The 143,028-nt window shown below is 42.4% G+C and overlaps 2 protein-coding genes across 6 annotated transcripts; one reads left to right on the top strand and one right to left on the bottom strand.

Moving 5' to 3' along the window:
* Positions 1-22,880: 22,880 nt before the first annotated feature.
* wtap (WT1 associated protein) lies at positions 22,881-77,111 on the bottom strand. 2 transcript variants are annotated; one of them, XM_052011392.1, is made up of 8 exons: positions 77,001-77,111; positions 72,540-72,577; positions 72,016-72,071; positions 60,626-60,684; positions 44,205-44,332; positions 36,398-36,576; positions 32,384-32,538; positions 22,881-24,189 (listed from the first exon to the last, which is right to left on the bottom strand). In XM_052011392.1, the coding sequence occupies exons 2-8, from the start codon at positions 72,567-72,569 to the stop codon at positions 23,585-23,587; spliced, it is 1,212 nt and encodes a 403-aa protein (XP_051867352.1). In that variant the 5' UTR covers positions 72,570-72,577; positions 77,001-77,111; the 3' UTR covers positions 22,881-23,584. The 2 variants fall into 2 exon arrangements, with proteins under 2 accessions (XP_051867352.1, XP_051867353.1); XM_052011393.1 differs by lacking the exon at positions 77,001-77,111 and adding an exon at positions 76,630-76,746.
* A 28-nt stretch (positions 77,112-77,139) lies between these two features.
* sod2 (superoxide dismutase 2, mitochondrial) lies at positions 77,140-132,987 on the top strand. Of its 4 annotated transcripts, none has more exons than XM_052011400.1 (5): positions 77,140-77,267; positions 123,192-123,394; positions 126,049-126,165; positions 128,485-128,664; positions 132,721-132,987. In XM_052011400.1, exons 2-5 carry the CDS (start codon positions 123,307-123,309, stop codon positions 132,864-132,866), a joined length of 531 nt encoding a protein of 176 aa, XP_051867360.1. In that variant the 5' UTR covers positions 77,140-77,267; positions 123,192-123,306; the 3' UTR covers positions 132,867-132,987. The 4 variants fall into 4 exon arrangements, with proteins under 4 accessions (XP_051867360.1, XP_051867357.1, XP_051867358.1 ...); XM_052011397.1 differs by lacking the exon at positions 77,140-77,267 and adding an exon at positions 77,296-77,466; XM_052011398.1 differs by lacking the exon at positions 77,140-77,267 and adding an exon at positions 108,765-108,835.
* The last annotated feature ends 10,041 nt before the right edge of the window (positions 132,988-143,028 follow it).

Raw genomic sequence — 143,028 nt, 5'->3', positions numbered from 1 at the left:
CTGTAGTGGGCTGTATCTCAAATAATGATGAGTTGGGGTACAGGAAGGAGAGCGCTTAGTTGCATGGTGTCATAACAACCTTTCCCTCAATGTCAACAAAACAAAAGAACTGGTCATTGACTTCAGGAAAGGGGGCAGTGTACATGCATCTGTCTACATCAACAGTGCTGAGGTTGAGAGGGTTGAGAGCTTCAAGTTCATAGAACACTACAGCATAGAAAACAGGTCATTTGGCCCTTTTAGTCTGTGCTGAAATGTTATTCCACTAGTCCCATTTACCTGCACCCAGTCCATAACCCTCCAGACCTCTCCTGTCCATGTATCTATCCAATTTATTCTTAAAACTCACGAGTCAGCCTACATTTACTGCATCAGATGGCAGCCCGTTCTATACTCCCACTACTGAGTGAAGAAGTTCCCCCTAAACTTTTCCCCTTTCACCCTAAAACCATGTCCTCTTGTGCTTATCTCTCCTAATCTAGGTGGAAGGAGCCTACTCACATTAACTCTGTCTATACCCCTTAATATACCCAGCAACATTCTAGTAAATCTCCTCTGCACTCTTCCAATCTTACAAATATCCTTCCTATAGTTAGGTGACCAGAATTGCACATAATACTCCAAATTTGGCCTCACCAATGTCTTATACAACCTCACCATAACATCCCAACTCCTATACACAATACCTTGATTTATTGCCTTCTTTACAACCCTGTCTACCTGCGACACCACTTTCAGGGAACTATGTATCTGAACCCCCAGATCCCTTTGTTCCTCTGCACTCCTCAGTGCCCTACCATTTACTGTGTATGTCCTACCTTGATTTGTCCTTCCAAAATGCAACACCTCACACTTGTCTGCATTAAATTCCATCTGCCATTTTCTGGCCCATTCTTCCAGTTGGGTCAGATCCCTCTACAAGCTTTGAAAGCCTTCCTCGCTGTCCACTACACCTCCAATCTTAGTATCATCACCAAACTTGCTGATCCAATTTACCACATCTAGATCATTGATATAGACAACACACAACAATGGTCCCAGCACAGATCCCGGAGGCACACCACCAGTCTGAGAAACAATCAATCATCCACTACCACTGTCTTCTCCCACACAGCCAATTTCAAATCCAGTTTACAACCTTTCCATGGATACCTGGTGTCTGAACCTTCTGAACTAACCTCCCAGGTGGGACCTTGTCAAAGGCCTTACTAAAGTCCATGTAGGCAACATCCACAGCCTTTCCTTCATCTACTTTCTCAGTAACCTCCTCAAAAAACTCTGCAAGGTTCATTAAACATGATCTACCACACACAAAGCTATGCTGACTATTCTTAATCAGCCCTTGGTTGCCCAAATACTTGTATATCCAATCTCTCAGAACACCTTCCAATAATTTGCCCACTACTGATGTCAGGCTCACTGGCCTGTAATTACCTGGTTTACTTTTAATCTTTTTTTTTAAAGCAACAGAAAAGCATGAGCTACCCTCCAGTCCTCTGGCACCGCACCCTTGGCTAAGGACATTTTAAATACATCTGCCAGGGGCCCTGCAATTTTCTACACTAGTCTCTCTTAATGTCCAAGGAAATATATCAGGCCCAGGAATTTATCTACCTTTATTCACTGTAAGGCAGCAAGCACCTCCTCTAATCTCTATATGTTCCATGACACTATTGCCTGTTTCCCTTCCTTCCATATCCACTATGCCAGTTTCCTGAGTAAATACTGATGCAAAAACTGTTTAAAACCTCCCCTATCTCCTAAGGCTCCACACAGACTACCACTTTGATCTTCTAGGGGACTAATTGTGTCCCTGACTATCCTTTTACTCTTCATATACTTCTAGAAACCCTTTGGGTTTACCTTCACGTTATCTGCCAAAGCAACCTCATGTCTTCTTTTTGCCTTCCTGATTTCCTTTAGTATTTTCTTACTTTTTCTATACTCTTCAAGTACCTCATTTGTTCCTAGTTGCCTATACCTGCTATACCCCTCTTTTTCTTAACCAGATCACCAATATCCCTTGAAAAACAAGGTTCCCTATGCTTGTTAACTTTGTCTTTAATCCTGGCAGGAGCATGCAAACTCTGCACTCTCAAAATTTCACCTTTGAAGGCCTTCCACTTACTAAACACATCCTTGCCAGAAAACAACTTATCCCAATCCACTCTTCCTAGATCCTCCCTCATTTCCACAAAATTGGCCTTTCTCCAATTTAGAACCTCAACTCGAGGACCAGTCCTGTCCTTATCCATAAGGAACTTGAAACTAATGACATTATGGTCACTGGACCCAAAATGCTCACCTACACATACTTCTGTCACCTGACCCACCTGGTTCCCTAATAGGAGATCAAGTATTGCATTCTCTCATTGGTACCTCAATATATTGATTTAGAAAAAACTTTCCTGAACACATTTGACAAATTCCAAGCCATCCAGCCCTTTCACAGTGTGGGAGTCCCAGTCAATGTGGAAAGTTAAAATCCCCTACTATTACAACTTTGTTTCTTACATCTGTCTGCTATTTCACTACAGATTTGTTCCTCCAATTCTGACTATTGGGTGGTCCATAATACAACCCTATTAGTGTGGCCACACCTTTCCTATTTCTCAGCACCACCCATATGGCCTCAGTAGACGAGCCCACCAGGCTGACCTGACTATGCACAGCTGTGATATTTTCCCTGACTAGTAATGCCACTCCTCCCCCTTTCATCCCTACCCCCTTATCACATCTGAAACAGAACCCCCAAAACATTAAGCTGCCAATCCTGCATCCAAGTCTCACTAATAGCAATAATGTCATAATACCACATGCCAATCCACACCCCAAGCTCATCTGCCTTACCTACAATACTCCTTGCATTGAAATAGATGCACCCGAGAACATTTCTATCATATACAAACCTTTGATTTCTGTCAATACCTGCAGTCCTCACATGACCTTTTTCCTCCTCCACCTCACTATCTGCTCTAACACTCTGGTTCCCCTCCCCCTGAAAATCTAGTTTAACCCCCCAAGAGCAGCACTAACAAACCTACCCACAAGAATGTTAGTCTCCCTCCAGTTCAGTTGCAAATCATCCTGTTGGAATAGGTCCCACCTTCCCTGGAAGGAAGTCCAATTGTCTAGAAAGCCCTCCCTCCTGCACTAATTCCTTAGCCACATATTTAGGTGCATGATCCTCCTATTTCTAGCCTCACAGCACAGGTAGCAATCCTGAGATTGCAACCTTGGAGGTCCTGTCCTTCAACTTTGCACTTAATTCTCTAAACTCTTTGCAGGACCTCCTCCTCCTCTTTCCTATCCACATCATTGGTCCCCACATGGACCACGACATCTGGCTGCTCATCCTCCCTTGTGAGAATATCAAGAATTCAATACAAGATATCACAGACCCTAGCACCAGGGAGGCAACAGACCATCCAGGATTCTCAATCTCTCCCACAGAACCTCCTATCTGTCCCCCTAACTATTGAATCCCCTATCACTACTGCTCTCTTTTCCCACCTTCCTTTCTGAGCCAAGCGTCCCATCTCAGTGCCAGAGACACGACCACTGCAACTTGTCCCTGGTAGGGCATCCCCACCAGCAGTATCCAAAACACTGTACTTGATGGGAACAGCCACAGGGGTGCTCTGCTCTTTCAGTCTATACCCCTTCCCTTTCCTGACAGTCACCCAGCTACCTACCTCCTGACTTTTAGGGGTGACTATCTCCCTGAAACTCCTCTGTATTTCTGCCTCTCAGATGATCCAGAGTTCATCCAGCTCCAGTTCCCTGACTCAGTTTGTCAGGAGCTGCAACTGGATGCACCTTTTGCAGGTGTAGTCATCAGGGACAAGTGTGCTGTCCCTGACTTCCCACATACTACATGCAGAGCACTCAACTGCCCTAGCTGCTGCTATCACTAAGTTAATTAAATTATTGGAACCTGCCTCCGCCTCCGCCTCCACCACCAAAGCTCCACTCTTACCTGAGCCACTAGCCACTCCTCTTCAGTTACTCCTCCTTATATTTGTCACTGCCAATTACCTCAAGTACACACTCCCTCTGATCAAGCACTCAACACTCTGTTTAACCCTTCAGTTGCCCTCCACTTGTTAAGCTTTTTAAATACACTCACCGTACCTGAAAGGGAACTGCTGCTCCAACAACTGCCGGGCTCCTTCTGTAAAGGAAAAGCCCACGAAACACACAAGTTTTTTAAATACACTCACCATACCTGAAAGGGACTTTCTGCTCCAACGGCTCCCAGGCTCCTTCTGTAAAAGAAAAGCCCACGAAACACAGAAGCTTGTTAAGTACACTCACCGTACCTGAAAGGGAGTGAACATCACCAGTAGCCTGTCCTGGTCAAATCACGTAGATGCCACAGCCAGGAAAGCTTACCAGCGCCTCTACTTCCTCAGGAGGCTAAAGAAATTCATTATGTCCCTTTTGACACTCAGCAACTTTTATCGATGCACCATAGAAAGTATCCTATCTGGATGCATCACGGCTTGGTATGGCAACTGCTCTGCCCAGGACCACAAGAAACTGCAGAGAGTTGTGGATGCAGCCCAGCGCAACACAGAAACCAGCCTCCTGTCCTTGGACACTGTCTTTACTTCTCGCTGCCTTGCTGAAGCAGCCAGCATAATCAAAGACCCCACCCAACTGGGTCAATCTCTCTTCTCTCCTCTTCCATCAGGTAGAAGATACAGGAGCCTGAGGGCTAAGGACAGCTTCTATCCCACTGTGAAAAGACTATTGAACGGTTCCCTTATACGATGAGATGGACTCTGACCTCACGATATACCTTGTTGTGACCTTGCACCTTATTGTCCACCTGCACTGCACTTTCTCTGTAGCTGTGACACTTTACTCTGTATTGTTATTGCTTTTACCTGTACTACCTCAATGCACTCTGTACTAACTCAATGTAACTGCGCTGTGTAATGAATTGACCTGTACGATCGGTATGCAAGACAAGTTTTTCACTGTACTTCGGTAAAAGTGACAATAGTAAACCAATACCAATACCAACTTGCTTTCAGCAGCATGGCAGGCACGTTGGTTCAGGTAGCAGGCAAAGATTTTAGTAAGGCATTTGACAAGGTCCCTCATGGTAGACTCATCCAGAAGATTAAGATGCATGGGATTCACTGCGACTTGGCCATCGGATTCGGAATTGGTTTGCCCATAGAAGACAGAGGGTAGTGTTTGACGGGACTTATACTGGCTGGAGGTCTGTGACTTGTGGTGTTCCATGGAGGTCCATGCTGGGACTCTCTGCTGTTGTGGACAATGACAATAGATGAAAATGTGGATGGGTGGGTTAGTAAGTTTGTAGATGATGCAAAGATTGGTGGTGGTGTGGATAATGTAGAAGATTGCCTAAGGATACAACAGTTGCAGATATGGGCGAAGAAATAGCAGACGGAGTTTAATCTGGCCATATGAAGTGTTGCACTTTGTGAGATTAAATGTAAAGGTACGATTAGTCCAGTCTACATGAAGTTTATCACCTCCCATGTTTACTCAAACTTCTAAATCCTGTTTATGACACACCCGATATCACAACTAGTATTTGGTGATCTTTAAATAACTCTCCCATGTTTTCTGCTCTTAGTTTGACAAATTGATCCAAACTCTACCTCACGATCTGTAAATCCAAGATTACGTCTTTCCTGTTTCTTTTCCTTCAGTTTTATGCGCTTTCACTTCAAATAAAACACATTACTGATACACATATTAGTAATATTAGTTCATTGCTATATACACCAGGGTGCAGTGAAAATCCTTGCTCATGTGAAGCTCACAGAGTAGATAGTATGCATGGCAATAATAAATGCAATGGCGTGTGCAAAACAGTGGAATGGTGTAGAACTGTAATGCAATCTGAAGTAATGCAAAAAGAAATGTGACAATAATGGAAGAGGTAAAGTTAAGAGCCTGAGAACATGGCAGCACCACTGGGAAGGGGATGTGAAAGAGGTGATTGGCCATTTTGGAGTGGCCATAGTGAGAGTAGCCAGTGTTTGAGTGGAAGTGCTGAGGCTTTGGCTTGTGAGGCTTCGGCAAGGGGGTACAGGTGAGGCCAGAAAAGTCTCTCTAACTTTATTTTTTACGCTTAGTGCAGTTGAGATGGCAGTCAAGGCATTGGTGTGCTCCTCCTGCATGGTTTGGGAGATCAGAGAGACTTCCAGAGTCCCTGGTGACTACACCTGTGGGAATTGCACCCAATGCAGCTCCTGGCTGACCATGTTAAGGAGCTGGAGCTGGAATGCTGATTACGGGAACTACAGAAGCTCGCCCTGCTCTCTGCCGTAGGCAAAGGCTATGCTCCCTCTTTCATATGAGACAATGCTCAGCTCTAAGCAAGTTACCAGTGTACATCACAGTAACGGCAGTGGTCCTGGTGCTGAACTCTGTGTGAATGCACTTTTATCTCCCTTCAGTCTAACATCAGCTGCTCCACATAATTTTGTGGTTGCGTCCAGCCTAAGGCTGCTGATAAGATTATTTGTTAATGGAGAGACACACGCTGTATTCTGCTCCCATTATTACTAAATGTACATTCCTTATCTTTGGATTGGGTAGGAATCCTGGCTGATTTCCTTTTCCTGGGTGCCAGTGCTGCAGAGAGCATAAATGGTATTTACCTGCATATATTTCAGCCTTTATTATTTTGGCAAACACTCATAATGTGCATGCACTCCCTGTCCAACTCAAGAAGCCTTTTAGCAGCTGAATCTCTTGGCCTATTTGTTCTCTGAAAAATTATTTTTTTAATAAATCAATAACAGAGTGAAGTCCAAAAAGACTTGGGGAAGTAACAGTGATTTTTAGAGCACAGACAATAATTAGCGTTTGATCATGAGGTGAAACTCTTCATCATTCCCTGGGGATGACCCCAGGAAAATGATGTTGCAGCACTTTCAGTCTCTTTACAATTCAATTCTAAACTTTCCAAAGGAGAAGATTCTAAAGCTGATGTTGGCAGTTTCTTAATGATTTTTTTTAAAGTATGTGTTTTGTAACCATGGTCAACTCATTATTTTCAGTCCTGTAACCCAACAAGGTTTCTAGTGAGGGCAAAGGCCCAATCGCCATCAAGAGCTCCCCCTGCTGTTCCAATTCAAAAAGGGCAAACACCCATCTATCATTCCAAAGAACAGCCTGAAAATGCTTTAAAACATTTGCACCAACCAGTTTAACTGGAAATTCCATCTATGCTTGTTTCATCTATCCAATATACGGGTGCCAGAAATAAGACCACAAAATGCTAGAATCACTGAGCATGTCAGGCAGCATTTGTAGAAAGTGAAACAAAGTTTTGAGTCAATTCTGATAAAAGGTCTGCCTGACCTAAGTGTTTTGTGGAAGTCAGAGGGTTACCAACCATCATAAAATAGAAGATGGCAAATATTTTCAGCTTTAATAGACTTCTGGAGATGGCCATATTCAGGGGTTGATAATGGTCTGTGAAGCCCTCTGGGAATGGAAGAGGAGTGGATGGTGCATAGAATGCGCTGCCTGGGGTGGTGGTGGAGGCTGATACATTGGACAAGTTCAAGAGATTGTTAGATTAGCATATGGAGGAATTCAAGATAGAGGGATATGTGGGAGGAAGGGGTTAGATAGTCTTAGGTGTGGTTTGAAGGGCAGCACAACATGGTGGGCCAAAGGGCCTTTATTGAGCTGTATTGTTCTATGGCACTTAGGATCATCCGGGATGCTGAGAGTATCATAGATGGAAGTTTTAGTGAGGTGGTCACACCTAAGGTACAGGCAGCAGGTGGTTGGGTGACCACCAGGAAAGGTAAGGGGAGTAGGCAGACAGTGCAGGGTTCCCCTCTGACCATTCCCCTCACTAACAGTTACTGTATATCTCTTTGGTTATTGTTGGGAGGGATGACCTTTCAGCAGCTAGCAGCAGCAGCCAGGTCTGTGGCACTGCAACTGGCTCTGAGGTTCAGCAGGAAAGGATGCAGTCAGACAGGACGATAGTGATAGGAGGCTCGATAGTCAGAGGGACAGAGTAGAGATTCTGTGGCCGCAAGAAGGACCCCAGGATGGTGTGTTGCCTCCCTGGTACCAGGGTCGAGGATGTCTCTGAGCGGTTGCAGAACATACTCCAGGGGGAGGGTGAGCAGCCAGGGGTCACTATACACATTGCTACAAATGACACAGGTAGAAAAACAGATGAGGTCCTGTGAAGTGAGTACAGGGAGTTAGGAAAGAGGTTAAAAAGTAGGTCCTCAAGGGTAGTGATCTCTGGACTACTCCCAGTGCCACATGCCAATCAGGGCAGGAATAGAAAGATAGAACAGATGAATGTTGTCTAAGGAGCTGGTGCAGAGGACAAGGATTCAGGTCCTTGGATCACCGGGATCTCTTCTGGGGTAGAGGTAACCTGAACAGGAGAGACAAGTTGTACCTGAACTGGAGGGGGACCAATATCCTGGCTGGGAGATTTGCTAGTGCTACTCAGGAGGGTTTAAACCAGAGTGGCAGGGGGTGGGGCCTGAGTGGTAGAGTGACTGATGAGAAATCAAGGGATAATACTGTAGCCAATGAGAGCAAATTTAGTCAACAGGAAAGACAGGAGCACAGTAAAGGGAGAGGGAAGACCATTGGAATAAATTGCATTGATTTCAATGCAAGAGGCTTGACAGGTAAGTTGGATGAACTCAGGGCGTGGATTGGCTCTGGAGACTGGGATATCATAGCCATAACAGAAACATGGTTGAGGGAAGGGCAGGAATATTGATACACCTGATATCAGCTTCTCCTTTTCAAATTTCAGGTGTATCAATATTTCAGTGGAACAAAGGAAATTACAGTGGCATGAGAGAGGAACTGGCCCAAATTGATTGGAAATGTAAGCTAGTTGGAGGGACGGCAGAGCAGAAATGGATGAAATTTCTACAAGAAATAAGGAAAGAGCAGGACAGATATATTCCAAGAAAAAATAAGGTTATGAATGGAAAAATGGCACAAATGTGGATAATGAGAGAGGTTAAGGCTAAAATAAAAGCAAAAGGGAGGGCATACAAGGAAGCAAAAATTAGTGGGAAAACAGAAGACTGGGAAACTTTTAAAAACTTACAGAAAGAAACTAAGAAGGTCATTAGGAAAGAAAAGATGAATTATGAAAGGAAGTTCGAAGATAATATACAAACGGATACGAAGGTTTTTTTTTAAATATATGAAGAGTAAAAGACACGGGTAGATATAGGACCAATTGAAAACGGTGTGGGAAGGGATTATAATGGATAACAAAGAGATGGCAGAGGAACTAAATGAGTATTTTGCATCAGTCTTCACTGTGGAGGACATCAGCAATATACCTAATAGTCAGGGGTCTCAGGGGATAGAACTGAGTTCAGTCAAGATTAGTAGAGAGAAGGTGCTTGGGAAGCTAAATGGACTAAGGACAGATAAGTCTCCCGGACCGGATGAAGTGCACCCTCGGGTTCTGAAGGAGGTGGCTTTAGAGATTGTGGAGGCGTTGGTGATAGTTTTCTAGGCATCAATAGACTCTGGCATGGTTCCGGAGGACTGGAGGGTCGCAAATGTAGTACCGCTGTATAAGAAAGGTGGGAGGCAGCATAAAGGAAATTACAGACCTATTAATCTGACATTGGTGGTTGGAAAGTTATTGGAGTCAATCCTCAAGGATGAGGTTATGAAATACCTAGAGGTGCATGACAAGATAGGTCCAAGCCAGCATGGTTTCATGAAGGGAAGATCCTGCCTGACCAACCTATTGGAGTTTTTTGAGGAAATCTCAAGTAGGGTGGATAAGGGAGAGGCTGTGGACGCTGTGTATTTGGATTTTCAAAGGGCCTTCGACAAGGTGTCGCACAAGAGGCTGCTTAATAAGATGAGAGCTCATGGAATTACAGGAAGGATATTAGAATGGGTGGAGCATTGGCTGGTAGGCAGAAAGCAAAGGGTGGGAATAAAGGGATCCTGTTCTGGTTGGCTGCCGGTTACCAGTGGTGATCCACAGGGGTCGGTGTTGGGACCGCTTCTTTTTACACCGTATATCGATGATTTAGATTATGGAGTAAATGGTTTTGTGGCTAAGTTTGCAGACGACACCAAGATAGGTGGGGGAGTAGGGAGTATTGAAGGAACAGAAAGATTGCAGAGAGACATAGATAGTTTAGGAGTATGGGCAAAGAAATGGCAGATGAGATTCAATGTTGAGAAATGTGAGTTTGTACACTTTGGAAGAAGAAATAAGCAGGCAGATTATTATTTCGATGGGGAGAAAATTCAAAGTACAGAAGTGCAAAGGGACTTGGGGGTCCTTATGCAGGATACCCTAAAGGTTAACCACCAGGTTGGATCGGCGGTAAGCAAAGCGAATGCTATGTTGGAATTCATTTCGAGACGTATAATGTGACGTAAGACGAGACGTAAGTGTTGATGAGGCTCTATGGGGCACTGGTGAGACCTCATTTGGAATACTGTGTGCAGTTTTCGGCCCCTTATCTTAGGAAGAATGTACTGATGTTGGAGAGGGTTCAGAGAAGATTTACGAGGATGATTCCCAGAATGAAAGGGCTTACATACGATGAGCGTTTGTTGGCTCTTGGACTGTACTCACTGGAGTACAGAAGAATGGGAGGGGACCTCATAGAAACATTTAGAATGTTGAAAGGACTGGACAGAGTAGATGTGGCTAAGCTGTTTCCCTTGGTGGGTTAGTCCAGGACTAGAGGGCACAGTCTTAGAATTAGAGGGAACCCATTTAAAACAGAAATGAGAAAAAACTTCTTTAGCCAGGGGGTCGTGGTTTTGTGGAGGCCCGATCATTGGGGGTGTTTAAGGAGGAAATTGATAGGTATCTAATTAGTCAAGGTATCAAGGGATATGGGGAAAAGGCCAGAAATTGGGGCTAGATGGGAATAGTTTAGCTCATGGTGAGGTAGCGGAGCAGACTCAATGGGCCAAATGGCCTACTTCTGCTCCCTTGTCATGTGATCTTGTGATGTGACCTTGTGACTGGCAGCTCAATGTTCCAGGAGACAGATACAGGATTGACAGAGGTGCAAGTAAAAGAGGAGGGGGAAGTTGCCTTTTTGATGAGGGAGGACATAATAAGGGTCCTTAGAGAGGATATTCTAGGGGGAATCATCCAGTGAGGCCACATGGGTAGAACTTAGAAACAAGAAGGGGATGGTTATAGGCTCCCCAATAGTCAGCGGGAATTGGAGGAGCAGATATATAGGGAGATTGCAGCTAGTTGTAAACATAATTGGGTAGTGTTAGTGGGAGATTTTAACTTCCCTAATATTGACTGGGCCAACCATAGTGTAAAAGACTTAGATGGTGTGGAGTTTGTGGAATTTGTGAAATGTGACCAAGAAAGTTTTCTTCAATATATAGAATGCCCTACCAGAGGAGGTGCAACACTGGGCCTCCTCTTAGGGATCAAGGTAGGGCAAATGACTAGTGTCAGTCAGGAAGCACTTTGGGTCCAGTGACCATAATTCTATTAGTTTGAAAATAGTTATGGAGAAAGATAGGACAGATCCACAGGTTAAAGTCTTAAATTGGAGCAGGGTCAAATTTGGAGGCATTAGCCGGAATCTTGCAGAGGTTGATTAGGTGAGACTGTTTGCTGGTAAAGGGACGACTGGCAAGTGGGAACCTTTTAGAAGAGTCCAGGGGCGGCATGTTCCAGTTAGGGTCAAGGGCAAGCTGGCAGGTTTCAGAAACCCTGGCTGATGAGAGATATTGAGGCTCAGATCAGGAAAAAAGAGGAATACATTGGGTTTGGGCAAACAGGAACAAGTGAATCCCTCGATGACTATAAGAAGTGTAGGAGTACACTTAAGAGAGAAACCAGGAGGGCAAAAAGTGGATATGAGAAGGATCTGGCAAGCAGGGTTAAGGAAAATCTCATTCTACAAACATATTAAGAGTAAAAGGGTGGCTAGGGAGAGAATAGGTCTCCTTAAAGATCAGCATTGCCGTCTATGTGTGGAGCCACAGGAGATGGGCAAGATTTTTAATGAATATTTCTCATCAGTTTTTACTGTGGAGAAAATGATGGATGCTAAAGAAGTGAGTGATGTTGTCTTGAACCACATATGAATTATCAAGGTTTTGGCAATCTAAAAGTGCATTAAGGTGGATAAATCCCCAGGGCCTGACCAAATGCATCCTTGGACCTTGTGGAAAGCCAGGGAGGATATTGTGGTGGGGGACGTTCTTGCAGAGATGTTTACTTCATTGTTAACCACAGGTGAAGTTCCCAAAGTCTGGAGGGTGGCTAATGTTGTACTGTTATCTACGAAGGGCAGCAAAGATGAGCCATCGAACTGCAGGCTGGTGAGTCTGACATTGGTGCTGGATAAGTTACTGTAGGGGATTCTGAGGGATAGGATCTATCAGCATTTGGATAGGCAAGGTCTAATTAGGGATAGTCAGCACGGCTTTGTGCATGGGAAGTCGTGTCTAACAAATCTCTTAAAGTTTTTTGAAGAGGTAGCCAAGGGGGTAGGCCAGTGGATATTGTCTATGTGGACTTTAGCAAGGCGTTCGACAAGGTCCCGCATGGCAGGCTGGTCTGGAAGGTTAGATTGCATAGGATCCTGGAAGAGCTAGCTAATTGGATTCATAATTGGCTCAGAGGAAGGAGGCAGAGAGTGATGGTTGAAGGTTGTTTCTTGGACTGGAGGCCCATGACTAGTTGTATGCCTCAGGGGTCGGTGCTGTGACCTTTGCTGTTCGTTATTTATATAAACGATTTGGATGTACACATACAAGGCATGGTTAGTAAGTTTGCGGATGACACTAAAGTAGGTGATATTGTAGACAGTGAAGAAGGTTATCAAAGATTACAGGGGGATCTTGATCAGCTAGGTAAGTGGGCTGAGGACTGGCAAATGGCTTTCAATTTGGATAAGTATGAAGTGTTGCATTTTGCATTCAGGGTAGGACTTTCATTGTGAATGGTATTGAGGAACAGAGGGACCTAGGAGTACAAGTAGACGTTGTATGACTCCATGATTCTACATTGTTCGCTGAAAGCGGAGTCATAGAGAGACATTGAATCACAGCATGGATCCATGCTGACCAGGTGCCCATCCAGCTAGTCCCAATTTCCTGCGTTCAGCCCATATCCCTCTAAGCCCTGCCCCTCCAAGTACCTATCCAAGTGCTTCTTAAATGATACTATTGTACTTGCTTCAACCACTTCCTCTGGCAGCTCATTCCATATACTCACCACCCTCTGCATGAAAAAGTTGCCCCTCGGGTCCCTTTTAAATCTTTCCCCTCTCACCCTAAATCTATGCCCCCTGGTTTTGGACTCCCCTACCCTGGGGAAAAAGACTGTTACCATCCACCTTTATCTGTGCCTCTCAAAATTTTAAACATTTGTATAAGGTTGCCCCTCACTCTCCTATGTTCCAAGGAATAAAGCCCTAGCCTGGCCAATCTCTCCTTATAACTTAGGCCAATCTCTAGGCCTGGCAACATCCTCGTAAATCTTTTCTACACTCTTTCCAGTTTAAACACATCTTTCCTAAAACATGGTGACCAAAACTGTACAGACAGCCTCACCAACAACTTATACAACTGTAACATAATGTTCCAACTCCTACACCCTGCTTTCAATGAGCTATGCAGTAGTCACTGGTAGACATGGTGTTGAAGAAGGCATTTGGCATGCTGGCCTTCATCAGTCAGGACATTGAATATAGGAACTGGGACATTATGTTGCAGTTGTAGATGATGTTGGTGAGACTGCCCTTGGAGTATTATGTACAGTTTAGATTGCCCTGTTATAGGAAATTCATACGATAAGATTATTAGTTACATGTACATCAAAACACATTGAGATGCATCTTTTGCATAGAGTGTTCTGGGGGCAGCCCACAAATGTTGCTACACTTCCAGCACCAACATAGCATGCCACAACTTCCTAACCCGTCCGTCTTTGGAATGTGGGAGGAAACCAGAGCACCCAGAGGAAACCCACGCAGACACTGGGAGAATGTACAAACTCCTTACAGACAGTGGCTGGAATTGATCCCGGGTCGCTGGCGCTGTAATAGCGTTATGCTAACCACTACACTATCATGCCTGCCTGTGCCTGCCCTTTGCCATATGCCTACCGTGCCTGCCATCATTAAATGGGAAAGAGTACAAAGTACAAGGATGCTGTCAGGACTTGAGGGCCTGAGTTATAGGGAGAGGTTGGGCAGGCTAGGACTTTATTCCTTGGAACGTAGCAGATAGAGGTGTGATCTTATAGAGGCATATAAAATCATGAGGAGTATAGATAGGGTGAATGCACGTAGTCCACTTCCCAAGCAAAGGGAACTAAGAACTAGAGGACATAGGTTTAAGGTGAAAGGGACCTGAGGTGCCAGAGGAGGTGGTTGAGGCAGGTACAATAACAACATGCAAAAGGATACGAACATGGATTGGAAGGGGTTACAGGGATATGGGCCAAATGCGAGCAAATGGGACTAGCACCACTATTGGCATGGACGAGTTGGGCCAAAGGGCTTGCTTCCATGCTGTATGACTCCAAGTCTGATAGCAGTGGGGAAGAAGCTGTCCTTGAATCTGGATGCCCAGGTTTCCAAGGTCTTGTATCTTCTCCCAGAAGGTAGGCGATAGAAAAAGGAATGGCCAGGGTGGCAGACAGAACCAGTGGGAGATGGGGGGGGGGCAGTCGCGGGAGGATGTGCTACTTTGTTTGCTTGCTCAAAATGGGTGTAGAAGCTATTGAACTCATCCGGTAGAGGTGTGCCACTGCCAGAGATTGTCACCGATTTCAACTTGTAGCCTGTGATGGTATTCAGGCCCTGCCACAGTCATTTGTTTGAACTGAGCCTCCAGCTTGCTCTGGTAATCTCTCTTGGCATCCCTGATAGCTTTGCAGAGATCATACTTAGCTTTCCTGTACAAAAGAGGGGTCCATCCCTCCTGAAAGCCTCAGATCAGGACTTTAGCAGAGGGTGGATCTCCCTGTTCTTCCAAGGTTTCTGGTTAGGATCGACCCTAAATGTCTTCATCAGAACACAGTCATCAACATATTTCTTGATGAAACTAGTGACAACCGAGGTATAGTCATTTAGGCTGGCTGAAATGGTCTTGAACTTGTTCCAGTCCACCAACTCAAGGCAATCCTGAAGTAGACCCTCAGCATCCTCAGACCACTGCTGTAATACTCTCTTTGTTGGTGCCTTGTGCTTCAGTCTCTCTCTAAGCCGGCAGGAGCAGCACCAACAGATGATCGGACTGGCCAAAATGAGGATGAGGTAGGGAGCGATAGGCATGTTTGATGGTCACGTTGCAGTGGTCTAGAACGTCAACCCCCAGCATAGGGCTGGAGACCTGCTGGTGGTATTTGGGGAGTATATTCCTGAAGTTTGCTTGATTGAGGTTCTCGGCGATGATGAATAGGGCATTAGGGTTTGCTGTCTCAGGAGAGATGTCAGCCAAGTACAGTTTGTCCAGTGCCACCTTGACGTTGGTTAGAGGTGGTATGTAGACTGCCATCAGAGTGGTAGAGGTGAATTCCCTTGGTAGGTAAAGGGGAAGGCATTTTATGAATAGATATTGCAGGTCGGGGGAGGAGAATTGAGCTAAGACCAACACATCAACGCACCACAAAGTGTTGGTCATAAAGCAGACGCTGCTGCCTCTCACCTTGCCAGGGGGTACATATGGCCCTTGCAGTAGATGGAGAAACCTTTGGGTTGTATAGGGGAAAAGTTAATTACAACAGTATGAGGCAGGAGCTGGGGAGAGTAGATTGGGAGTGACTGTTATTGGGCAAGTCCACATCTGACATGGGTAGGAAGTTGTTTAAAGACTAACTGGTCAGAATTCAGGACCAACATGTTCCTATGAGGAAGAAAGACAAGGATGGCAAGGTTCGGGAACCTTGGATGAAGAGAGATGTTGCATATCTAATAGGAAGATGCTAGGAAGCAAGCTAGGAAGCCATAATCAGACTGCCCTTGTGGAATATAAAGAAAGCTGGAAAGTGCCCAAGCAGGCAATTAGGGGTCATGAAATGTCCTTAGTGAGCAGGGAGAAGGATAATCCCAAAGCATTTTATATTTACTTTAAGAAAAAGAGGATAACCAAGGTTAGGTCCACTCAAAGATAAAGGAGGGAATTTGTGCTTGGAATCAGAGCAAGTTGCTGAGGTAAAAAATGAGTACTTTGTGTCGTTATATACAGAGGAGAAGGAATTGGAGGATAGTGAAAATAGAGTGGGGCACACTAATGTGCTGGGATAGTTTGAGATTAAGGAGGAGGTAGTGCTGGGTCTTCTGAAAAGCATTAAGGTGGATAAATCCCCAGGGCCACCACTTTTTCATGCAGAGCGTAGTGAGTATATGGAACAAGCTGCCAGAGGAGGTGGTTGAGTCAGATGTAATAGTATCATTTAAGAAGCACTTGGATATGCACATGGAGGGGTGGGGCTTAGTGGGATATGGGCTGAATGCAAGAAATTGGGACTAGCTGGGTGGGCACCTGGTTTGCATGGACTTGATGGGCTGAAGGGCCTGCATCTGTGGTGTAATGCTCTATGATTCTTTGGCCTGATGATGTATATCCCAGAATATTGAAAGAATCAAGTGAGGAGATTGCTGGGGCTTTGACAAGGATATTTGCGTTCTCACTAGCAACAGGTGAAGTCCCAGAGGACTGGAGAGCAGCAAATGTTGTTCCTTTGTTAAAGAAGGGAAATAGGGATCCAGGTAATCATAGGCTAGATAGCCTCATGTCAGTGATAGGGAAGCTTTTGGAGAGGATACTGAGGGAGAGGACTTATGCACATTTGCAAAGGCATGGCCTGCTTAGGGACAATCATTGTGGCTTTGTGCACATGTAAGTCACGCCTTACATACTTGATTTGAGCTTTTTGAGCAGGTGACAAAGGAGCTTGATGAGGGTAAGGCAGTAGACATTATCTGCATGGACTTTAGGAAGGCATTTGTTAAGGTCCCTCATGGTAGGTTGATTTAGAAGATAAAGATGCATGGGGTCCATGGTGAATTGCAATTTGGATTCGGAACTGGCTTGCACATAGAAGACAGAGTAGGGGTTATTCTGGCTGAGGGTCCATGACTAGTGGTGTTCTGCAAGGATCGGTGCTGGGACCTCTATTGTTTGTGATGTATATCAATGATTTAGATGAAAATGTAGATGGGTGGATTAGCAAGTTTGTTGATGACACCAACATTGGTGGAGTCGTGGACAGTGTAAAGGACTATCAAAGAATACAGTGGGATATACAGTAGATCAGTTACAGATATGGGCAGAGAAGTGGCAGATGGAGTTTAATCTGGGCAAGTGTGAGGTATTGCACTTTGGCAAGTCAAATGAAAGGAGAAAGTACACAGTTTAATGCTAGGCCCTCACTAGCATTGAGATACAGAGGGATGTTGGGGTCTAGGTCCATAGTTCATTGAAAGTGGCTACGCAAGTGGATAAGGTGGTATGCCTATGGCATACTTGCCTTCATTGGTAGGGGTGTTGAGTATGAGATTAAGGAAGTCATGCTGCAGCAATATAAAACTTACATCAGACCACGCTTGGAAGTATTGTTTGCAGTTCTGGTTGCCCCATTATAGGAAGGATGTGGAGACAGTGGAGAGGGTGCAGAAGAGGTTTACCAGGTGTATTGTGGAGGGTTGTAGCTGTCACGTGACAGCACTGCCCCTACCTGGTTGGAAGACACACCACTGCCAATCAAGGTTTGGCCCCGCCCCACCCATCAGTGCACACCTGGCCGTTGGCCTTCTTAAATTACCTGGGCTGGACCCCCAGCCCTCTAGCACTATAAAGAGTGCCACATGTGCTCAGCTCTCTTTTCTTCATCTCTGAGGGATGACCCTGCTTCGCTCCAGGCCGAGCACTGTGAAACAGCGCTGGAGAAATTGTTGGTGAGGTGTGCACTGTTAAAAGGGGTGGGAGCATTTTAGTTAGTATCTCTGGTAGCACAGAGCCGTGCCTGCACTGAGTCAAGGGGTGGTGGGTATCGTATTGTTTTCCCTTGTATGTACCTAGTTTGTTGTGATTTTCCCATGCTCTATAAACTGTGTGCACATGTGTGTTATTCCTGTTACCCTTTCCCTGTGTTTGTCTTTTGTAAATAAATCATTTATCTCTAAGACTGTGTTCAGAGTCCTTGTCCTCTGAGATCTCGAACCTGTTTCACAACACCAGGATCCTGCCCGGATTAGAGGGTATGAGCTATAAGGGAAGGTTGAACATATTTGGGTTGTTCTCCCTGGAGTGTCGGAGGCTGAGCGGAGACCTGATAGAGGTTTTTAAACTATAGTCTTTAAATTATAGGGTAGACAGAATCCATTCCCCAGGGTAGAAATGGCAAATACCAGAGGACATGCTTGTAATGTTGGGGTGGGGGGAGCTTAAAGGCAATGTGAAGGGCAAGTTTTTTCTTTACCCAGAGAGTAGTAGGTACCTTGAATAAGTTCCCAGGGGTAGTAGTGGAAGCAGGCAGTTTGGAGTTTGAGGCTTTTAGGAAGTGAAGGGAATGGAGGGATATGAGTGATACACAGGAAGAGGACATTTTCTATAAATTGGCATCAAGATCAGCACAGCATTGTGGGTTGAGTGGCTTGTCCAGTGCTTTGTTTTATGTTCTAAATGGCAGATGGGGTTTAATCTGGGCAAGTGTGAGGTGTTGCACTTTGGAAGGTCAAATGTAAGAGGAAAGTAAACAGTTAATGACAGGACCCTTTATGTACAGAGGGATCTTGGAGTCCAAGTCCAAAGCTCATTGAACATGGCAACACAAGTAGATAGGGTGGTAAAGAAGACCACCTTTCCTTCATCGGTCAGGGTATTGAGTATTACAGTATGAAAGTCCTGCTGCAGCTGTATAAAATTTTTGTTAGGCCACACTTGGAGTATTGTGTGTAGTTTTGATCACCACGACAGGAAGGATTGGAGGCTTTAGAAAAGGTCCAGAGATTCACAGTATTTTGCCTGGATTTGAGGGTATTAAATATAAGAAGGTTGGACAAACTTATTTTCTCTGGAGCATTGGAGGCTGAGGGGCCATCTGATAGGAGTTTATAAAATTTGAGAGGTATAGAAAGGGTAAATAGCCTTTTTCCAGGGTGGAAGTGTCAAATAAGGAAATGAGGGACAGCTTTAAGGTGGGAGGGGCAAGTTTAAAGGAGATTTGAGTCAAGTGTTTTTTTTACATGGAGTGGTTGGTACCTAGAACAAAGCAGCCTGGGCAAGTGGTGGAAACTGGTATAATAGCAATGTTTAAGAGGCATTTAGACAGACATGAACAGGCAGGGAATGCAGGGACACAGACCACATGCAGGCAGATGGGATTAGTTTGGATTGTATTATGGTTGGCAGATATCATGGGCCGAAGGGTCTGTTCCCGTGGTGTACTTTACTGTGTTCTTTGTAATAGTGTAGCTGCAATTAGTGACTACATGCAATCACACATCTGTCAGAGGAAATAATCTGCTCACTGATGCCAAATTTGGGTGTTGCCAGGAACAATTGGCTCATCAAACCCTTGGTCAATGCAGAAAACAGTGCTGGATTCCAGAGGCAATTGACCTTGACATTAAGGCAGAACCTGACAGAGCCCTGGTGAAACTGAATCAATGGGTGTCAAAGGAAAACACTCCAATGGTTGGAGTCAAACATTGCACAAAATGGTTGTAGTTGTTGGAGGTTAATCATTCCAGTCCCAGGATATCACTGCAAGAGTTCCTCATGGCAGTGTACTGGACCCAGTCACCTTCATCTTCAATGATCCTCTTTCCATCATGAGGGGTTTGTCCACTTATCATGGCACAATGGTAACCTCATTTACAATACCTCAGGAGATGAAGTACCTGTGCCTGCATGCAGCAAGACTTGGGTAACTTTAAGGTATGGATTGATAAGTGGCAAGTAACATTCATACAACAAAAGGTACCAGACAATGTCCAGCTCCAACAAGAGGCTCTAGTCATCTGTCCTAACAAGTGCTATTGCTGAGTTCCCCATCGTTGACTAGCAACTCAAACAAGCTACACAAACATTGTGGCTATGTGATCATTTCTCAACTCTCCAATGCCTTTCCACCAACTGTGAAACATATTGGGTGTATGGAGGAATACTCTTCATTTGCCTGGATGAAGGCAGCTTCTACAATATTCATCAGTCAGGTGAAAGCAGCCTATTTGATTGGCATTCCATTCACATTAAACAGTGCAATGTGTACTACCCACCTTACAGCACCTGCCAAACCAGCCACTTCTTTCATCTCCTGCATTGCTTACCTCCAGCTACACACCATTGTGACTTGGAAATAAATCACCTTTCCTTCATCTTCACTGGGTCTTCATTTTGGAACCCTCAACAGATGGAATGCTGCAGTTCAAGTACTCTCACCACCACCACCACCACCTCCTCAAAGGTGGGAACATATGCTGCCCTGCTAGCAAAACCCAAGTCCCAAAGTAAAAGAATAAATAACATTAGTCAATCTAGTTTTGATTTTGGAGAAGTCAGAATCATGCAGCACAGAAACAGGCCCTTTGTCCCCACCATTTAGCACCCTGTTGGTTGCTTGTTTGGCAGGTGCTGTAAGTGTAGCACCATTAATAATACTAATCCTGTTGTTCTCCCAACATCCATAATACATTCTACCCCTCACCTACACAGCAGAGAATTTAGTGGTCAACCCACACATCTACCAATCTACACAACCCAGACATCTTTGGAATGTGGGAGGGAACCCATACAGTCACAGGGAGAATGTGCAAATTCCACACAGAAAATTCCAGAGGTCAGGGTTGAACTGGGTCACTGAAGCTGTATGGCTGCAACTCTACCTGCTACACCACTGTGCCACCCTAAAAGTGCAGTGAAAGGCACATTAAGAGAACAAATTCTTAAGATTTTATCAGGGATATGTGGAATTTGACCATCTCCTAAATTTAAAAGGACAACCAGATATATCTCAACCACTTACATCAGATGATTATCGTCCAATGGTGTCATAATCCTTTCCTTAAAATTAGCAAACACACTGAATGTGCCTTTAAGATTTCTGTGGATACTCCCATCCATTTCTGCTTTCCTGTTAACCACAAGAATGGAATGGATATGCTGCCTGGTTCCATTTCATTCTCATGTATTCACTCAAAATGTTGCTAAGTTTTTTTTAAAGTGGCTGAAAAATCACATTAAAGCAGTTGGATCATTTCAAAGTGATTCAATCAAAGTGTAAATTACCCTGAAAACAAAACCTAGAAAGAGATTGCAAGGTTCCCTTTGTTGGAATGTCAAGGTCAAAAATATGGTCCTTAAATTGAAGAAAACTGGCTGCTTGGAAATTGGGACAAATCAAGTTTTGACTGCCATAGAGGAAATTAATGCATTGATAACAGAAACCTGACTACATGCTCAAGAGGTACATTGTGCACCTTTCAATGAAAGGAGGGAACAAACCATCCGTGGTCCACTAATTCAGAGATGGAATGATGGGTATGTTTTTGATTTGATGTTAAGAACAGGGACCATGTACAGGTAGCTCAAGTTGTTTGAATAGGAACAATATGCAGACACTTTAGCCTCGAGTGTGCCTGACTCATTTCCATATATCCAGCTTGCTCCCTTATCTCTGACAGATTTTTTGTCCTAGTATTGACCTAGTATCTGATGTTTGCAGAAGTGTCCACACCTCTTCCACCTCCTGTGGTTATATGGAAGTGTATATTGATTTAGGCCTGGCTCAGATTAACAGTTTCAGACTCCTAAACCAGTGGAAATAACCTCTGAAACAGTTCCTCTTTTTTATCTACAGATATTTGACTATCATCTGAATCTCCTATTGGCTGGTTTCAGTGATACAAGGTCATAGAATGACAGATTTATAAGGGGGCAGGAAGGTAGACCATAATTATTAATAGATTAAATTGGTGACTGAAAAGGGAGTTAAAAGGATTTGGAAACAAGGCCATTACACAGGATTAGGATCACTGCTCACAAGGAAGATAAGTTTGGGGTTTATTGCCTAGTTTTAATTTCTGGATGTAGTTAGGAGACGTGTTAAACAGCAACACAACATCAGCAGAGGTGGCATGGTAGCATAGCGGTTAGTGCGACGCTATTACAGCGTCAGCGATTGGGGTTCGATTCTCGTTGCTGTCTGTAAGGAGTTTGTACGTTCTCTCGTGTCTGCATGGGTTTCCGCCGGGTGCTCTGGTTTCCTCCCACATTCTAAAGACGTACAGGTAGGTTAATTTGGGGTTTAAAATGGGCAGCGCGAACTCGTTGGGCCGGAAGGGCCTGTTACCACGCTGTAAATAAAATTTTAAAAAGAACTACAGTGAGGCCAATGCTGCCTAAAAAATGCAATTTTTCTCAAACCCCTGCAATCAAACCTTGAGCAGTTGTATTTGGCAATAGCAGAACATGAAAAGTACTCTTCAAAGAACTCTATGAAGAGCCCTGTAATAGTGCAGAATAATGGGATTAAATTGGCAGCTCCAAAAAGCAACCACTGGGATACTGAACTTAAAAATAAACTTCCTGTGCTGTTCAATCGAAATTCCAGATATCATGCGGCAATTTCCAATGCGCCAATACACATGGTATCCAGGTTTGTATCTGGAGCAGTCCACAGGCTTCTCATATTAGCCTTGCTGTTAGAGGTTCAAAACAACAGAAAATATGTATTCCAGTCTCCACACATGCAGCTAGCAGCTAATATGGTAGAGGGCATTTTGGGTTACCCCATGCATGGCTAATCTAGAGAGAAGGGAAAGATATTTTACTGGAAATTACGCATCCGTCTGAACCAGCAAGACGTTGTTCTGTATATTACAGCCAGCACAAATAACTCAATAGAGTAAAGTTCAAGATATCGGCTATTAAAAGACTTTATTAAGTTTGGTCAGTACAGGTGAGGGATTTCTGGGGATTTCACAGAATATGCATTACACAGGAAACAACTCTTGCCTAGAAACTGGGTAACAATATACACTTTTTTTTAAGCACAGCCATGTCACTGGGGAAAATGCACGCACATGGATGATGTAAAATGTCACTGTAGTTAGTACAAACTACACAAGACTTCCCAAACCTGAATATGCCAAGTACAACATCCAAACTTCCTTTGGAAAAGTATCTACTGCATTTGGCAAGCTAACATAATCATCACACACATTCGTGGTGCAACCTTTTCTTGTTGCAGGACTGTATAATGGGTTGGGGTAAAATGCCGATAACATTCCACTGGACTTCTAGATGTACCAGGCCCAGTTTTACACAATTTCTCCCCATGTTAAAGTTGTTATAATACATTTTATTCAGATTAACTCATATAAAAAATAACTCAGGTCTACATGTATCAACATCGTTTCAGCAACAGCCAACGCAATTATGATGCTTTTAAAAAAATTAAACAGTAGCAACAGTTTTACAAGAAAGCAAAACACAAAAAGGCTGAATTTTTAATAGAAGTTACACACTACCTTTATCAGTCACCGGACAACTGTCAGCCAAATGAAATGACACTATATAAAAAAAGACTGCAGACAAAGCCCGTTAAATGTTACAAAACTGACCCCTGTGTGCTGACTGAGTCCAACCCATTCTGAACATGGCGGGAACCCATAGTTCTAGTACCTTTCACAAGAAGTGGTTTATCTTCCTGAGGGTCATTGATGGAGTCTGTGTCATTTGAATGCTGAGTAAGAGAGTTCTCACTACCAGTAGGGGAGTCTACACTCTCATATCCAGGACCTAGCTGATACATGCTACTGCTGCCTGCTCGGTCCAGCCTTTCTTCACTGTGGTTTGAAAGTTTATTCCCACTCCCAGGAGATGATGGGAAATCGTCCTCTGTGCTGCTTCCTTCCCTGTAGAGATTAGTCTTGTCTTGATAAGCAGCTGCTGCTCTCCCTTGCGGGGAAGAATCACCATTGGTTGGTCCGTTGACTATTCGGCTGCAGTCTTTACTAATTGTCTCCACTTGGGCAGAAGGCTCAAGGACTGGAGTCCTACAGGTGCCAGAAGGTAGCACCTGGTGATGCTGCTGTTGTCCTTGAAGCTGAGCCAACTGCTGGCGTGCCTCCTTCAGCTGCTGCTGCAGAACCATGATCGTGCTTTGCATCCCTTCCACCTCCTCATCCAACTGGATAATGAAATCATTCAGCTCTACACAGAAGGAGAAGCCAATTCAGTAGGGCAAATTCAAGAATCATTTTCAAAATATAAAACATTTGTATCAGACCACCTTTATAGAGGTATAGAATGCTTCTCTTTATAGAAACATTCTACACCTCAACACCATCATATCAGATAATCTCAAATTTCACATCGAATCTGAATTTCAAATTAATATCCAGATATTTTACACAAGTAGGGGCACATACACAGGTCTTCTAATTCTAAGATATCTAAGTTGACCTTATAAAACCAGCTTTAGCTCTTCTATTAATATTTTTCTTCAAAAGAATTGCATTTGCCAGGGTTAGTGGAAGCAGTAACATTTCTACATGTTCAGGCTTTGTGGCTCAACTGGTCATCTTACAATTGGTCATTAACAGAGTATGCATCATCACACGAGTCTGTCCTCAGCCTTTTAACAAATGTTCATTAAAGCATAAAAAGGAAATGTTTAGATCTCACTGTAAATGCTCTGGTTGTACTAATGAACAAAGGGTGCCATACTAAGTCAAGGCTTCCAGTACTTTATGAAGATGTTAGAAATAGGACTGATCTAACAATTGAAGCAAAAGCCCCTCCTAAAACTAAGATCAATAAGGAAAACTATTTGTTAAAAAACTGAAATAGACCCAAATTATCTGATCTGGATTCTTGGTCCTCTGGACCACACATTTCCCATTGGCGATATTTGGACTGTGTGTCAACTGTCCTTGCCAAGATTTCAAACTGCGATTTTTGATGTTGCGTGGAAGTGATGTCATACTGTATGTAGTGATGTGAGGTCCAACCTAACCAAGTGACATTAGCCTAATAACTGAGTTTACAGCAACATCATCAACTGCATTTAACACCAGAAACAGGCATTTCCCCCCACCCCCCAAATTGCTTAATTAAGGATCAAATGGTTTTTATCTTGAGTTTTTCTTGAATGTTCTTTGTTCAGGGCTCGGTAATAATATTTTTCTTGGATATTTTATTTGTCCCTATTTCCTTCCAACACAGAAATTTGAATAAAATTTAAATAAAAGAAATAAAAATAAAATTTGGCAATACAGATCATTTGTGCAGAATCATCTCCTGATGCCTTACTGGATTAACTCAGACAAGAGATTCAAATGGTGCCCTAAATTCTGGAGTCAAGCTCCAATAGTCAGGAAAAGCTGTGACCAGCAGTGGTTCATTGCATCAGTGCAACCAAGTAATGGAGGAGGTAGCAGAATATTGATCTGAAATCAAAGTAGAAGGTGGCGCTGAAAAGATTGGTAGTATTTAGAGTAGAAAAGTCACTTGATCCAAGGTGCTGAGGGAAACAAGGGTCAAAGTAGTCTAAACTTTGGCAAAAGACATCCATCTGCAGCTCAGCAAATTTATCAATTATCTTTGCATAAATGTGTCCTGAACCCATCTTAGTCTCCCATGTTAGCTCCCTTTTGATCACAGGAACAGGCCCTTCTGACTGTCATAATTTTATAAATTTCTATCAGGTCTCCTCTCAGCCTCCAATGCTCCAGACAAAACAACCCAAGATCAACTTGCGTGGTTACTTTCAGTGAGCTACGGACTTGGACCCCAAGATTCCTCTGTACAACAATGCTGTTAATGATCCTGTTAATAATGCTGTATACTTTCCCTTACATTAGACCTCCCAAAATGCAACACTATTACTCTAAGATTTGTCCTTCCCTGATCAGTGAGGAAAGTTGTCAAAGGATTTGGCAGGATATTGACCAGTTTCAGATATGGGCAGAAAATTGGAATTTACTCCAGACAAGTATGGGGTGTTGCACTTTGGAAGGTCAAATGCAAGAAGAAAGTATACAGTTAATGGCAGGACCCTTAGGAGCATACAGAGGGATGATGTGCCAAGGGATCTTGGGGGGTGAGTCCATAGCTCCCCTAAAGTGACAACACAAGTAGATAGGGTAGTAAAATAGACGTACAGCATACTTGCCTTCATCAATCGAGGCACTGACTATGAAACTCAGGAAGACATGTTGCAGCTATATAGAATTTTGGTTAGGCCACATTTTGAGTATTGCATGCAATTCTGGTCGTTGCATTACAGGAGGGATACGGAGGCTTTGGAGAGGGTGCAGTAAAGGTTCATTAGCATGTTGCCTGGATTAGAGGGTATGAGTTATAAAGGAGAGGTTGGACAAACTAGGATTGTTTTCTCTGGAGCATTGGAGGTTGAGGGGAAACCTGATAGAAGTATATAAAATTAGAAGATGTGTAGATAGGTTAGATAGAGTCTTTTCCCCCAGGGTGGAAATGTCAAATGCTAGAACTAGATGGCATTAGTTTAAGGTGAAAGGGGGCAAAGTTTAAAGGAGATGAGGCAAGTTTCACACAGAGAATGGAATGTGTGGAAGTGGTGGAAGCAGATATGAGAGCAACATTTAACAGACACATGAAGAGGCAGGGAATGGCAGGATGTAGACCACATGCAGGCAGATGGGATTAGTTAAAATCTGCATGGTGAGCAAAGACACTGGTGGCTGAAGGGCCTGTTCTTGTGCTGTACTGTTCTATGTTTATGCACCTCTTTTCTAGGACACTTCATTCTGGTTATCCTGGTCAAATCAGTTTTAGAGTAATTTCATACTAAGTATTGAAATGTAAGACATTAACCAAGTATAATTACTGGATTGAATGATTTTAAAAATTACAGATAATCAAAGCACAGGACATTTATTTAATTCACTCTAGACTTTAAGCTCAAGTACATTGCATTGGAATACCCACATCTTTTCCTCCATCCTCTAGCTTTCTCTGCATCTCTCAAATCTGCTCTTACTTTGTCTGTAGAATGAGTGACAGCTTTATCTGAATAGCCTAACCCTGTCCCACTCAGATGCGCAAACAATTAATTTCTCAGGAGGAATCATTGGACACCAAATTAGAACAGTGGCTGTTGCATGCTTATATTGTACAAACTTCACAGACCAATGGAGTGTTGAGACCATTTGGCACCCATTACACATCAAGAATTCAGTGGTAACGGATTCCTAGGCTCACATCTTCCATTTCACCAGACACTATGTTTATGGTTGAACCATTGTTAACATCACATTTACATATAAAAAGCCACTATTTCCATTATCACAAGCTTTTTCCCCTCACAATTTCTATGAAAGAAATTAGAATTTTCTCAGAACAAACCCATCAGCATAAAGTATTAGGAAAACTTCAAGTTCTTAATGAGAGAAAAGAAATGAAAAAGCACATGAAAAATAGAAGATATATTTGAGTAAAATATGTATTGATCTGGATGACAGTCACTGACTATAAGCACAAAGCTTTAAGTTTCCACAACAAACTGGAAACAAAAAAGTCCTGTATTGTCTCGAACACCTTCACCTTCATATATTGCCAGTTCTTCACTGTCACTAGGTCTAAATCCTACAACTTCCTCCCTAATGGGACTGTGCAAACACTTCACCTGTTCACATGCAATGGCCCACCACTACTTTGGGATGGGCAATAAATCCACTTAACTTTTTAAACAGGCTTTGCCTCAACAATGTCACACATTGTTGCATAAGGTAAGAGCTCACAGTCTTCGGGGAAGTATGTTCATATGGATTGAGCCTTGTTTATCACATAGGTGACAGAGAATCGGAATAAATGGGTCTTTTTCTGGCTGGAAATAACTAGAGAAGTATCCAAGGAATCAGTTCTTGGCCATTAATTATATACTATCTATATTAATGATCTGGAAGAGGAAGGCAGCATGTAAGGTATCCAAGCTTGCCAATGACACAAAATGGGAGGGCATGTTGCAATGATATTTGACCAAGCAGCAGAATATAGATAGGCTGAGTGAATGGGTTAAATATTGGCAAATAGTTTGATGCAGTAATGTGCAAGGTCATGCACTTTGGTAAGAACAATCAAAAGGTGGACTATCATCAAAATGGAGAGAGGTACCAAAGGAGAGAAGTTCAGAGGGATCTAGGTGTACATGCATGAATCACAATAAGTTAGCAGGCAGGTGCAGCAAGTAGTGAGAATGGCACATTAACCTTTAGTGCAAGAGGCTTGGAGTTTATATGTAGGAAAGTACTGTTATAATCGTAAAGAGCACTGGCAAGTCACATCTGGAGTACAGCAAGCAATTTTGTCCCCTTATGTATGAAAGGATATACTGGCACTGGAGGCAGTCCAAAAGAGATTCACAAGGCTAATTCCAGGGTGAAATTCAGGTAAGTGTGAGGTGTTGCATTTTGGGAAGACAAATCAGGGTAGGACATTCACAGTCAATGGTAGGCCCTGGGAAGTGTTGTAGAACAGAAGACCTAGGAGTACAAGTACATGGTTCCCTGAAAGCGGCGTCACAGGTAGACAGGGTGATGAAAAAAGGCTTTTGGCATGCTGGCCTTCATCACTCAAGGCACTGAGTATAGAAGTTGGGATGCTATGTTGCAGTTATACAAGATGTTGGTGAGGCCAGATTCGGAATATTGTGTTCACTTTTGGTCACCCCGATGGAAAGATGCCATTAAGCCGGAAAGAGTACAGAAGAGATTTACAAGGATGGTGCTGGGACTTGGACTGAGTTATGGAGAAAGGTTGGGACATTTTTGATTCAAGCATAGGAGAGTGAGGGGTGATCTCATAGAGGAGTATAAAATCATGATTGGGCCAATGCTCACAGTCTTTTTCTTAGGGCTGGGGAATCAAGAACTGGAGGGCAAAGGTTTAAGGTGAGAGGGGAGAGATTTAATAGAAACCTGAGGGGTAACTTTTTCACCCATAGGGTGGTCAGTACATGGAATGAGCTGCCAAAGGAAGTGGTTGAGGCAGGTACATTAACAACATTTAAAAGATACTTGGACAAGTACATGGATAGGAAAGGTTTAGATATGGTCTAAACACAGGCAAATGGGACCAGCTCAGATAGGAACCTTGGTTGGCGTGGGCCAGTTGGGCCAAAGGAACCGTTTCCGTGCTGTATGACTATGACTCTAAAGGTTGAGGGGAAACTGGCACAAATTAGCCATGATCATATTAAGTGGTGTGGCAGATCAGAGGACCAGGCAGCTGATTCCTGCTCCTATTTTCTTGTCTTGTGTTCTTGAGAAAGAATTCCTCCTATAATGCCTACCCTTATTGGTGAAAACAATGCCCACTCTCTCAAAACACTTAATAATTTCGGAAACTATTGGATCAATCAGAAAGAATTCTATTCAATTGTCTTCATGGCCATAATCTGTCATTCCTGTTACGACTTTATCTATCTTTTCCGGAACTTTAAATTAATAACCTTTGTATAGAGGACTGTCTATAATTGACTCAACCAATGGCATTTACAATTTTATCACTATATTGCAGGACTTCACTTCAATGACATCTATAATAGTGGTGCACACTCAGGGTAGGCCAGACTGACAACCTGAATCTGAGCTCAGGGCCATTCAAGTGAATGTTTGATTGTAACACAAGTGTGAGCAACAGTGGCAATTCAGCCCTTGTCAGCTCCTGTTCAACAAGTTCATGGCTGATCTTCCATCCCTATACTACTTTCCTGCACTAACCCTGTATCCCTTAACATCCAAAAATCTATCTTAACCAGGTACGGATATTTTATGTATGTGAAGACACAAACACTAAATCAGCACAACTTAATAAGACTTAAATAATTCCATGATTCCCTAAGCTCCACAGTCTTGCCATATCCGGTTGTGAATAGCTGTGGACAATTAAACAGGAGGATACTCCAAGAACATTCCCATTCTCAGTGACGGCAGGATACAAACATTGATAAGCCACAAACACTGACTGGGTGATCTCTCAGCTTTCTCCTGAAAACCCCCACCATCAGAGGCCAGTATTCAACTAATCTGATTCACTCCATGCAAAATCATGAAAAAACTAACAGCATTAGATACAGTAAAGGCTATGGAACCAGACAACATCCCAGCTGTAGTGTTGAAGAGTTACAGTTGTGCCTCCAGCCAAACTGTTCCAGTACAACAGTAACACTGGCATCTACCCAACAATTACCCTGCACACAAAAAGCAGGACAGTGAATTACTGTCCTATCAGTTCACACTCCAAAATGACAGGTGTCAACAGCTGACCAGAAATTCAGCTGGATCAGCCTCAGAGCTATACTGCACAGAAAACAGGCCCTTCAGCCTAACTCGTCCAAGCTACTCCATTTACCTGTGTTTGACCTGTGTCACTCCAAATCTTTTAAATGTCATAGTTGTATCTGCCTCCACCACTTCCTCCAGCAACTCATCCCACATAGCCACCATTCTCTGTGTGAAAAGGTTGCCCCTCAGGTCCCTTTTAAATCTTTCCCCTCTCACTTTAAACCTATGCCCTCTAGTTTTGGACTCCCCTACCCTGGGGAAAAAACTCTGAATTAGAGGCTGGATCTTGCAGTAAGTGACTCACCTTTGAGAGGTGAGCCTTTCCATAATCTACAAAACATAAATACTGCACTAATTGCTTTGATGCAGCTCCAACAATACTCAAGTAGGACAAAGCCTCCTCCTTCTCTGGGATCCAATCCACTCCAAATAGTCACTCCCCCAATCACCAGCACACGTTGTCTGGAGCAAATGACACCCACAAAGAGCACCATAAATACTCAGCAATGCTATTTCAACAACAACTGCCAAACATGTAATCTCAACCATCAAGGACGTGAGTGGTAGGCATGCAAAGACACTACCACCTGCAGGGTTCCCTCCCATGTAATAAACATTTGGAAATGTACTGCTGTTTCTTTATTGGGTCTAAATCCTGGAACTTCACTGATTATTTGTAATTAGACCATGACATTCTGAAGTGTTGAAAATTTAATTACAATTCCGAAGTTCAGCTGAGACAGACCGTTGACCATCAAGACCACATCCAGAATGTAATAACGACGCAGTGTGAACAGGATGTTGTTGGGGAAAAGGTCAGCATGGAAGTGGTGGGCTGAAGAGCTCATTTCTGTGCTGTATAACTGACTCTTTGGCTGCCAACCAGAGAGATTTCAACCATGAGTGTGCCATTTTGGGAGAATGGCATGGCAAGAAACTTACTGGCAGTACTGGACAAAATATATCTTTTTAAAAATAACCATGACACGTCTGTTGTATGCAACATTTTCCTGCTATAGTACAATGTGGTGACCTTTCCCAGTTTTGAGAAAATGCTGTGCTCCTGTCCGACTTCAGGAACCATCAAATGAGGAACAAATGCTGCAACTTTATTTAATACAATTCAATTCAGCATCAATTGAAAAAGATTTCATTTGTATTTCTGACAGATTTGATGGCTAAATGTGTCAAGCTCTACAAATTGAATGAGGCACAGGAATTAATCCAGGGCACTCCTTTCACTTAACATGACCACAGGATCTTTCCCTGAACCACCAGAACCTTTTAAATACATAGAACATAGAAAACCTACAGCACAATTAGCCCACAAAGCTGTGCCGAACATGTCCCTACCGTAGAAATTACTAGGCTTACCCATAGCCTTCTATTTTTCTCAGCTCCATGTACCTGACCAAAAGTCTCTTAAAAGACCCTACCACATCCGCCTCCACCACCGTTGCTGGCAGCCCATTCCACGCACTCACCACTCTGAGTAAAAAACTTACCCCTGACATCTCCTCTATACCTACTCCCCAGCACCTTAAACCTATGTCCTCTTGTGGCAACCATTTCAGCCCTGGGAAAAAGCCTCTGACTATCCACACGATCAATGCCTCTCATCATCTTATACACCTCTATCAGGTCCCCCCTCATCCTCCATCTCTCTAAGGAGAAAAGACCGAGTTCCCTCAACCTGTTTTCATAAGGATAACCCAAAAGAGAACATCCTTTAATAATACAGCACACTCAAAACTACATTGGAATGTTACCCTTGAAGATGTGCTCATCCTGAAATCAGCTTGAACTCACAACCGTCTGACTCAGCGGAGAGTGCTACTGATTTAACCATATGATGTTTTAGAAATCTGAGCAAAAGTTATGATGGAAAAAACTTGGAAATAAAATATCAAATAATGCAAAAGCACATGCATATGCACACAATACCACACAAGCCCGTCCAATTCTTTAATACAGGAAAAAGACAATGAGTCATGGAGCAAAAAGAGCTATAAGAAAATATTATCCTGCAATCTTGCCACAATAAAAACAGTCAAGAACACCCAGCACTGAACTCCACTCACCATCCTGGCTGCTCTTGAGCTCCTCACTGTATTTCTTCTGAAGAGCCAATTCAGCTTCCAATTGAGCAATGCGCCCCTGGGACAGCTGTCTTCCCAGTTCCTGGTTTTCCTGAATTAACATCCGACACTTGGCCATCAGCTTTTTCCCCGTTTGGCTGTAAAGACAGACACTTACCATCACAGAGGGAAACAACAGTTCTTCATAAGCTGGAGTTCACCAAATACGATCACATACTATTAAAGACCAAACATTTCTAACCACCTTTGGTTAGGATCCCATTTTCAAATCTAGGATCAGAAACAACCATTTAAATGTTTTCCATATTTGTTTTTTTTAAATCAAGAAAGGTGGAAGTAAACATCAGCCAGTTCCTGCAGGATATTTGGTTGCAAGACCGAGGCGATATGGAATTCACATATTCAGAGAACTTACAACAACTTGAATAATGTCATGGTTAAGTAACAAAAATCACAAGTTTACTGCATTGAAGTCTAACCATGGGAGGAAAAACCCAGCAAAGCATTAATGTACATAAGCAATGAACAGTAAACTCACACCAGCTGGTATTCAAGCCAACATCTCTCAGCCTTGTCCATGGATTCTGCTGACTTTACTCAAGATAACAGAGACAATTACAGTGACCGTATTTTGGGAAGGTGGCATGGGAGAAGGTAGAAATTAGCTGGATTCACATTTCAGATTAGTAAACCTGATAAAATGTGTAGGTATACAGCAGAGGGTTTGGATTGGACTAATGAGCCTCTAGAACATGTGGATCTGCACCGTTAACAAAGTCATGCAACTAACAACTATCAGAAAATCTTTACAAGGCCTAACATACATTCAAAATGTTAAAACTAAAATGCTTCCATAGTAGATTTAACATAAAAGGAAGCATTGAATATAAATTTCACCCTCCCCAAGTTATTAAGTCTTCAAAGTTCACTGAATAACAAAGTAGGTAATCTAAACCAGAGTTCTTGTGTGTTACAAAACAGTGTGTAACAAACTCCCTGCCCTTTAGATGTTACATTTATTTTGAATTCATTCAATGTTCCTCAAAAGCACCAATTTTAAATAGGAGCCAGAAACAACAACCAGAATGACCGGTGTTGGCGTCAGTATTGCAAGTACAGGAATCAGACTGCTTTTAACCAGCAGCAGTGTCAGGCACAGGAACCTGCAGATGGAATTTAGGATCAAAACACCCTTCTGCAATTCTGTTCTCTCCTCTCCAACCCCACCACCACCTCTAAGAAAAGGCCCACCCACTAAAGATGGTGCAAATCATCACCAAAGTGTGGGTTTCAATAGTTTAAAATGTTAAACCAGCTTGACATGAAGATATACTGAGTTGCCTAGCGCTCAATTCTTACAGAACTCAAAAATAAGAATCAAACAAGACATTGCAATGGTAAACAGAACCTCTGGTAAGATGGGTTTCTAATCCTCTTAGTAGCTCATAAGTTTTTTTTAAAAAGAAAATGAATATATTGTTGAAGCATATTCACCATCACAAGCTGCCCTTTTGAAATACTTTAATACAAAAAAAAATTACGTTGTGGCCAGAACTTGATCTCAGGCCATGTATCATGTTGTCTGATGCTGTTTTTCTTCAATATTTTAAATTAACAATCAATACATATTGACAAATAGCCACACATACCTACGATTCTTATTTTACAAGACACAGCTGGATTGTGACGTAGACGCAATTAATGAAAATAAATTTTACAAATTCATACATCCCTATTTTGCTGATATACCTTTAAGGCATAGCCATCCCTGCAAGACCTGGATGAAATTTTCCACAAAATCAATTATAATAATCATTTGAGAATGGGGTCAAACATGGACAAATGTTGTGGTCTTTGGGAACATGCATATAAATAGACGTGATCATAATCTTTTTTTAGTAAGAGCATGACATGTGCTTTTAATCAAAGTAATTTGGGATGAACTTGATTAAAGAGTTCACTTCACTAATCTGAATGAATCTCCACCAGATTGATCTTCCACTTTACTGGTACAGAAGGTTAGCAGCAGCGGTTACCCTGATGCAATACAAAACATTTTATGAAACATGAAAATTAGTTTTGCAGTTTTAGAAGTACATTCTTTGTTTGAGACAGGCCATCTTGCAGTATTAAAATAAACTAAACAGAATATGGTACAATAACTGAAAAGACCCACATGGAAATGGGAAAATAGGGTTAGACTTTTATCAGCAAATTGTACTGTGACCTTTACAATGAACACTTGGAAAGACAGCAAGATAAAAACATTTTATGTATTTCGAGATATATTTTCTCCCTGCCAGTTAGGTAAATAGAATGGGTTAACTGCATAGATCAGTGGTAAAAGTCCCCCTTCAGTCATTATGATATTACATCTGCCATCCAAAATTTTGTTTCAAAAGCAAATACAGACTTAGTGCAGCTGAGGGGTTTATTTTGAATTGTGACCTCCCAATCTGATTCAGAAGAATCTGCAAGTAAGGCAAGTGATGTGGTGTACATACTCAGCAGTCCATTGCCCCAAGTAAAAGCACCACCAACTTGGCATTCTCAGCTCAGTGATGTGGAATCAGTGGAATTATGATGAGGTGTACATTTAGTGTGTCACACTGCAGTACTGGATCTGATTTTCATATGTTACCCAAATAGTTTGCTTAGATCACAGTAATCAAAGTAACCAGCACATTTGGAAATCCCAAGTTTGATAAAGCACTGTATAAAGAACTAACAAAACTTATATAACACCTAAACCAGCTGGAAACATGTAGCTACAAAGATTTTCTGACATGAATATGAATGACGTTGATTAAGTCGAGTCTCAATAAACTGTAAGGATACATGATCTATTACCTCAAACATTTAAATAGTCTCCCACCAACGACAAAGATAGTTTTCCCAGAGAGACATTAAATGTCAGTTTTATCTAATGCAAACCTTTTAAATGTACAGTAATCACTTGCAATTCCTAAAATAAAACTAAATTCATTACACTTGGGTTCTACCATAGCACAATTGTGTTTCCAGACAAGTTACCAACGGCAACGTTTCAGAAATCAGAACCCCAGTACAAAAATGGCACACGTTTTGAAAAACAACATTCCCTCTAATAGATAGCCAGTGAAAGGGGTTTAAATCTCACCACCGTGCAAACTAACCAAAGAGATAGATTTCAAGTTACGTGCTTACATTTGTAAGACTGCTCATCGATTGGCACATACGTTTGTTAGTTAATGATGTTAAAGAAACCATATTCACAATAGAGGGAAGGTTGCTGCAGAATGAATCAATACGAAAAGATGGCTTGCAAGTTCAGCTCTACAAGAGTGGTGGCCAGTTCAAAAAATTATTCAAATCTTTGACTGCGCTCTAAAGTCACTTCAATGTTTTTTCAACTCTTGACAGTTCACCGTGAACAAGCAGGAAGTCTTCAGTCTTACACCAAACTGACTTCCAGTGTCTATTGGTCACTAGCGTAACATTTGGAGTGCAGGGCATTCCACTACTTTAAACGAATTTACACGAACTCAATTCAGGCTCAGTGTCTGAGACGAGAAAAGCTATGTTCTCTCCTCCAAACTCAGTCTGCAAACAGAGCCACCAGAACAGTGTGCAACAAACAGACTTTACACTCCCCATTTTTTTTTTGCAGAAAAGTGACTTCTTTTCCTCCCTTTATTTTCTTCTATAAAAACCAAATTTCAAGTGTCTAAACTGGGCAACAATTTTTTTTAAGTTGGAGGCAGGCCACCTCTTCGGAACAGTCCGACTCCTTCAGGCCTCTGAAGTAGAAGGGGGGAAAAGCTGAAACAGAATGTTCATCTGATAATGTTTTACATTAAGCATAACAAGCTGAGCAGTAAATGAATCGGATTTTTTTTTGCTCAAAGGCTGAGGCTGTCTTGCTCTGATAAAGAGAGTACTTGGCCATCCCACCATAGCATTCTTGCAGTGGGATTGTCAGGGAAGTCTTGACTGGGGAGTATTTTGTTTGTTTACCTATCAGGTGTAAACTTCCAGGCACTCAGTTCATTTTGGGCTTGTTCCAGTTTGTCTTTAGTCTGTTCCAGTTCAGTCTTCATTTTAAGGAAAAACAAGTTAATGGAAGGATCAACCAAGGTGCTTCGGAGCTGCGCAGCACTGGGCAGTTGGACTTGCTTGAGGTACTGAATCTGGTTCTGTTGAAAGCAAAAATCACTGTCAAAGAGGTACCATTTTATTGAGTACTAGACAATACTAACATTTAAATGAATAGGATATTACGACAGCTTGTTGAAATTTCTAACACCATCTTATCCAGACTAAAGTGTGCCTGCTTAATAAAGATTTATTGCCTACAACTACATCTTTTCTTCTCTTCACAATCTATATTGCAAATAAACAAAATAAATGGTATCTTCAATTTGCTGCTGGGTCTTTGGTATTACCATGTCTCAATCTCTTAACATCCTAATCAGCAGAGATGTGGAAGCACCTTCACCAAGATTGCAGAGGTTTAAGGCAGTGGTTCATCCGGATGCACAATGAATGCTGGCTGTATCGTATTGGGCAGTGTACTTTGAATGAAAAGAGGGACGAACCTTAGCCACAGAGCTCTTGTCTTGTGTTATCTTACAAGCAAATACATGGCTTCCTCTATAAGAGGAGGTCCATAAATCCATCACATAAATCTAAGAGTGGCAAAGATTAGCACTGGCGGCATTTGACGGAACAGACAAGCACAGAATTATCCATCATGTATTTTAGCCAGAAACATCATTTATAGCTTGGAAATGAAAGAAAACCATTGAATTTTGATCTTTTGGATAGTCCTTGGCAAAGTTTCAAGTGTATTTGTTGGGTTCTGATTCGTGCAAAAATCAGTGAATACAAGACTCAAAGTTTCAGACAAACGTAATTTATTTACACATCTAAGTTTCTTAAGAGTAGCTGCTCTGAATACAAGTCACGTCACCATGCTTCGATCAAATTACAAACAGCAAGTGAAAAGAACAATTATAAGAAAACAAGTCAAGTTCAATTGGTCCATTTCACCAAGGGCATTTCAAGTCATGTGACCACTTATACTGGCCTTTAAACATTGTATAAATTTACACGTCCGTGCACAATTTCTATAATAGCTTAGCTCTACAACAGTAGATACAGAAGATATCCACGTTTACTCTTCCATCTCAATGCTCATCTTCCCAAACCATCTTCTTCCAAGAGCATTTGTGTGAACACAGATCTGCACTTGCTGCTTGACATATTGCGAGTGAAGTTTGGCAGGAACATCTAGGCACAACAGTGGTTCTAAAAATACTCACATCAGTTCAGCAATCTGATCTTGCAGTAACTCAGGTTGATCTGCAGGTACACTGATCAAAAGGGACATAGTGGCCTCTGAAATAAAAATTCCAGGTACATATTGCAAAGCAAATGCCACCGGAATCTGCTATTTTTGCTTTTAAAGAATCTTTCTCAGATTTTAAGTGATCCTGTTGGCATGCAAGCAGTTTTTTTTAAAAAAAATGATCTCTTTCAAAATAACACACATCAGCCTTTGGATTGTGGATCCCTTATAGTACTGTACCATGGATTCGCTAAACAGACTTGCCTTCAGTGATGATGGATGAAATTTTCAGCAGCAGTTCTCAGAAATTCCTGGAGACTGTCATAAATGAAGCTAGCCCAAATGTGTCGAGAGAGGTCCTATGCAACGCAGGGCATTCCAGTTGTAACTGACATCTCAGAGTGATGTCTGAATAATCCAACCCCATAGAAATACCTTGACAGCAATTAAACTCTGCAACCTTCCTTCCCCCCCTCCAGCTTAACTGGCTATCTGAACTTTCAAGCAATGGGTATGTTTATAAATCTTGCCAACCTCAATATATTCAAAAATATATATTAAAAAATTTAAAACAGAAAAACCCAAATACATTCAAATCAACTCAAATCAAAAATTGTAGATCTGTTGCAGCTATTCTCCTCCAAGGAAATGAATGGAATTGCTGAATTTGGACCAGCACTGAACTCGCCCAAACTTTACATGCCTCGGTCAGCATCAGATATCTGATCATTACTTCTCAGTTTAATTGTTTATCTAGATAAAACTGAACATGGATAAGACCAAAAGATAGTGTTGAATTTAGAATGACTATTCTTCAGTCTTAAATACAGAATGCACTGCTTATAGTGGGTGTACAGTGTTAATCCAATTTACCTTGAATAAGCATTTAACAAAGTTTGCAATATAAAAATAAAATGATAGAAATTCTTGGGTCTGTGGAGACAGAAATAGAGTTAACATATCAGGTCAAATGATCTTTAATTGGTAGTGGAAAAGATAGAAACAAAACAATAACAAGTGCTGGATACACTCAGTAGGTCAGGCAGCATCTGTGAAGGAGAAACAGTTAATATTTTTCAGAACTGGAAAGGACTTGAAAAGTTAAATCAGTTTCTTTTTCCAGAGATGCTGCCTGACCAGCTGAGTGTCATAGAGTCACTCCACCCCAAGTCAGGATTGAACTGGTGCTGTGAGGCCCTAGCTATGCCACTGTGTTAACCAGCTCTTCCAGCATTTTCTGTTTTCTTCTTCAGATTTCCAGCATCTGCAATATTTGATTTTCAGAAACAAAATAAGCTTTAAAATGTTAAAAAAAATGAAGATAGAGTGGAGTGAATAGAACCACAAGGCTGCAGCCCCAAAAACATTTTCCACATGAAATGTGCTTGTGATGCAAGCCTCTCCACACTAGATGAATATTTTTCTGAACATTCCATTGAATCCACATACTGGATTCCAAGTGCATTACTGCCCCATCATTAATTCTCTCCATCATGTCCCCTCTAACTTCTGCCCTGTGTAGCTTCAATGAAGCTCAGCAAGCAGCACTCCAGCTCCTGACCAGCGTTTCATAGCTTTCTAAGCTGAAAGTAGGTTGCAAGTTTCTTACTGCTCTCAGTAGCAATCTTATTTGTCTCAGTACCACCCCATCATCATTTACTATCAGAATCAGGTTTATTATCATTGACTTATATGTCATGAAATTTGTTGTTTTGCGGCAGCAGTACAGTGCAAAGACATAAAATTACTAAGTTACAAAATAAATAGTGCAAAAAAAAAAGGAATAATGAGGTAGTGTTCATGTTCTTTCTTATCTTCCATCCTTATTTACTGCCCCAACCTTTAATGACCTCCACGCTCTCTTCATAGCATTTTAATATTTGTTTTGGCTCTAACATTCTCCAGATGTAATAAAAAGTCATCGGGCATATTTTTCTCTCCAAAGATGCTGCCTGGCTCGAGCACTTTCAGCATTCTGTTTTTATTTTTTTTAAGCATCCATAGTATTCTGTTTTCATAATTAAGATTAGAAATGAATGAAACAATAAGGATGGTAGCGAATATTAGAAGGATGTAGTCAGACTGAAATGGGTATACACAGTAAGTGATATTAATGCAAAACTGTGAAAATATATTGGGAGGAAAAGAGATGCAAGAACAGGAAGAATTTGAGGTATATGCACACACAAATCTTTGAGATGGCAGGATATCTGTTTCATATCTGTGAGTACAAGGCATTATAATGAGAAAGCGTACAAATCGAAGAGCTCTGCTATGCTTCTATAAATCACTGCTTCACTATAACTGAAGTTTATTAAAACCTTGGAGAGGCGAAGAGGATATTTACAAGACTTCAGTTATGTGGTGAGAGTAGAAAAACTGAAATTGTTCTTCTTAAAAGAGTGGGGAAGGAGAAAGTAAGATTTAATATGTATTCAAAATTATGACATGTATTGATGACAACTTCCACTAGCAAGACAGTCAGTAACCAGAAGGGACAGAGTCACAGAGAGATATAGGCCCACCAAGTCCATGTTTTTCCAGACACTCATTTACACCAATCCTTCATCAATCCCTTTTCTTTATTATAGTCATATAGTCATTTCAGCATGGATACAGGCCCTTTGGCACAACGAGCCCATGCCAACCACATTATGCACCCAGCTAGTCCCAAATTCCTGTGTTCGGCTCATATCCCCCCCGAGTCCCCTCCCCTCCATGTACCTATCCAAGTGCTTCTTAAATGATACTATTGTACCTGCCTCAACTACTTTCTTTGGCAGCTCATTCCATATACTCACCACCCTCTGTGTGGAAAAGTAACCTCTCAAGGCCCTTTTAAATCTTTCCCCTCTCACCCGAAATCTATGCCCCCTTGTTTTGGACTCCCCTACCCTGGGGAAAAGACTATTACCGTCCACCTGATCTATGCCTCTCATAATTTTAAACACTTCTCACTCTCCTACGTTCCAAGGAATAAAGACCTAGCCTGGCCAACCTCTCCCTATAACTCAGGCCCTCTAGTCCTGGCAACATCCTCATGAATCTTTTTTGCACTCCAGTTTAGCCACATCTTTCCTATAACAGGGTGACCAAAACTGTACGCAGTACTCCCAAGTGCGGCCTTACCAACAACTCATACAACTCAACATAATGTCCCAACTCCTATACTCAATGCCCTATTCTCCCCAGATTCTCATGTGGAGAATAGGATGGGAGGAAACCAGAGCACATGGCAGAAACCTACATGATCACATGGAGAGCATGCAAACTCCACATAGACAGCTCTGGAGGTGAGTATTGTACCAGGGTCGCTGGAGTTGCAAGGCAACAGCTTTTCTAGCTGAGCTACAGTGCCACCCTAACAGACAGACTTAAGATAACAGGCAAAATAGTTAATGAGTTAAGATTCCCCCTCCCCCCCAGCAGATTATGATCCATAAAGTACTGCCTGGAAGAGCAGAATCAATTTTAACTTTAAAAAGGGAAGTGGATATATAGTTGTAAAAGAAAAGTTTGCAGGGTTATGGGGAAACATTAAGGGAATGAGATTAGTAAGTTAGATTGTTCAAAGATGAAAGTAAAAGAAGATAGTAAATAAAAGCCATCACAGCCTGTGGAAATCCTACCCTCCAAATACATTTAAAAATTAAACAGAACAGTTGATGTTATGTATTTGAAAGAGCAGAGTAGTTAGCAGGCAGCAGCCTCCATTGCCCTTCCATCTCCTCCTTTTTGCAAAATGAGGAGAATGTTGATTTATCAGTAAAAGCTGAGAAACTATTAAATTGCAAGAATGTTTTAAGCATTCATTTTCTGCAATGGAGAATGGTCGGGGTCAATTGACTGATATAAAATGGTTGCCTGAATTCATCATGAGCACAATTATACCACATGCAGCAAGATGGATGTTAATAGGTTCTAGATAATGTTTCCTGATGGTAATATACATCAAGGTAGCAGTTGAGCTTCATTACAATCTTTGTCTTCAAATTTAAGTGTACAAGTTTGCATTCTGCTTTTTCTAAGCACAAAAGTTTGTTAAAATAAAATGATCCATTAAAACATATAACAATAAACCTAAATTTTATAGAGATTAGATCAAGATCCAATTCATTTACAGAATGTGGGCATCACCAGCATTTAACACCATCCTTAACTGACTAATGCCGGACCACTGCAGTCTGTATGGTGAAGATGCTCCCAAAATGACATTAGGTCATGAGTTCCCTGATTTTAACCCACTGATGAAATAACCATGACATGTTTCTGAGCTAGTAGGTCTGAGACATGGAAGGGGATCTTTCTATGGGTTTTCTACCCTTATCCTTTTTGGAGGCACAAGCTCTGATTTTGGAAAGTATTGTAAAGAATCTTCAGGGAGTTGCTGCAGTGCATTTTGTAGATGTACGTACTGTAATGCCTGTGATGGCCCTTGGGGTGCCAACCAAGATACCACTGTGTCTTGGATGCACCAAACTTATTACCCAGATTTTACCTTGCCACACTGATTATGCTGCTGATCTAAATTATTTCTGGATATCAATGGTGGTGGTGCTAGGTATGGGGGTGAAAGAAAAAAGGATTTTGCAATGATAATGTAGCTGAACATTGGACTGCTACCTTGTGAAATTCATCACTGCAATTCCATGTAAAAGTTCAGCAAGGGAAATAAATCCTGTTACTCCTTTACTAACCTGCTTTTAGCAGTGGAAGGAATAAGTTAAAGGAATTCTGCAGGAATCAGAAAAGCGTGAATGCATCCAAGAAACTAGATATAACTTAATGCAAAACGGATCAAGCGACACGAGGAAAAGGTGGGAACAGAGGACTGAAGTGGATAATCGCCATGATTATGTTGAATGGTGCAGCAGGCCCCAAGGATCCAATGGACTCCCCTGCTCCTATTTTCCATGTTTCTCTTTCACTGGTAAGGTTCCTTACTGCCATCGGTAGATATGGAAAATACAGATTACCAATATACAGAAAGTACTCTATCAATTTCACCTCAGTTTTGGAAGAACAAATCTGTACATGCAGGCTCAACCTACCCAAGAAAAATACTCAGATCTACATCTAATTTATCCAGCCCAGAATTACAATGCAGGTGACGAACTGTCTTCAACTGCAGTGCCCCAATGGCCTTTCCTCTTCTGTGAATTTAGACAGGAAACGCTTACAGACTTTTGAATTGGCAAGTCATCACCACTGAAACAAATCTATCCTGCAAGATCTTCACGTGAACACTCCCCGTATAGGGGTGGTGGGTGGGTTACATGGATTTACAGAGCAATTATATTTCTCATGGGGTGCCAGGAACTTGCATTACCAATACTGTCATCCCAGCGAAGATGAAGTAAACTTATGGCTTTTCGATCTACATGGTTCCATTGCTCATTGGGTTTATATCTGACCCATCAGTTTCAAACACCTTTTTACTAATAAAATTTAAACAATGAATTCAAAAAGCCTTAGGTACTGTACATAGAGTTAAAATAATCACGACATATGAACTGGTGCATGGTGCACTACTTACTATGGTCTTTCAGCATGAAAGATTGTTGAACAGCTGGAGAGTTGGGGAAGGGCAAAACATTGAAGGACAGTGAGAACTTATCTACAGAAAGACCAAGAACACCTGCCCACAAACATGCCAGTATTGCAGTGTCTGGGATTAAGGAAAAATATACATCAAGCCGCATCACTTGGGTGTAAATGCTTCTTAAAGCTGAATTTGGGTCAATGTTGATAGATACAAGAACTATATGGACCATTTCTGCACAATTTTCAAAAGGAACCTTTGAAAATTATTATTTAAGTATACATTTAGTGACAGATGTATTTGGGTTCAGGTATGTTTAAAACTGACAACTTTCAAAACAGATTGAGGGATCAAAAGGAAAGATCATGTCAAGTCTGAGGGTTTAGCAACAGCTTAAATTTCTCAGGTGATACCAATTTTATTGGATCTTTTTCTGACAAGAGCAGTTGGTGTTGGATTTTAAATATTTCTTCTAAACCCCTGCCAAGTGGGCAAAAGAAATATTATGTTTTACATTCCCTAGGAGTTTACATGGTGATTTGGTTTTCCTGCAACAGTGAATACATCAGAGCTGTGCTTATTGGAATAGAGCACTTCAACATCAAAATTTTAGAGGAACATATTCTTCTGCTTGCCTCATCTTTTGATGCAAATTTTGCATTACTTCCATAATGTTGGAAAAAGGACAAGAACTACAAGAAGCTGTAAATGTAAAGACACGAAGAGCTAACAGAAATGGAGAGCTTTTCGGACTTTGTATGAAAATTTAAACTTCAGAAGGAGAGACACAAAAATGAAAAATTTATAATTCCTTGCATATTGTCAGCTCTTTCCATTCTTATTAAAGAACTGGAATCAGTACAAGAGACACTTCATTAGTACACACTAGCACCTAAGTTTAAAATGATCCACATTGCAATAGACATACTTACCGTACACTCCTGCATTTCATGCTCCTTGGTAGCTAGCCTCATAAGTAGGATGTTCTCCCTTCGGGCTGACTCATGTTGCTGCTGTTTAGGTTTTTCTTCTGACTCTCTTAATCCACTTACATCATTTGCTGTTTAATAGGGTGCAAACAGAATACACATTATCAAATCTTTGTTCAAATTATGGCTATTAATGTCAGGTCATTTTAAATGCTATGGTTTTAATCAGGCAAGATTATATTTGTTATTGTTTTTTGGTTATATAAAATGTATCACTGCAAATTCTGAAGCAATTTATGTTATAGTACCAATTTTGATATCTCTTACTCTAAAAATTACTCCACACGTCAACCTTTTATGCTGGTTTTATGCCAAATTAAATCCCAAGGACTTTAACCTTGTACAGAATTTGTTGGTTAAGCAATGTTTAATATATTTTCTTAACAAAGAAAATACATCAACTTTCCGATAGTAGGCAGCATAGCTTAAGAGGAAGGTCCAACCTCCCATCTCACTCTGACCTATTGGCCAGGTGTGTCCTGTACTGTTACAATGCTGCACAATGATAAACAACCACATTTCAACATTTCTTGCTGGTTTAGCATGACATGGATCACTGGTTTAGGGCAGCTTTACAGAGTGACAGTGATGCAAGAAGAGACAGGCACAATCTAAATTCCTTCATTCTCCATGACAACTCATTTTCACACTACTTTTGTGTTTCAACTTCTGTATATAGTTGGCTTCACATTCTAGTGACCTCATATCAAACCTTTCACTATCTCTATTCATTTTCTCTCTAGGTCTTCCTCAAGTTTTCTTTTGAAGGCTATTTACTTGAACAAATTCCTGAGGCAGCAAGTTCATATTCTAATCACTTGAGTAAAGAAAGGCATCACTAATGCCCTAATGGACGGTAACGACCACAAATATGACCCAGTTTGGATTCCCCTTCAAGCAGATACCCAATTTCATTCTTCTCCCCTTTATTCCCCCCAAATAGTTCTCAAAACCTCTTGCTGACCACATTTACGGTCATCTTCCAGTTCATCTCCAGATACAGTTCAGTTTCAACTTTGTTCGAATACACAGGTGCTTGGAACTCACTTCCGGGGAGCTGGTGAAAGCAGATACGATAGCAATGTTTAAGAGGGACATGAACAGGCAGGGAATAGAGGGATACAGACCACGTGCAGGCAGAAGGCATTTGTAAGTTTGGCATCATGGTTGGCACAGACATGGTGGGCCAAAAGGCCTGTTCCTGTGCTGCACCTATGTTCTACCCGTGAAGTGCTTTCAGATGTTTTTGCGATTTAATTAAATAACAGTTAATTAAATTGATATTTAAATATATTATAATTAATTATAAATTAGTTCTGATATCATCCCCATAAATCTATTATTGAACTTTCCTCAACACTGTGATGCCTAACTACACTAATGCTATTTACCTGGATACGGGCTTAATACATGCAAATAGGATGAGCATAGATAGGCACTACAGTCAGCATGGACGAGAGAGCCCTTCCCTGTGCTGTACAATTCTACGATTTCATAAAATGGAGACCAAAACTACAAGTGCAATTTGACCAGATAATAAAACAACTATGCCTCTAGAAAAATCACTTGACCATCATCTTTTTCAAAGAACACTCTAGCCATTTAAAAAGGGCTTTGAAAAACCCATGACTCATTAATCTCAAATTTGGTTGCCTCCAAAAAGCTGTCTTCTTTGCTCTGCTGCACTTTGGCATGATCTTAAATAGATCGACTACAGAGCCAGTCTCAGCATAGACTAGTTGAAAAGGCTGTGTTAGTACCCTCCAAGTTTTTCTTAATCTTTAATGCTGTAATGTTGCACCTCATCAACAAACATTCTCCTGAAGTGGAGCTTCAGGTCAAACAGGAAACTATTTAACCCCACGTTACCATCATCCCTGAACCAAGATCACCCCAACTTTAGCTCTCAAGCTTCAGTACGCAGATGATGTGTGCACACATGGTGGGAGGCCAAACTTCATGTAATTCTAGACTTGTTCACAAAAGCCTGCAAGAGTTTGAGCCTTACACTTAACATCTGCAAAACAAAGGTTCTCTGCTATGCAACACCACACCCTGGCAATAATGCCCACAATGAGATGCAGGAATATGTGGATAACTTCCCATTATCTTTTATCTCAGGAGCCAGCCTTCAGTTAAAAAAATGACAATGATGAAATTGCCCATCACTTTCCATCTACCAGCATGGCCATCTGTGAGAAGGCATGTTGAAGATCAAAAACCTCACACCTTGCACAAAGCTCACAGTTTATTGGACAAAAGTGGTCCCTGCCCTCCTATATGCTTCTAACATTTGGACTTTCTACAATGCCTCAAAGGAATAGACAAGTACCACCCGTGCAGTTTTTGCAAAGCCTTCTAAATCAGGATGTGAACCAATGTCTGCAGCCTCACCCACACTAACGTGCCAAAGTTTCAAGGTTCTAGTTAAACTCTGTTGGCTCAGTCAGGCAGCAGTGTTCACATGTCCGACACAGAACCCCAAAACATCTATTCCAAGTTCCATTATAGCAATAAAAAGATTCAAAGATGTCCTCAAAACATAATCTGCAACTTCATAGTTTGGAACATTCCTCATTACTACTGGGAGCAATTAACTCCAAGAATATTGGAGTATTGCTTTCAATTCTGGGTCACCCCATTATGGAAAGGATGTGGAGGCTTTGGAGAGGGTGCAGAATAGACTTAAACAGGACGCTGCCTGGATTAGTGGGCATGTGCTATAAGGAGAGGTTGGACAAACTTGGGTTCTTTTCTCCAGAGGCAAAGGGGAGACCTGATGAAGTTTTATATTATGAAAGGCATAAATAGAGTTGACAGCTGGTCTTGTTTTCCTCAGGGTTGAAATGTGTAACACTAGAGGGTGTTTAAGGTGAGAAGGGAAAGTTCAAAGGAGGTATACCGGGCAAGTTGTTTTTTTAAAAAAGCACAGAGAATGCTTGGTGTACCTGGAATGCACTGCCAGGGGGGGGGGTGGTGGTGGCGGCAATAGATAGAGGGGTTTAAGAGGCTCTTAGACAGGCAACATAATTGTGCAGAGAATGGAGGGATATGGACCACGTGCAGACAGAAGGAATTAGGAGACATTAACTTAATTAGTTTGACACAGGCATTGTGGGTTGAAGCGCCTGTTCCTGTGCTGTACTGTTCAAAAGAACACAGAACAGATACAGCAGTAGACAGGTCATTCGGCCATGATGTTGTGCCGATCTCAATGCCAATTTATACTAAATGTCCTCCTCCTGTTCATCATCCATATCCCTCCATTCTCTCATATTCATGAGTCTATTTAAAAGCCTCAAACTCTACCAAACTGCCCGATTCCAAACTACCCCGGTAACCCATACCAGGGACCTACCATGCTGTGTAAAAATCTTGCCCTCATGTCACCTTTAAACGTCCCCCCTCTAACTAAAAGCATGTCCTCTGGTGTTTGACATTTCCACCCTGGGGAACAGATACTGACTACCCTATCTATCCGGTCTCCCCTCAGCCTCTGACATTCTAAGGAGAACAACCCAAGTTTAATCCAACCTGTCCTTATAGCTCATACCCTCTAATCCAAGCAGGATCCTGGTAAACCTCTTCTGCACCTTTTCTACAATCTCCACATCCTTCCTATAATGGGGCGACCAAAACTGCACATAATGGTGGTCTGACTAAAGTTTTATATAGCTGCAGCATGACTTCCTATCTCTTAAGGCAAGCATGCCATAGGCCTTCTTTACAATCTTATCCACTTGGGATGACACTTTCAGTGAACTTTGGACCTGGACCTCAAGATCCCTCTGTACCTCAATGCTATTAAGGAGTCTACCATTAACTGTATATCTTCTCCTTTCACTTGACCTCCCAAAGTGCAACACCTCACACTTGCCGAGATCAAACTCCATCTGCCACTTCTCTGCCCATATCTGTAACCTGATCTAAATCCCACTGTATTCTTTGATAGCCCGTTACACATCCATTGCTCCATCAATCTTGGTGTCATCTGCAAACTTGCTAATCCACCCATCTGCATTTTCATCCAAATCATTAATATATATCACACAGAGGTCCCAGCACCAATCCTTGCGGAACACCACTGGTCACAGACCTCTAGCCAGAATAACAGCCTTCCACCCCTACTCTTTCTTCTATGGGCAAACCAGTTCTGAATCCAAACTTGCAATTTACCCTGGATCCCATGCATCTTTATCTTCTGAATCAATCTACCATGAAGGACCTTGTCAAATGCCTTACTAAAGTCCACGTATACAAAATCCACTGTCCTACCCTCATCAAGCACCCTTGCCACCTCCTCAAAAAATGACCTTCCCTGCACAAAGCCATGCTGACTGTCTCTAAGCAGGCCATTCCTTTCCAAATGTGCATAAATCCTATCCCCATTTCCCTTCTTGAACAAAGGCACAACATTTCCTACTCTCCAGTCCTCTGGTACCTCGCCTGTTGCTACCGAGGACACAAAGATCCTCGTCAAAGCCCCAGCTTCTTTCAATATCCTGGGATATATGCCATCAGGCCCTGAAGGCTTATCCACCTTAATGCTTTTCAGAAGACCCAGCACCAACTCCTCCTTAATCTCAATGTCCCAGCACATGAGCACGCCCTGCTGTTTTCACTAACCTCCAATTCTTTCTCCTCAGTAAATACCAACGCAAAGCACTCATTTAGTACCTCAGCCACTTGCTCTGACTCCAAACACAAATTCCTTCCTTTATCCTTGAGTGGACCTATCCTCTCCTTGGTTATCCTCTTTTTCTTAACACAATTATAAAATACTTTGGCATTATCCTTGATCCTGCTCGTCAAGGATATTTCATGACTTCTTTTGGCCTTGCTAATCGCCTGCTTGAGCACTTTCCTGCTTTCTTTATATTCCACAAGGGCCCAGTCTGATTTTAGCTTCCTAAACCTTACGTATGCTTCCTTTTCCTTCCTCACTAAGTTTAGGACCTCTTTGGTCATCCAAGGTTCCCTTACCTTACCATCTTTGTCCTTACTCCTTACTGGAATATGCCGATCCTCAACTCCAATCAGCTAGTCTTTAAACAACTCCCACATGTCAGTCAATGCCCCATAGCTCCCATTTCATCCTGTCATAACTCCCCCCACCCACCCCCAATTTAGTATCTTCCCGTAAGATCCAATTTTATCCTTACTCATAACTATCTTAAAACATAATCAGTTGTGGTCACTATTCCCAGAATGTTCACACACTATCAGGTCTGTCGCCTGGCTTGGCTCATTTCCCAAAACTAGGTCCAGTATGTTCTCTCCTCTGGTTGGAGAACCCCTCCTGGATGCACTGAATAAATCCCACCCCATCTAAGCTTCTTGTATTAAGGAAGTTCCGATCAATACTAGGAAAGTTAAAGTCCCCCACCATGACAACCTATGTTGGATGTTAACGTTTCCCTTGTCAGCCCATTGGACAAGTACAAAAATACAGGCTGCAATGGTTGCAGCCATGTTCAGCCAGTAGTTCCAATTGATGACAAACTCTATCCAAGGTCCCCACCATCAGAGCCAGTCTTCAGAAAATTCAAGACTCTCAATAAACAGCTTGGACACTTTCTGTAGCAAAAGCGAAATGACCTGACAACATCCCATTATAGCACTGAAGAACCAGCTGAATCTCTACAATTCTACATGGAATATACAAAAATAGGAGCAGGAGTAGGCCACTCTGCCTCCTCGAGCCTGCCTGCCGTTCAATATGGTCAAGGCTGATCTGACCTGGCCTCATTTCTTCTATGCCAATACCTCAGATCACAATTCCCCAATTTTTTGAAAAGTTATCCAGTCCTCTTTAAATACCCCCAATGATTTAGTCTCTACAACCCTCCAGGGTAGAGAGTTTGAGAGATTCACCACCCTCTGCAAGAAAGTCCTACGTACCTCAGTTTTCAAGCATTCCCTAATCTTGTTTGAAATTTTCCTACTAGTGCAAACATCTCAACATCGACCCTATCAGCTCCCTCAGGATCTTGCACGTATCAATCACATCATCACTTCTAAACTCCAAAAAAAACCCTCTAATTTCTTTAGCCATTTGTGACAGGACAAACATCTCATCCCAGCATAAGCATCCATTGAATAAGATGCAAAGCTGACTAGCCACATCCAAGCCACAGAAAGGACAAATTCAATCCAGAAAATTACATAGCCTACAACCCAACAGCATGAACACTGAATTATCCAATTTCAGATAACCTGCTACTCTTCTCTCTCCTGATCTATCTAGTTCCTTCTACACATATCTAACACCCCCAACCTCTGCCCTGGTCTGCTATCACCTGGTTTCATTCCCCTCCTCTATCAACTCCATCTGCCCATGACCCACATATCCCTCCCTCTGCACCCCACCCCCCCCCCCGCCTCTGCTGCCATCTCCACACTTCTCTTCCCCACCTGACTACATCTGCCAATCAATCCTCATCACCTAGATCCACCTATTGCCTGCCAACGATTGCCCTATCCTATCCCACACCTCCATATACTGGTAATTTCCCCTCTACTTTCAGTCCTGATGAACTCTACTTGAAATGCCGACTGTTCATTTCCCTCCAAAGATGCTGCCTGACCTGGAGTTTCTCCAGCAGTTTGTTTTTTGCTTCAGATTCCAGCATTTGTAGCCTCGTATGTCTCTGGAAAGTTACTGTTCCATTAATCTGGATAGTGGTATTGTGGACAGTGTTATCAAGAGGCACTTATGTGCTCACTGATGCTTAGTTTGGGTCCCCCCCACCCACCCCAAAATCACTCAGTTCCAGACATCGTTATTGCTTTTGTCCTCACAAGGTCAAAATTCCAGCAGCAAGAACAAATGTGTTCAGCCTTTGACGAGTGTGTCCTGATAAAACTACAGACAATGAGTATCATGGAAAACTACCCAGTTCACAAAAAGCAGGACAAATCAAATCTGGCTAATTAGCACCCAGTCTTCTCTCCATTTTTACCAAATTAATGGAAAGTATTGTGGTATCAAGCAACATTCACTCACCAACAATCTATTTCCAGTGGAGGTTTTGCCAGGACCACTTGGCTCCAAGCATAGTCAGCAGATAGTGCAGCTTCACACAGCTCCAGAGACCTAGCTTTGATTCTGACCTCCAGTGCTGTCTATGTGAAGTTTCCACTTTCTCACCGTGTTAAATTGCTGCCGCTGTAGGTCAATAATAGAATTGTGGGCAGGGTGTGTTAATGGATATGTGTGAGAGTAGGTTGCAGTGAAATAAATGGGGTGGGATTGATGGAATTGCTCAGAGCAACTATAGTCCTGATGGGCTTAATGGCCTTCTGGTTTATCGTATGGAAATACAAATATGAAATCAATGCATTAATATAAACAAAGAGCCAAACTCCAGTAGTGAGCCAAGAATCACTACCCTTGATATCATGGCAGCATTTGACTTGAGTGTGGCATTGGAGATGAATATTCCCAACTCCAGCACATTACTACAGAAGTTCCTCAGTGTTCTGGTCCCAAACACCTTGAGCTGCATTGTTTGGTCACTTTTCCTTTGGTTCTTTTGCGCCAATAAGAAATGTCTAACTGCTGCAGCTCCTGAATTCATTCCTTGAATGTCAGCAATTGCCTGCCATGCCTATTAGTGAAGCTTCCCATTTATCACAGCCAACTCATTTTTCATACCTTAAAACCTTGTTTAAATTTAGCAGCCTGGTTTCAAATTGAAGTACTTATTTTGGGTTTTGTTTTACCTCCCTTTTTGCATAGTATGCTAACATTAACAGGCCTCTGACACCAATCCTCACTTGGTCTGGTTTGCCAATTATTTTCTTTTTGAAGCTCATTTTCTAGTAAATGCCAATTTGAATAGTTCTTTATACAGAAGCCAAAGCCAAGTAATTATACAACACTCCTGTTACTGCTCTGTCAATACCACAGCTCAATTGCTCATTCTCTTCCATTTGTGCGTTTTCAACCATCTTTTTAATATTCCATGATAACTTGATTCAGTATATTTTTGCCCGAGGTTTTGTTTTAAAAACTTGTCTCTCAGGTTTTTCACATTGTGCACTGTCCTACTCCCCTACAGCAGTGAAGTATTTGCATCTTTCTATTTCGCTTTTTGGTTTTTAGTACTGAGATGCTCTTCTGCTCCTCCTTTCTGTTCTGGACCAAAAGATCCAGAAGTGAGTCTTTGTAGGAATTTTAGAGTACTCAGTAAAAAAAGAATTTGCATCCTTTGTGGTGATGCAATTCATAATCTGCGTTGCTGGTTTCTTGCTACAAGTAACTCCTCCACCAAAATGCTGTTGGATCAATTCAAATTTTCAATTTTGGAATGGCCAGATTTTCATTTGTACACAAAAGGTAAATGTGATTTAACTAAATGGTAAAATGGCTGAAGATCTGCTTCCCCCCTTCCTATGCAAATAACTTGCCAGCAACAAACAAAAAATAACTTTTGCACTAATAACTAATATTCTTGACGATGTGAATTTTTCACCCATCATAGTGGAAGAGAAGATGTCAGCAGCCCAAGCCAACTTCATTGCAAAATACCACAAAACAGTGGCGCCACAGCACATTCATTCACACATCATATACAGGGATACCCAATTTCTTGACTCCACATGGTTGAACTGCAGAAGTATGACTTGGAGTTCCTCTCAAAGACCTTTTGAAAATCAAGGTATATTATAGCTACTACATTACTTTTGGTAAAGAACTCAATGTCTGTCAAGTATGGTTTTCCTTTGAAATTTGTAACACAGGAGAAAACACTCAAAGAACTGGAGAAGTTAGGAACAACACTGAATTAGGTAGGGCCATTGAAAATGCAGGCAGATAATGTTGGGATTGGCATAACATGGTTAATCAGGCTAGTAAATGACTGTCACAAATAGCCACATGAAAAGATCAGGCAGAACTGGTTCTTTCATATTCCTGGCTACAAAGATTCAGGAAAGGTAAGGGGGAGTAAAAAGAGGCAGCAGTTTTTAATATTACACTAATTAAGAGGGAGAAATCCCCACAGAATCTAACAGAATTTATTTGGTTGGATCCGTGAAGAGCTACAGAGCTGCCTGGTATATTTTGTATGTTTTCAAATAGATACAAGGAGATGGAGATAGTGAAACTGAGGTGCAAGAATAGTCATAAAGGTGGTCATTGTTGAAGGGGCTATGATTATGTGAAGAGACATGGATGAATTTCTGAAGTACATTTAGAAAGAGCTTTTTCAATGAATATGATTTGTGGCCAGTGGAAAGTGAAAAGACGATGCACTCAAAACCAGAGGTCCCTAAAGGACGAAGGAATTGTGGAGTAATTTTTTTTATTCATTCATTTTTATAGGCTATGGTGTTGCTGACAAAGCCAGCAATTACTGTCCATTACTAATTGCTTGAGAAAGGTGGTGATGCATTTGAGCATATTGCTCAGCCATTTCAAAGGGCATCCAGGAGTCAATCACAGTGCTCTAAGTGGTTAGATTGGGCAAGGGTAGTCCTCTCAATGGCATAAATGAACCAGAAGGGTTTTGTGAAAATTTGAGAATTTCAAGGTAACTATTACTGAGATTATATTTTAAAATAAATTCAGATCACTTACTTAACCCAATTTAAATTTTACAACTTCAGTGGTGAGATCTGTAAACACTCCTCTGTATTGTTGGTCCAGCCCTCTGGATTAATGACCCAGTAACTTAAAGAGTGAAGCAGATGAAGCGGGTACATAACTAATGGCAGCTTGATAAAAGAACAGAGAATTATATAGAATATAAGTGCAAGAGGAGTAATAAAGGAGAAAGGAAATAATACAGAAATATACTATAAACATAAATGGGAACTTATCAAAGATCCTGTAATTATTTTAACACTAAAAGGAGCAGCACGGCTGATTAGAGAATAAAACTGAGATCTATAGGTAGAGGCTGAAAATGTAGTGATAGCAGATTACTTTGAGTCATCATTTACCAAGAGAATTTTACCAAACCTATGGTAATGGAGTCACTATGCAAGGTAAAAATGGAGAAAGCAGGGATGTAGGAAAGGCTGATAGAATTTAAAAGTGCTTAAATTACTCAAGTCAGATAGGACATACCCTAGATTACCACAAAATAAAAATGCGTGATTACAGAAATATGGGCTAGAACTTTTGAATCACACAATGACTCCAAACATTTTTTTTCCCCCAAAGGATGACAAATGCAACACCTGCATTCAAAGAATTGGATAAACCTGGTACTTATGGGAAAATTATTTAAAAATAAGAACACTGGAGAAAATGAACAGCTACTTGCATAAGTATGGAGCAATAAGGGAGAGCCAGCAATGACTGAACTTTTTAATGAGGTAATTTACAGGCAGATGAAGATGTGGTTGAAAAGAGAAGTGTAACATGGATCTATCAAATTATCTTATTTGTAAAGTATGATGTGAAACTTGGAAGAAGTGATGAACACAACATTCAAGCAAGTAGGATGGTGGAGCCACGACAGATGGAATTCAATGCAAAAAGTGAAAAATAAAATGACTATACAAAATTAAACAATTTTCAAAGCAGCTGAGGAAGTCTTTCTGCAATATTTTCCAAAATGGTACAACAGTTAAACAAACATGGGTGTTATGTAAAGGAGAATTATGTCTGATTCTGGGCATCACATTACACAGACCCATCACTGCAATTTTTGGATTATCAAGGATAGAGTCTGGCCATTTATCTGCTTCCACTAACCGTATGATTGCCTTTGTTACATTAATGGCTAAACGATCCATTTTGCTTAAATGGAAGGATCCAATACCCCCTACTACTTTTCAATGGTTCTCTCAAACTATATCACGTTTAAACTTGTAAAAAATTAGGAGTGGTACTGTTGATCCTTCGCTTAAATTTGAAGATATTTGGAGTCCACTTATTCAATATTTTCACATGATATAGATCCCCTTTCAATAACTTTCCAACTTAGAGGAATGGAATTGATGACATAATATTGCTCTGTTTCTACTGAGAAATTTTAGTCCAGTCTTTTTGTTTTGGTTTTTTTTGAAATTTTTCTGTTTAGCTTAGTTTGGTTTGATATGTTTATAATTTTTCTTATTGATTTGGGGATTTTTTGTTTTTTTTTATTTATAATAAATTTTTTATATAATTTTAATATATTTTTATATAATAAATCATTTTCTTTCCTATATAATGAATATTATATTCATTTACTAAGAGATCATTGGATCTACAGATTTTTTTTATATGTTATTGTTCTTTATGATTATCTAAGCCATGACTGTTCTCCTGATCTCTTTGTATTACATGTACAAACACTGATGTTATATATTAATCTGCATTAATTTGAAAACTAATAAAAAGATTGAAAAAGAAAAAAGAACATTACACAGCAATATGAAGGCTTTGGGGAAGGTATAAAAGAGATTTTAAAAATATATGTACATTCATTTTTCAAGATACAGGCATCACTACCCAAATAATTGCCCCCCAAACAGAGCGACTTGCCAGGCCATTTCAAAGCCAAACACAGTAAACAGAAATCGTCAATACCCAGATAGGTCTCATAATGGCAAGTAAGGCAGGCAGACTTTCTCCCCGAAGGATTTCAGTGAACCAGATGAGTTTTTCATAACATCTTATCCAGTAGTTATGTCGGAGCAGCTGTATTTTTAAACTTATATTCCATGCTATTAGATGATTTGAAATCCTGTGGTGGGATTTAAACTTGGGTGTCTGGACCTTGGGAATCCAGGCCCCTGGGTTCTGGAATACTAGTACAGCAACCTAACCACAGCACTATACCAGAATGGTTCCAGGAAAGATGTGTAGATAGACTGGAGAAGCCAAGTTTGTTCTGTTTGAACCAGAGAATACGAAGAAGGGAATCAATAAGAAGTCTTTTAAATCATGCATGGTTTAGGTAGGTTAAATAAAGAAAATCTGCTTCTACGGCTGAAGAAGGCCAGAAGAGTAACCTAGGGCGATTTGCAAAAGAACCAGAAGTGCCATATGATAAAGTTTATTTTACACAATTTTTAGGATTTGGAATACAGTTCAAAATAGGAAGATACATGAGGATTTAATAGCTAGTTGAACAACACTTGAAAGAAAAATTAAATTTTCATGACTTCATGAAAGAGCACGGAAGTGGGACAAACAGACTGGATAATTTCAATATTTTCTTCTGTATAGTATTATTCTACTTACTGGGCATGATGTAGGAGAATCAAAAAGCAGCCCTGTTTTGAGGATACTCATTCAATCCAACAATTCTTCTTGTTCATTTTTCTATGGTAAGTACCCAGGGCCCTCTGCACAATGCAGGCCATATCATGAAGAATGCCAAACCAACCTTGTGCTATTCCATTTTCTTATTAGAAAGAACATTTAGCCATTCACAAAATTTGAAGATGCATTATTTGAAATATTTAATATTTTATCCACATAAGGTTGTACTCCAGCATATCTGACTGCTTTACTAATAACAAGAGGCAGTGTAAATCAGACAGATTACACCTCAAGAGCACTGGAACCATTATACTTGCAGGGGAATCTGCTAGTGCTTTGTGGAGGCTTTAAATTAGTTTAGCAAGGGGACAGGAACCTCAGGAGACTCAAAGGGAGAGAAGTAAACATTAATAGGCAGTGGAAACAAAGGCAAAAATCAAATAGGATTAGAGTACAGCAAATTGTTAAAAGTCAAAGTTTAAAGGCATAGTATCTAAATGCACACTGCAAGATGGATGAATTAACAAACGTTGTAAATAGACAATAGACAATAGGAGCAGAAGTAGACCATTCGGCCCTTCGAGTCTGCACCGCCATTTTGAGATCATGGCTGATCCTCAACAATCAATATCCTGTTCCTGCCTTGTCCCCATATCCCTTGATTCCCCTATCTATAAGAAACCTATCTAGCTCCTTCTTGAAAGTGCCCAGAGAATTGGTCTCCACTGCCCTCTGAGGCAGTGCATTCCACAAATTCACAACCCTCTGGGAGAAGAAGTTTTTCCTCCCCTCTGTCCCAAATGGCCTAGCCCTTATTCTTAAATCATGCCTCCTGGTCCTGGACTTCCCCAACATCTGGAACATATTTCCTGTCTCTATCCTGTATGTTTCAATCAGATCCCCTCTCAATCTTCTCAATTCCAGCGTGTACAATCCCAGTCTCTCCAACCTCTCAGCATAAGACAGTCCCGACATCCCCGGAATTAACCTCGTAAACCTACGCTGCACGCCCTCTATAGCCAGGATATCCTTCCTTAACCCTGGAGACCAAAACTGTACACAATACTCCAGGAGTGGTCTCACCAGGGCCCTGTACAAATGCAAAAGAATCTCTTTGCTTTTGTACTCAATTCCCCTTGTAATACAGGCCAACATTCCATTAGCCTTCATCACTGCCTGCTGCACTTGCTCATTCACTTTCAGTGACTGATGAACAAGGACTCCTAGATCCCTCTGTATTTCCCCCTTACCTAACTCCACACCATTCAGATAATAATCCGCCTTCCTGTTCCTGCTCCCAAAGTGGATAACCTCACGCTTATCCACATTAAACTTCATCTGCCAAGTATCTGCCCACTTACCCAACCTATCCAAATCACCTTGAATTCTCCTAACTTCCTCTACACATGTCGCACTGCCACCCAACTTTGTAATGGTTATAATCTAACTGTCTTTACAGTAACATCACTGCAGACTGCTCAAAATTGAGAACTAAATATTCTGGGGTAAACGATGGGAAGGACAGGCACAGGCACAAAGGAAAATGAGGTGGGACCACTAATAAAGGGTGACATCAGTAGAGTGGCTGCTATGAATTCTGGCTCGGAAGACTGAATTAGAATTGGTTTGGCTGCAGCTAAGAAGCAGAAGCTGGCAGAAGTTTTTATAGTCCTCCACATAGTAATAGTGATGAAATTAGAGGTCTGTGTTACAAGGGTGGTACAGTAACCATGGGGGACTTCAAAGATGCAAGAGTAAATCAAATTAGTACCAACAATGGATTCCTGGAATACACTGTTGTCACGAGACAGAATTCTAGACCTGTTCATTGAGGAACAAACTGGCTATAAGGCCAGATCTAGTGGTCTCCAAAATTCTGTATATTCTGGAATGGTCCTTGTGGATTGGAGGGTAATAAATGTGACTCCACTATTTGATGAGTGAGCGAGGAGAAACAGAATTATTGCCCCGTTAGTCTGACACTGGAAAAATGCTAGAACCTAACAAGACACTTGGAAGATTATAGGACTGAGCAGAGACACCATAGATTATGAAAGAGAAATCATGCTTGATCAATCCATTGGAGTTCTTTGAGCTTGTATTTAGTAGATTTCATGTGGCAGAACCAGTGGATGTTGTAGATTTGAATTTTCATCAGGCTTTTGATAAGGTTGCTGAGCAATAGGATACTGGTCCTAAAGGTTAGGGCCCATGGAACCCAGAACAATTGTTAAATTGAATCCAAAACTGGCTTTGCAATAGGAGTCAAAGGGTGATGGTGGAAGGTCGCCTCTGTGATTGAAAGCCTGTGAGCAGTGATGTACCACAGGGATCAGTACTGAGACCTCAACTGTTTGCTTATATACAAGAATTAGATTTGAATGTAAGAAATATCATTAGTAAGTTTGCAGATGATATGATAATTGGTGGTGCTGTTGGTAGTCAGAGGCTTGAGGATGATATTAAACAGTTGGTAAGATTGGTAGAACAATGACAGATGGAATCCTAATAAAATGTGATATACTTTGAGAGGACAAATAGGTTAGGCCATACACAATATGATGGGCCCAATGGAGTACTAAGCAACAGAAGGACCTTGGTGTGCAATTCAAAAGTTTTGTACAGGTAAACAGTTTGTGAAGATAGCAAATGGGATACTTACTTTCATTAGGCATGACACAGAAGGGGTTTACGGTACAATTTAATAAAACATTGGTTGGACCACAGCTGGTGTACTGTATACAGTACTGGCTTCACACTAGAGGAAAGATGTGATTACACCAGAGAGGGTGCAGATAAGATTCACCTGGAGATGGAACATTTCAGTTACAAGGAGAGACTGGGTTTTTCTTTGGAGTGGCAGGAAGATGGGTACACAAAGTTATGAGAGGCACAGATAAAGTAAATATTGGAAAACTTTCCCTCAAAACAATAATATGTAAAACCAGAGGTCACTGTTCAGGATAGAGTATTGGGGGAATCCAAGGAACAATCTTTTCACCCAGAAGGTGGTTGTAATCTGGAACACACTGTCTGAATGGGTGGTGGAGGCAGAGATTCTCATGACATTTAAGTATCAAGTACTCAAATTGCCAAGGCAGAAAAGGCTATGGATCAAATGCTGATAAATGGGATTAGTATAGATACATACTTTATGGTTATCCATGTGGAGAGCCAAAGGGCCTGTTTTTGTGCTGTATGACACCGTGAGTGTGGATACTTAGTTACTGACTGCATTCAAAATTGAAATTGATGGATCTCTGGAAATCAAGGACCATGGGATCGGGCCAGAGAACAATTTATCAGCCATGATCTTACTAAATGACAGACCAGGTTCACAGCTTAGTCCTGCTCATACTCATGTTAGTATAAAAATGAACTGAAAATCATAAGTGATTAATAATAATTAAAAACTCAGAGAGACAAGCATTCTCCAGTCAGCAAGACCCACCACCCTCGAGTGCATTGATTCAATTTAGGTCTGTGGAAATCAAACTATTAATGCGGGTGATTGCGAAAGGCATAATTCAGACATATTTTCAAGGACCTGCCCGTAGCTTTCTCCAACTAAATACAGCTGTGTCGAAATGATGGTCAGTTAGGAAAAATTGTGTCTATTTCATGAAGGTTAAATATTTGCAAGGGGCCAACAAAACTGCTGCAATACCAATGTCAGTGCTCTTTTCTAAAATAAGCTGGCAATGGGATGCAAGGAGGATCATTTTCTTGAGTGAACTTAATTAAACAAACACTGGAAAATAACAATGGTAAAACTTATTATAGCTACTTTAAATATTCATTGAGCAACCAGCTTTTTATTTCTTCCTCAACTCTTTACCAGCATTTGGATTATTTGAAAATTCAGTTTCCTAATGTGCTGTTTTGCTGCTGTATCGCTTTCTCTGACATCAAAAACTACATTCCTCAGGAATGTAAAAGAATGTCCTGAACGTACAGGCTTACACTTAACCCAGGTGATTCATACCCAGATATTTTAACTTCATAGACATTTGCTAAATGCAGCATTAAGACAAATGTTAAGTCCATGCAACCAGGGAGCACAACCTAATTGTCAACGATTATAGGACTTTTGCTACATTTTGAAATCTTTTGCAGCTAGTCTGATTCACTATAAAAAAAACAAACTCAAGCAACTTACAGCTGAGCTCTGAGCATTTAGTCTCTAATGCATGGACATAGACTTCTTGTTGCTTCCACCTGGAGAGAAAAAGAATCAATTAGGCATTGAATTACAAATACAATTAAGTAAAAATTGTCTTGTTTCATTCTCACATATTATCCATTTAAAGAAAAAAGGAAAAGGAGTAAACCATTTGACTTTGGCTCATTTACCCTAACTGAGAGCTGAGCTCTATTTTAACTTCTTTTACCCAGTGAGAGATTTTTGGCTGACCTGAATATGCCAGATCTTCACTAACATTCTTGTAAAGAGATCACACCTCAACAGGATGGCTGTAAATTTATTATACCTGTGCTTTAGTACTCTGCCCTAAAAGAGGAAGCAGTTTCTTGCTCTCTCTCAATTATATTAATCACCTCTTAACATTTTATATTCATCACCTCTTAACATTTTATATTCAAGTCTAGTCTGTACTGTCTACAGAACTTACCCTGACACCATTCTGCTGAACATCTACTAAGTAGCCTAATACCCTTGCCAGGTATAAAATCAGGATGAGGCAAAGGTAAACCAGAGCTGTGCAGACCTGTAACTTAATGTTTGTGCTCTAGTCCCCTTGAGTTAAAGGGCAACATTCCATGAGCTTTATAATTGTTCTTATAGTTGCCTACAACCAGAAATGGGGAAAAAGGGCAAAGAGGTGCAGGTGCAACAGATAATTAGGTTGACCTTCAATGCAAGAGGATTAGAGTACAAGAATAAGGTACCTTTACAACTAAGAAGAGTTTGGGGAGTCCACACATAGAGAATTATGTACAATTTTAGTCTCCTAAGCAAATACAGTTGCTGGAAAGGGAGTGCAGTGTGAACTTGAGAAGTACTATTGCAGGAGGAAGGGGTTTAAGTACTTGGATCACTGGGGTCACTTCTGGGTCAGGTGAGACCTGTACAAGCAGCATGGGTTGCAGCTAAACCGAAAAGGGACTAATATCCTTTCAGGGAGGCTTGCTCATGCTACTTAGGTGGATTTAAACTAATTTGGAAGGGGGCTGGGAAAATTCAGTAGTAGTGTGGCAGCTGGGGAGGAGGACCTGAATGTAGAGGATAAGTCAAGCAAGTCCAGTGAGCAGAGCAGACAGAGGCAGCGTTAGGGAATATGGGAAGGCTAGTATGCTCAACTGCATTTACAAGGAGCCCCACCGGAATGTCACAGGTAGGTCAATCACAAGGACGGCACACCAGTGTCTTTACTTTCTTAGAAGATTAAGGAGATTCGGCATGTCAACGAATACTCTAACAAACTTCTAGAGGTGTACTGTCGAAAGTATCCTGACTGGTTGCATCATGGTCTGGTATGGCAATTTGAATGCACAAGAAAGCAAGAAGCTGCAGAGAGTAGTGGACTCAGCCCAATACATCACAGGCACATCCCTCCCCACTATCTGTAGTATCTACAGGAGGTGCTGCCTCAAGAAGGCAACATCTATCATAACAGATCCCCACCATCCAGGCCATGTCATCTTCTCACAGCTACCATTGGGCAGGAGGTACAGAAGCCTGAACTCCCACACCACCAAATTCAAGAACAGCCACTTCTCTTCAACCATGCGGTTCTTGAACCAACCTGCACAACCCTAATCACTACCTCAGTATAGCAACACTATGACCACATTGAACTATAATGGATTTTGTTTTTTCTGTTCTAATTGCATTCTTTCTTGTAAAAATTGTGTATAATTTATGTTTTTCTTGTGACTATTGCATACCTGATGCTGTGTGCCTGCAACGCTGTTGTAAATAAGTTTTTCATTGCACCTATGCATATATGTACTTGTGCGTATGACAATAAACTCTACTTTAACGTGAGCTTAGAGCAAGGATCAGTGCTCGGAATTACAATATTGTGATGAGTGAAGGACAAGGCTGACAGCTTAATGTTCTGGGGTGTTGAAGTTTCAGACATGATTGGGGGGGGGGGGGGGTCACTTTGCTGATTAGGGAGAGCATCACAGGAATATGTTTTGAGGATATTCTGGAGGGATCATCCAACAGGGCCATTTGGGTAGAGCTTAGGAATAAGAGAGGAAAGATCAGCTATGATCTTATTGAACGGTGGAATAAGTTCGAGGGATCGAATTGCCTACTCCTGCTCTTATTTTTGATGTTCTTATATTTTAAGGCATCCACCCATGGCGAACTAATTGAAAGAAAAGTTTATGAAGACTCAGAGAATAAAATGAGAATAAATTTGCAGGTAATATAAAACAGGTCACAAGATCTTCTACAAACATGCAACAGGAAAAGAATAGCTAAAGTAAGTGTCAGTCCCTGATAAATCAAGTTACAGGAATTAATAATGGGAATAAAGGATGGATGGAGACGAGAAGGTTTAAAATGATAATTAAATCATTAAAGAGAAACTATTAAGCAAACTAACAGGATGTGAAGCTGACCTTCCCAAAACCAATGAACTGCATCCTAAGTGACTGCAGGGATGGTGATTCTAGTTTATTATAATAGTAACAGGGCATCTAGAAAAACATAACACACCACCACCATGACATGGACAACGGAGAACCAATATTGTGAGAGAACCAAGGAGGCTGCAAAGGAGGATAGGAAGATTGTGAGTGGGCAAAGATCTGGTAAATGGGTCCAATGTGGGAAATCATGAAATCCTCTATTTTGGCAGGAAAAATAAAAAGGAAATATATTACTAAATGGTGAGCTTGCAGCGTGCTCATGCAGACAGATCTGGGTATTCTTGTACATGATTCGCAAAATGCAGATGCAGCAAGTAATTAGGAAAGCTAAGGGAACCGAACACAGAAGTAGGGAGCTGATGCCTTAGTTACAAAGGATAATGGCGAGACCACATCTGGAATACCATGTACAGTATTGATCTCCCTATTTAAAGAATGAACGATGCTACCAAGTTGGAAGCAGTACATACGTGCAACAAACAACTTGCCTTCTGAAGATTGGACAGGCTTGGTTTGTATCTGCGGAAGTTTAGAAAGGGGAGGGAAGACTTGATTGAAACATACAAGGTACTAATGGGCCTTGACCGGGTAGATGTGGAGAGGATGTTTCCTTTTTGGAAGGATTTAGAATGAGGGACAAATGTTAAAATATGGGGTCAACCATTTAAGATTGAGGTGATTTTTTTTCCCTCACAGAATGCTATGAGTCTTTGGAACTCTCGTCCTCCAAGGATAGTGAAAGCAGAGTCTTTGAATATACTTAAGGCAGAGTTAGATGGATTCTTCAGATAGGACAAAATGTAGATGGGAATGCAGAGTTGAGGTTACTAAGGCTGAGTGGCCTACTCCTGCTCCTAATTCCCATGTTTGTAATATATATAAACATAGAACAGTACAGCACAGGACAGGCCTTTTGGCCCACAACGTTGTGCCAAACTAATTAAACCAATGATCCTAATAAATCTAATCCCTCTTTCCCGCACATTGACCATATCCCTCCCTTCTCTGCATATTTATGTGCCTATCTAAGAACCTCTTAGCCACTCCTATGCTATCTGCCTCAACCACCACTGCTGGCAGCACATTCCAGTCCCCCACCAGTGTGTAAAAAAAAAACTTGCATCGCACATCTCCTTTGTACTTATCCCCCTCACCTGAAGTACATGCCCTTTAGTACCAGACATTTCAATCCTGGGAAAAAGATACTGGCTGTCTACTCTATGCCTTGCATAATTTTATAAACTTCTATCAAATTTCCCCTCAGGCTCCGCTGCTCTAGAGAAAACAGCCCCAGCTTGTCCAACCTCTCCTCATAGCATGTCCTCTAAACCAGACAGCATTGTGGTAAACGTGGATTTCTAAAAGGCATTTGAAATGGTGCCATGCAAGTTATTGTATACAATATTGTCTCATGAGGGAAGCACAGAGAGGTTGATTGATAAACAAAATAAGGATAAATGGGTCATTTTCAAGTTGTCAAACTGGAGCTTAGAGTGCCTAAGAGATCAGTGCTGGGGTGTCAGCTATGTACAATTTATATTAACATATGCCCTATGCCTACTACAACACACCACAACAAAGAAGACTTCCAATTCAATGCATTTTTACTTTTGTGAACAGCCTCCTCGTTAAGTGGCTTCTGGAAATCTGTATGTACAGAGCACGACTACCTACTTTGGTTTCCTCTTCGAACAATTCAAGCAGACTTACTAGCTTTGACTTCTTTCACAAATTCACCCTGCCAAACAGTTTCATGTTTGTCCAAATGCTCAGTCACCATCACCAATGACAAATTCCAGTAACTTCCCCATAATAGACTTTAAAATTGATGGTTCAAAAACTGTTTTTAATCATGAGCCACTAGCACCAGTACTGCACTGTTGGGGCAGTCTCTACGTGAACCTGGTGAGCTGCAGAACTGGAGAAGTTGAGTGGACTTTAAACAGTGGAGCCAAGGGATCAAAGTTGTAAAGGTGTGGTGAATCAAGGAGTTGAGCTTGAAAGAGAGGCACTAACAGGCCATCCCCGTGTCACGGATGATTTTCGTTTTTACGGACGTCCAGAATTCGATTTCTGTCTACATGTCAGAAAATACACAGGGGAAAAAAAAAAATCACTCGATATAGTAACCATACATCCACAAATAGAAGCAAGGAAGTATGAACTGATAGCTAATACAAAAACATCGGTGCAGGACAACAGACTGGGACCAGAATAGTGAAGGATACATGACACGTAGAAAAAACAGGAAGCTAGGAAAAGGTGGAGGAATGGTTCTGTTAATGAATGACAGTCAGTGCAATAGAGAGGTATGCCCAAAATTCAGAAAGACAGGAAGTAGAACTGTTTAGGGTGGAGATGAGAAATAATGAAAGCAATTGTCAGCTGTGAGACTGTCTACAAGCCATTAACCATGGGGTAGAATAGAGTATAAAATTAATGGGAAGTAAGAACAGAAAATGCTGGGAAAACTCAGCAGATCAGGCAGCATCTGTGGAAAAAGAAATGGGCAACGTTTCAGGTGTGATACGCTTCATCAGAACGCAGATTTCTGGCATCTTCTGTTTTAAGTTTTCATGTAATACTAATGGGAGCTTGTCAAAATGGAAGCTATGACATGGGAGACTTTAATCTACAGGGAGGCATGAAAAGTCAGATAGGCAAAGGTAGGCTAGATGAGGAGTGTTATTGGGATAATTTCTTAGAATTGCATGTATTGGAACCAACCAGAGTAAACCATACTAGATCTGGTATCATGCAATGAAATAAGATTAATAAATAACCTCATTGTGAAGAATCCCACAGAAATAGCAATCAAAAGCTGATTGATTTACAGTTCATGTAAGTGAGAGGAAGTCCAAAAGCAGTATTTTAAACTTAAATGAGGGCATGAAAACATAGTTACCTGACAAATTAGGTTAAGGGATTGGTGAATCAAGATGCAGTGACAGACATTTAATGAGATCTTTCAGAGTACATAGAGTTTTTTTTCTCATTGGAATTGAAATATTCTAAGAGAAGGACTCATCATCTCTGATTAACTAAAAAAAAACACGTCAAACTAAAAGAAAAATATAATGTCTAAAGATGGGTGGCAGGTCAGAGGATTGGATAAAATAGAAAACAAAAAAGAATGATTAAAAAATTAATTAGGGAAGAAAAATTAGAGTACAAGATAAATGAGAAATCAAAAGGTTAGAGATTTTACAGGTTTTTTTAAAAACAACAAAATGGACATTGGTTATATTGGGGAATTGGATGGCAGATGCATAAGGAGTATTTTACATCAGCCTTCACCATAGAGGAAACAAGTAATGTCCGAAAAATAGCTTTAAATTGGGAATTGTAGTAGTGAGGAAAACTTGGGAAAATTACAGTCACCAAGAAACAGCATTGAGGAAATTGCTGGAGCCCTGCACCGACAAATCCTGACCGACTTCATCCTGGGCTTTTGAAAGGAGTGGGTACTGCACTGTTTCAATTGTCCAAATTTCCCTTGATTCAGGTGGCTCCATTTGATTAGAAAATAGCAAGTATAACGACTTTATTCAAAGAGGGAGGGAGACAGAAAGTTGGAAACTACTGGTCAGTTAGCTTAATATTTGTTAAAAGGAAAATATTAGAACATATTATTCAAAACTAAAGCTCAGAAAAATTCAAAATCATCAGGCAAAGTCAACATGATTTTATGAAAGGGAACTGCCATCATGTAAAGTAATAAGTGCTACGGATAAAGGGAACTGGTGGTTATATTAGCCTAGATTTCCTGAAGACATCAAAGATTATTGTAGAAAAAAAGAGCTCATGATGCAGCAATTGACATATTGGCTTGGGTAGAAGACTGGCTGGATAAGAGGGTAAAAAGTAGGCATAAATAGATCTTTTTGGGTTGGCAAGATGCATAAAGAGGTGTGCCAAACAGATCAGTGCCAGCAGCTCAATGTTTTACATTTTTATAATGACTGAAGGCAGCACCGAAGCTATGGTTCCTAAATTTGCTGATGACACAAAGAAATTAAACTATGAAGAGCACTTAGGGAGGCTGCAAAGGGGAACGGAAAGATTAAGTGAGTGAGCGAGCAGAGATCGAGCAAATGAAGAAAGATGCAAAATTGTCCAATTCAGCAGAGGAAAATTAAAAGAAAGTATGTTATCTAAATGGTGAAAGATTGCAAAACTGGAATACAGGGTAATCTGGGCTTCCTGGTGCAAAAGACTGGTACGTGTTAAGGAACTGGAGCTGGAGTTAGATGTACTTAGGATCATCAGGGATGCTGAGAACATCATAGACAAGAGTTTTACTGAGGTGCTCACCCATGAGGCAGCTGGTAACTGAGTGACCACCAGTAAAAGGAATAGGCAGATAGTGCAGGGTTCCCCTGTGGCAATTCCCCTCAGCAAAGATGTAGGAAGAAAGAAGGATGAGGTCCTGCGCAGTGAGTATAGGGAGTTAGGAAAGAGGCTGAAAAGCGGGACAGAAAAGAAGTAATTTCTGGATTACTCCTGGTGCCACATGCTAGTGAGGACATGAATGTGTGGCTGATGAGCTGGGGCAGGGTTTCAGGTTCTTGGATCACTGGAACGTCTTCTGCAGCAGGGGCGACCTGTACAAGGGGGATGGGTTGCACCTTGACTGGAGGGGAACCAATATCATGGCCAGGTCTACTGGTGCTACCCAGGAGGGTTCAAATCAATTTGGCAGGGGGATGGGAACCAGAGTACTGGGTCAGAAAGTGAATGGATTGAGGGGAAGGTAGATGTCATTTCCGGTCTGTCTGTAAGGAAGGATTGGCAGGAGCAAGATAATAGACACGTTGGAATGGAAGGGTTGAAACTGTATATTTTAATGCTAGGAGTATTAAGGGCAAGGGAAATGAACTTGGATCACTACATGGAACTATGATATTGTGGCCATTACAGAGACTTGGTTGAGAGGGGGACAGGACTGGCTGCTTAATTTTCCAAGGTTTTGATGTCTTAGAAGAGATAGAAAGGGAGGTAAAAGAGGGGGAGGAGTTGCACTACTAATCAGGAACAATATCACAGCTGCACTCAGAGGAGACATAATGGAGGGCTCATCCACTGAGTCCTGATGCAGGGTTTCAACCTGAAACGTCGACAATTCATTTCCTCCCAAAGATGATGCTCGACCCTCTGTTTTCCTCTAGCAGATTGTTTGTCGCTCCACTGAGTCTATACGGGTAGAACTCAAAAATAAGATAGGGGTGAAAGGGGTTATAGTATTGACCCCCCCCCCCAGTAGTCACCAAGACGTTGAAGAACAGATATGCAGGCAAATTAGGGAAAGGTGCAAAAACAGGCTTGCTGTAATGGGTGACTTCAATTTCCCCAATGTAGACTGTGACCTCCTTAGGGCAAGAGGGTTAGACAAGGTAGAATTTGTTGGGTGCATCCAAAAGTTTCTTAAAACAATATGTGGATTGGCCAACAAGAGGAGGGGCAATACTGGATCGTGTATTGCGAAAGGAGCCTAAGTAAGGGGAACATTTAGGAGACAATGATCACAAATCAAATTTTAAGTATCTACCTTGCAGGAAAGTATTAATTTGGGCAAGGGCAAATTTCAAGAGTATTAGGCAGGAATTAGGGAGAGTTAATTGGGAACAGCTGTTTTTGGGCAAGTCCACATCTGAAAGACCAACTGCACAGAGTACAGGACAGATATATTCCAGTGAAAGGGGAGAACAAGGTAAGGGAACCTTGAATGACAAGAGGGGTTGTGAATTTAATCAAGAAGAAAAAGGGAAAAGATGTAAGGTTTAGGAAGCTAAAATCGAACAGAGCCATAAAAGAACTTGAAAGTAATTAGGGGAGCCAGCAGGGACCATGAAAAGTCCTCAGCAAGGATTAAAGAGAATCCCAAGGCATTGTATACATACATCAAGAGCAAGAGGATAACTAGGGAGAGGGTTGGACCACTCGAGCACAAAAGGAAGGATTGGAGGCGGAGGATGTGGATGAGATCCTAAATGAGTACTTCGCATCGGTACTTACTAGTCGAGGCACTGAGTTCAAGAGCCAGGAAGTAATGTTGTAGCTTTATAAAACTCAGGTTAGGCTGCATCTGGAGTATTGCGTTCAATTCTGGTCACCCCATTATTGAAAGGACACAGAGGGCTTTGGAGAGGGTGCAGAAGAGGTTTACCCGGATGCTGCCTGGATTATAGGACATGGGCTATGACGAGAGGTTGGACAAACTTGGGTTGTCTTCTCTAGAGCAGCAAAGGCTGAGGGGAGACAGATAGACAGCTGGTATCTTTCTCCCCCAAGGTCAAAATAACATACATTTAAGGTGAGAGGGGAAAAGTTAAAGGCAGATATGCACAGCAAGATTTTTTTTGTAAATACAGAGAATGGTGGGTGCCTGGAATGTACAGACAAGGATGGTAGTGGAGCTGGATATGATAGAGGTATTTAAGAGACTCTTAGGCACATGAATGTGCAAAGAATAGAGGGATATGAACCAGCTGCAGGCAGAAAAGATTAGTTTAATTAGGCATCATTAGCTTAATTAGTTTGGCACAACATTGTGAACTGAAGGGCCTGTTCCTGTGTTGTACTGTTCTATGCTGGTACAACAACAAATTTGGAAAGCTAACAGAATATTATAGCTGATATATAATTGAATACAAAAATATGGGGAATGGGCTCCAGTTATATAGGGAATCTGGAACAGCATATAGAGTATTGGTCTTGTTGTTGAAAGTATGTTAATCCATTTGAAGCAAGTTCAAATCCACTGGAGTTTGGATGATTGACTGGGGAGCTGATTTAAACGTGCAAGATTTTGAGGGGTCTTGGCAAGATGGGTGTGGAAAGGAGGAGAGAATGTAGAACTTAAAACTGTTAAAAAATCCCAGGTTACCCATTTAAAATGAATAAGGCAAAATGTTTTCTCTCAGTAGCTTTGATTTTTTTTAAGCAGAGGTTGATAAATTCTTGATCAAGGAGGTAAAAGGTTATCACAGGTAGACAAGAATGTGATGTTGAAGCGATAATCAGATCAACTAAGACTTAATGGCACAGCATCTCAAGGGACCAGGTTGCCTACTCCTGCTGAACAGGTTTGTATGTAAAATAATAAACCTATAACTTATTTTATCTGTTGTTTTTGATGTTGACACTTCTCTGATTCAAGTAAAGATGTCATAAAACTCCAGCTGAATCAGTATGTATTTCAGGAAAACGCTATGGTCTGCAAGTGACTAGAGATTCAGAATACATCTTAGATTCTTGATATTCTCCATGTAGTTATGTAGAGACATTAAAATGTAGTTTTGTTACCACTGTCGAAAAATAAGTTACCTTGAAATACAAACTGTTGAAGAAATAGAGTCCAATGATTTATTTGGAAAGACAACAAGAAGTTGGAAGAACTTAGATAACATCTCAAAACTTCCAAAGATAGGAACAGGAGCAGTAAAGAACTACCAAAGCTGGTAATTGAAACAAGAATGGAATATGCCCAAGCACTCAACAGGTCAAGTAGCTTCCATGAAACAAAACTTCCAGAACAAAAAAACAGAAAAATAGATGTGTGCTGGCAAAAAGAAAAAGTGAAATCTGGGGATTGATGTCTAAATTGTGCAAGTTAAACATCATAATTGCTCTCACACAATCACTTCTACAAACCTCCACTTTCACACTCCCTAGGTGTGTCCTCTCTCACTGGAGCAATATTTGGAAGAAGCACTGAAAACAACAAGGAAACACAATGAAATCTGAGTGGATGACTTAAGTCCATCACCAGGAGTGACTTGGGAGCACCACACAGACCAAGCTGGCCAAGTTCCAAAGAACACAGCTGACAGATTGGGTCCACGACGCATATCAGGTGAACTGACATAAGGATAAACCTACTTGACCTTATCCTCACCAGTCTACCTGTGACAGATGCATCTGTCCACAACAGCACTTGTTGGAAGACAAGGACACCGTCCCTCTTGTTAAGGCACAAGCAGTTCAAAACTGAGCATTCGTGAGAAGTTGTGGACCATCAACAGAAACGTGCACCACAATCTGTAGCCTCATATCAGGGTATCATCCTTAGTTCAATGAGTACAGAAGGGCATGCTGGGACCAGCACCAGCCACACCCAAGAGATGAGGTACCAGCGACAACATGCTTGCTAAAGAGCAAAGTCAGCATGCAAGGTATAGAGTTGAACAATTTCACCACGTGGATTAGGCTGATGCTTTGCAGTCTTATCACACTTAGTCTAGGGTGGGCAATTAAACAGATAACAAGAAGCAGCTTTATGAATATCCCATCATCAATGAAGGCAGAGCCCAACATGTGAGTGTTAAGGACAAGGGTGAAGCATTCAAAGCCACATTCAGCCAGAGGTGATGAAAGCTGAGCCATCTCAACTTCTTCACAAAGTCCCCATCACAGAAGCCAGCTGAGAGCACTGGGAAATACAAAGTGACGTTGTCTAATTGGAGGCTTGTGACCAGTGGTGTGTGCAAGGATCAGTGCTGGGTCACCTGGATAAAACACTGGGAGCAAACGATTACAGGCTGAGGAAGGTTAGACAGTTTCCTTGTCTGTAACATGGGAATTTAATATCAGTCTGAATTGAATAGAGGATACTTGCTACAGACTATCAGGAAAAAGATATCAGCAAAGAGTCATAGTGTATTTTTGATACCATTAGACATCACCTTCCTGCCTGCTCTACAACATCCTTTCAGTAAAAGACTATATAGCATATAATCGGAGGGAGAAATTCTAACAAAAATACAATTTGTCTCCCTGGATCAGACAAAGTTGGTCTGGTTATCATTATCTGATAAGAGGAGAAAATTTTGAAAGGCAATTAAAATACTCTATACTGAAAGAAAAGAAAGACATGCACATTAAACTGTTACCCTCAGTTTCAAACTTTATTCCATTAATTATTACCTGGAACATAACTCATCTCGGGACAGAGTCTTGAAGTCTGATTCACTTAAGCGAACCTATGTAAAATAAAACAAATCATTATTACTTGCTACAAGTGACCCCACCCACCCAGGTCATTCTCTCTTCTTCCATCGGGTAGAAGATACAGGAGCCTGAGGGCATGTACCACCAGACTTAAGGACAGCTTCTACCCCACTGTGATAAGACTATTGAACGGTTCCCTTATACAATGAGATGGACTATGACCTCACGATATACCTTGTTGTGGCCTTGCACCTTATTGCACTGCACTTTCTCTGTAGTCGTGACACTTTACTCTGTACTGTTGTTGTTTTTACCTGTACTACATCAATGGACTCTATACTAACTCAATGTAACTGCACTGTGTAATGAACTGACCTGTATGATCGGTATGCAAGACAAGTTTTTCACTGTACCTTGGTACAAGTGACAATAATAAACCAACACCAATACAAAAAGATTGCCTTGTAGAGGTTTATAGAAAACATTTCCTTTCAACTTACCTTCTTTGGCAGAGGTTCTTCATTAGTCATTCTGATTTCTGAAAAAAGATGTTGGTAATTTAAGATAATAATCGAAGCAGCAAAACATTATCTTCCTGCAATTAGTTAGTACTTACACTATATATGTAGAAGCCAATTCTGGAATCAGAGGCTTACAAGAACAAAAATATGCCATTTGGCCCAGCAAGTCCACACTGACCATCAAGTTCCCTTTTACACCAATCCTACATTAATCCCATTTTAGTCTCCTACATTTACGCACTTTGGGATGTAGAATGAAACGCACTTGGTCAGAGGGTAAGTGCAAAATCCATAAAGAAAGTTCAGGATTGAACTTGCATCACTGGCACCATGAGGCTTTACTAACCGTGCCACGGTGCCACCTGTAAATTCTGTCAATATGCTACTTTGAATTCCTCACAGAATAACAAATCTTACTACCAATATGGTCTCACCTCTTAAATTTCACACATCTAAAAATAACGTGGGCGAAATCTACAACTGCAGTTTGATCTTTGCAGTTTAAAAGGACTAAAAACTAAAATTCCCCCATATATTTGAAAGAAAATTTCAAAGTCACTGAATTTCCAATGGCAAAATGCATTAACTGCCTCAAAATTCACAAATACACACAAATTGCCAAATACTGAAATTTGCTGCCAGAAATTGTCCAATCTTTCTTCATCATTGATCCTAATCTGAAAAATTAGCAAGCTAAAGAAAACAAGTGCAGTATGTGCTTTATACATTCCGGTACTTCAAAGCCTCTGTTCTTTTCAATCATTGAACCCAGTTGCTTCATGATCGTTGTCACAGAAGAACTTTCTGAAATCTCTGTGGAACATAAGAGTAAACTGGCCAGGAAAGGAGAACACACAGCATGAACAAAAGCACGAGCTAAATTTACACATACAGATCAAGTCAGTGTGAAAGATGATGGCAGATGTAATATAAAGCAGGAAATTGCAGAGGTTCACTTTGACAGTAATAAGAGAAAACTCTAAGTAACAGAAAACATCTAAATGTTAGCATCTAGGAGAATCGTGGTTTGTCAATTCCTAAATGGCAAAAAGTATACATACAGGGACGGTAAACAGGTAAGAAATCAAATGGTCTCTTGCCATTTATTGCACAAGGTTTGAGATACAAAACTAATGTTATACAAAATGTATAGAGGTAGGAGGTATACAAAACTAAACAAAAACTTCTACAAAGTACACGACTTAGGCCACACCTTGCTAATGGCCAACTAATCAATAAATATATGAAAATGCCATTAATTAATCTCATGACAAATGCTTTGTCCATACAGATATATGCCATTAATTTTAACATCATAACATATGATATGGTTTAATGCCCTCATTTAATTGTTAAATTATCTGCGTCACAGAGGCACAATCTCAAATGGAGAGATTAAGGATATACGATTCCTTGCGCCTGCTCCATTATTCAATAAAATCACAGCTGATCTGATCTTGACATCAACCCCATTTTCTCGCCCTATTCCTACAACTTTCATATCCCCTGTTGTCCCAAAATTCTGATTATACTTAATGACTCCCTATAATTCTCACTGTACTTAATAACGTTGCCGGGGCTGAGGGACTGAGTTAAGGAGAGAGGTTTAGCACTTAAATTGGAGCACAGGAGAATGAGAGGTGATCTTATAGAGGTGTATAAAATCACGAGGGGCACAGGTTCAATGCGCACAGTTTTTTTTCCAGGGTTGGGGAATCAAGAACTAGAGGGCATAGGTTTAAGGTGAGAGGGGAGAAATTTAATAGGAACCTCAGGGGCGACTTTTGGAAAGAAGTAGTTGAGGTGGGTACATTAACAATGGTAGCTGGACAGGTACATAGATAGGAAACGTGGGCAAATGGGACTAGCTTAGATAGGCATCTTGGTAGGCATGGAGCAGTTGGCCTGAAGGGGCTGTTTCCATGCTGTATGACTCCATGACTAACTCAGTACCCATAGCTCTCTGGGGAAGAGAATCCCAAGGAGAAGAATTTCATGGAAACCAGAGAATGCTGGAAATACTACGCACACCAAGCAGCATCTGTGAAGAGAGAAAGAGTTAACACTTCAGATTGATGGTCATTTATCAGGACTGTATGGACTGAAACATTCATTCTAGGTTTTCTTCAGGCACAGAAATGCTAGTCAGGTGATTGAAAATTGCTGGACGCAAGAGTTGCAACGACAATTCTCAAAAGAACACTTGCGACTTGGGTGAACAGTGGAACTGCAACTATCATCATGAGCACCACTTAGAGTGCTCCACTAGCCTGTGTCTTCAGCTGCAATGGGTAAATTCTGCATTCATTCCTCTAACTTCTCAAACCCCTTTAAGATCCTGTATCAAACCTGTCATTTTCATATTATACTTCCTTAAGACATAGTAGATCATTTAGCCTAACAAGTCTTCCAAAGCAAGTCGATTAATCCCAGTTCCCCAATAATTTCCATTCTCCTGCACATGCCCACTGACCACACTTTGATTCTCCTGATGCTCAGCTACACCAATACACCAAGGGTAATTTACATTACCAATTATCCTACCAACCAGCATGTTTTCAGGAAGTGGGAGGAAACTGGAGCACCCTGGGGAACCACACGGTCACATGCAGAACATACAAATTCCACACAAACAAGAGATAGCACCAGTTGTAAGGATCAAACCCGGATCTACCTGCTGCCCGCAAACCTTTAATCAGTTTAATCTTATGCACTGATTTTTCTGGATAATACTTGCACTTCGAGATAATACTTTGAGATGTTTTGCTGCTGTAAAAGTGCTCCTGCACACATCAATTGATTTTAAGGATGGAGAAAGATACAGACCAATGGAGGTGGTTGTGCAATGACGCCTGGGAGTTGTATAACAAAGAAGAGGATATTGAGTGCTGGATAGGAGCAAGGGGACCTTGAAAAGAACTTCTATGGATCCTTAAAAGTAGAAGAATAAGTCAGTAAGGTATAAAGGTTTAGAGATTGCTTTCCTTTATTAGGTGGAGGTACAGAAGAACAGGGAGGTTATACTAAAAACCTACACACTATTTACATCACTGTTTGAGTGCTGCATATAGTTGTCACCACATTGCACAAAAGATGGAAAGTGTTTTCAGGATGTTGCCAGGATTAGAATATTGTTGCCATCAGGAAGAATTCAACTGTTTGAGATCATTTCCTTTGGTAGAGAAAAGGCTAAGGGAAGACTGAAATGAAGTATATAATTATGAAGGACCTAAACAGACTATGTAGGAAGGACAGGGGAGTTAAATTTTTTTCCACTCAGAGGGCGAGAAAGTTTATAAAGGCAAAAATTCATATTTGAAGTACAAGGCTGTGGACTTAATTACTGGAAGGTAAGATTAAGAACAGAAACAAAAGTGGAAAAGACGAAAGGTCATAAATCTGCATAACTCTCTTTCCAGAAACGTTGCCTGATCTGCTGAATATTTCTATCTTTGCTCATGTTTTTCCATTAATAGCTAGCTGACTTTGAATTTTATTTTTTCGAAGTGCATCACCTCCTATAATCCAACCATTTTAATCTACATTAATAAAGTAACCCAACACACTGAAAAACGAGTAACTGCAGATGCTGGAATGCGACTAAAAACAAAAAATGCTCAACCAGCTTTGTGAAGAGACTTCAAAACATCTAATTCAACACTACTGATCTGAAAGATTAACTCTTCCTCAACCCGCGATCTGAGTATTCACAGCATTTTGCTTTTACTCCAATACTCCAGCAGAGTAATCCGAGGATGAAAACTCAGGCTCCCGCCCAATGCTCCGATTGTCAACAAAAGAATCACTGACACTCACTCCATCCAGTGAAAAATTGCGCGTTTTAGCAAATCGCCACCATCTAATGTCAGGCCCATATAAAGCTGGCATCATGGGAACAGCTTTAATACACCCACCCACAAACAATTATGATAAATGATGTATTTTTTACTCAAAGAAAATAAATTCCACAATGGGCCATGGAGGGCCCGGCAAGCTCCCTTGGTGGTGCCACAGCAAAAAAAAACACATCTCTTCTGACAACTACAAAACCCAGACCGAGCCAGGTCACCTGGGGAAGCGGGCAGGCCAGCGGGGCTGGCTCATGGATGGCGGCTGCAGGCCGAGCAGCCGCCTGGGCCCTGAACAACTCTGGAGACACAGCAACAAGGTCGGCACAAGTTGCGCCGAGCCGCAGGTAGTCGGGCTGCCGGGGACGCGGGACTCCCAGCGCCGCTCCCCGGGTTGGCGGGGGGACTCCGGGTCCCGCTTCGCAGGCTGGCGCGGAGACTCCGGGCCCCGCTTCCCGGGCTGGGCCCGATCTACAGCAGCGACACAAAATGGCGCCGGCCGGCCAGCAGCGGCCCCGCCCGATCCCTCGCCCTCCTTCCTGCTCCCCGGACCCGAGCTTCGGTACATCGCCAGCAACCGCATTCAACACACCGCATCTAACGCCGCCCTCCGCGGTGCTCTTCAGCGAGGCGCAGGGCGGGCACCAAGCGAACGATTCAGCCGAGCGGGGCGCCAGCAGCCGTCAGCGCCCACCGTCACAGCCGCCATATGCAGGAGGGAAGAGGCGCCCGAGAGCGCGTCCCCGCCGGAAGGGGCGTAAACGCGCGCGGAGCACAGTCGGGCACTGGAGAACCGCGGAGCCGCGCAAACGGTTCTCAGGCGGGAGAGACCGAAGTACGGTGCCGACCGACAGTGAAGGTCTGTGGGAACTGCTGGCGAGAAGGTTCTAAACACCCCTCCCCCGTGGCGTCGCGGTTCATGTCCGGGTGAAGGGCGCAGGGGTGGGGCCAGTGGGAGCCGAGCGAATGGCTGCGTTTCCTTCACCGCCTCCCTCTGTGTGTCCTTGAGCGGCGCCCGGGCCCGGCAACATGTTCCGCGGAATCGGTCAGCTCCACAGGTTAGTCTTCTACCGCCTCAGGCAGCGGCGGTTGGTGCCCGACGTTCTCCCCGAGGAAGAAGCGAGGCCGCGCCATGTCCTGCTGTGCCTGTGCGCGACTCCCCTTCCCCCACCCGACCCTCTTCCACCACCCGACCCTCTTCCACCGTCCCCCCTCCACTCTCTCCTCTCCTCTCCCTCGGACCCCTAGACCCACCCCACTCCTCTTCCACCCCCCTACACCCCACCCATCTTCCACCCCCCTACACCCCACCCATCTCTTCTCCCTCGGCACCCTTCTCCCCCCCCCCCCCCCCGGATTTCCACACCACCCACCCGGCTTTCTCCTTTTCCCCAATCTCCCCTTCGGCCCGCTCCCTCATACTTTAGCCCCCCCCATCGCCACCCCTCCCCCACTCTCCTCCTCCCCCACTCCAGCTCACGACGCCCACGCTGCCCCCCCATCACCCATGCTACGATCCCCACCCCTCAGGCTACCCACCGCCCACGCTCCCTTGGCCACACTACACCCCCCACCCCATCTTCATTCCAGCCCCCACGGACCCTCCTCCCCTCCCCTCCCCCTCCTCCCCCCCTCCCCTCCCCCCTCCTCCCCCCCTCCTCCCCCCCTCCCCCCTCCCTCCCCCCTCCCTCCCCCCTCCCTCCCCCCTCCCTCCCCCCTCCCCCCCTCCCCCCCTCCCTCCCCCCTCCCCCCCTCCCCCCCCCCTCCCCCCCTCCCCCCCCCTCCCCCCTCCCCCCTCCCTCCCCCCTCCCCCCTCCCTCCCCCCTCCCCCCTCCCTCCCCCCTCCCTCCCCCCTCCCTCCCTCCTCCCTCCCCCCCTCCCCCCCCCTCCCTCCCCCCCCCTCCCTCCCCCCCCCTCTCTCCCCCCCCCCTCTCTCCCCCCTCCCAGCCCCACAAGGTCAAGGTGAGGAAGGAGTTAGGGGGCCTAGACACCCAGCACAGGACCACTCAGTTTTATTCTCTCCCTCCTTTCCCTTCCTTAGATTTCTCCCAATGGGAATAATAGGTTTTCTTGTCAATTAGCCTATACCACAACACAATGAAACAGATACCCCAGAAAGATTTAAAAGACATTTAGACAAACACATGAACGTGGAGGAATAGAAAGATATGGATTATGTGCTGGCTGATGGGGTTAGTTTAAATTGGCATTGTGGTCAGCATGGACATTGTGGGCTGAAGGGCCTGTTCCTGTGCCATACTGTTCTATATTTTATTGCTGCAAAAAAGCTTAAAGGGAACGTAGAGAAAATGAGTGAGCAATAACATGGCAGATGGAGTGCAGTGTGGAAAAATGTGAGATTATTGACTGATTGGGAAAGCAGAAATACTGTAATATTGGGAAATAACTGAGTGCCCTTGTACACCAGTCATTGAAAGATAGTTTGGAAATCAGGCAGTTTGGAAATCGAATGGTTTGTCAGCCTTAATGCAAAAAGATCTGAGTACAGATGTCTGACTACAATTATATGGTTCATTAAGTGAGACCAGCCCTGGAATATTGTATATTATTTTGCTACCCTTACCTAATACATGTATATTCTGTAGAGGGAGTGCAGCAAGGATTCGCCAAACTTGTTTGTAATATGTGGAGAGTGAGGATGCTGGGCCTCTGTTTGGAGTTTATAAGAATGAGAAGTGACATCAATGAAACATAGTAAGTTCTTGACGTTTTGACAGGGTAGAAATGCAGAGTATGTATATCCTGGCTGAGGAATCAAAATTCACTGCAGTTTCAAAATAAGGAGCTGGCCTTTGAAGATGGCAATGAGGAAAAATTTCTTCACTCAGGAGGTGATGAATTTCTGGAATTGTCTATACCAAAGGGATGTGGATAGTCACAGACTATATCCAAAACACAGATCAATAGTCTGAACTATGGCTGCCAAAATATCCTGTTTGTCTCTTGTATCCATCAAAACAGCTTTTCGTGGTTTATGTAGCTTGTCATCTAAATTCCTTTGATCATCCTCAAATTCTGGTCTTTTAACATTAAAAAATAAATCCAAGCTAGGTAATGTTACATTTTCTGACATAAACTCCTTTTTACATTATGTTGAGTTACTTCATTTATTGGTTAGAAAAGCAGAAGTATTGTAAGTTTGGGAAATGATGTTCAAAGAGATCTGGATGTCCTTGTTCATGAGTCACTGGAAGCTAATGCATAGTTGCATCAGGCAGTTATGGAGTCACACAGCAGGGAAGCAGGACCTTGGGCCCGACTAGTCCATGCACACGTCTTCCTCTGGCAGCTCATTCCTTATACTGACCACCCTGTGGGTGAAGAAGATGGCACTCGGGTTCCTGTTAAACCTCTCTGCTCTCTTAAACCTATGCCCTCTAGTTCTTGATTCCTCAATCCTGGGAAAAAGACTATGAGCATTCACCCTATCTATGCCCCTCATAATTTTGTGCACTGCTAGATCACTCCACATTCTATGATCCAATGAAAAAGTACCAACCTGCTCAACCTCCCTCCATAACTCAGTCCCTTGAGACCTGGCAACATCCTTGTAAATCTCCTCTGCACTCTTTCCAGCTTAATGGTATCTTTCCTATAGCGGGTTGACCAAAACTGAACACAGTATTCCAAATATGGCCTCACCAACATCTTGCACAACTGCAAATTAAGGTAGCAACTTGTATACTCAATGCCCTGAGGGATGGAGGCCAGCATGCCAAATGCTGCCTTAATCAACCTATCCACTTTTAAGGAACCATGTACTCCTAGGTTCCTCTGTTCTACAACATGCCCCAATGGTAATTGACTGTGAATGTCTTAACCTGATTTGTCTTCCCAAAATGCAGAACAGTACAGCACAGGTTCAGGCCTCTTCAGCCCACAATGTTGTGCCAAGATAATTAAGCTAGTAATTAAATGCCTAACTAAACTAATTCCTCTGCTTACACAATGTCCATATCCCTCCATTCTCTGCATGTGCCTATCTTAAATGCTTGTATATCTTATCCCTCAGAATCTCCTCTAGTAACTTACCTATCACAGATGTTAGGCTTACTGGTCTGTAGCTCCCAGGTTTTTCTTTGTAACCTTTCTTAAAAAATTCAGATGGTTTGTTGGCCTTTAATGCAAGAGGATGTGAGTTCAGATGTCTCACTATGTATAGGTCCTCAATATGTATATGTTTCAGATATATAGGTCCTTAGTGAGACATTCATAACTTTCTTGTATTAGATTTGCATGTATATGTTTCAGATATATAGGTCCTTAGTGAGACATTCATAACTTTCTTGTATTAGATTTGCATCTGTCATTTCCTTCTATCATCATTTATTGGGTCCTATTTCCAATATGGCTTTCTTGATATGTTTATAAATGAGTCACAGTTCGCTATCTCATCCATACATTTGTTCACGCTCCAAGTTTTGTACCTCCTTTTGTTTTATGCACCTCTCTTTTGTATTTGTACTTTTCTGGATTTCAACTTTTCCTTGCATTTGGAAGACTTTACAGCTTGATACTATCTCTTCCATCTTGCTGACTAACATTTTTTTTGTTTTGCGTCCAAAAACTTGCCAGTGTTTAACCCATGAATAGCTCAGTCCAGTTCACTGTCTTTCATCTCCTTGAAGTTTGCTTTAGTTAAGTTTAAAATTTGGGTTATGATTGATGCAGCTTCCACCTCAAGCCAAATCAGATTCAATCATCATGCTCCCCAAATATCAGATATTGTTATAGTTTTATCAAATGTGTATCCAACATGCAAAAGTAAATAATTCTACATATTAGAAATATACTTCCTTTTTGTTTGAGTCTATCCAATCTCTCCCTTTAACTAAAGTCCTCCAATCTCTGTAGCATCCTCGTGACTTTTCTCTGAATCCCCATCACAGGTAAGGAAAGGAGAATCCTACGATATTATACAAGTATATTTACAGCAAAATGATAATTAGGGAGAGAATAGGGTCCCTTAAGGATTAATATGGCCATCTGTGTATGGAGCCACAGGAGATGTGCAAGGCCTTAAATGAATAGTTCTCATCTGTATTTACCATGGAGAATGTCATGGAAGTTATAGAATTCGGGAAAGGGAACAGAGAGAGATTGAATCATATCCACATTACAAAAGAGGTGTTGACAGTCTTAAAGTGCATAGAGGTGGATAAATTCCTGATGCCTGACCAAGTGTATCCTCAGACATTGTGGAAACATAGGCAAGAAATTGCTGGGGCCCTGGCAGAGATATTTGTATCATCCTTAGCCACGGGTCAGGTACCAGAAAACTAGAGAGTGGCAAACATTGTGCTTTTATTTACAAAGAGCTGCAAGAATGAGCCAGGGAACTACAGGGTGTTGAGCCTAACATCAGTGGTGGGAAATTACTGGAGGGGATTCTGTGAGGTGGGATCTACCAGCATTTGGGAAGGCAAGGACTGATTAGGGATAGCATGGGTTTGTGCATTGGAAAATAGTGTCTCACAAATGGAATTGAGGTTTTTTTGAGGAGGTGACCGGGAGGATTGTCGAGGGCAGGACGGTAGACATTGTCAGCATGGACTTTAGCAAGGCCTTTGGCCAGGTCCTGCATGGTTGGCTGGTCTGGAAGGTTGTTTTTGTATCCAATTGTAGCCAATTGGATACAAAATTGGCTTGGTGGAAGGAGTCAGGGTTGTTTTTCAGATTGGAGGCCTGTGACTAGTGATGTGTTGCAGAATGTGTGCTGTGTCCCCTGTTGCTCATCATCTATATTAGTGATTTGGGTGAGAATGTAGTTGGCACTATCTCAGATTACAACAGGGAAAGTGGGCGAAGGAATGGTGGATGGAATTTAACTTGGACAAATGTGAAGAATTGCATTTTGGTAAGTTAAACTAGCATAGTAAATGGCAGGGCCCCAGCAGAATGTTGTAAACAGAGTGACAACAGAGTGAGGTAGAGTGCTTAAGAAGGCATTTGGCATGCTTGCCTTAATCAGTCAGGACACTGAGTACAGTAGTTGGGGCATCATATTGCAACTGTACAAGACATTGGTGGGCCCACACTTGGAATATTTTATGCAGTTCTGGTGGCCTGGCTACAAGAATGATGTATTAAGCTGGAAGAGGTGCAGAAAGATTCACAAGGATGTTAGCAGGACTAGGGGGTTTGAGTTTTAGGGAGAGATTGGACAGGCTGGGGTATTTTTCCCTGGAACATGGGAGGCTGAGGAGGTTTAGAAGGAGGTTGTGGAGGTTTAGTAAATCATGATAAGATAAGATGGATAGTCACAGTCTTTTCCCAGGGTGGGGGAGTCTAAAACTTAGAGGGTATAGATTTATGGTGAGAGGGGAAAGATTTAAAAGGGACCTGAGGGGCAATTGAGAGGGTGGTGAGCTGTCAGAGGAAGTGGTATAGGTGGGAACAATTACAATGTTGAAAACACATTTTTACAGGTACATGGATAGGAAAATTTTAGAGGGATATGGCAAATGAGACTAGCTCAGGTAGGAAGCTTGGTCAGCATAGCTTGTTATTTGTTATGACTCCAACATCTTTCCTATAGTGCAGTGACCAGAACTGCACACAGCACTGTTTTATGTGGTTGTATCATAACCTTGCTGTTTTGTGCCTCAGCCAATGAAGGTAAGTATCCCATTTATCTTCTTAACCACCTTGATGAGAGATGAGATATCTTTATTAGTCACATGTACATGGAAACACACAGTGAAATGCATCTTTGCGTAGAGTGTTCTGGGGGCAGCCTGCAAGTGTCGCCACGCTTCCGGCGCCAAGGTAGCATGTCCACAACTTCCTAACCCGTACATCTTTGGAATGTGGAAGAAACTGGAGCACCTGGAGGAAACCCATGCAGACACGGGGAGAACATACAAACTCCTTACAGACTGTGGCCAGAATTGAACCCGGGTTGCTGGCGCTCTGATAGCGTTACGCTAACCACCACACTACTGTGCCTGCCCATCCTTGGACATGAAATCCAAGGTTTCTTCTTTGGTACTTTCCAGGGTCCTATCTTACGTTTTAGCCTTATTATTCCTCCTAAATGCCTTACCTCACATTTTTCAGGATTCAATTCTGACATTTTATAGAACGTAGCACAGTACACCACAGGACCTACGATGTTGTGCTGAACTCATTAAACCAATGACTCCTAATTAGTCTAATCCCCCCTTCCCTGCACGTTGACCATATACCTCTCTGCATATTCATGCGCCTATCTAAGAGTCTTTTAAACACTCCTATGCTATCTGCTTCTACTATCTCATCTGGCAGTGCTTTCCAGATCCCCACCATTCTCTTTGTTTTAAAAAAAACTTGCCCCACAATCTCTTTATATTTTCCCCATCTCATCTGAAATACATGCCCTCTAGTATTCGACATTTCGATCCTGGGAAAGACATACTGGATGTCTATCTATGCCTCACTATCCAATCTCCCCACAGTCTCTGCCGCTCCAGAGAACATACCCCCAGCTTGTCCAACCTCTCCTCGTAGCATGTCCTCCAAACCAGGCAACATCCTGGTAAACCTCCTGTGCACCCTCTCCAAAGCCTCCAGATCCTTCCTATAATGGGGTGACCAGAATTGAATGCAATACTCTGAATGTGGTTTAACCAGAGTTTTATGAAACTGTAACATAACTTGCTGGCTGTTGAACTCAATGCCTTCTTCCCACCCTATCAACCTGTGTGGCCACTTTTAGGGAGACGTGTACCTGGACTCCAAGAAACCCTCTGTTCATCAGTGCTGTGAAGATCCTGCCATTAACTGCATACTCTCCCGCTATGTTGGATCTCCCAAAGTGCATAAACTCGCACTTGCCTGGATTAAAATCCACCTGCCACTTCTCCGCCATATCTGCAACCGATCTATATCCCACTCTATCCATAGAACAATACAGGCCCTTCAGCCCACCATGTTGTGCCAACCTTTAAACCTTTGGCAATCTTCTATGCAATCCACAACACCAATCTTTGTGTCATCTGCAAACTTACTCCACCCTACCACATTTTCATCCAAATCACTAAATATATATTGTATGTAATATGTATACATCTGACAAACAACAGAGGTCCCAGTACAGATCTGTGCAGAACACCACTAGTCACATATGTCCATCGAAAATAAGACCCATCCATCACTACCCTCTGTCTTCTACTATCAAGCCAATTTTGGAACCAATCAGCCACTGTGGATCCCATGCATCCTAATTTTCTGGATGAGCCTACCATGTGGGACCTTGTCGAATGCCTTACTAAAATCCATGCAGACAACATCCACTGCTTGACCTTCATCAATCACTTTCGCCACCTCCTCGTAAAGCTCAATCAAACTAGAACTGTTGGGGGTGGGATCCGTACTGGAGAGACTGGGGAAGAGGTGTTTGGCTCTCAAATAGAGGAAAGCTAGGAGTAAGTACCATAAGCAGGCGATAGAGAAGGGAAGTGTTCAGACGGGCTTGAGATGTCTATTTTAATGCAAGGAGTATTGTGAACAAGGCGGATGAGCTTAGAGCTTGGATCGATATTTGGAGCTATGATGTGGCCATTACGGAGACTTGGGTGGCTCCGGGGCTGGAATGGTTGATTCAAGTGCGGGGTTTTAGATGTTTCAGGAAGGACAGGGAGGGAGGTAAAAGAGGTGGGGGAGTGGCACTGTTGATCAGAGATGGTGTCACGGCTGCAGAAAAGGTGGACGTTGTGGAAGGATTGTCTACAGAGTCTCTGTGGGTGGAGGTTAGGAACAGGAAGGGATCGATAACTTTACTGGGTGTTTTTTATAGGCCACCCAATAGTGACAGGGTTATTGAGGAGCAGATAGGGAAGCAGATCCTAGAAAGGTGTGAGAATAATAGTTGTTGTGATGGGGGATTTTAATTTCCCAAACATCAACTGGCATCTCCAGACAGTGAGGGATTTAGATGGGGTGGAGTTTGTTAGGTGTGTTCAGGAAGGGTCCTTGACACAGTATGTAGATAGACCTACAAGAGGAGAGGCTTTGCTTGATTTGATATTGGGAAATGAGGTGTCAGATCTCTCAGTGGGTGAACATTTTGGTGATAGTGATCATAATTCTATCTCCTTAATGTAAGCACTGGAGAGAGAGGAACACACAGTCTAGAAGGGGCGTTTACTTGGAGTAAGGGGAATTATGAGGCTCTCAGGCAGGAAATTGGAAGATTAAATTGGGAACAGATGTTCTCTGGGAAAGTACAGAAGATATTGGCAAATACTTAGGGGGTATTTGTGTGGAGTTCTGCATAGACGTGTTCCGATGAGACGGGAGTCACTAGAGGATACAGGACTGTGGTGTACGAAGGCTGTATAAATCTAGTCAAAAGGAAAAAGAAAAGCATACAAAAGGGTACAGAGAGCTAGGTAATGTTAGAGATCTGGAAGAGTACAAGGCTAAAGGAAGGAACTTAAGAAAGAGATTAGGAGAGCCAGAAGGGGGACATGAGAAGGCATTGACGGGCAGGATTAAGGAAAACCCCAAGGCGTTCAGACAAGTATGTGAAGATAAGAGGATAAGATGTGAAAGGATAGGGCCTATCAAGTGCAGCAGTGGAGAGTGGTGTATGGATCCGGAAGAAATAGCGGAGGTACTTAGTGAATACTGACGTAAAGTATTCATTACGGAAAAGAATCTAGGGGATTGTAGTGGGGACATGCAGCGGCCTGAAAAGCTTGAGCATGTAGATATCAGAAAAGAGGTGGTGCTGAAACTTTTGGAAAGCATCAAGTTAGATAAGTCGCCGGGACCAGATGAAATGTTCCCCAGGTTGCTGTGGGAGGCGAGGGAGGAGATATGCGGAGCCTCTGACGATGATCTTTGCGTCGTCGATGGAGACGGGAGAGGTTCCAGAAGATTGGAGGGTTGCGGATGTTGTTCCCTTATTCAGGATAACCCAGGGAATTATAGACCGGTGAGTCTTACCTCAGTGGTTGGTAAGCTGATGGAGAAGATCCTGAGAGACAGGATTTATGAACATTTGGAGAGGTGTAATATGATCAGGAATAGTCAGCATGGCTTTGTCAAGGGCAGGTCCTGCCTTATGAGCCTGATTGAATTTTTTGAGGATGTGACTAAGCACATCAAGATGATGTAGTGTGTATGGATTTCAGCAAGATTTGACAAGGTACCCCATGCAAGGCTTATGGAGAAGGTGAGGAGACATGGGATCCAAGGGGACATTGCAGTGTGGATCCAGAGCTGGCTGGCCCACAGAAGGCAAAGAGTGGTTGTTGAAGGGTCATATTCTGAGTGGAGGTCGGTGACCAGTGGTGTACCTCAGGGGTCTGTACTGGGACCCTTACTCTTTGTGATTTTTATAAACAACCTAGATGAGGAAGTGGAGGGGTGGGTTAGTAAGTTTGCGGATGACATGAAGGTTGGGGGTGTTGTGGATAGTTTGGAGGGCTGTCAGAGGTTACAGAGGGACATAGATAGGATGCAAAGTTGGGCTGAGAAGTGGCAGACGCAGTTCAACCCAGATAAGTGTGAAGTGGTTCATTTTGGTAGGTCAAATATGTTGGCGGAATATAGTCTTAATGCTAGGACTCTTGGCAGTGTGGAGGATCAGAGGATCTTGGGGTCCAAGTTTATAGGACGCTCAAAGCAGCTGCACAGGTTGACTGTGGTTAAGAAGGCATATGGTGTATTGTCCTTCATCAATCGTGGAATTGAATTTAGGAGCCGAGAGGTATTGTTGTAGCTATATAGGTCCCTGGTCAGACCCCACTTGGAGTATTGTGCTCAGTTCTGGTCGCCTCACTACAGGAAAGATGTGGAAACCATAGAGAGGGTACAGAGGAGATTTACAGGGATGCTGCCTGGAATGCGGAGCATGCCTTATGAAAGCAGGCTGAGGGAACTTGGCCTTTTCTCCTTGGAGAGACGGAGGATGAGGGGGGACCTGATACAGGTGTATAAGATGATGAGAGGTATTGATTGGATAGATAGTCAGAGGCTTTTCCCCAGGGCTGAATTGGTGGCCACAAGAGGACATAGGTTTAAGGTGCTGGGGAGTAGATATAGAGGAGATGTCAGGGGTAAATTTTTTACTCAGAGTGGTGAGTGCGTGGAATGGGCTGCTGGAAATGGTGGTGGAGGTGGATATGATAGGGTCTTTCAAGACACTGTTAGATAGGTACATGGAGCTGAATAAAATAGAGTGCTATGGGTAAGCCTAGTAATTTCTAGGGTAGGGACATGTTTGGCACAGCTTTGTGGGCTGAAGGTCCTGAATTGTGCTGTAGTTTTTCAGATTAGTCAAAGATGACTTGCCCTGCACAAAGCCATTCTGACTGTCCCTAATTAGACCATCTTCTCCAAACGCTCATAAATCCTATCCCTAAGAATCCTTTCTATTAGTTTCCCTACCACTGATGTGAGAATCACCGATCTATAATTTCCAGGATTATCCCAATTTCCCTTCTTGAACAAAGGAACAACAGTAGCTACCTGCCAGACCTCCAGCACCACACCTATGGCTGGAGAAGATGCAAAGATCTTGCTCAAGGCTCCAGCAATCCCATCTCTCGCCTTTCTCAATAACCTGGGGTACATCCCATCAGGCCCTGGGGACTTATTCACCTTAATGTTTTTCAAAGGACCTAACACTATCTATTTCCTAATCTCGAAATGCCTTAGCATCTTAGCGCAAGTTCCCTCTATCCTTGAGCAGTCTTACCCTTTCCTTAGTTATCCTCCTGCTCTTGATGTATAATATAATTCTCCTCCTTGACTAAATTAACCACCTCTCTTGTCATCCAAGGTTCCTGTAGCTTGCCATCCTTGTCCTTCCCTCTTACTGGAACAAACCAGTCTTGAACTCTGTGCAGCTGGTCTTTAAACAACCTCCACATGTCAGATGTGGATATGATTGAAAACAACTCTTCCCAGCTCCTGCCTGATGCCCTCATAATTTGCCCTGCCCCCCCCCCCCCCCCCCCCCCACACACAATTTAATACTTTCTTGCAAGGTCCACTCTTACCTTTATTCGTAGCTATCTTAAACCTTTAGGAGTTGTGATCATTGTTTTCCAAGTGTTCATCCACTGAAGGGGCTGTCACCTGAACAGGCTCATTCCCCAGTACAAGATCCAGTATAGCCTCGCCTCTAGTTGGTCCATCCACACACTGCTTTAAGAAACCCTCTTGAACACACCTAACAAATTCTGCCCCATCTAAACCTTTTGCACTAAGAAGTTCCCAGTCTATGTTGGGGAAGTTAAAGTCACCCACAATTATAACCCTGTTGTTTTTGCTCTTTTCCATAATCTGCCCGCATATCTGCTCCTCAGTGTCCCTATGGCTATTTGGGGGTCTATAATATAAACCCATCAGAGTGATGGCACCTTTCTTATTTTTGAGCTCTACCCATATAGGCTGAGTCAAGGAGCCCTCCATTTCTTCCCCTCTGAGTGCAGCTGTAATATTGTCCCTGACTAGTAATGCAACCCCTCCATCTCTTTTACCTCTCTCCCTATCTCTTCTAAAACATTGAAACCCTGCAACATTATGCAGCCAGTCATGTCCCTCTTTCAATCAGGTCTCTGTAATGGCCACAACATCATAGTTCCATGTATTAATCCATGCTCCAAGTTCATCGCCCTTACTCTCTAACACTCCTTCCATTGAATAAACACATCTCTATCCACCTAGCTCCTGCCTATCCTTCCTTATAGTATTGCTGCTCACGACATCTAATTTAGCTTTATGTCTTCCATTCTGTGACCTGGTGCTCTGGTTCCCATCCCCCTCCTAATCTAAACCCTCCTGGGTAGCAGCAGCAAACCTCCCTGCCAGGATATTTGTTCCCCTCCAGTTCAGGTGTAACCTGTTCCTGTTGTACAGGTCAGGCCCTGCCCCAAAATGATCCAGAAACCTGAAACCCTGCCCCCTGCACCAGCTCCTCAGCCACACATTCATCTGCTCTAACTTTCTGTTCCTATCCTCGCTAGCACGTGGTACTGGGAATGATCCAGAGATAACGATTCTTGAGGTTCTCCTCTTTAATTTCTTTCCTAACTCCCTATATTCACTGCCCAGGACCTCATCCCTCTTTCTACCCATGTCATTGGTACCAACATGCATCACGATCTCTGGCTGCACACCCTCCCCCTTGAGAATGTCCTGTAGCTTTTCTGAGACATCCCTGACCCTGGAACCTGGAAGGCAACTCATCATCCTGATATCTCTTTTGCGGCCATGAAATCTCCTATCTGCCCCCCTAACTATCAAGTCACCTATCACTATCCCCCTGCCTGATTTCCTCCTTACCTGCTGAGCCTCAGAGCCAGTCTCAGTGCCACCGAACTGGCTGCTTCTGCTTTGCCCAGAAACATCATCCCCCCAGCAGTATCCTAAGGGTATACTTGTTGCTGAGAGGAATGACCACAGGGAAACCCTGCACTGTCTGTCTGTTCCCCCTGCCTCTCCTGGCAGTCACCCAACTATCTGCTGCCTGCACCTCACTGAAACTCTTGATCTATACTACTCTCAGCATCCTGTCTGGTCCTCAGTACGTCCAGCTACAGTTCCTTAATTGTGGTCAGTGAGGAGCTGGAGCTGGGCATACTTCCCACAGGTGTAGTCCTCGGAGACACTGGTAGTCTCCCTGACCTCCCACATCCTACAGGAGGAACACACCACTGCCCTAACTGACTTTGCCCATCTTACCAACTGATCAATGTTGTTTTGTAACCAAAGGGTACCTTCCTTACCATGAGCAACATCACCAATCTTTGTGTCATCAGTAAACTTACTAATCATTACCTCTGCTTCATATTAACAGCAAGAGTTCCAAATTTGATCTCTGTGGTACACCACTGCTCACAGACTTCCAACTGCAAAAGCAACCCTTAACCGTCACTGCCTTCTATCACCAAATCAGTTTTGGATCCAATTTATTACATTTGAATATTGGTACCACATTTACTGTCCTCTGGTCATCAGTAGGTACCTCACCTGTGAAATCATATGTCATGGCCCTTTCCTTGCTTCCCATAGCAGCCTAAAGCATTTCATTAGGCCCAGGGTATTTATCCCACTTAGCCCACTAATACGATTAATGCCTCCTCTTCCTTAATGATAACTTGTTCGAGAATTTCAGCACCCACCCTCTGAATTCTCCACTACAACTGCATCCTCCGGTTTCCACACACAGATTGCCATTTTGGCCTCTAATGGGCCCTACTCTTTCACTGGTACCCCTGTTGCCTTTAATATACATAAAACACTTTGGATTTGCCTTAATCTTTGCTGCCAGTCATATTTGGTGCATTCTCCTCATCTTTCAAGACACTGATATATTTACAACCCCCAACCCCCCATTCAAGACACTGATTTATGTACACTGCCCCCCCCCCCCCCAATACTTTTACAGTCATACAACAGAGAGCAGTACAGCACTGGACAGACCATTTGGCCCACGATGATGTGCTGATCTTGATGCCAATTTATACTAACTGTCCTCCTCCTGTGTATCATCCATTCCTTTCATATTCATGTGTCTATCTAAAGGCCTCTTAAGCTCCACCAAACTGCCTGATTCCAGTACTACCCCGGTAACCCATCCAGGCACCTACCACTCTGTGGGGGGAAAAAAAAACTTGCCCCTCACATTGCCTTTAAACTTCCCCCCTCTGACCTTAAAAGCATGTTCTCTGGTGTTTGATATTTCCACCCTAGGGAAAAGATTGTCTACTCTATTTATGCCTCTCATAACTTTAAAAACTTCCATCAGGTCTCCCCTCAGCCTCAGACAATCTGAGGAGAACAACCCAAGTTTATCCAACTTGTCCACATAGCTCTTACCATCCAATCCAGGCAGCATCCTGGTAAACCTCTTCTGTACCTTCTCCATAATCTCCACATCCTTCTAATAATGGGGTGACTAGAACTGCTCACAATACTCCAATTGTGGTCTGACTAAAGTTTTATATGACTGCAGCATGACTTCCTTACTCTTATACTCAACCCACCTACCAATGAAGGCAAATATTCCATATGCTTCTACCACCTTATCCACTTGCATTGCCACCTTCAGTGACCTATGGACCTGGACCCCAAGTTCCCTTTGTACCTCAATGCTATTAAGGGGCCTACCATTAACTGTATACTTTCTCCTTTCATTTCATCTCCCAAAGTGCAACACCTCACATTTGGCCAGATTAAACTTTATTTGCCACTTCTCTGCCCATATCTGTAACTGATCTATATCCTGCTGTATTCTTTGATTGTCCTTTACACTGTCCACAACTCCACCAATCTTGATGTCATCTGCAAACTTGCTAACCCACCCATCTACATTTTCATCCAAATCATTGATATTAATCACAAACAACAGAGGTCCTAGCACTGATCCTTGCAGAGCACCACTGGTCATGGACCTCCAGCCAGAATAACAGCCTTCCAATCCTACTCTGTCTTCTATGAGCAAGCCAGTTCTGAATCCAAACTTGCAATATACCCTGGATCCCATGCATCTTTATCTTCTGAATCAATATACCTTGAGGGAACTTGTCAAATGCCTTACTAAAATCCATGTTGAAAACATCCACTGCCTTACCCTCATCAAGCACCTTTGACACCTCCTCAAAAAGTTCAATCTTAAGTTTCTAAGATATGACCTGCCCCGCACACAGCATGCTGACTTGTCCCTAAGCAGGCCATTCCTTTCCAAATGTGCATAAATCCTATCCCTTATTATCCTCTCTGGTAGCTTCCCCATTTCCCTTCTTGAACAAAGGCACAACATTTGCTACTCTCCAGTCCTGTGGGACCTTGCCTGTTGCTAGTGAGGACATAAAAGTTCTTGTCAAAGTCCCAGCAATCTCTTCACTTTTTTTAATATTCTAGGATATATGTCATTAGGCCCTGGGGACTTATTCATCTCAGTGCTTTTCAGAAGACCCAGCACTACCTCCTCCTTAATCTCAAAATGTCCCAGCATATTAGCATGCCCCATTCTGTTTTCACTATCCTGCAATTCCATTTCCTCAGTAAATACCAATGCAAAGTGATCATTTAGTACCTCACCCACGTGCTCTGACACTAAGCACAAATTCCCTCCTTTATCCTTGAGTGGACTACCCTCTCCTTAGTTAACTGCTTTTTCTTAATGTAAGTATAAAATGCCTTGGAATTATCCTCGACCCTGCTTGCCAAGGACATTTCATCGCCTCTTTTGGCCTTCCTATTCACCTGCTTGAGCTCTTCCTTGCTATCTTTACATTCCACAAGGATTTTAGCTTCCTGGCTAAATTTAGGACCTCACGGATCATCCAAGGTTCCCTTACCTTACCATCCTTGTTTCTTACCAGAACATGCCGATCCTGAGCTCTGATCAGCTGGTCTTTAAACAACTCCCATGTGTCAGATGTGAACTTGTCTGACAGCAGCTGCTCCCTTTCAGTGCTCCTTAGCTCCTGTCTTACTCTGTCGTAATTTTCCCTCCCCCAATTTAGTACCTTCCCACAAGATCCAATGTTATCCTTACTCATAACTATCTTAAAACATAATTAGTTATGGTCACTATTCCCAAAATGTTCACCCACTGTCACGTTTGTCACCTAGCCTGACTCATTTCCCAAAACTAGGTCCAGTACGTTCTCTCCTATAGTTGGACTCTCCACATACTGTTTCAAGAACCCCTCTTGGATGAACCAAAGAAATCCTGCCCCATCTAAGCTTCTTGTATTATGGCCACCCTTATTTTTGTTCACTCCTGTAAGGCCTCCCTCATTTTCAGTTCTCTGAACCTGCCATAAGCTGCAGGTATTTTTCTTTATCCAACCTTCAATATTCCTGGACCTTTAAAGTTCCTTGGATTTGTTTATCATGTGTTCCACCATTACAGGAACACATTGCTCCTGAATTCTCAGTTTGAATGGCTGAATTGCATGTAGGTTTACCTGCAAGTAGCTGCTTTTAGTCCATTTTTGCCAGTTCCCATCTTATTGAAATCAACCTTCCCCCAACTTGTGATCTTAAATTCTGGCCAAGGAAGCTAAAATCAGACAGGGCTCTTGACGAATATAGAGATAGCCGCAAAGAGCTCAAGTGGGATTAGGAAGGCCAAATGAGGCCAAGAAAAGTCCTTGCAAGTAGGCTTAAGGTGAATCCAAATGCCTTTTATACTTACATTAAAAATAAAAGAATAATTAGGGAAAGGGTAGGACCACTCGAGAATGAAGGAGGGAATTTGTTCCAATGTGTTCCTGTAATGGTGAAACACATGATAAACAAGTCCAAGGAACCTTAAAGGTCCAGGAATATTAAAGGTTGGATAAAGAAAAATACAGGCAGATTATGGCAGACTCAGAGGATGAGGTGCTAAATGAATACTTTGCGTTGGTATTCACCAAGGCGAACAACATGGAGCTTAGTGAGAGCAGTGTGGCACGTGCAATGACATTTTAAGATCCGGAAGGAGGTGGTGCCATGTCTTTTGAAGAGCACCAAGGTGGATGTCCCAAGGGAATGATATATTATATCCCAGGTTATTGAAAGAGGCAAGAAAGGAGATTGCTGGGGCTTTGATGAAGATCTTTGTATCCTCACTAGCAACGGGCAAGGTTCTGGAGGACTGGAGAGCAGCTAGTGTTGTTCCTTTGTTCAAGAAGGGAAATGGGGATATCCATGAAATTATAGGCTGGTGAGCCTCACACTAGTGGTAGGGAAACTATTGGAGAAGAATCTTAGGGATAGGATTTATGTGCATTTGGGAAAAAAAAACATGGCCTGGTTAGGGACAGTCAGCGTGGCTTTGTGCAGTGCAATTTATGTCTTACTAACTTGATTGAGTTTTGAGAAGGCAATGATGATGAGGATACCACAGTGGATGTTGTCTACATGGATTTTCATAAGGCATTTGGCAAGGTCCCTCATGGTAGGCTGATCCAGAAAGCTAAGATGCATGGGATCCATGGTGACTTGGTAGTTTGGATTCAGAATTAGCTTGCCCATAGAAGACAGAGGGTTGTGGTGGAAGGCTGTCACTTTGGCAGGAGGTCTGTGACCAGTGGTGTTCCGTAGGAATCAGTGCTGGGGCCTCTGTTGTTTGTGATGTACATAAATGACTTGGAAGAAAATGTGGATAGGTGGGTTAGTAAGTTTGCAGATGACAAAAAGGTTGGTGGAGTTGTGGACAGTGTAGAGAGCTGTCAAAGGATATAGCAGAATTTTGATCAGTTACAGATATGGGCAGATAAATGGCAGATGGAGTTTAATCGGAGCAACTGTGAGGTGTTACACTTTGGGAGGTCTAATGCAAGTATACAGTTAATGGCAGGACCTGTAACAACATTGATGTACAGAGGGGTCTTGGGGTCCAAGTCCACAGCTCAGTGAAAGTAGCCATGCAAATAGAAAAGGTGGTAAAGAAGGCGCATAGCATGTTTGGCTTCATTGGTTGGGGCATTGTGTATAAGAGTTAGGAAGTCATTTTACAGCTATATAAAACTTTGATTAGGTTGCAATTCTGGTAGCCCCATTACAGGAAGGATGTTGATGCTTTGGAAAGGGTGCAGAAGAGGTTTACCAGGATGCTGCCTGGATTAGAGGCTATGAGCTATAAGGAAAGATCGGACAAACATGGGTTATTTTCTCTGGAGTGTAAGAAGCTGAGGGGAGACCTGATAGAAGTGTATAAGATTATGAGAAGTATGGATAGGGTAGATAGACATAATCTTTTTTGCAGGACAGAAATTTCAAGGACCAGAAGACACACATTTATGGTGAGAGGGAGTAAGTTCAAAGGAGATACATGGGACAAGTTTGTTGACATAGAGAGTGGTGGGTGCCTGGAACGGAAGCAGATAGGACAGTGGCATTTAAGAGGCTGCATGATTATTCAGGGAATGGAGGGATATAGGTCATGTGCAGACAGAAGAGAATTGGTTTAATTCAGCATTGTTTGGCGCAGACATTGTGGACCAATGGTCCTGTTCCTAATCTATAACGCTCTATGTTCTCCATAACTACATTATAATTTGGATATATGGTTACTTGTTCCAAAATACTCTCTCTCTGCCAGCCAGAGAAACACCCATTTATCCCAACTCTCTGCCTTCTGTTGGTTAACCATTTCTCTATCCATGTTAATATATTACCCCCAACTCCATGAATCCTTATCTTATGGATAAGTCTTTCATGCAGCACCTTATTGAACGTCTTCTGGAAATCCAAGGATATAACATCCACCTGTTTCCCTCTTCATTGTGCTCAAAGAACTCCAGTAAGTTTGTCAAACAGGACCTGCCCTTCCTGAATCCATGCTGTGTCTGCCTGATGTAACCACTTCTATCCAGATGTCTCTCTATTTCTTCCTCAATGATAGCTTCAAGCATTTTCCTGACTACAGACATTAAGCTAACTGGCCTATAGTTACCTGCTTTTTGCCTACATTCTTCTATAAACAGCGTGACATTCGCTGTCTTCCAATCTGTCGGGACCTGCCCAGAGTCCAGCGAATTTTGGTAAATTATCACAAACACCTCTTCTATAACTTATGCCATTTTTTTCAGTATCCTGGGGTGCATCCCATCAGGACCAGGGGACTTGTCTACCTTTAGGCCCACTAGTTTGCTCATCACTACCTCTTTAGTGACAGCAATTGTATCAAGGTCCTCGCCTTCCATTGCATCCATAACATCTCTCTTTGGCATGCTAACATCTCTATTTGGCATTCCTTCCCCTGACTGCAATGCCACCAGCTCTTTTACATTCCACCACCAACAAACCCCCCCCCAAATAGTGCCTGAAGATCCTATACCCTGGACTGTTCAGTTGCCAGTCCTGCCCTTCTTTCGATCATATTGCTGTGATAGCAACCATATCATGTTCCAATCAATACCCTTGGTTCATCTGCCCTACTTTGTCAGATTTCTTGCATTAAAATAGCAGTTTAGCTTGACATTTCTCCAATGTGCCTTTGTTTGCTCTGCTCACTCAACTTAGCTTTCCATCTGCATTTGACTCTACATAGCTATCTTCTGTGTTCTTAACCATACAAAACTACAGCACAGAAAACAGGCCATTTGGCCCTTCTAGTCTATGCCGAAACATTATTCTGCTAGTCCCATTTACCTGTCCCCAGCCCATACCCCTCCAGACCTCTCTTGTCCATGTATCTATCCAATTTACTCTTAAAAGTTAAGAGCGAGCCAGCATTTACCACATCAGATGGCAGCCTATTCCACACTCCCACCACTCTTTGAGTGAAGAAGTTCCCTCTAATGTTCCCCCTAAACCTTTCCCCTTTCACCCTAAAGCCATGTCCTCTTGTACTTATCTCCCCTAATCTAGGTGAAAAGAGCCTACTTGCATCAACTCTGTCTATGCCCCTCATCATTTTGTAAGCCTCTATCATATCTCCCCTCATTCTTCTCTGCTTCAAGGAATAAAGTCCTAACATGCTCAATCTTTCCCTGTAACTCAACTCCTGAAGACCCGGCAACATTCTAGTAACTCTCCTCTGCACTCTTTCAATCTTACTGACATCCTTACTGTAGTTCGGCGACCAGAACTGCACACACTATTCTAAATTTGGTCTCACCAATGACTTATACAACCTCACCAAAACATTCCAACTCCTATACTCAATACTTTGATTTATAAATGCCAGGATGCCAAAAGCCTTTTTTACAACCCTGTCTACCTGTGACTGTACTTTCAGGGAATTGTGTGTCTGAACTCCCAGATCCCTTTGTTCCTCCGCACTCCTCAGTGCCCTACCATTTACTGTGTATGTCCTCCCTTGATTTGTCCTTCCAAAATGCAACACCTCACACTTGTCTGCATTAAATTCCATCTGCCATTTTCTGGACCATTTTTCCATTTGGTCCAGATTGCTCCGCAAGCTTTGAAAGCCTTTCTTGTTGTCCACTACACCTCCAATCTTAGTGTCATCTGCAAATTTACTAATCCAATTTACCACATTACCTTCTAGATCATTGATATATACAACAAACAACAATGGCCCCAACACAGATCCCTGAGGCACACCACTAGTCACAGGCCTCCAGTCTGAGAAACAACCATCCACAACCACTCTCTTGTCTTCTCCCACTCAGCCAATTTTGAATCCAGTTTACAACCTTTCCATGGATACCCATTGACCGAACCTTCTGAACTAATCTCCCATGTGGGACCTTGTCAAAGGCCTTACTAAAGTCCATGGAGACAACATCCACAGCCTTGCCTTCATCTACTTTCGTAGTGACCTCCTCAAAAAACTCTACAAGATTCATTAAACACGATCTACTATGCACAAAGCTATGCTGACTATCCTCAATCAACCCTTGGCTGTCCAAATACTTTTATGTCCTATCTATCAGAACACCTTCCAATAATTTACCCACTACTGATGTCAGGCTCACTGGCCTGTAATTATTCTTCGAGCCTTTCTTAAACAATGGAACAACATGAGCTATCCTCCAGTCCTCTGGCACCGCATCCGTGGCTAAGGACATTTTAAATATATCTGCCAGGGCCCCTGCAATTTCTACACTAGTCTCTCTCAAGGTCCGAGGAAATATCTTGTCAGGCCCTGGGGATTTATCTACCTTTATTCGCTGTAAAGTATCAAGTACCTCCTCCTTTTTAATCTCTATATGTTCCATGACACTAGTGCTTGTTTCCCTTCCTTCCATATCCACGATGCCAGTTTCCTGAGTAACTACTGATGCAAAAGAACTGTTTAAGACATCCCCCATCTCCTGAGGCTCCACACATATATGACCACTCTGATCTTCTAGGGGACCAATTCTGTCTCTGTAGAAACCTGTAGAAACCCTTTGGGTTTACCTTCATATTATCTGCCAAAGCAGCCTCATGTCTTCTTTTTGCCTTCCTGATTTCATTTTTTAGTATTTTCTTACATTTCCCATACTCTTCAAGTACCTCATCTGTTCCTAGTTGCCTATACCTGCTATACACCTCTCTCTTTTTCTTAACCAGCTCACCAATATCCCTTGAAAACCAAGGTTCTCTATGCTTGTTACCTTTGCCTTTAATCCTGACAGGAACATACGAACTCTGCACTGTCAAAATTTCGGCTTTGAAGGCTTTCCATTTACTGAGCACATCCTTGCCAGAAAATAACTTATCCCAATCCACCCTACCTAGATCCTTTCTCATTTCCACAAAATTGGCCTTTCTCCAATTTAGAACCTGCACTCGAGGACTGGACCTATCCTTATCCATAATTATCTTGAAACTAATTGCATTATGGTCACTGGACCCAAAATGCTCACCTACACATATTTCTGTCACCTGACCTGCCTCGTTCCCTAGTAGGAGATCAAGTATTGCATTCTCTCTCGTTGGTACCTCAATATATTGATTTAGAAAACTTTCCTGAACACATTTGACAAATTCCAAGCCATCCAACCCTTTCTCAGTGTGGGAGTCCCAGCCAATATGTGGAAAGTTAAAATCCCCTACTATTACAACTTTGTTTCTTACATCGGTCTGCTATCTCCCTACAGATTTGTTCCTCCAATTCTCTCTGATTATTGGGCGGTCTATAATACAACCCTATTAGTGTGGCCACACCTTTCCTGTTCCTCAGCTCTACCCATATGGCCTCTGTAGACAAGCCTTCCGGGCTGTCCTGTCTACGCACAGCCATGATCTGTTCCCTGACTAGTAATGCCACTCCTCCCCCTTTCATCCCTCCCCCTCTATCACGTCTGAAGCAACGGAAGCCTGGAACATTAAGCTGCCACTCCTGCCCCTCCTTCAACCATGTCTCACTAATAGCAATAACATCATAATCCCCCGTGTCAATCCATGCCCTAAGCTCATCCACCTTACCTACAATACTCCTTGCATTGAAATAGATGCACCTGAGTACATTACTATCGTATACAAACCTTTGATTTCTGTCCATACCTGCAGACCTCGCATGATCATTTTCCTCCTCACTTTCTTCTCTAACACTCTGGTTCCCCTCCCCCTGCAAATCTAGTTTAAACCCACCGGAACAGCACTAGCAAACCTACCCGCAAGTATGTTAGTCCCCTTCCAGTTTTGGTGTAAACTGTCCCTTCGGAACAGATTTCACCTTCCCTGGAACAAAGCCCAATTATCCAGAAACCTGAAGCCCTCCCTCCTGCACCAACTCCTTAGCCACATATTTAGCTGCATGATCCTCCTACTTCTAGCCTCACTAGCACGTGGCACTGGTAGCAATCCTGAGATTGCAACCTTGGAGGTCCTGTCCTTTAACTTTGCACCTAATTCCCTAAACTCTCTTTGCAGGACCTCCTCCTCCTTCCTATCATTGATCCCAACATGGACCACGACATCTGGCTGCTCACCCTCCCTCCTGAGAATATCAAGAACTCGATCTGAGATATCATGAACCCTGGCACCAGGGAGGCAACAGACCATCCGGGATTCTCGATCTCTCCCACAGAATCTCCTATCTGTCCCCCTAACTATTGAATCCCCTATCACTACTGCTCTCCTCTTTACCCTCCCTCCTATCTGAGATGAGGGTCCCGCCTCAGTGCCAGAGACTTGACCACTACAACTTGTCCCTGGTAGGTCGTCCCCACCAGCAGTATCCAGAACGGTATACTTATTGTTGATGGGAACGGCCACAGGGGTGCACTGCTCCTTCTGTCTAATCCCCTTCCCTTTCCTAACAGTCACCCAGCTACCTGCCTCCTGACTTTTAGGTGTAACTATCTCCCCATTTCTGCCTCTACCTCCCGAATGATCCGAAGTTCATCAAGCTCCAGCTCCAGTTCCCTAACACGGTTTGCCAGGAGCTGCAGCTGGATGTACCTTTTACAGGTGTAGTCATCAGGGACAAGCATGCTGTCCCTGAATTCCCACATATGCATTTGGAGCACACAACTGCTCTAGCTGCTGCCTTCATTACCCAATCCGACTTTAATTAACTTAAAGGAACTTACCAGCCTTACCTCTCAGGGTGCTAGCTCTTCCTCAGCCTTTGCTCACCGGCTCTTGAGCCAAAGCCTCAAGGCTCCACTCCTACCCTGAGCCACTCTCACACTGGCCACTCCTCACTGGCTGCTCCTCTTAGTTACCCCTCCTGATATTTGTCCCTTTCAATTACCTCAATACTCACGCTCACTAACTAACAAATAAGCTCAACTTTTAAATACTCAGCCCCTCCCTGTTAGAGACCCACTCCTCCAACCGCTCCCGGGCTGATCCTGAAAAGCCCCCCCCTTCAACTGTATTATCTAGTCTATCCCATTCCCAAAGTAGTCTAAATTCTCCCTAATATCAACCTTCACCTCTCCCCATCCCCATTAAGCCTAAATCCATACCTTCTACACTAACTCTTGAGCCACGCCTTCTTTTGACCAACACTCACTTGCATGTGGCATTGGAAGTAATCCAGAAGATGACAACCTTAGAGGTTATAGAAACATAGAAAATAGGTGCAGAAGGAAGCCATTTAACCCTATAGGCAAGTTATGTCATTGAACATGATCATGGCTGATCATCCAAGTACGTATCTTGTTCCAGCTTTCTCCTCTTATCCCTTGATCCCTCTAGCCCAAAGTTTCTCACTCCTTCTTGAATATATGCAATGATTTGGCTTCAACTGCTTTCTGCAGTAGAAATTTCCATAAGTTCACCACTCTCCAGGCAAAGAAAGTTCTTCTCATCTCATTTTTAAATGGTTTAGCCTTTATCCTGAGACTGGAACCCCTGGTCTTGGATTTGCTGCAATTGGGAACAGCCATCCAGCTCTGTTAGAATTTTGCAGGTTTCTGTGAGATTCTCTCTTGTCTCTGTGTCTCCCTCATATAAACTCCAGTGAATATCAACCAATTGACCCAATCTCTGCCATTCCAGAATCTGTATGGTGAACCTGCACTGAACTCCTTCCAAAGCAACAGCATCCTTCCTTAGATAAGGAGACCAAACCTGCACTCAGGGTCCGGTCTCAGCAGGCCCTGCTGAATTTCAGCAAGTCATCCCCGCTCCCATTCTTGAATCCTCCCTCTATGAAAGCAAGCATACAATTTGTTTTCTTAATCGCTTGTTGTACCTACATGCTTAGCTTCACTGGTGCATTAGGACACCGGGGTCTTGCTGCACCACCCCCTTTCCTAATATAACACTATTCAGCTAATCTGCCTTCCTGTTATTGCTACAGAGTGGATAACCTCACACTTACCACATTATACTGCATCAGCCAGGTATCTGCCTGCTCCCTGAACCCATCCAAATCAACCTGCAGCATTTCTACATTCTCAAGGTTCACCGTCCTCCCTAACTTTCTGTTGTCTTGCTTTGTAATCTTTTACCTAGTTCCCTAAATTCAAGTTGTAGGACCTCATCCCTCATTTTAGTTACATTGTTTGTACTATGATGTGAACCATGACTTCTGAGTACTTGCTCTTTCCCTGACACGTGGCTATTCCCCTCACTATTGAGTCTCCTCCCATGCCCTTGGATTCTTGCTCCTTTCCTTCTGTTCAGCTGAGCCACCCATAGTGCCGTAACCTTGATTCTGACTCACTGAAAGTCAATTTCACTGTGTTGTAATGCTCGAAGTTGCTAACTCTGTACTTTTTTCCCTATGCCTGGTTGTATTCTGTAAGAAGATTCTATTTATTTGATTGGATATTAATCTCCCAACCTTTTAAAGTTTACTGTTCAGACCTTTAAATATTTATATTGTACCATTGGATTGGAAGACTGCAAAAGTGACTCCATTCTTCATGAGAGGAAGGTAAAAAAAAACAAGTAACTAAAAGTCTGTTAGCTTAACATGTTGTTGGTAAGATGCTGGAGACTATGATCAAGGAAGAAATAGTTAAACATTTAGAGAAGCTTAATGTAATCAAATCAATATGCTTTTATGAAAGGTAAATCATGTTTGACAAATTTGCTAGGGTTCTTTGAGGATGTAACAAGCAGAATTGATAGAGGGGAACCCATAGATGTAGTGTATTTGGATTTTCAGAAGGCATTTGACAAAGTGACGCATACAAGGGTGGTGCATATGATAAGAGTTCAAGGCATTGGGGAATTGTGTTAGCATGGATTGAAAATTGGTTATTGCATAGAAGAAAGTCAGAATAAACATGTCTTTTTTGGTCCAGAAGGATGTGACTAGTGGAGTACTGTAGGGATCAGTTCTTGATCCTCAACTATTTATGACTGGTTGTCTTTTTAGGAGTGGCTAAAGAAATTAGATCTAGATTGGAAAGATGTGGAGGCTCTGGAGAGGGTGCGGGAGAGGTTTACAAATGTGGTGCACATGATAAGAGTTCAAGGCATTGGGGAATTGTGTTAGCATGGATTGAAAATTGGTTATTGCATAGAAGAAAGTCAGAATAAACATGTCTTTTTTGGTCCAGAAGGATGTGACTAGTGGAGTACTGTAGGGATCAGTTCTTGATCCTCAACTATTTATGACTGGTTGTCTTTTTGGGAGTGGCTAAAGAAATTAGATCTAGATTGGAAAGATGTGGAGGCTTTGGAGAGGGTGCGGGAGAGGTTTACCAGGATGCTGCCTGGATTAAAGGGCATGTTCTATAAGGAGATGTTAGGTAAACTAGGGTTGTTTTCTCTGGAGCAGTCGAGGCTGAGAGGAGACCTGATAGGAGTTTATAAAATTATGAGAGGCATAGATAGTTGGTATCTTTTTCCCAGGGTTGAAATGTCTAATACTAGAGGGCATGCACTTAAGATGAGAGCTGAAAAGTTCAAAGGAGATTGCAGGGTAAGGTTTTTTTTTACACAGAGAGTGGTGGGTGCCTGGAATGTGCTGCCAGGGGTGGTGGTGGTGGCACATACAATAGAGGCATTTAAGAGGATCTCAGATGGGCACATGAATATGCAGAAAATGGAGAGATATGGACCATATGCAGGCAGAAGGGATTAGTTTAATTAGGTTTCATTAGCTTAATTAGTTTGGCACAACATCGTGGGCTGTAGGGTCTCTTCCTGTGTTTTATCAATCCGCAGGGGCATGACAGAGTAAATGTTGACGTATTTCCACTCATGGGAGAATCTTGAATGAGGGGACATGGTTATAAGCTTAGGATAGTCAGTGAAAACTTCATAATATAGGAACTTCTTGTGGGTGGTGGTGGGTCTCTGGAATTCTTTACTCCAGAGGGTTGCAGAGGGTCGATCTTTGGAGGTAATTAAAGAGGAGCTAGATAAATTGATGAAATTCTTGAGGGCTTTGCTAACTGGCACAATAGAATCAGAATCAGGTTTATTATCACTGACATATGTCGTGACATTTGTTGTTTTATGGCAGCAGTACAGTGCAAGACATAAAAATTACTAAGCTACCAAAAAATAAATAAAATAGTGAAAAGAGCAATAATGAGGTAGTGTTCATGGACAGTTCAGAAATCTGATGGCGGAGGGAAAAAAGCTGTTCCTAAAAACATAGAGTGTGGGAGTTGAGACCAGCATAGATCAGCCATGATCATATTGAATGGTGTGGCAGGCATAGGGGTCTGAGTGGCCTCCTCCTGCATCTTTTTTTTCGATTTCCAAATTGAAGTCCAGATTCTACTTTGCAAATTGAACTTGCAACCTTTATACTTGGATATGGTAGTGGTGAGTCTCAAAGTCCCTGTTAAAGCCCTAAACTCTGCATTCAAATTGTGGATCTTTGACTCTGTTCTGCATGGCAAATGCTTGCTTTAGTAAACTTGGTTATCTCTTGATTGTTGAGTGTCTTGAAATACTGCAGTGTGACCCAACAGCCTAATCTCTCGCTGCAGAGCAAAGTCCTGCACATTGCTACAAAATGATCTATTTATCAATTTGGATCTACTCTTTTGAGAATGTAATTCAAAGTGTACATCCAGAATATAGTGGGAAGCAGTAAGCAAATTATTAACATATAGATCGGGAAGTAAAATTAGTTTTATTTCAGAATTACAATTAGAAATCTTTCCATTTCTATGCACTGGGGATATTGGGGCATCAGCACTATTTGCATTCATGTTTCCTCCTACCTCATTGTCTCATAGCTAATAATGGAAAGGCTTACTTCTCCAACTTCTCCCGCACCTGCAAGACATTATGATTAACCATGGCCTGAGGCAGGCAATGCAGCACGTGGGGCTACAAAGATCAGAATGTATCCAGAAAACAATTCCATGCCCATACTACCTTCAGTGTTTAACTTGCTTTATTGTTTCTGGAACTCTCCTGATTATTTTCAAAATTATGTCTGAAAGAAGGAAGCTAAAAGCTCTTTTTACAGTTTGTACCCAGTATTGGCAGAATATCCAGTTTTGTGATGCTATCAAATTATTATAAATGTTTTTGTTCCTAAAGGATGTCACAGTGAGGATGTAAGTTTTCAGCTGAACCCAAAGCTTTATAAATGTGTGTAATTGTTGTAATCTTCAACTGTGAAAATGTAACATTGATGGACAAATTAAACATTCCTTCCTAATTATTCAAATATTCTTATAAATATTATAAATTTACATAAAAATTGGACTGAATGAAATCTTGGATTATATGTATTGAGATGAAAAAACGATTGTGGTAAGTGAACAGAATTGTTCCAGTCTCAACCACAGCAACAGTGAAAATAATATCCCATTTAATGTTATTAACAAATACTTTTTGTCCAATAACAAGGGCCATATAGACATCTTTGCTGTAAATTTCTGTTATTTATAGATTATAAAGCATTGCTTTCTTTGAAGCTGGTGCTAAATGTTGTGCTGCTCAGAAGGGAAGGGTGGGAAAGAGACATGCGGTAGTGATAGGGGACTCGATAGTCAGGGAAACAGATAGGAGGTTCTGTGGCAGTGAGCATGAATCCCGGATGGTATGTTGCCTCTCAGGTGCCAGGGTCCAGGATGTCACTGATCGGGTCCACAGGATTCTTCAGCGGGAGGGAGAGCAGCCAGAAGTTGTGGTCCATATTGGCACCAACGACGTAGGTAGGAAGGGGGATGAAGTCCTGAAGAGTGAGTTCAGGGAGCTAGGCAGAAAATTGAGGGACAGGACCTCAAGGGTAGCAATCTCGGGATTGCTGCCAGTGCCACGTGATAGTGAAGGCAGGAATAGGAGGAGGTGGCAGATAAATGCGTGGTTGAGAAGCTGGTGCAGGAGGGAGGGTTTTAGATTTCTGGATCGTTGGGATCTCTTCTCAGGAAGGTGGGACCTGTACAGAGAGGACGGGTTACACCCGAACCAGAAGGGGGCCAATATCCTTGCGGCGAGATTTGCTAGGGTGGTTCGGGAGGGTTTAAACTAGTTTGTGAGGGGGAAGGGAATGGAGGAGTAGGTCAGAGGAAGAAAGGAATGGGGAAAAGGTAGATCAAATGGGTAGAGAGGCTTTGGGGAAGGAGAAGCAGATTACAGGCTATAAAAGTAGTAAGGTAGATGGACTGAAGTGTGTTTACTTAAATGCAAGAAGTGTCAGGAATAAGGGGGATGAACTGAGGGCTTAGATAAGTATGGGGGACTATGATATCGTGGCTATTACTGAGACGTGGCTGACGTCAGGAGAGGAGTGGATATTGAATATTCCTGGTTTTCGGTGTTTTAAGAGGGATAGGGAAGGGGGGAGAAGAGGAGGAGGGGTGGCGATACTGGTCAGGGACACTGTTACGGCTGTGGAAAAGATGGATGTTGTAGAAGGATCATCTCTAGAGTCCGTATGGGTGGAGTTAAGGAACAAGAAAGGAGCAGTTACTCTACTAGGAGTAATTCTATAGGCCCCCCGGTAGCAGTAGAGATATAGAGGAGCAGATTGGCAGGCAGTGTTTGGAGAGAAGCAAAAATAACAGGGTTGTTATAATGGGAGACTTCAACTTCCCAAATATAGTCTGGAACCTGCTTAGTGCCAAAGGTTTAGATGGGACGGAATTTGTTAAATGTGTCCAGGAGGGATTCCTGATGCAGTATGTTGACAGGCCGACTAGAGGGAATGCCATGTTAGATCTAGTTTTAGGAAATGAACCGGGACAGGTGAAGGATCTATTGGTGGTTGAGCATTTGGGGGACAGTGACCATTGCTCCATAACCTTTAAAATTGTCATGGACAGGGACAGGTGCAGAGAGGACAAGAGGTTTTTCAATTGGGGAAGGGTGAACTATGAGGCTATAAGGAGAGAACTTGGGAGTGTAAATTGGGATGTCCTTTTTGAAGGGAAATGTACCATGGAGATGTGGTCGATGTTCAGGGATCTTATGCAGGATGTTAGGGATAAATATGTCCCAGTGAGGCAGAGAAGGAATGGCAGGGTGAAGGAACCGTGGGTGACGAGAGAGGTGGAACGACTTGTTAGGGAGAAGAAGGTAGCATACGTGAGGTATAAGCAGCAAGGTTCAGACAGGGCCCGTGAGGAAGATAGGGTAGCGAGGAAGGAACTTAAGAAAGGGCTGAGGAGGGCTAGAAGGGGACATGAAAAGGCTTTGGCTAGTAGGGTTAAGGAAAATCCCAAGGCCTTTTTCAAGTACGTGAAGGGTAGGAGGATGGCTAGGGTAAAGGTAGGTCCGATTAAAGACAAAGGTGGGAGAATTTACCTGGAGGCAGCGGAAGTGGGAGAAGTTCTCAATGAGTACTTCTCTTCGGTATTCACCAGGGAGAGGGGTCTTGTTGATGCAGAAGGGAGTGCTGGTAGGGGTAATGTTCTTGAGGTTGTAGATATCAAGAGAGAGGATGTGTTAAAGTTGTTAAATAATATTAAGACAGATAAATCTCTGGGGCCTGACGGGATTTTCCCCAGGCTGCTTCGAGAGGCTAGGGAGGAGATTGTTGAACCGCTGGTAAGGATCTTTGAGTCCTCATTGTCCACGGGAATGGTGCCAGAGGATTGGAGAGTTGCAAATGTTGTCCCCTTGTTCAAAAAAGGTAATAGGGATAGGCCAGGGAATTATAGACCGGTGAGTCTCACGTCTGTGGTGGGTAAGCTGTTAGAAAGGATTCTAAGGCATAGGATTTATGAACACCAAGAGAATCATGGACTGATTAGGGACAGCCAGCATGGCTTTGTGAAGGGAAGATCTTGCCTCACAAGCCTGATAGAGTTCTTTGAGGAGGTGACCAGGAAGATTGATGAGGGCAGTGCGGTGGACGTGGTTTACATGGATTTTAGTAAGGTGTTTGATAAGGTTCCTCATGGTTGGCTTCTTCAGAAGGTCAGAGGCCAAGGGATCCAAGGAAGCTTGGCTCTGTGGATTAGGAATTGGCTTGCCTGTAGAAAGCAGAGGGTTGTGGTGGAAGGAGTGCCCTCGGATTGGAAGGCAGTGACTAGTGGTGTCCTGCAGGGATCGGTTCTGGGACCTCTACTTTTTGTGATATTTATAGATGACTTAGATGAGGGGGTGGAGGGCTGAGTTAGTAAGTTTGCGGACGACACTAAGATAGGCGGTGTTGTGGATAGTGTGGAGGGCTGTCAGAGCTTACAGAGGGATATTGATAGGATGCAGAGCTGGGCTGACAAGTGGCAGATGGAGTTCAATCCGGAGAAGTGTGAGGTGGTACACTTTGGAAGGACAAACTCCAGGGCAGAGTACTGGGTGAATGGCAAGGTACTTGGCAGTGTGGAGGAGCAGAGGGATCTGGGGGTTCATATCCACAGTTCATTGAAAGTTGCCTCACAGGTGGAAAGAGCAGTTAAGAAGGCCAATGGGATGTTGGCTTTCATAAATCGTGGGATTGAGTTTAAGAGCCGCGAGGTGATGATGCAGCTTTACAAAACTCTAGTTAGGCCACACTTAAAGTACTGTGTTCAGTTCTGGTCGCCTCATTATAGGAAGGATGTGGAAGCGTTGGAAAGGGTGCAAAGGAGATCTACCAGGATGCTGCCTGGTTTGGAGAGTATGGATTATGAGGAGAGACTAAGGGAGCTAGGGCTTTACTCTTTGGAGAGAAGGAGGATGAGAGGAGACATGATAGAGGTATATAAAATATTGAGAGGAATAGATAGACAGTCAGCGCCTCCTTCTCAGGGCACCAATGCTCAAGACGAGAGGTCATGGCTTTAAGGTTATGGGTGGGAGGTTCAGGGGAAATGTCAGGGGGAGGTTTTTCACCCAGAGAGTGGTTGGTGCATGGAATACACTGCCTGGGGTGGTGGTGGAGGCAGATACATTGGACAGGTTCAAGAGCTTGTTGGATAGGCATGTGGAGGAGTGTGGGATGGGGGGATATGCGGGAGGAAGGGGTTAGGTAGTGTGAGGGTGGTTTGATGGACGGCACAATTTGGTGGGCCGAAGGGCCTGTTTTGTGCTGTATGGTTCTATGGTTATTTGTCTGAAATATTTGAAGTACTGCTTTAAATCTATCAGTACTCAAGTTTATATGTGAACTGTAGATTCATGGAGATATACACACAGAAGCAACCCTTTGGCTCACCACGTCCATGCTGACCTTTTTGCCCATCTATTACTGATCCCATTTGCCTGCATGAGGTCAGTATCCTTCCATGTCTTGCCTATTTAAGTACCTGTCTAAATGTCTCTTAAACATAGTGATTGTAACTGATTCCACCACCTTCCTGGCAGCAAGTTCCAGACACCGACCACACTGTGTTTAACAAAAAAATTCACCCTTCAATTCCCCTTTGAAACTCCTTCCTCTCACGTTAAACTTATGCCCTCTTGTTTTTCACACCCTACCACGGGAAAAAGATTCTGACAATCTAACCTATCTTAGCCTCCTTCACTCCAGGGAAAATAAACCCAGCCTATCAATTCTGTCCCATAACTAAAGTCCTCCTTTAAGTTTTGCAGGGTTTTGACCCATAATGTCGACAATTCCTTTCCTCCCACAGATCCTGCTAGACCCACTAAATTCCTCCAGCAGATTGTTTGTTGCTCTAAAGTAGTCCAATCCAGGCAACATCCTGGTGCATCTCCACTGCAACCACATCCTTCCTAAAGTGTAGTGACCAGAACTGCACACAATACTCTAATAATCCAATACAATAATAGTCATGGAGTCATACAGCACAGATACAGGCCCTTCAGCCCAATGAGTCCATGCTGACCATGGTGCCCACCCATCTAGTCCCAACTTCCTGCATTCGGTCCATATCCCTCTTAAGCCCCACCCCTGCATGTACCTATCCAAGTGCTTCTTAAATGGTACTATTGTACCTGTCTCAACCACTTCCTCTGGCAACTCATTCCATATACTCATCACCCTCTGCATGAAAAAGTAGTCCCTCAGGTCCCTTTTAAATCTTTCCCCTCTCACCCTAAATCTATGCCCCCTGGTTTTGGACTTCCCTACCCTGGGGAAACAACTGCTACCATCCACCTTATCTATGTCCCTCATAATTTTATAAACCTGTATAAAATCACCCCTCATTCTCCTATGTTCCAAGGAATAAAGACCTAGTCTGGCCAATCTCTCCCTATAACTCAGGCCTTCTAATCCTGGCAACATCCTCATAATTTTTTTCTACACTCTTTCCAGTTTAACCATGTCTTTCCTATAACAGGGTGACCAAAACTGTACACTGTACTTCAAGTGCAGCCTCACCAATGACTTGTACAACTGCAACATAATGTACTAACTCCTATACTTGTTGCCCTGACTGATGAAGGCCAGCATGCTAAACACCTTTTTCATCATCCTGTCTACCTGTGACACCACTTACAATGAACTATGCACTTGTACTCCTAGGCCCCTCTTGTTCCAGTACACTCCCTAGTCCCCTTACCAATTCATTGTACAAGTCCCATGCTGGTTTTGACTTTTGAAAGTGCATCACCTCATACTTATCTGTATTGAAACCCCATTTGCCACTGCTCAGCCCACTTCTCTAACTGATCAAAATCCCCCTGTAATCTACGACAACCTTCACTATCAACAACGCCTCCTAATTTCGTGTTATCTGCAAATTTACTGATCAAGGCCTTGTGCATTTGCATCCAAATCATTTACATAAATAACAAGGGTTTCCAACACAGACCCCTGCAGTACACCACAAGTCATTCTGAGAAACAATCTTCAACCACCACCCTCTGCTTCCTACCTCCGAGCCAATTTTGAATGTACCTAACGAGCTCTGCGTGGAATCCATGGGACCCTTACCTTCCAGACCAGCCTACCATGCGGGACCTTGTCGAAGGCCTTGCTAAAGTCCAAAAAGACAACATTCACTGCCCTACCCTCATCTACCTTTTTTGGTTACCTATTCAAAAAAAGGCTCTAAGAGGTTTGTCATCCATGACTTTCCACGCAAAAATCCGTCCTGACTCCTCCTAATCAGACTTTGTCTATCAAAATGCTGGTAGATCTGATATGAGGCTGACTGGCCTGTAGTTTCCTTGCTTGTCTTTGCTACCCTTCTGAAACAATGGAACAACATTAGCTACCTTTCAGTCTTCAGGAACCTTAGCAGTAGCTAATAATGAAGCAAAAAGCTTTGCAAGGCCCTCCACAATTTCTCCTCTAGCCTCCCACGAAGTCCCTGCATGCACTTGGTCAAGCCCTGGAGATTTATCCACCTTAATGCACTGGAAGTCTGCAAATACCTCCTCCCTGGTAATATAAATGTTCTCCAGAGCATCTCCACTAGTTTCCCTTATCTCTTAATCATGATTTTCTTCTCAGTAAACACCAAAGAGACATATCCGTTAAAAATCCCACCCATCTCTGGGGCTCAAGACATAGGTGGCCCTGCTGATCTCTAAGGGGACCTGCTCTCTCCTTGGCCACTTTTTTAATATATCGATAGAAGCTCTTGGGATTTTCCTTAACCTTACCGGCCAGATCCATCTCATACCCTCTCTTTGCCCTCCTGATTTCCCTCTTATGAATTTTCCTAATCTTTTTATCGTCTTCAAGGGATTTACTCATCCCTGACCTCCTAAACCCAATGTATGCTTCCTTTTTCTTGACCAGAGCCTCAATATCCCCCGTCAGCCAAGGTTCACTGAACTTGCCAGGTTTACTCTTCACCCTAACAGGAACATGCTGCTCTGGACTCTTGATATTACACTCTTAAAATCCTCCCATTTGCCATGTGTTCCTTTCCCTTCAAACAGGCTCACCCAATTGACATCTGCCAGATCCTGCCTAATTTCCCCCTAACTTAGCCCTGCTCCAGTTTAGGACCATAACCTGTAGACCTGTTCTATCCTTTTCCATCACTATCTTAAAGCTAATAGAATTACGATCACTAAAGCCAAATTGCTCCCTGACTGCCACTTCAGTTACCTGCCCTATTTCGTTCCCTAAGAAAAGGTCCAGTATTGCACCCTCCCAAGTAGGGCCCTTTATATATTGACTCAGGAAACTTTTCAAGACACATTTCACAAATTCCACCCTGTCCAGGCCCTTAACACTCTGGGTAGTCCAGTCAATACCAGGGAAATTAAAATCTCCACTAATACAACCCTATTATTCATACAGCTTTCTTTTTCAATCTTTTTATTAGTTTTCAAATTAATACAGATTAATATATAACATTAATGTTTGTACATGTAATACAAAGAGATCGGAAGGACAATCATGGCATGGATAATCATAAAAAACAAAGTATATTAAAAAAAATCTGTAGATCCAATGATCTCTTGGTGAATGAATATAATATAAAAGAAAGGAAAGAAAAAGATTTATTATAAAATATAAAAGAAAAAAAATCCCCAAAACAATATGAAAATTTATAAACAGTATATCAAACCAAACTAAGGTAAAGAAAAAAAAACTCCAAAAAAAAACAAACAGAAAAAAAACTGGACTAAAATTTCTCAGTAGAAACAGAGCAATATTATGTCGTCAACTCCATTCCTCTAAGTTGAAAGGTTATTACAAGGGGGATCTATATCATGTGAAAATATTGAATAAGTAGACTCCAAGGCTGACCGACAAACCAATTATGGCTCGTCTCTATCAAAGCAATTATCATCCTGCATTATTATTCCCAGCAAGGCTGCGAATTACCCTGCCTGATAAATCTCATAAATGGTTTAAATCTATTTAAGAAGCCGAGCAATTTCTTTTGAACTAGGTTTTAATTTTAAAAGCTAAGAAATGTGGAAGAGATAGTGTTTTTCCTTTGATTTACGACTTACTCCCTTTATTATCTAATTCATTTTTAGATTTATACCTCTCTTTTTTCTTCTTTTAATATGTTTAATGTGTTGTTTTTATTATAATTAAGAATTTAACCAATGACTAATCGTTTCCTTTCTTTCTGAAATAATTATTAAACTGTATTCTTTAAATGTTGGCTGTTAATGCCCTTTGGCTCTGTTTTAATTCCACAACTTTGTTGTTATTTCGATATTTCTGTTTGGGTTATCTTGTTCATTCTCAGTCTAAACATGAGTGGTTTATATATTTGTTAATTTGGACTGCCGCCACCAATAGAATTGGGCTTAGTTCAATTAGAGGGTAGCTTTCTGGCTGTCTCTTGGCCAGTATTCAGGCTGTTGGGGGAGGGGGGTGGGGCTGTTTTTAGGTATTTTTTTTCTTCTGGGCTAAACTGCAAATTTTTCTAAATTGTCGTCATATCCGCTTCCTCTTTGAACATTTTTACTTCTTCCTGTTGGTAAGATCTGTATATACCAAGATTAACCCTTTACATACCATATGTTTTTTAATCTGTTAAAATGAATAAGACTATTAATTTTATTTCATGGAATGTTAATGGCTTAAACAATTTGCTTAAGCACAAGAAGATCTTTAAAGTTTTTCATAGATTAAATGCTCAGATCATTTTTGCTCAGGAGAATCACATCAGGAAGAAAGGTAATCAACGTTTTTTTTTTAGATTTTGGAGGGGTCAACAGTTCCATTCAAATTCACAAGCAAAGGTGAAAGGAGTTTCTATTTTTATAGACTCCTCAATTTCATTTGTCCATCATGAGACAATATCAGACCCAAATGGTAGATTTTTATTAACTACTGGTCTACTTCATAACAAGCCTGAGTACGTGCTGCTGAGATGTAAGGTCTGGTGGGTACTTTTTATCTTGATTTGTTGTAACTAATCTGGGAGCAGGATATGGGGGAGACAGTTAGAGCAGTGATGTGCTCCGTATGCGGTATGTGGGAGGTCAGGGTCAGCACAGTTGTCCCTGATGACCACACCTGCAAAAGGTGCATCCAGCTGCAGCTCCTAGCAGACCAAGTTAGGGAATTGGAGCAGCAGCTGGACGAACTATGGATCATTCGGGAGGCGGAGGCCGAGATAGATAAGAGTTATCAGGAGATAGACATGCTGATAAGACAGGAGGAGAGTAACTGGGTAACTGTCAGGAGAGGGAAGGGGAGCAGGCAGAAAGAGCAGAGCACCCCTGTGGCTGTCCCCATCAATAATAGGTATACCACTTTGGATACTGTTGGTGGGGATGACCTACCAGGAACTAGTTGCGGAGGTCTGGTCTCTGGCACTGAGAGTGGACCCTCAACTCAGAAGGGGAAGAAGGAAAAAAGGAGAGCAGTAGTGATAGGGGATCCTATAGTCAGGGGGATAGATGGGATATTCTGTGGGGATGATCGGGAATTCCGGATGGTCTGTTGCCTCCCTGGTGCCAGGGTCTGGGATATCTCAGATCGCGTTCGGGTTATTCTCAGGAGGGAGGGCGTGAACCCAGACGTTGTGATCCATGTAGGGACTAACGACATGGGCAGGAAAAGAGAGGAGGTCCTGCGTAAGGAGTTCAGGGAGTTAGGTGCTAAGTTGAGGGGCAGGACATCCAGGGTAACAATCTCAGGATTGCTACCTGTGCCACATGCGAGTGAGGAGAGGAATAGGAAGATTAGGCAGATTAATACGTGGCTGAGGGGATGGTGCGAGAGGGAAGGCTTCAGGTTTATGGATAATTGGGATTTCTTCCAGGGAAGATGGGATCTGTTCCAATGGGACGGTTTACACCTGAACTGGAGGGGTACTGACATTCTTGCAGGAAGGTTTGCTAATGCTGCTCGGGGGGGTTTAAGCTAAATATGCAGGGGGAGGGGATCCAGAATGAGAGAGAGGATAGCGAGATGGAGGGTAGAGGACAGATAGGAACTACACAATTTTGGAACATTAATACGAATGAAGAGAGGAGAAATGGGTTAAAAATCCTATATCTGAATGCACGGAGTGTCAGGAATAAGGTAGGCGAGCTTGAAGCTCAGATACGAATGGGTAAGTATGATGTTGTTGGGATAACGGAGACATGGCTGCAGGGAGATCAGACCTGGGAAATGAATTTTCAAGGGTATACATGCTATCGTAAGGACAGGAAGGTGGGCAGAGGGGGTGGGGTGGCCCTGTTGGTGAGGAATGAGATTCAGTCCCTTGCAAGGGGGGACATTGAATCAGGAGAAGTAGAGTCAGTGTGGATAGAACTGAGGAACTGTAAGAGCAAAAAGACCCTAATGGGTGTTATCTACAGGCCTCCGAACAGTGGCATGGATATTGGGTGCAAGCTGAATAATGAATTAATGTTGGCATGTGGCAAGGGTAATGTCACAGTAGTTATGGGGGATTTCAATATGCAAGTGGACTGGGAAAATCAGGCTGGTACTGGACCCCAGGAAAGGGAGTTTATAGAGTGCCTCCGGGATGCATTCTTGGAGCAGCTGGTACGAGAGCCGACCAGGGAGAGGGCTATTCTGGATTTAGTGCTGTGTAATGAGCAGGATTTGATAAGAGAACTCGAAGTAAAGGAGCCACTGGGAGGTAGTGACCATAACATGATAAGTTTTATCTGCAATTGGAGAGGGAAAAGGGCAAATCAGAAGGGTCAATTTTGCAGTTGAACAAAGGAGACTATGGAGCCATGAGGGAGGAGCTGGCTAAAGTTGTCTGGGCGGGCATCCTAGTAGAATTGTCAGTGGAACAGCAATGGCAGGTATTCTTGGGAATAATGCATAAGGTGCAAGATCAGTTTATTCCCCAGAGAAGGAAAGACTCAAAGAGGGGAAAGGGGCCACCGTGGCTGACAAAGGAAGTCAGAGATGGCACTGTGTTAAAAAGGAAGAAGTATGGCAGAGCCAAGCTGAGTGGGAAGATAGAAGATTGGGAAATTTTTAAGGTGCAGCAGAATTTAACTAAAAAGGTAATTCGGGAAGAGAAAATGAGGTACGAAGGCAAGCTAGCCAGGAATATTAAGGAGGATAGCAAAAGCTTTTTTGGGTATGTGAAGGGAAAGAAGTTAGTTAGGAACAATGTTGGGACCTTGAAGACTGAATCGGGTGAAATTATTATGGGAAACAGGGAGATGGCAGTCGAATTTAATAAGGACTTTGGATCTGTCTTCACAGGGGAAGACGTAAGAAATCTCCCAGAGACAAAAGGCAGAGGGTGACAGAGGAACTGAAGTGGATTGACGTTAGGAAAGAAATGGTGATGGGTAGACTAATGGGGCTGAAGACTGACAAATCCCCAGGTCCAGATGGTCTACATCCCAGGGTACTAAAGGAGGTGGCTCTAGAAATTGTGGATGCATTGGTGATCATTTTCCGATGTTCCTTAGATTCGGGGTCAGTTCCTGAGAATTGGAGAATGGCTAATGTTATCCCACTTTTTAAGAAAGGAGGGAGGGAGAAAATGGGGAACTATCATCCAGTTAGCCTAACATCTGTGGTGGGGGAAGATGCTAGAGTCCATTATTAAGGATGAAATAGCAGCATATTTGGATAGCAATGATAGGATTGGGTCGAGTCAACATGGATTTACCAAGGGCAAATCATGCTTGACTAATCTACTGGAGTTTTTTGAGGATGTAACCAGGAAAATAGACGAGGGAGATTCAGTGGATGTTGTATACCTCGACTTTCAGGAGATTGGTGGGTAAAATTAGGGCTCATGGAATTGGGGGGCGGGTATTAACATGGATAGAAAACTGGTTGGTGGATAGGAAACAAAGGGTAGGGGTGAATGGATGTTTCTCAGAATGGCAGGCCGTGACACAGGGCTTGGTGCTGGGACCGCAGCTGTTTACGATCTATGTTGATGATTTAGATGAAGGCATTGTGAATAACATTAGCAAGTTTGCTGACGATACAAAGTTGGGTGGCAGTGCAACATGTGTAGAGGAAGTTAGGAGAATTCAAGGTGATTTGGATAGGTTGGGTAAGTGGGCAGATACTTGGCAGATGAAGTTTAATGTGGATAAGCGTGAGGTTATCCACTTTGGGAGCAGGAACAGGAAGGCGGATTATTATCTGAATGGTGTGGAGTTAGGTAAGGGGGAAATACAGAGGGATCTAGGAGTCCTTGTTCATCAGTCACTGAAAGTGAATGAGCAAGTGCAGCAGGCAGTGATGAAGGCTAATGGAATGTTGGCCTGTATTACAAGGGGAATTGAGTACAAAAGCAAAGAGATTCTTTTGCATTTGTACAGGGCCCTGGTGAGACCACTCCTGGAGTATTGTGTACAGTTTTGGTCTCCAGGGTTAAGGAAGGATATCCTGGCTATAGAGGGCGTGCAGCGTAGGTTTTACGAGGTTAATTCCGGGGATGTCGGGACTGTCTTATGCTGAGAGGTTGGAGAGACTGGGATTGTACACGCTGGAATTGAGAAGATTGAGAGGGGATCTGATTGAAACATACAGGATTATTAAGGGATTGGACAAGATAGAGACAGGAAATATGTTCCAGATGTTGGGGAAGTCCAGGACCAGGGGGCATGATTTAAGAATAAGGGCTAGGCCATTTGGGACAGAGGGGAGGAAAAATTTCTTCTCCCAGAGGGTTGTGAATTTGTGGAATGCACTGCCTCAGAGGGCAGTGGAGACCAATTCTCTGGGCACTTTCAAGAAGGAGCTAGATAGGTTTCTTATAGATAGGGGAATCAAGGGATATGGGGACAAGGCAGGAACAGGATATTGATTGTTGAGGATCAGCCATGATCTCAAAATGGCGGTGCAGACTCGAAGGGCCGAATGGTCTACTTCTGCTCCTATTGTCTAAAAAAGTTGTTATGGTTAATGTTTATGCACCCAACGTAGATAACCCTGAAATTTTTAAACATTTGTTTGCATTATTTCCTAATTTAAATGAATACGCTGTGATTATGGGTGGAGATTTTAACTGCTGTCTAAACCCTTCGATGGATAGATCTGTGTCAAATCCTACACTTCCAAACAAATCCACTGTCTTTATTAATTCCTTTTTAGTTGAATCTGGAATTTTAGATGTTTGGAGATTTCTACACCCATTTGATAAAGAATTTTTATTCTTTTCTCATGTCTACCATAATTACTCGAGGATTGATTTTTTTTATTGATGCTAGACTAGCTCCACTTACTATGGACTGTAAATACGATGCAATTGCCATTTCTGATCATGCACCATTGAGATTATCAATTAAATTACCAGATCTATCCTTTGATGCCAGACAATGGCGATCTAACCCTTCGCTATTACAAGACTTAGATTTCGTCCAATTTATTAAAGAACAGATTTCATTTTTCTTTTTAACTAATTTTACTGAAGAAATCTCCAGTGGGATAATATGGGATACGTTTAAAGCATACATCTGTGGTCAAATTATTTCATATTCCGCTGGATTGAAAAAACGAACTAATAACGAAATATGTATATTGGCTGACAAGATTAAAGAAATCGATAAAACATATTCTGTTACTCCTAATCTGGAGCTTTTTAAAAAGAGAACAGAACTCCAACTACAACATAGTTTATTATTAACATCTTCAATTGAAAATCTACTACTTAAAAACAAAAGTCAATTTTATATACATGGTGACAAATCTGGTAAATTATTGGCCAACCACTTGAAAGCTACTATATCTAAACGTCAGATTAATAAAATTCGTAAACCAGATGGTACCTACACAATAGATCAAGTTCAAATTAGCAAATCCTTTCAAGAATTTTATTCTTCTTTAACCCAATCAGAATCCCCTGAGGATCCTACTTTAATACATGACTTTTAAGAGATTTGAAGACTCCCCAATTATCTTTAAATGAACGCTCTACATTAGATGCTCCCATTTCAGAGGAAGAAATAAAGAAAGTAATATTTTCAATGAATTTGGGTAAAGCACCCCGCCCTGACGGATATACAGCTGAATTTTTTAAATACTTTTCTGATATTCTTGTTCCCTGGTTAGCCAAAATTTTTAAAGATGCCCTATCAGTGGGTAAACTACCACAATCTTTTTATGAAGCAACTATTTCTTTAATTCTTAGAAGGGAGAAAGATCCCACTGTGCATCTTATAGCCCTATTTCTTTATTAAATGTAGATTCCAAAATATTGGCCTTTAGATTGGAAAAGGTTCTTCCACAAATTATCTCTGAAGACCAGACAGAATTTATTCAGAATCGTTATCTACATTTTAATATTAGGAGATTAATGAATATTATATATACCCCTTCATCCCAAATTCCAGAATGTGTTGTTTCACTAGATGCTGAAAAGGCATTTGACAGAGTCAAATGGGAATATCTATTCAGTACACTTCAAAAATTTAATTTTAGTCCTAAATTTATATCTGCGATTAAAGTGATTTATTATGCACCTATGGCTTCAATACTTACTAATAATCAAAGATCTCCTTTGTCTAGGCTTTTTCAAGGTACCAGACAAGGCTGCCCGCTAAGCCCTTTATTATTTGATATTGCTTTAGAACCTTTGGCTATTCTTCAAATATATGTGGTATTACTCGGGGACAGAAGATTCATAAGATATCTCTTTGCGCAGATGACCTGTTACTTTATATTTCTAATCCGGAGAAATCTATCCCCGCAGTACTATCACTATTAGATCAGTTTAGTGTTTTTTTCTGGCTATAGATTAAATCTTAATAAGAGTGAACTTTTTCCATTAAATATGCAAACCCCAATTTATAGCCAATTACCTTTTAGATTGGTAACTGACTATTTTATCTATTTAGGTGTTAAAATTACCAAGAGACATAAGGATTTATTTAAAGCTAATCTACTACCTTTAATTGACCATGTTAAACAATTATTTACTAAATGGTCCCCACTGTCTCTATCATTGGTAGGCCGAATTAATGCGGTTAAGATGAATATTTTACCAGAATTTTTATATTTATTTCAAGCGATTCCAACTTTTGTCTGAAATCTTTTTTTGACACTATTGATTCTAAAATTCTTTGATATATTTGGCAGAATAAAAACCCAAGGTTAAGTAAGAAATATTTACAAAAACTAAAAAAAGGATGGTGATATGGCCTTGCCTAACTTTATGTTATTGGGCAATCAATATTAGATATTTAATTTTTTGGATGCAAGATTCAGATGCAATTCAACGCCCCAATTGGATACACCTTAAGTCCCAATCAGTACTTGAATTTTCATTAGTTTCTATTTTAGGAGCTCCACTCCCTTTTGCACTTAAGAAATTAAGTAAACATATGATTAACCCAATTGTTAAACATACAGTACGAATATTGTTTCAATTTCGTAAATTTTTTGGATTGAATAAATTTAATCTATCAAGTCCCATTCAATCTAATTATTTCTTTCATCCATCCAGAGTTGATTCAGCGTTTTCCATATGGAAAAGGAAGGGAATAGTATGTTTTCGTGATTTATTCATTGATAACTGTTTTTCATCCTTTGAACAATTGTCTAACAAATACAATTTGCCTAGATCACACTTTTGTCGATATTTGCAGATTAGAAATTTTTTTAAAAGCTACTATACCCTCTTTTCCCACACCTTACAAAACTGAAATTACCGAAAAAATTTTCGGTTTTAATCCTTGTCAGAAGGGCTTGATAGCAACAATCTATGAATTAATTATGAAAATTCATTCAGAACCACTGGACAAAATTAAGAATGAATGGGAAAGTGAACTCCAGACATCTTTACCTACAGAGACTTGGAAGAAAATTCTTCATTTAGTTAATAAATCTTCAATGTGTGCCAGACATTCTTTGATACTGTTTAAGGTAGTTCACAGGACCCATATGTCAAAAGATAAACCAGCTCATTTTTATCAACATATAAATCCTATATGTGACAGATGTAAATCGAATGTGGCTTCTTTGACACACATGTTTTGGTCCTGTCCTCTTGGAAAAATATTGGAAAGATATTTTTAACACTATTTCAAATGTATTGAAGATTGATTTACAACCTCATCCTATCACTGCAGTTTTTGGATTACCAAGGATAGAGTCTGGCCATTTATCTGCCTCCGCTAACCGTATGATTGCCTTTGTTACCTTAATGGCCAAATGATCCATTTTGTGTAAATGGAAGGATCCAATACCCCCTACTACTTTTTAATGGTTCTCTCAAACTATATCATGTTTAAACTTGGAAAACATTAGGAGTGGTACTGTTGATCCTTCGCTTTAATTTGAGGAAGTTTGGAGTCTATTATTCATACAGCTATGAGCAATTTCTCTACACACCTCCACAAGTTTCCACTGATTTTGGGGGGGTGGGGGTGAGGTGCTATAATACAGCCACACTAGAGTGACCCTCCCCTTCTTGTTTCTAAGTTCTACCCATATGGCCTCACTGGACGATCCCCCAAGAATGTCATCTCTAAATACTGCTGTTACATCCTCCCTTATGGAAAAAAGCAACACCCCCTCCTCACTTACCTGTACTCTGTCATGTCTGTAGCATCTGTATCCTGGAATATTAAGCTGCCAGTCCTGCCCTTCTCTCAGCCACATTTCTGTTATGGCTCTTACATCCCAGTCCTCCGAGCCAATCCATGCTCCTGGCTATCCTGATTACTAAACTTGCTCTTGCTAGCTACTGCTTTGTCCCATGACTTGCTAGTTTTGGCATAGTTTGACAATAGTCTAACCAATTTTGTTTAAAGTTGCAACGTAACATCCAAGTCCTATATGTGCTATGCCCCAACGTATGAAGGCAAGCATAACATACAGTATGCCTTCTATACTGCCCTATCTACCTGTGTTGCCACTTTCAGGAAACTATGGACTTAAACCCCAAGGTCCCTCTGTTCATCAACAGTCCTTTGCACCTGACCATTTACTGTATATTTCCTACCCCATTTGACCTTCCAAAATGCATCACTTTGCATTTTGAACATAGAACGGTACAGCACAGAAACAGGCCCTTTGGCCCATGATGTTTATGCCGAGCATGATGCCAAATTAAATTCATCCCTTTTGCCTTCACATGATTCATATCTCTCCATTCCCTGCATATTCCTGTGTTTTTCTAAAAGCTTTATGAACACCACTATCATATCTGCTTCCACTGCCACCAGTGTGTTTCAGGCACCTACCACACTGATTTTTAAAAAAAACTTCCCTCACACTTTTAAACTTTCTTCCTCTCACCTTAAACGCATGCCCTGTAGTATTTGACATTTCTACCCTGGGAAAATGATTCTGTCTACCCTATCTTTGCCTCTCATAATTTTATAAATCTCTATCAGTTCTCCTGTCAGCTTCCGACACTCCAGAGAAAGCAACCCAAGTCTGTCTAACTTTACTAATATCTCATACCCTCTAATCCAGGCAGCATCCTGGTAAACCTCTTATGCACCCTCTCCAGAGCCTCCACATCCTTCCTGTAATAGGGCACGCAATACTCCAGATGTGGCCTAACCAAAGTTTTATACAACTACATCATGACTTCCTGACTCTTACATTCTGTGCCCCCAGTGATGAAGGTAAGCATGCCATACAATTCCTATCTACTATCCACTATCAGTGAGCTATGGACTTGGACCCCAAGATTGCCCTGTACATCAATGCTGTTAAGGGTCCTGCCATACTTTCTCCTTACATTTGACCTCCCAAAGTGCAGCACCTCATACTTGCCCACATTAAACTCTGTTATTTCTCACCTGCAACTGTAACTTACTTTGACGTACTTTGACATCCTGTCTGCAACTCCACCACAATGTCTTACAAACTTGATTGAGCTTTTTTTGTGGAGGTGATGATGTGATTGATAAGGGTAGGGTAGTGGAAGTAAACTTACTAACCCACCCATTTCCATTTTCTTCCAAGTCATATATATCTATCACAACAGCGATCCCAGCAGCAATCCCTGTGGGACACCATTGGTCACGGATCTCCAGCCAGAATAACACCCTTCCACCCCTACTCTCTGCCTTCTATGGGCAAGCCAATTCTGAATCTATACTATTAAATCCTGATCAACCTACCATGAGGGACTTCGCTAAAGTCCATGTAGACAACAACCACCGCCCTACCCTCATTAATCACTTAGTCACCTCATCAAAAAAAAAACCTAATCAAAAGTTTGTCGAATTAAATTCCATCTGCCAACGCTTGTCCCAACTTTCCAACTGATCTGTATCCTGCTGCAGCTTCAGACTTTATCTTCCTCACTCTCCAGAACACCAACAAATTTTGTCATCCATAAACTTACTAATAAAATCTTCTACATTCACATCCAAGTCATTAATTTATGTATCATAAACAACAAGGGTCCCAGCACCGATTCCCTGTGGTACACCACTAGTGACTGAGGTCCAATCGGAAAAGCATCCTTTGAACACCACCCTCTGCTTCCTATCATCAAGCCAATTTTGGATCTAATTAGCCAGCTCACCTTGGACCCCATGTGCCTTAATCTTCTGGACCAGCCTATCATGAAGTCCATGTAGGTCCGATCTTATCAATCTCCTTAGTTACCTAGAGAATTTGTTCTGCGCTTTTCTAGTGCGACTTATTTGTGTGTGTTCGCAGGGACTAATTAAGAAAGCTCATTCATAGATGTTAGTGTTTTAATCACATCAGTTTGTTTGACAAGGCTGTGACAGATGGTGAAGTGTTTTAATACTTAAAATTTTGGATGCTGGAGAATATTTGTTTTTACCATAAATGGCCAATTAATTGAGATTTTTTTATGTATAGATGTGTGTCGAACACTTCTCCAGCTTTGCATTATCTAGCATTCAAGCAAAAGCACACACTACCTGATCTGCCTTATGACTATGGTGCATTGGAGCCACACATCAGTGCGGAGATAATGCAGCTGCACCACAGCAAGCATCATGCTACCTATGTCAACAACTTAAATGTTGCAGAGGAGAAATATGCAGAGTTCTTAACAAAGGGTAAGTGAGTATGATTAACAATGCAACAAATGACCTGAAAGGAATGCACACACCTGCTTTTAAAGAAAAAGACATGTTGGCTGAATCAGTTAATCATTATATTCGAAGCATTGGCAGGAGATGCTTAATGGACTTAATATTCATAATTGTCATCAATTCCCAGTATTCATTGAAGTTTGTTCTAAATTTCTGTGAACTATGTGTTGCTATACATAGTCATTGAGAGAGGAAGACTGCAGTAACAGGACCTTTGGCCAACCAAGTCCACCCCAACCATCAAGTACCCATTTCTACACTAATCCTGTTTAATTCTCCCCACATTCACATCACTTCCCCAAGATACTGCCACTCACCAACATACTAGGGGCAATTTACAGCAGCCAATTAACCTACCTACCTACTGGGATGTGGGAGAAAAACCGGAATAACCAGAGCATCACACAGTCAAAGGGAAAATGTGCAAACTCTAAGTAGATAGCACCAGAGGTGAAGATTGTTGGTCACTGGAGCTGTGCCACTGTGCTGCCCATACTTTATCTCTCATCCTTGCTGATGGTTGTTTTTGCTATCTGCCACAGGATGCATTTTTCTTGGGATGTGTAACTTTGTCAACATACTCTCAAGTTGTGGTTCTGCTTCATCTTTTGTTGGCCGTTTTGCAAATTAGCTGTTTTCAACTGTCTCCCTTGCCTCTGCAGGAAGTTTGTATTGAATTCGAGTCAGATATTGATTGCAGTCTGCCCCTCATCACAGAATTTCAGGACTTTGCAGTCGTAATAATATAGGAGCTGTCAGTTTTTGACATTATCACATTTGTAAAACTGACAGCAACTTAAGAGTACACACACTCAGACCTTGGAATCCAGAAGATGCCACCAGTATTTCCACATTATTGTTTGGAAACCTGTGATGTGACATGAACTACTGTGAACTACTCTGAAAGTGTTGAGCTTTGTTGCATTTTGTGGCAATTTTGTCACCGTTACAAAAGCAAAATCCAGGTATCCAGAAAGAACAGTGATATCATACTATTGTAACAGCCAGCTCCATTGAAGAGTTCATACAAAGCAAACAAGAAAATACAAAGCAACCAATGTCAGAAAGAGGGAAGTCCATGCCACAGTTTCCAGGCTCTGAGCAAGAGATTTGAGTGGATGTGCAGAATTTTTTTTAATGCTGCAAGTGGCAATAACTTGCAACTCAATGCCTATGAGGAGAGTGGAAGAGGAGACAATGATTTCCAAAAGGAATTGGATAGGTACATGAAAGAAATAAACATGCAGAGCTGCAGGAATTGCATGGGGATGTGGGGCTGGATTACTCTACCAAGAACTGGTATGGACTCAGTGGTCTAAATGGTGTCTAGCTCTGCCGTCACAGCTCCCAATCATAAAACCAAGTCAGAGATGAAAATGTTTAGAAATATTAAACAAAGATAAGGTTGGTGTGGGGAATATCTGGATTGACAAGTATTTGTTAACAGCAAATTGCTTGACTAATGAATTTAGAGTAATGAAGTGGGTTGATTGAAAATATGGATTTTCAAAAGGAAACCCCTCACAGCAGCCTTATTAGTAGAACTGAAGCCCATGGTACATTGGTTATGTGAACATACAATTGAGTTAGCATCAGAAAACAGTAGTAGGGACTGTCGATTTTCCAAACTTAAGGGAAGTGTGCAGTGGTGTGCTTCAGACAGCTGTTGTTAGGACCTCTGCACTTTCTGCTTGATGTTAATGATCCAAACTGGGGATAATTTCAGTTTGCAACTGGCAAATAGCTCAATTGTGCACAGTGGAGCTGGAGACCCGGGTTCAACGCTGACTTCCAGCGCTGTCTGTGGAGTTTACATGTTCTCCATGTGACCACATGGGTTTTCCTTGGATGTTTTCATCGTCCATGAGCTAATTGGTCACTGTAATTTACCCCTGGTGTGCAGGTGACTGGTAGAATCTTGGGGGTGGGGGGGCTAGTTGATGGGAATGTGGGGGAAAATAAAGTGGGGTTAGTGTAAATGGATGGTTAATGGTTGGCACAGGCTTGGTGGGCAGAAGGGCCAGTTTCTGTGTTGTATCTCTCTCTCTGATGTTGTGACAGAGTTCAAGATGACGTGCCTGGTAAATTAAACATTCTTTTGGAAATGTAATGTGGGAAAATGTGAACTTACAGAGAAAAATGGCGATGAACTAAACTAAATTTTAGCTAGAGGATGAAAGGTTTTGTGGAAATAGTGGGTGCAAATGTTTATAATGGTATGAATATAAAAGCAACAAAGTTATACTCAATCTTATAAAACATTGTAGATATACAATGTAGAAGCTTAATGTTGTAGCCAATTTTGACTATTGTTTAGGAAGAACACCTTGAGTGAGCAGGGAACAGTTGCTCCAATTGTCCCAGGAACAGGAAACGTGAAAATGAGGGAAACCTGGGTTGTTCTTGCAGCTGTGATGGTGAAGGAAAGATTAACCAGAACTGAACATTGCTCCACCACTCCAGCAGTGGGTTATGTAACCTGGGATGTCACAAATCTTACCTTTTGTTTTTCTCACTGAGGAAAGATGTGCCAGTGCTTTTACTAAGTACATTCTCACACAGTGAATAACTGTTTTGTAAAATGAGTTGATCTTAATAACTTGTTTAATATATTTTAGGTGATGTCACAGCTCAGATTGCTTTACAGCCTGCATTGCGATTTAATGGTGGTGGTCATATTAATCACTCTATCTTCTGGACTAATCTGTCTCCAAGTGGTGGAGGGGAACCTGCTGGTAGGTTTGAATTGTGGAAACATGACAAGCACTCTCACTTAATTTAGAATGCTTGTGCTCAAATAACTAAAAACAGCACATTGCACTTTTAAAATAATGATTTAATAAATACTTTAAGTACAATATTGCAAGACCATGTGTAGAATACATACTCCATGCGGCAATGCTATTTTTCCCTTTGACATATTTACAATCTGAAAGCACTATAAATGACCTGGAACTTTTTGGGCAAGAGAAACATTAATGTACCCCAGCTTAATGATCTGTAATCCAAAACTTTGTCCTGTGGTTTACTCATACTTTTGGTTACCCATAGTCACATTGATCTCCTCTTGCTGTTAAGACGTGGGGATTATCTTTTGCCACATCTGGAGATATTGCAGTAATTGTTTGTAATAGGATAGTTTTCCATTCCTGATCATAAACAAGAGAGTTCTCTGTATTTTGTCAGTCCACTGGAAGTTCCTGCTCACTGCAGTCCAAGAAATGTGGGTCAAAGTGTTTGTTTAATGCCTAAGGCCAATTCCTTTGCAGCTTAAGGGTAGAGTACAAAATTATCCCCCTCAAGGCAGTTATCCCTGCTAAATGTTACATCTGCCTCTACCCATCCTCCCTCACTACCATTCAAGGCCTAAATAGTCTTTCCAGGTGAGGCAGTCCTTTCACATGTGATTCCATCGGTGTTATTTATTGCTTCCCCAGTGCGGCCTCCTCTACATCGGTGAGACCTGACATAGATGGGGGATCACTTCGTAAGGATCTTTGCTCCATCCGCCATAATGGCCAGGATCTCCCAGTGGCCACGTGTTACATAAATGATAAAGTAATCCACATAGTTTTTTAATAAACTGTGTTGAATACTTCCATACAGCTGAATAGACAAAGTTGGTGTCAAGAAAATTGCTAACTTTCCGAAGCAGGTGTGATCATGATGGGTGATTATCCCTTGCTAATTCATTGCAATAAATAACAAATTACTTTTGAATTTCAAGGAATCAACAGGGATCTAGATACATGCCTTCTTTCAGGTGGGCTGCACATGTAAATGGGGAGGTAAATTCCACTTCCCATTCCCACACCCACATCGAGCTGTCTGTCCGCAGCCGCCTCTACTACTAAGTTGAGGTTAGACATAGATTAGAGGAACAGCATTTCGTATTCCGCCTTGGTAGTCTCCAACCTGACGACATGAACATCGATTTCTCTCACTTCTGGTAACCACTTCCTTCTTGTTGCCCCCCCCTTGTTTTCCCTTATCCCACTGGCTCCATAACCCCTTCTGTTCCCCCTCCCCCCACCCTCTCTATCTGCCCATCACCCACACATTCCTTCCTCCCGTTCCCTCCTCACCTCCTTCCCTTTATTCCATGGTCCACTGCCCTGTCCTATCAGATTCCATTTCTTTAGCCCTTTGTCACTTCTACCTATCACCTTCCAGTTTTTTACGTCATTCCCACTGTCCCCCTCCCCCTCATGTCTCTCTTCCCCCCCCTCACCTGGATTCACCTATACCCGCCAGCTTTTGCTCCACCCCCTCCCCCCACACCTTTACATATACTGGCTATTTTCTGTCCAGTCCTGATGAAGGGTCTTGACCTAAAACATCACCCATCCATTTCCCTCCATTGATGCTGCCTGACCCATTGAGTTCCTCGAGCATTTTGTATGTTGTTCCTTTTCAGCTTATTCCAAGACCTCCAATTCATAATTTGAAATTGTATGTTTGCTGCCTTGCATATTCAGCCATTATCCGAAGAATCAATCCCAATTTTGAAAAAATTTCTTACACTTTTTGGTGTTGAAATGCACCTCCCCATTTACATGTGCAGCCACCTGAAAGAAGGCATGTATCTAGATCCCTGTTTGATTCCTTGAAATTCAAAAGAGCAGGTAGCACTATGTAATTTATTTATTGCAATGAATTAGCAAGGGATAATCACCCATCATGATCACCACCTGTTTTGAAGTTAGCAATTTTCTTGACACCAACGTTGACTCACTTGTCTGTTCAGCTGTATGGAAGTATTCAGCACAGTTTATTAAAAAAATTATGTGGATTACTTTATCATTTACGTACATTTTGCAATGTGAAGCTGCAGTGTGTCCTCTCTTGAGGCTGGGTTCATCAGGGAGAAATGGTGAAAAATACTGGTTATTATAATCATCTATGAAGCATTCTCATTAAATCTTCTGAAGTGCCCAAGACATTCTAAATGTTAACGTTCCTTAATAATTAGGATGTGGTCTTGTAACTTCTTTTGTGAGAAACTACACTGGTATTAGTTGAATGATTCATAACTCCAGGTTTTTGTTGTACAGGAGAGCTAATGGAAATCATCAAAAGAGACTTTGGTTCCTTTGAGAAATTTAAGGAGATGATGTCCACAATTTCAGTGGGGGTTCAAGGCTCAGGATGGGGATGGCTGGGATACAACAAGAATTCGGGAAGGTTACAGCTTGCAGCTTGTCCCAATCAAGACCCACTGGAAGGAACAACAGGTTAGTCAAAGCATAATACTCCAGTTGCTGGAATTGGAATGTAAACTAGACTCAGCAGTTCAAGCAACATCTGTGTAGAATTGTACAGCACAGGAAAAGGCCCTTTGGCCCATGATGCATTTTAAAACTCATCCTATCTGCCTGCACTGTGGTCTATAACCCTCTATTCCCTGCCTGTTCATGTGTCTGTCTAAATGTCTCTTAAACGTTGATTCCATCACTTCCCCTGGAAGCTTGTTCCAGGCGCCTACCATTCTCTGTCTAAAACAAAACTTGCCTTATAAATCTCCTTTAAATTTACCCCCTCTCACCTTAAATGCATGCCCTCTAGAACTAGACATTTCGACCTTGAGGAAAAGATACCATCTGTCTATCTCTGCCTCTCATAATTTTATAAACTTCTATCAGGGTCTCCCCTCAGCCTCCTCACTCCAGATTAAACAACCCAAATTTGTCTAGCCTCTCCTTATTAGCACATGCCCTCTAATCCAGGCAGCATCCTGGCAAACCTCTTCTGCACCCTCTCCAAGCCTCCACATCCTTTCTAGAATGGGGCAACCAGAATTGAATGTAATCCTCTAGATGTGGCCTAACCAAAGTTTTATAAAGCTGCAACATAACTTCCCGACTCTTGAACTCAATGCCTTCATCATGCCATATGCCTTCTTTACCACTTGATCAACATGTACAGCGACTTTCAGGGAGCTATGGACTTGGACCCCAAGATCTCTCTGTACATCAACACTGTTAAGGGTCTTGCCATTGCTCTGCCATTTCTCTGCCCATATCTGCAACTGACCTGTATCCCTCTGTATCATTTGGCAATCTTCTACACTTTCCACAATGCCACTTATCTTTGTGTCATCTGTGAACTTACTAACCCACCCATCCATGTTTTCATCCAGGTCATTTATATATATCATAAACAACAGAGTTCCAAGCACTGGTCCTTGCAGAACATCACTGGTCACAGACCTCCAGCTAGATTAACACCCTTCCACCACTACCCTCTGTCTTCCATGGACCAAGATAATTTTGAATCCAATTTACCAGCTCACTATGGATCCCATGTGCCTTAATCTTCTGGATCACCTACCTTGAGGGACCTTGTCAAATACTTTACTAAATTCCTTGCATACAACATCCACTGCCATCTTCAATCATCTTCGTCACCTCAAATAAACTCAGGTCAAGTTTGTAAGGATGTGACTTGCCTCATACAAAGCCACACTGACTGTCACTAATAAGTCCAGATGTGAGTGAATCCTATCCCTAAGAATCTTGTCTAATAATTTTCCTACCACTGATGTAAGCCTCACCAGCCTTTAATTTCCTGGTTTGTTCCCATTGCCCTTCTTAAACCAACATTGGCTACTCCCCAGTCCTTTGGGACCTGTTGCTAGTGAGGATACAAAGATCTTCATCAAGGATTCAACGATCTTTGTCAAGGTCCCAGTAAACTCCTCTCTTGTCTCAATCAATAACCTGGAGATTTAGCCATCTTAATGTTCTTTAAGAGACCCAACACCACCACTTCCTTAATATCAACATGATCTAGAATATCAACATACCCCTCCATGAATCCCGCTATCCTCCGTATCCATCTCCTTGGTGAATATTGATGGGAATACTCATTTAGTAACTCGTCCACTTCTTTTGGTTCCTTCCTTTGTCCTTTGAGTGGTCCTTCCTTCTCCCTGGCTACCCTCTATGAAACAGTTAACATTTCTAGTCAATGATTTTCATCAGAACTCTCCACAGATGCTGCCTGGCCTGCTGAGTATTTTCAATGTTATTTGCTTATATTACGATGGGTTAGTCATTGCTTAGCTATTTTGTATTTCATTTTCATTTCCCCATGCACAGTTTAAATTGGGAATGGCCAAGCAATTGTCCAAGATTATATTTGCCATGCAGCAAATCTCTGATATTCTGCCATACTTGAAGTGCCTGAGTAAATACTGATCTCCTCTATTACAGAACACAGAGTATTCTGGAGGAAAAACTGTGTAGTGTGGGAGATTGAAGTCAGCAAGAGGATTAATTATGTGGATCATAGTGGATCACACAAGATTACAGGACAAAGGAGCAGAAGTAGGCCATTTGGCCCATGAGTCTGCTCCGCCACTTCACTATGAGCTAACCTATTCTCCCATCTAGCCCCGATTCCTGGCCTTTTCCCCATATCCCTTGATACCCTGACTGATTAGATACCTATCATTCTCCTCCTTAAACCCCCCCCAATGATTGGGCCTCCACAGCTGTAAGTGGCAACGAATTCCATAAGTCCATGACCCTCTGGCTAAAGAAATTTCTCCTCATCTCTCTTAAGTGGGTACCCTCTAATTCTAAGACTGTGCACTCTTGTCCTGGACTCACCCACCAAAGGTAACAACTTAGCCACATCTACTCTGTCCAGTCCTTTCAACATTCTAAATGTTTCTATGAGGTCCCCTCCCATTCTTCTATACTCCAATGAATACAGTCCAAGAACTGACAAACGCTCCTCGTATGTAAGCCTTGCATTCCGGGAATCATCCTCGTAAATCTTCTCTGAACCCTCTCCCACATCAGTACGTCCTTTCTAAGGGGCCCAAAACTGCACACAGTATTCCAAATGAGGTCTCACCAGTGCCCCATAGAGCCTCATCAACACATCCTTGCTTTTATACGCTATTCCTCTTGAATGCCAACATAGCATTTGCTTTCCTTGCTGCCGATCCAACCTGGTGGTTAACTTTTAGGGTATCCTGCACGAGGACCCCCAAGTCCCTTTGCACTACCGAATTTTGAATTTTCTCCCCCATCTAGATAGTAATCTGCCTGTTTATTTATTCTTCCAAGGTGTACAACTGCACATTTCTCAACATTGTATCTCATCTACCATTTCTTTGCCCACTCTTCTAAACTGTCCAAGTCTCTCTGCAACCTTTCTGTTTCTTCAACACTTCTTGCTCCACCTATCTTGATGTCATCTGCAAACTTAGCCACAAAACCATTTATTCCATAATCTAAATCATCATTATACAGTGTAAAAAGCGGCCCCAACACCGACCAAGCGGAACACCACTAGTAACCGGCAACCAACCAGAACAGGATCCCTTTGTTCCCACCCTTTGCTTTCTGCCTATCAGCCAATGCTCCACCTATTCTAATATCTTTCCTGTAATTCTATGGGCTCTCATCTTATTTAGCAGCCTCTTGTGCGGCACCTAGTCGGAGGTCTTTTGAAGATCCAAATACACAACATCCACAGCCTCTCCTTTGTCCATCCTACTTGAGATTACCTCAAAAAAATTCCAATAGGTTGGTCAGGCAGGATCTTCCCTTCATGAAACCATGCTGGAGAGGGTCAGAGAGGCAGGGAAAGGAAGGCAGGAGGATGCAAGAATGTACACCAGGCATGGAGTCGATGAGGAGTGAGGGCCTGCAAGAGGAGAGGGAAGGGAGGGGAGAATGGGGTGAGAGGAAAGAGAAGGGAGTGCGCGCACACACAGCACAGGGGAGGGAGGGCATGTGGAGAAGACCGAGAAAGAGGGAAGGGAGGGCTTGTGTAAGGGAGGAGAAATAGCAAGCAAGACAGAGAAGATGGGTCTGTAGGAAAGGGAGGAGGAAGGCCTTGCATGCAGAATTCAGGGAGGGAGAAGGCTGCATATCAGAGGGATTGGGGGAAGGTGAAAGGGCGAGTGTGCCTAAGGCGAAAGGGAGGGGAATATTGCATAGGAAGGGAGTAGGTGGCAGGTTGGAGGGAGATGGTGAGGGTATAAGAATAGGTTGGTGGGGGTAGTGCAATCAGGCACTCACCAGATGGGCCTGACGGGACTGTGGGTGTGACAGGACTGGCTGGTTTAGGGTACCAGTGAGGACTTGATGGAGAAATAAGAACAAGGAAAATGCTTCTTAGGAATTGCAAAACAAAACAAAGAGCCACGAGGCTCAGTCTACCATCTTAACCAGCCATCTGGTCCTGTATTTCCACATCAAAAAAAAATCTACAATTTGTTTTTTTTTAAATTTAATGTGATGGAAAGGGATTGACTTAAGTTTGTGTTTCAGGTCTAACCCCCCTACTTGGAATAGATGTGTGGGAGCATGCCTACTACCTGCAGTACAAGAATGTCAGGGGTGACTATCTGAAAGCTATATGGAATGTTATCAACTGGGAGAATGTTGGAGAGAGACTCAAAGCTGCCATGAAATGAATGGTCCTCAGCTGGAGCTGAAGCAGCGAGCAGTCCTGCCATCACTTGTTTGGCAGGTTGTTATTAAACACAGTTTGCACTGTTAAGGATAATGTTTAAATCATTAAAACATTAAAACATATTCAGCATGTGTGGTGTAAAGAAAGCAATTGTTTGCGCATATGATGAACACTCTCTTAAAATGGTTAGGTCTTTAGAATTCATTAACAAGTGTAAACTTGACTGTTTTACTGCCAGAGGATTGAAGATTGTTTTACTGCCATTATGATGTGATGGGCAGTTGAGGCCCGGAATCTGTATCGGTTCCCTATACCATAGTCACTCAGAACAGTTCTTTTGGTGTCTTGAAAACTGAAGAATTATTTTCCTGCCTATAAACCTCTGTTTTGAAGGTCCTGATGTGTTTCTGCCAGGAGTGATAGTGGAAATTGAGTTCCAGATCACCAATACGCTATGTAAAGCAGCCTCCTGTGTCTTTTGCCCATTGCTTTGAATCTCTGGCCCTTTTCCTCGAACCATCCACCAATGGAAATAGAAACTACTGGAAATATTCAGACAGCATCTGTGGGAAGAAAAACAAATGGACAATTTGTTGGAACTGGGAAAGAGGCAACAAATTTGTTTTTGGTTGTAGAGAGGACTAGGGAGGGATGGGGAGAATAACAGGAACATAAGGTCAGACCAAATGGGTTAAGGTGACTATACTTCATTCATCGAGAATCCCGGATGGTCTGTTGCCTCCCTGGTACCAGGGTCCGTGATATCTCGGATCGAGTTCTCGATATTCTCAGGAGGGAGGGTGAGCAGCCAGATGTTGTGGTCCACGTAGACAGGAAAGAGGTCCTGCAATGAGAGTTTAGAGAATTAGGTGCAAAGTTGAAGGACAATCTCAGGATTGCTACCCGTGCCACGAGCTAGTGAGGCTAGAAATAGGAGGATCATGCAGCTAAATATGTAGCTAAGGAAATGGTGCAGGAGGGAGGGCTTCATGTTTCTAGACAATTGGGCTTTGTTCCAGGGAAGGTGGGACCTGTTCCGACAGGACGGTTTGCACCTGAACTGGAGGGGGACTAACATTCTTGCAGGTAGGTTTGCTAGTGCTGCTCCGGGGGGTTTAAACTAGATTTGCGGGGGGGGGGGGGGGGGGGGGGGGGGTGGAACCAGAGTGTTAGAGCAGATAGTGAGGTGGAGGAGGAAAAAGGTCATGTGAGGACTGCAGGTATTGACAGAAATCAAAGGTTTGTACGTGATAGAGATATTCTCAGGTGCATCTATTTCAATGCAAGAAGTATTGTAGGTAAGGCAGATGAGTTTAGGGCGTGGATTGGCACGTGGGATTACAACATTATTGCTATTAGTGAAACTTGGATGCAGCAAGGGCAGGACTGGCAGCTTAATGTTCCAGGGTTCCATTGTTTCAGACGTGATAGAGGGGGAGGAGTGGCATTACTAGTCAGGGAAAATATCACAGCTGTGCGTAGACAGGACAGTGGATAGGGATAAGTTGTTTTCTGGCAAGGATGTGTTCAGTAAGTGGAAGGCCTTCAAAGGCGAAATTTTGAGAGTGCAGAGTTTGCATGTTCCTGCCAGGATTAAAGGCAAAGTTAACAAGCATAGGGAACCTTGGTTTTCAAGGGATATTGGTGATCTGGTTAAGAAAATGAGAGAGGTGTATAGCAGGTATAGGCAACTAGGAACAAATGAGGTAGTTGAAGAGTATAGAAAAAGTAAGAAAATACTATAAAAGGAAATCAGGAAGGCCAAAAGAAGACATGAGGTTGCTTTGGCAGATAACGTGATGGTAAACCCGAAGGGTTTCTACAAGTATATGAAAATTAAAAGGATAGTAAATTGGTCCCCTAGAAGATCAGAGTGGTCGTCTATGTGTGGAGCCTCAGGAGATGGGGGAGATCTTAAACAGTTTTTTTTGCATCAGTATTTACTCAGGAAACTGGAAGGAAGGGAAACAAGCAGTAGTGTCATGGAACACTATAAAGAGGAGGAGGTGCTTGCTGCTTTACAGCGAATAAAGGTAGATAAATCCCCAGGGCCTGATAAGATATTTCCTCGGACATTGAGAGAGACTAGTGTAGAAATTGCAGGGCCCCTGGCAGATATATTTAAAATGTCCTTAACCATGGGAGCGGTGCTGGAGGACTGGAGGGCAGCTCATGTTGTTCTGTTGTTTAAAAAAGGATCTAAAGGTAAACCAGGTAATTACAGGCCAGTGAGCCTGACATCAGTAGTGGGTAAATTATTGGAAGGTGTTCTGAGAGATCAGATATACAAGTATTTGGACAACCAAGGGCTGATTAAGGATAGTCAGCATAGCTTTGTACATGGTAGGTCATGTTTGACGAATCTTGTAGAGTTTTTCGAGGAGGTTACCAAGAAGGTAGATGAGGGAAAGGCTGTGTGGATGTTGTCTACATGGACTTTAGTAAGGCTTTTGACAAGGTCCCACATGGGAGGTTAGTTCAGAAGGTCCAGACACTAGGTATCCATGGAAAGGTTGTAAACTGGATTTGAAATTGGCTGTGTGGGAGAGGACAGTGGTAGTGGATGATTGTTTCTCAGACTGGTGGTGTGCCTCCGGGATCTGTGCTGGGACCATTGTTGTTTGTTGTCTATATCAATGATCTAGATGATAATGTGGTAAATTGGATCAGCAAGTTTGCTGATGATACTAAGATTGGAGACGTAGTGGACAGCGAGGAAGGCTTTCAAAGCTTGCAGAGGGATCTGAACCAACTGGAAGAATGGGCCAGAAAATGGCAGATGGAATTTAATGCAGACAAGTGTGAGGTGTTGCATTTTGGAAGGACAAATCAAGGTAGGACATACACAGTAAATGGTAGGGCACTGAGGAGTGCAGAGGAACAAAGGGATCTGGGAGTTCAGATACATAATTCCCTGAAAGTGGTGTCGCAGGTCGACAGGGTTGTAAAGAAGGCAATAAATCAAAGTATTGTGTATAGGAGTTGGGATGTTATGGTGAGGTTGTATAAGACATTGGTGAGGCCAAATTTGGAGTATTATGTGCAATTCTGGTCACCTAACTATAGGAAGGATATTTGTAAGATTGGAAGAGTGCAGAGGAGATTTACTAGAATGTTGCCAGGTCTTCAGGAGTTGAGTTACAGGGAAAGATTGAACAGGTTAGGTCATTATTCCTTGGAGTGCAGAAGAATGAGGGAAGATAGAGGTTTACAGAATTATGGGGGGTACAGGCAGAGTTAATGAAAGTAGGCTCCTTCCACCTAGATTAGGAGAAATAAGTACAAGAGGACATGGTTTTAGGGTGAAAGGGAAAAAGTTTAGGGGGAACTTCTTCACTCAAAGAGTGGTGGGAGTATAGAACTGGCTGCCATCTGATGTAGTAAATGCAGGCTCACTCTTGAGTTTTAAGAATAAATTGGATAGATACGTGGATGGGAGAGGTCTGGAGGGTTATGGACTGGTTGCAGGTAAATGGGACTAACGGGACAGACTAGAAGGGCCGAATGGCCTGTTTTCTGTGCTGTAGTGTTCTATGGTCCATGTTATATGTTGTGAATAGTCTGGCTGTAATTGTTTGAACTTGTTTTTAGAGCAATACAGCATGGATACAGGGCCCTTCAGCCCAACGAGTCTATTGCCGACCACGGTGCCCACCCAGCTAGTCCCAACTTCCTGCATTCGGCCGATATCTCTGTAAACCCCACTGCTCCATGTACCTATCCAAGTGCTTCTTAAATGATACTATTATACCTGCCTCAACCACTTCCTCTGACAGCTCGTTCCATGCACTCACCACCCTCTGCGTGAAAAAGTTGCCCCTCAAGTCCCTTTTAAATCTTTCCCCCTCACCCTAAATCTATGCCCCCTAGTTTTGGACTCCCCTACCCTGGAGAAGACTGTAACCATCCACCTTATCTATGCCTCTCATAATTTTAAACATTTCTATAAGGTCGCCCGTCATTCTCCAATGTTCCAAGGAATAAAGCCCTAGCGTGGCCAGCCCTTCCCTATAACTCAGACCCTCTAGTCCTGGCAAAACCCTCATTAATCATTTCTGCCCTCTTTCCAGTTCAACCATGTCTTTCCTATAACAGGGTGACCAAAACTGCACATAGTATTCCAAGTGTGGCCTCACCAACAACTTGTACAACTGCAACATAATGTCCCAAATCCTATACTCTGTGCCTTGACTGATGAAGGCCAGCGTGCTGAAGGCATTTTTCACCACCCTGGCTACCTGTGACGCCATTTTCAACAAACTATGCACTTGTATTCCTAGGTCCCTCTGTTCTATTACACTCCCTAGTGCCCTACCATTTATAGTACAAGTCCTACTCTGACTTTCCAAAATGCATCACCTCACATGTATCTGTATTGAAATTCGTTTGCCACTCTTCAGCCCACTTCCCTAACTGATCAAGATCCCCCTGTAATCTACGATAACCTTCTTCACTATCAACAACACCTAATTTCATATCATCTGCAAACTTACTGACCAAGCCTTGTGCATTCGCATCCAAATCATTTATATAAATAATAAACAAGGGTACTAATGGTGGTTACACTAAGAGAAAAACTGAGGCTAAATCACAAGAGAATGATGGGTAAAGATGGCCTTTTCTGGTACAGAAAAAGAACAAATTATGTAAAGTTGGAGAATTCAATATCAAGTCCAAAAGGCTGCAATCTGTCCAGATGGAAGATGAGGTGTTGTTCCTTGAGCTTGCATTGGGCCTCACTGTACCAGCACAGGAGGCCACAGACAGAGAGGTGGGAGTGGGATGGAGAATTAAAGGAGGCAATCAGAAGCTCGGGATCACCCCTGCATCCTTAGCACAGGTGCTCCACTAAGTGATCACCAAGTTGGTGTTTGGCTTCCCCACTGTAGAAGAGACTACGTTGCATACACCAAATGCGGTTCCCTCAGTCAGAAGTGGAAATGAATCACTGGTTCATCTGGAACATAGGTTTAGATCCCTGGATGTTGGAAAAGGAAGAGGTGAAAGGACAGGTGTTTCTCCTGCAGCTGTGTGGGAAAGAGCCATAAGAGGGAGAGTGTCTGATGGGGACTTGTCAATTCAGTGCAGCACATGATAAAGCAAGACAATGACTGCCTAATGATGATACATCTTTATTCATCACAAGCAGTTCAAACAACTCCAACATTCACTACGTGGCTCAAAAATTACTTCACTCTTTTGTTTCACAGTTCTTCGTTGCACAACTCTTTAGTTTACTTTCACAACTTCAAGAACCCACAACCTGTATTCAGATCAGGGACAGCATAAAAGCGAAAGGCAAACAATATGGTGAAGACTAGTGGGAAGCCTTTAACAGCCAACAGAGGGCAACTAAAAATGCTATAATGGGGGAGAAGATGAAATATGAGGATAAACTAGTCAATAATATAAAAGAGTCCAGAGGTTTTTTTTAGATGCATAAAAGATAAGAGGGATGCAAAAATGGACATTTGGACTGCTGGAAAATGACACTGGAGAAGTAGTAATGGGGAACAACGTAAAGGGAAACGGAACAGAGCAGTTAAATAAGTACTTTGTGTCAGTCTTCCCAGTGGAAGGTACCAGTAACGTGTCAGAAATTCGAGAGGGGGGAAGAGGTGAGTGTAGTGACCATTACTAAGGAGAAGGTGCTGGGGAAGCTGAAAGGTGGATAAATAACTTGGACCAGATGGACTGCACCCTGGAGTTCTGAAGGAGGTGGCTGAAGAGATTGTGGAGGCATCAGTAGTAATCTTCCAGGAATCACTGGAGTCAGGGAGGGTCCCAGAGGACTGGAAAATTGCAAATGTGACACCCCTGTTTAAGAAGAGAGGGAGGCAAAAGACAGGAAATTATAGGCCAGTTAGCCTGACCTCAGTGGTTGGAAAGATTTTAGAGTCGATTAATTAAGGATGAAATTTCAGAGTACTTGGAAGTACATTATGAAATAGGGCAATGTCAGCACAGTTTTGTTAAGGGGAGATCTTGCCTGACAAATCTGTTAGAATTCTTTGAGGAGATAACAAGCAAGTTAGACAAAGGAGAGTCAGTCGTTGTCATTTACTTGGATTTCAGAAGGTCTTTGACAAGGTGCTGCACACAAGGCTGCTAAACAAGACAAGAGCCATTGATGTTAGATGCAAGGTACTAACATGGAGAGAAGATTGGCTGATTGGCAGAAATCAAAGAGTGGGGATAAAGTGGTCCTTTTCAGGATGGCTGCCAGTGACTAGTGGAGTTTCACAGGGGTCAATGTTAGGCCCGCAAATTCTCACTTAATACATTAATGATCTGGATGAAGGAACAGATGGCATTGTGGCCAAGTTTGCAAACAATATCAAGATCAGTGGAGAGACGGGTAGTGTCATGGAGGCAGGGAGTCTGCAGAAGGACTGGAATACACTTTGGGAAGTGTGTGGTTATGCACTTTGGTAGGATGAATAAAGGTGTTGATTATTTTCTAATGGGGAGAGAATTAAGAAATCAGAGGTGCAAAGGGACTTGGGTGTCCTAGTTCAGGATTCCATCAAGGTTAACTTGCAGGTTGAGTCAGTAGTAAAGAAGGCAAATACAATGTTAGCATTCATTTGGGCTTTATAGGGTGTTGTTTGACCACATTTGGAATATTGTGAGCAATTTTGGGCCCCATATCTGAGGTAGGATGTGCTGGCCCTGGAGCGGGTTCAGAGGACATTCACAAGAATTAGCCCAGGAATGAAAGGCTTAACATGTGAGGAGTGTTTGATGTCTCTGGGCCTGTACTCGATGGCATTCAGAAGGATGAGGGGGGAATCTCATTGAAACCTACCGGATACTGAAAGGCCTGGATAGAGTGGATGTGGAGAGGATGTTTAGGGGAGTCTAGGATCTGAGGACATAGCCTCAGAATAAAGGGATGTCCCTTTAAAACTGAGATGAGGAGGAATTTCTTATGCTGGGGGTGGTGAAGCTATGGAATTTATTGCCACAGAAGGCTGTGGAGGCCAAGTCATTGGGTGTTTTTAAGGCAGAGATTCATAGGTTCTCAATTGGTAAGGGGGTTAAGGGTTCCAGGGAGAAGGCGGGAGAATGGGGTTGAAAAAAAATCAGCCATGATTGAATGGTGAAGCAGACTCAATAGGCCAAATGGCCTAATTCTGCTCCTAAATATCATGATCTTGTGAACAATGGGCCCAGCACCAACCCTTGAGGCACACATCACTAGTCACAGGCCTCCAGTCTGAGAAATAACCTTCCACCATCAAGCCAGTATCCAATTAACCAGCTTTCCCTAGATTCCATCCGATTTAACCTTTCAGAGCAGCCTACCATGTGGAACCTTATCAAAGGCCCTACTGAAGTCCATATAGACCGTCTGCCCTAATTGACCTTCGTGTTCACTTCATCAAAAAAAACTCAATCCAATTTGTAAGACCGTGATCTCCCACACACAAAGCCAAGCTGACTACCCCTAATCAACCCCTGTCTTTCCAAATGCATGTATATCTTGTCCCTTCAGTAGCTTCCCAGCACAGATGTTCCCACGTACAACATCAGTCACCCTCCAGTCTTCCAGCACCTCACCTGTAGCTAACAATCACCTCAGCCAGGTCTCCCCCCAATTTCTTCTCTGGCCTCCTATAGTGTTCTCAGATATATCTGGTCAGATCCCAGAGATTTGTCTACCTTCATAGATTTTAAGATGTCCAGCACCTCCTTTCCTGTAATGCAGACTATCCCCAAGACCTCCCCATTTACTTTTCCTAGTTCCAAAGTCTTCATGTCTTTCTCCACGGTAAAAACAGAGGAGAAATATTCATTGAGGAACTTGCCCATCTCCTGTGGCTCCCCAGACTTTGGTCTTGAGGGGCCTGGTTCTCTCTCTAGTTACTCTATTCTCTTAGTATATGTATAAAATCTCTTTGGATTATCCTTTGGATTAATCTTCTCTGCCAAAGCTATCTTATGCCCCCTTTTTGCCATTCTGATTTCCTTCTCAAGTATATTCCTATATCCCCAATACTCCTCCAGGGAACCTGTGCCTGACCCATGCCACCTTTTTCCAGGCCAGGGCCTCAATATCTGTTGTCAACCAGGGTTTCCTACTCCTGCCAGCCTTGCCCTTCACTCTAACAGGAACATGTTAACCTTGTAGGACAGTAGACGTGTCCACATGGACTTCAGCACGGCCTTTGACTAGGTTTCCATGGTAGGCTGATCTGGAAGTTTAGAACACATGGGGTCCAGAGTGAACTAGCCAATTGGATTCAAAATTTGCTTGGTGATAGGAAGCAGAGGGTAGCAGTACAGGGTTGTTTTTCAGATTAGAGGTCTGTGACCAGTGGTATGCCACAGGGATTGGTGCTGGGTCCACTGTTATTTGTCATATATATTAATTTTTGGATTTAAATGCAGGTGGCATATTTATAGATGACACCAAAATTGAGAATATAGTGGACAGTGAAGAAAGTTTTCTAAGGTTATAACAGGACTTAGATCAACTGGAAAAGTAGGCAAGGAAATGGCTGATGGAATTTAACTCAGACAAATGTGAAGTGATGCATTTTGGGAAGTTAAACCATGACATGACAGACAAAGTAAATGACAGGGCACTGGAGACTATTGTAGAACAGAGAGACAAGTACATAGTTCCTTGAAAGTGGTGACACACGTTGACAGGGTGGTGAAGGCGGCGTTTGGCATTCTTGGCTTCATTGGTCAGGGCATAGAGTACAAGAGTTGGGATGTCATATTACAGTTGTACAAAATGTTGGTTAGGCCACATGTGGAGTACTGTGTGCAGTTCTGGTCACCACAGTATAGGAAGGATGTGATTAAGAAGGTGCACCAAAAGCTTCACAAGCATGTTATCTAGATTTTTTTTTGATTTTTTATTTACAGCGTGGTAACAAGCCCTTCCGGCCCAACAAGTCCACGCCACCCATTTTTTTTAAACCCAAATTAACCTACCCGTACGTCTTTGGAATGTGGGAGGAAACCGGAGCACCTGGAGGAAACCCACGCAGACACGGGAGAACGTACAAACTCCTTACAGACAGCGACGGGAATTGAACCCCGATCGCTGGCGCTGTAATAGCGTTGCGCTAACCGCTACGCTACTGTGCCGCCCTTGAGTGATTGGCTTACCGGCTTGAGTGATTGGTTAGGCTGGGGCTGTTTTCCCTGGAATGAAAGAGGCTGAGAAGTGGCATAATAAAGGTATATAAAATTATGAGGGACATAGATAGAGCTGTTTCCCATGGCAGGAGTGTCTAAAACTCCTGGTTTTAGACACTCCTGCCATGGAGGGCATAGGTTTAAGGTGAGCAGGAGGAGGTTTATTTTTCACACAAAAAGAAGCTGGTATTTGGAATGAGCTGCCAGAGGAAGTGGTGAAGGCAAGAACAGTAACAGCATTTAAGAGGCATCGGGACAGATATTTGAATGAGCAGGGCATAGAGGGATATGGAATTAAGTAAAGGCAAGTGGGATTAGTATAGACAGGCATGACAGTCGGCATAGACATGGTTGGCCGAAGGGCCTGTTTCTTTTGCTGTTCAACTCTATAGCCAAATCAAGCTTCGCGCCTTTATAGTGTGCTTCATTCAGATTTCAGACACTGCTGTTAGACTAAATTGCTATTGGTATTGATTTATTATTGTCACTTGTACCGAGGTACAGTGAAAAACTTGTCTTGTATACCATTCGTACAGATCAATTCATTGCACAGTGCATTGCGGTAGTACAGGGTAAAACCAATAACAGGATACAGAGTAAAGTGTCACAGCTACAGGGAAGTGCATTGCAGGTAGACAATAAGATGCAAGGTCAAACAAGGTAGATTCTGAGGTCAAGAATCCATCTCATCGTATAAGGGTTCAATAGTCTTATCACAGTGGGATAGAAGCTGTCCTTGAGCCTGGTGGTATGTGCCCTCAGACTCCTGTATCTTCTACCTGATGGGAGAGGAGAGAAGAGAGAATGACCCGGGTGGGTGGGGTCTTTGATTATGCTGGCTGCTTTCACCAAGGCAGCGAGAGGTATAGACAGAGTCCATGGAGGGGAGGCTGGTTTCCATGATGTGCTGAGCTGTGTCCACAACTCTCTGCAGTTTCTTGCAGTCCTGGGCAGAGCAGTTATAGCCATAATGCATCCAGATAGGATGCTTTCCATGGTTTATCGAT

The sequence above is a fragment of the Pristis pectinata genome, chromosome 3 (genome assembly GCF_009764475.1).
Source record: "Pristis pectinata isolate sPriPec2 chromosome 3, sPriPec2.1.pri, whole genome shotgun sequence".
Classification (NCBI taxonomy): Eukaryota; Metazoa; Chordata; class Chondrichthyes; order Rhinopristiformes; family Pristidae; genus Pristis; species Pristis pectinata.
The sequence above is the reverse complement of the archived record's forward strand: the minus strand, read 5'-3'. Positions and strand labels throughout refer to the sequence as shown.

Bases quoted from the DNA above. Each gene is read 5' to 3' on its own strand.
- wtap (XM_052011392.1), bottom strand. From the start codon at position 72,569: ATGACTAATGAAGAACCTCTGCCAAAGAAG. The intron at 72,072-72,539 runs GTAAGTTGAAAG...TATTTTACATAG, and splicing joins AAGAACCTCTGCCAAAGAAG to GTTCGCTTAAGTGAATCAGA. The intron at 24,190-32,383 runs GTGAGTGGAGTT...CCTTCTGTGTAG, and splicing joins GCTCAAGAGCAGCCAGGATG to AGCTGAATGATTTCATTATC.
- sod2 (XM_052011397.1), top strand. From the start codon at position 77,438: ATGTTCCGCGGAATCGGTCAGCTCCACAG. The intron at 126,166-128,484 runs GTAGGTTTGAAT...TTTGTTGTACAG, and splicing joins TGGTGGAGGGGAACCTGCTG to GAGAGCTAATGGAAATCATC. The intron at 128,665-132,720 runs GTTAGTCAAAGC...TTTGTGTTTCAG, and splicing joins CCCACTGGAAGGAACAACAG to GTCTAACCCCCCTACTTGGA.